The sequence below is a fragment of the Rhamphochromis longiceps genome, linkage group LG12 (genome assembly GCF_057381845.1).
Source record: "Rhamphochromis longiceps isolate RC_006_pf linkage group LG12, R_longiceps_female_GT1.1, whole genome shotgun sequence".
NCBI classification, from domain to species: domain Eukaryota; kingdom Metazoa; phylum Chordata; class Actinopteri; order Cichliformes; family Cichlidae; genus Rhamphochromis; species Rhamphochromis longiceps.
This window is the reverse complement of record NC_140568.1, coordinates 13,235,700-13,374,824: the sequence shown is the minus strand read 5'-3', so window position 1 is coordinate 13,374,824 and position 139,125 is coordinate 13,235,700. Positions and strand designations below refer to the sequence as shown.

Below are 139,125 nucleotides of genomic sequence, written 5' to 3'. Positions count from 1 at the left end.
GCTGTAAAAATTATTTTTTCAGTGTTACTTCACCAGGATAAAAGAAATCCACTTTTTCTTGTAGGTACTTCATCCAAACGTGCATCATCATCCACTTCCAAGGAGCCAAGTTCATTACGAGACCGCCTTCGGTCATCCACTGCTAAAAAGCAACTTGCATCAGGGACTGTAGCTGGGGATGTGGCCTCAGGAAAGCGCTCTCGCCGCCAGATCCTGGCAGAGTCCGAGGGCCGTATGAGCAAGTCTAAGTCAGATGGCCAGATTAATGATAAAGTGGCTCTGGAAGCCAAAGTCAAAGACCTTCTTGGTTTGGCCAAGAGCAAAGACGTGGAAATCCTTCACCTTCGCAGCGAGCTGAGGGACATGAGGGCCCAACTTGGCCTTGGTGGGAAGGAGGTGCCACAGGAGGAAGAAGCTGGGGAGGAAGAGAAGCCCCAGGTTTCAGCCATCACGGCCGCTGATGTGGAGTCCACTCTGATTCTCTTACAAGAGCAGAATCAAGCCATCAGAGAGGAGCTCAACCTGCTGAAGAGCGAGAACCGCATGCTGAAAGATCGGCTGAATGCTCTGGGATTCTCCCTGGAGCAGAGGCTGGATGGCTCTGACAAGCTGTTCAACTACTCCTCCCTGAGTCCAGAACTGGCTGCAGGCAGTGGGCACAGCGATGGTGGTGGCACAGGTACTATGACCTCCTCAGTGGAAGGCTCTGCCCCTGGCTCATTGGAGGATCTTCTCACAGGACACCAGCATGGAGGCTCGGCAGACAACCTGGATAGTGAGTCAAGTGAGGTCTACCAAGCTGTCACCTCCAGTGACGATGCTCTGGACGCCCCATCTGGAGCTTCCTCGTCATCTGAGTCAGAGTGTGCACCTAGCAGGGAGCGTTCACGGAGGGGTAGCAGTGGCAATGCCAGTGAGGTGTCAGTAGCCTGTCTGACGGAGCGCATCCAACAGATGGAGGAGAATCAGCACAGCACAGCTGAGGAGCTTCAGGCGACACTGCAGGAACTGGCTGACCTGCAGCAGATCACACAGGAGCTGAATGGAGAGAACGAGCGGCTCGGAGAGGAGAAAGTCATCCTCATGGATTCCTTGTGCCAGCAGAGCGACAAGCTGGAGCTCTACGGCCGCCAGATTGAATACCTGCGCTCGCTCCTCGAAGAGCATCATATATCCTACGTGCTGGAGGAGGACATCAAGAGTGGGCGCTACATGGAGCTGGAGCAGCGTTACGCAGATCTGGCGGATAATGCCCGCTTTGAGAGAGAGCAGCTACTGGGGGTGCAACAGCACCTATCCAACACGTTAAAGATGGCTGAGCAGGACAATGCTGAAGCTCAGGAGATGATGGGAGTGCTGAAGGAGAGGAACCAACAGATGGAGCGCCTCCTGGATTCGGAGAGGCAGGATCGAGCTGCCATGGCGGCCACACTGGAAGAGTACAAAGCAGCCGTGAGCAATGACCAGGCGGAGCTGAGCCGCTGCCGAGCCCAGCTGGATCAAGAGAGGCAGAGAGTGGCCGAGTTGTACTCTCTGCACACTGCGGGGGACAAAAATGACATCTGTCAGCTGCTGGAAGGTGTTCGGCTGGGGAAAGAGGAGGCTGAGGCCAAAGCTGCAAAGATGCAGGAGGAGATGGAACAGGCCCACGGCGAACTCAGCCGGCTGCAGGAGACTTTCAGGAAGGTTAGTTCAAGGACAGTGAGTGGAACATGAGATCTTCACGCAAATAGAAGCTAAATTGAGGCGTTTGACCTAAATGTCTTTACTTTAATCTAGGGTGCAACAACTCTCAGTTTTTGGGTTATGAAAATTACAGCTTTATTACTGCCTGTCCATCAGTGTCTCAGATATCACAAATTTAATATCACCAGCTCTCCAGAGTCAGCCTTTAGCAAGGAATGGTACACATTCTCAAAGACTATACAGAGCTAACTGCACAGATGTGTAGTTATAATAGCAGGCAGGTTATTGTGAAGATTTATTGCAGTCAGTTTTTACCTAATGTCTTGTCTACTGTCTAATTAAATGAAGTATACTTTAATTGTTTGTGCGCAGCTGGACAGTGAATACAGAGACTTCCAGGAGCAGGCGCAGCAGCAAATGGCTGAGCAGGATCGTGCACTGGAGAAGCAGCGCATGGAGCTGCAGGAGAAGGACACAGAGATCGCTGACATGAAGGAAACCATCTTTGAACTGGAGGATGAGGTGGAGCAGCACCGAGCTCTGAAACTCCACGACAATCTCATTATCACAGATTTGGAAAGTAAGTGGGCTGCAGACACACTCTAACTCGAGTGGACGCTTGTGCTGAAGGCCAACTTTTATCAAGTAGTAGAACAATGTGAGCATGCTCATCAGCTTGCCTTAGAGATTCTGATATGAAAAGGACGTCTGCTTTTGAATCAGTGCGTTCTTTAATGATAGCATCACCAAACATTGCCTTCTGATTTCAGACTCTGTGAAGAAGCTGCAGGACCAGAAGCACGACATGGAGAGAGAGATTAAGATTCTTCACCGCAGGCTGAGAGTAAGTGGACATTCGTACTGAAAGGTGCTCATCTTTTAAAAACTGCTGACATCCAACAGCCTAAAAATCTTGATAGCCACGCAGCTCGGGTGCAAACAACACGAGGCACCCATGAAGTGACCTGGGGAGTCACACGTAGCGCTGGACCATTTTTTGCTGTATATCATTCCCTTCCCCTTTCCCATATTTTGTTCCTCTCTCTACTGACCATGTCAGATGAAGCCATAAAAATCCCCCAGTCTCATTGTCAGCCGGCCAAGATGATGAAATATGATCCAGGAAGCACAGCTGTAGCACCAGAACAATGAGTTTTGAAGTCTTATCAAATAAAAAGTATTGTCCAGCAGTCAGTGGTGCTTTCAGGAAGGACTTTTGCAACTCTGGAATGTAATCACAGCAGCCATAACTTTTATCTTCTGTCACAGGAGTTCTGGGATACAAAATCGAAACATGCTGTTGCAAAGTCAGCCACACAGAATGTGAACGTGCACACGTTTGTGAAAGAGTGTGGATTGAGGCTGTTTGATTATGAGCAAGTAAAGGTCAAATTATACTAGAAGGAACAAAAACTAGGTTTTAAGACAGTACTTTGTATAAAATCTGGATACTAAATAAATGCAGTATTATGACTTCTAGCTCCACAAACCAAAATTTTTCCATCACTGTGGAATTTTCAAAAGGTTTGCTGCAGAATCCCCTGATATTTTGACACAAAAAAGCAGATAGAAAACGTAACAACTAACTGGTAAACAAAGCGGGGCATTTTTAGAAGCGCAGATATTTCCTTTAGGAGCTGATGGAAACCTAAACGGAGCGCAAAGGGGAATTCATGAAGGCCTGATTTTAAATGAATGCTAATGTTTCTGTCATAAGGAAAGTCTGTCATTACAAATAGGAAAAACTGCCCTCTGGTGGCCAAAAGAATTTATCCATACTGCTAAATACAGTATTGATAAAATACTGCTGAGGGGTCTGCTGTTATGAGCATAAACAATGTTCAGCTGTTTGTATCATTACGTGTGTGTGTGTGTGTGTGTGTGTGTGTGTGTGTGTGTGTGTGTGTGTGTGTGTGTGTGTGTGTGTGCAGGAGGAGTCAATGGAGTGGCGTCAGTTCCAAGCTGATCTGCAGACCGCTGTCGTCATTGCTAATGACATCAAGTCGGAAGCACAGGAGGAGATTGGTGACCTGCGGCGCCGACTTCAGGAAGCACAGGAGAAGAACGAGAAGCTGAGCAAGGAGCTGGACGAAGTCAAGAGTCGCAAGTAAGACCCACAGAGAGACGCGTGGAAGAGCTGCAATAGTCAGCTCCTAATTTATTTATTTATTTATTTTTAGGAGAAAAAACTGGGATATTTCATATTTTCATTAAATTTGATACTAGATGCTCAGTAGCAGGGCTTGTGCTAAATCCAAAGTTGAATTAAAAACAAAAATAAGTTGTGAATTACACATTCTGTTTTCTATCTCGGTAAATTAGTGAGCAGAGGCATTTTTGCATTGATAATGTCAAAACTGACACCACAGGTGCTCTGAGTGCACATGCTCAGTGGAGTGCTTTGTGTTTTCCAGGCAGGATGAGGAGAGAGGCAGAGTGTATAACTACATGAATGCAGTGGAGAGGGACCTAGCTGCTCTCAGACAGGGGATGGGTCTCAGCAGGCGATCCTCCACCTCCTCGGAGCCCTCACCCACCGTCAAAACACTCATCAAGAGCTTCGATAGTGCCTCACAAGGTACAACACTGTCTTTGTTTTAGATTTTTAGACCTTCACTGCTGCTTTTGTTGTATTTTTTTTCCCAAATTCCCTCACCAAAGAGAGCCCATATTGTTAGTTAGTTTTTTGTCAAGAGTCACCAGTCTGACTAAGACAAGTGACATAAATTTAAGTCTTACCCCCCAACAATATATTCTCAATACATTTTCAGCATTTTTATTGATTTACTGCAGACAGGACTCCTGACATATCAGGCTTGTCTGCTTGCTGAAGAAGGTCCCAACTAAACTTTATATGACTGGATGTGAACCTTTGCTTCTTTATATCTCAGGTCCAACGTCAAATGGTGCCTCTGTGGCTCCAACACCTCCAACAGCTCCGGCTGCTCCGTTACCTCGAACCCCCCTCAGCCCCAGTCCCATGAAGACGCCCCCAGCAGCTGCTGTTTCACCCATGCAGGTACTGGAAAAGGTTTTTAATTAACATGTTAGCATTTTTGTCCCTTATTAGCTTACTGCTTTACATACTATTTCACACTAGTGCAAGGTCAAAAATTATATTCCTCATTGAGCACATGCTTATGCTTCTTCCAAGGTGCCATAATGAATCCTTTTAAAGTAGTCTTGAGCACCTTCAAAAATAATTTCTGAAGGTCTTTCAGAAGAACAGGCAGTCCTACAAAAAACATGTACATCAGGTGAACAGTATCTGAAACTCATGTCATTTAGAAATAGGAAAAGGTCCAGCAAAGACCTGACACAGGACCTGAGAGATCTGGCCCTGCAGCTGAAGCATCTACTGTTCACTGAAGCCTTGTCTGTCAAGAAGCTGTTCTTAATAAAGGAAATTTATAAGGAAAACCTGAGGACTGAAAATCAGTGGTAACAGGTCTCACGGATTCAAGTTTTAAATTTTTAGTTAAATTGTCAGTATGTAGAGCAGGTTCAGGAGACAACAGTGAGTGTCTACAGCCATTTGTAAAACACGGAAGAGGCTTTGAAATGAGTTGGAGCTGCATTTGAGCCAGTGATGATGTTGTGGATCTTACCAGCGTCCTGAAGAAGAAACTAACTATAAAAAAAAACTTTCAGTTTGGCCTGGACTGTGGACAGTCCAGGCTTGAATTATTAAGGTGGTCACACCAAAAAATTTAAAGAAATGAGGGATAGCTCAAGACTTTTGCACAACACTGTACATTTTAAGCATTGGGCTTCTAAAGGGTTTGAGTGGTGGGGATTTTTGGGTTCTTCTCCTTTTCACATAGTATTGCAGGCTCTTATACTTGATCATGTGACACTCTCCAATGATATCAGCGTGACTTTGTGTTGTGCTTTTAGCTCAGATAACATTACAGAAGTGAAGCTCCGCCTACTGTTTTACAAATCACTGCATTCAGATTTTTTTTTTTTTTTTTTTTAACTGTGCAATAAAAGGTGTTTTTCTGCTGTTTCAGAGACACTCCATAACTGGGTCAATGTCATCAGCCAAGCCGCTCTCCTCTTTGAGTGATAAGAGGCCCAGCTACACAGACATCTCCATGCCAGGTACATATTCTACATAAAAAAATAAATCTGTTTCTTTATGTAGGAACTGTTGCTTTTCATAGCTGCTGGGTGTACGCATATAAACATGCAGAATATTGTCCTGTTCATGAGGATTACCCATATAATATTTCAGTCCTTTGTCACAGTGATTAATAGGATTAATGGGCTGTCCCCTCTCTCAGGGTATATGGAGGGACTGTTTTTCTCAGAGGCCTGGACCTTAGCAGGTTTCCTGTATGTGTAGAGGATGATAAGCAGGAAATAATGAGTGCTTGGTTTGCTCGGTTCATTCTCAACACTAATGAGTTCAAGTGTTTCATGTGAACGTGCAGTCTTGGCCATAGCCTTCAGTCGTCCATTTATTCTTCACTGATTTATTGTTTTCTTGGTGAGTGTGTCGGCCTTGTGCGTCGGTATTCCCTGAACTCGGAGGGACTGGAATGTGGCTTTCTACTGACCTCTGCCCCCACCATGACATCTCATTTCAGAGGAAGTTGCTCATAGAGTAAATTGTTCTGTATGTGTTTACTGTGATGTTTACAGCCGAGCACCTTCTCAGGGGAACCTCAGCTAGCCGACCTCCATCTGCCCTCCAGAGGGTCTCCAACATTGACTCCTCCAAGGCGATCTCAGGTTAGAGATGCTGGCTATGTTTTATGAACTAATTATGAAGTAACTCGACCGTGGCTCAGGGGGTTGGGAATCGCATCTGTAACCGGAAGGTCGCCGGTTCGATCCCTGGGCTCTCTGTCCAGGTCGTTGTGTCCCTGGGCAAGACACTTTACCCTACTTGCCTACTGGTGTTGGCCAGAGGGGCCGATGGCGCGATATGGCAGCCTCGCTTCTGTCAGTCTGCCCCAGGTGTGGCTAAAACTGTAGCTTGCCTCCACCAGTGTGTGAATGTGAGAGTGAATGAATAGTGGCATTGTAAAGCGCTTTGGGTCCCTTGAAAAGCGCTATATAAATCCAATCCATTATTATTATTATTATTATTATTATTATTATTATTATTATTATTATTATTATTATTATTAACTCGGTCAGTAGTTCAGTACGAAAAGCTGAGTTTGATTTCCTCTCCCGTGACTTAAACAGTGACCCGCCGGAGCAGTGAGGAGATTAAGAGGGACATGTCAGCCTCGGAGGGGTCTTCGTCATCTTCCCTGATGGCGATGAGTGCTGCCTCCTCCCCACTCTCTCTGTCCTCCTCCTCCCCAACCGCCTCCATCACTCCCACAGCCCGCAGCCGCTTAAGGTACCACATGTTGATCCACTGATTCACCTCTGATGTGTTTCTAATGTGCTCACATTGGCACTTAAAAAAACATTGTCTGTTTCCATTCTTGTCAGTGATTTTAATCTCATGTTTCTTGATCCCTTTTTTGTGTTTATTTTATTTATTTTATTTTTTTATTTTTTTTCCATAGCCCAGCTCATGATGGCTTTTCTTTACTCATTAAGTAAATCAGATGAACTTGTAATCTGTTGCCTTTTTGGTATGGAAAATGTCTTAAAACTGATTGCTTGTGCTTTTCCTCTGTTTCTGTTACAGAGAGGAGAGAAAGGACCCGCTGTCAGCACTGGCCAGAGAGTACGGAGGCTCTAAGAGGAATGCTTTGCTGAAGTGGTGCCAGAAGAAGACTGAGGGCTATCAGGTAGCTCTCTTCTGTCAGTGTCCCCATGATAAAAAGCAACTGTACATGCTGACTGAGGTGTTTCAAAAGTTACAGGTAAAGTGCAGCTGTAGTCGTACACTATATGTGACAAAGAGTATATAAAGTGCTTCTGCATCTCTAGAGGGAGCTGCATACAATCTAAAGGCTGAGTTCAAGTTTGAAAATAGAACGTGGGGGTGTGGAGTTAGAAAGAAATGAGATCACCAGACCTCTGAAGCCCACTCCTCATCTCCGCTTGAGGCTTCTTGCACAACCATTCTGACATGTTGCCTTGTGGAAAATTACTGCCTTTGCAATTCTAATAGTTAAAGGTTTTAGCACTAAACTTTCTGTAGCAATGGCTCATATTGGCCCATGTTTAATGTAATGAGGTCAGCGTATGTACTGTTAATGATGTATGTGAGCCAAAAGCTTAGGTTTCAGATTACTCTGAGTACCTTTTATTTGTCAGGAGCTGTTAGTCAGATGGGAGTTAAAGTGGCTTTTTTCAATCAGATAGAGGATGAACTGAGGGGCTGCACACAGCCCAGTAGAAGCTAAATAAGGATTGTATTGAACTGTCAGTGATGGAAAGCTATTCTAGTTGAGTCCAAGAATAAAAAGATGAAGCTGGAATTTTGTGTGTTTGCGATCTTTGTGTTCCGATTCTGTGTATAAAGTTTCTTAGCATGATCAGGGGGTGGACGTGATCCTCCAAATGAGTGTTAAAAACAACCTACTCACACTGTGGAAACATGTTTGCAGATGCTAGTTGAATGCTTTTAATGAGAAGAATCAGCGGAGGGTGTGCATAAGCAGTAACATGATGCAGGTCTAATGTGGTGCTAAGATTGCACAGTAAACTGTTATCAGCGAGATAAAATGAAAAACATGAAGGCGGCATCATTTCCTCGTTCATAGGTAGATGCAGTGGTGCACTCTGCCACGGGCAGCGATACCTCATTGTAGAGAAAGGTAAATAATGTCACAACTTTAACTCCTGAGTTGGGATGAACTCTTTGTCTCCCTTTACACCCTTTAACTTTGCAGTACCCTTTACATGCTGCTGCAGACTGACTGCTCTGCGTAGGTCTCACTTGTTAATTTCACCGCAGGCTCTTTAAAGCTATGGTAAAAAAAAATAAAGATAAATCCAGTGACGACCTCAGAGTGATTTAAGCAGCAATAAACAGATGTGCCAAGAGTCCTCTGCCATCACCCCAACCCTTTTTATTTGATCTAAGGTATAGTTACCATGGCATCTTAGGTCTTCACCAGGAAGTGGGCAACATTTAGTATATCCTGTGATGTAGTTTTCTGATAAACACAGTGCTCTCTCTGCATCACTGCATATGGTGTAGATTATAGTTATGACATTAAAGATATTTGAGGATATAATTTAAGTGGTTGTTTGCAGGATGCTGTAAATCTTTTGATTTTAAAGGTCAGATGGCAGCTGATAGTGGAAAAGATGATAGATATGATATGATATGGATGAGTAGTGTTGACACTTCATATAAAATCCCAGGACCGTCATCAGATTGAGCAGATAAATCATTTTAAATGGTTCCGTGAAAGCAGAATTGATTATGAGCAATAGTGTTGTCTGAAACGATGTGGAGATCGGCCGTCTGGCGGTGACGTTCATGATGTAAAGGTCCAAAGGATGAAATGTTGTACAGTCATGTTTGACACCTTACCCAGAAAATAGCTTCCTATTGATTTGTGGTCTGGATTGTAAATGTTCTGTCGAGTATGATCAAAGTTTAAATGCATCACCTTTGTGTTGTGTTTTTTCTTTTTTTTCTTTTTTAAAGAACATTGATATTACCAACTTCAGCAGCAGCTGGAACGATGGCCTGGCCTTCTGCGCCGTGCTCCACACCTACCTGCCCGCACACATCCCGTACCAGGAGCTCACCAGCCAGGAGAAGGCAAGTGACGTTCGGAAGAAAAGCTCAAACTTCTTTTAATCATCAGGTTTCATTACATGTGACTTAAACTGTGGCTTCTTTTCATCAGAGGAGAAACTTCACCTTAGCTTTCCAGGCCGCAGAGAGCGTGGGCATCAAATGCACTTTGGTAAGCTTCATTAAAATAAAACCCCAGGAATGAAGATAAAATACAGCAAAAATCCTGACACAAATTTAGAACGGATGGCATAGAGAATATACTTTTCATTGCTTTTCAATACGGCAGCCAAGCTCGCACAGATTGCTTGTTGTGATCTCTGGCTGGAGTTAACCTGCAGTCTGCTTTCTAATTGTGATCCGTTTATAGTTCTGCTTTTAACCTCATAAACTTCACTCAGCTTCTTGTGCATCTATCATCACAGATCTGAGCTATACACTGACTTTTATTTCAAATTTGGACAGCGTCCTAAGTTAGTACAAGCGTACATGCGTTTAAACAATGTGCGGCTTTAGCCAACATGGATTTCTAACTGCTACACCATGTTGGCTCAATGAAAAGTCAACGTAAGGTAAGGTTACCTGAAAAGGAATGGTCTTAATATGAATCTACAAAGCCTTCCTTCTTCTTTTTTAGTGTATACTGGTTCTCTGTCAACCTCACTTCGTCTGTCACAGACTCTCTGATTCTTTTTACCAGTTAAGCAAAGACTGTATATATAAAAAAACAGACATAATAACCAAGACTTACTGCATTGCTATCTATTGCAGACTGGCAACCAATACCAGCTAGGTTGGTTATCAGTGATAATTTTGACAGAACATTCTGATTTAGTTCGTAATCTCTAAAATATAGAGTATAAAGTTTGTCCTGTTTTTAACAGGGAGAGTTGCTCACCTCGCTTCACTAAGCACCCATGACATCAAATTGCGAAATGTGTCCATATCTGCTCTTCTTTTCCTCCCAAGAACTGATATTTTGTCACAAAGATCAAATATGCGCTACTAAGCTTTACAGCACAAGGAGATTACTTCTGATTGGATTGATTCCAGACTCGTCCCGCCTTTGTATACAACTTAATAGGCTCTGATTGGATTTTTTTTTTCTTCTATTTTCATCTTGTCAGTACATTTCATCTTAGATATAGTCTTGTTCCACAAAAAAAGGTTGTTGACAAAAACTATTACAAAGGTTATTAAAGAATGAAATTATCACTGCTATCTATAGACTGCTACCAGCTTTTTAAATAGCGTGTTAAGGTGATCACCCTCGTGCTGTTTGTCAGATAGCTCCCCTGAAAATGCTGCAGAGGGGCTCGGGCATGATTAGGAGGTCCAGCAGTGACTTGAATGAGCTGAGGAGAAGCCTTGCAGAGAGCTGTGACAGCAGCCACCTGTTAGACCAGCTGTAATCATGCTTAACTTTACCCTTAATACAATTTTAAATGTCTGGGTTGTGTTTTAAATGTAGTGTTTGTAGTTATATTAGCTTTAGAGACAGCTTATCAGGAAGTTATGGTGCATGGCTTTTGACTTCGTTCTTCAGGGTGATGCTTGAGATTACACAAATGAGATGAAACGTGTTGGTCAGTGAGATCTGGAGGTGCTTACAGGTAGATTTTGTTACCATTCCACAGAGCCAGGTTAGCTGTTTTTCCTTTATGCTAACTGAAAGCATGCTGACCAGGTGCTAGCTGTAGACTCACATTGAACATGATTATGTTCAAGTCTAAGGAGTTTCCCAGAATGTCAAACTCATCTGGAAGTTTATTTGAATGGGTTGAAAATGTAAATATTATACAGGATCCTCTCCAATGCTATCCGGCCTTGTTCATCAGTAGGTACATATCATAAATCAAATGCTTCACTCAGGGTTTACTTACTGCTGTTACAGCTGGAGTTGGCAACTCTTATTATCAAGACGACTTGGTTGTGTTTAACCATAATCATTATTGATAAATTTTAAATAACGCCCTTTAATGAAGTGAAAAACATCATATAAAATATGTAGTGTCTAAAGTGTCTGTTTGTCTTTTCCAGGACATTAATGAGATGGTGCACACAGAGAGGCCAGACTGGCAAAGTGTCATGACTTACGTTACAGCCATCTACAAGTACTTTGAGACCTGACTTCACCGTCTCCCTCACCCTTCTCCTGCAGCACAATCAGAGCCACACTGACCGTCATGAGCTCTCAGCAACAATCCAACTGCACGGTCAACTCTTCCTTACTCCCTCCCCATGCATCACAGCAGCACTGTCATGCTGCAAGTGTGTCCACGCTATTTAACAACACTAACTGCAGACCAGGACTTTGCTGGACAAGTGCCACATCCTCACACTGCAGCTAAGGAGACCCTTGTGTGGAGTTGTAGTCCAGGGGCTTGCCTGTTTGTTTACCATTATACTAGAAAGCCATGAGAAGGACAGGATGTGAATACCTGTGGTTCATCTTTTCCTCCAATTCATGCCTGAAGTAGCAGCGTGAAAAAGAAGCCAAGTCTCAGTGCCTTCTATCTGGATTGGTCTTGCATACGTTTCTCCGCTCTGCACCCATTCTCCAGGTTGTAGTTTGTTCAAGGGGAATTCCATCAAATCTGACTTTAAACACTCTGCTTTGCAGCATAAGGTTTGTCATAGGCTTTTCTTCTTGATGGGGAATAATTACTGGATGTTTCCCCCCGTAAATGTTCAGTTTCTACATTATAAGAAACCAAAGGTTAGTCATGTTGGAATTTCCCCCTAAAACTTTGTAAATTCCCTTTGGTCAGACTTGAGACAGATGCAGGATTTTACTCCAAGTCTTCCAGATGTTGCAGTGCGATAACAGATGCCTCTCATACAACGGATAAAGTGCCTGTGTGAGTTTTGATGCAGGAGACCAGAAAACAAGCTCTTTTTTTCTTCTTCTCCAGTTTGTAAAGCTGAGGATTTGAGGAGTTGCCAAACTAGTTTCAGATTCATTCATTCATTGATGCTGATCACGACTGACTGCTTTCAAGGACAGGTGTGCACTTTGTTCTACAACTCTGCTGCACTTTTCTGTTGTTAAGCCGCACTAACACACTATGATAGGTTTTCTGTAATAGATCCAAGACTTTAGACTAATATTCATTTGAAGAACTATATAACGTGTTTGTATTTTATAGGCCTGGAGTTGCCGTCGTGCACTTCGTTCATTGGGCACATACAGCACACATTTCATCATAATCAAGCTATGAGTAACTAGAAAACTAGAACCTTAGATAATGGACTCAGCTGTAGATTTCATGCCAGGCTCTGGTTTTAGGAAGCAAGACTAGACACTTTCATGAGCTTTTTTAAAAATTTATTTTAGGCCAAAGCAGTGCTTCAGTTAAAGCAGCAGGTGGATGTTTTCAGTGATGCGTTTTGCTGCTTTCTTGCCAGTAACCAGACATGAAAACCTCAGTTTGGCTCTGATCTGTAAAGTGTGATCAAAAGTTCTGTGAACTGTCTGTGAAAAGCAAACGCCTTACCCTTCAAGGTCACCTCCTTCTGCACCTTTAGACTGCCTTCAGCTGCTATTTTTAGAGCTTTCCCTGGAAATTCTGTTCTGACTACTTGGATGTTTGTGTGTGCGATGCAAACAGGACCTCCTGTACTGTGTCAAATCAGTGACCCTTTAAGTTAAATTTCATCTTGTAGAAGAAAATGGTAGTGGTTAACACTTGCCTTCCTCGAGTCAAGAGTTCAAAATCAAGGTGCACAACTATGTGTCAAAAAAAGCAACAAGCACCCGCACCTCCCTTTATTGCTTTGTCCCCGAGTGTCCCAGATGTGAAAATCTGGATGTTTCGATGCAGATGTTTGCTTTCTGTGTACAATCGAGGTCTATGGTGAATTTATATATTTGCACCTGCAGGTGGCTAGAACTGGACTTCCAAAAGGTAATCAAATAAGCACATGAATGGTGCACAACGTGTGACCTTTAAGGGGGGAATCAGACATATTAAGATCAAACTCGTAGCAAGAAACCAAACGCATATGTTACACAAGATTTTAAACTCTTCCTTTAACGTCCAGAAATGTTGCAAGGCCGTTTATTTTAATATACACAAATTATTAGGTAATCCATTTTGCAATATGCAAAATGTTTTGGTGATTTTGTGCTTTTGCGGTGTAAATAAAGTTGACAATATGACCAAGCATTACTAAGGAAATACTGTGGAGCACGATGCCATGTAATAACTCTAACTTCAGTCTGCACCATTACTGTCACGCTGTCTGACTGCTGTGTGCCTCAACATACCAAGTTCACTCTATTTATTTGCGTAGTGCATTATAGTGAAGTCAGTGCTAACGTTGTCTTACATGTTTATCGATTTATAACACACACACTTTGAATAGCTGCACTGAGATAAGCTTTTTTTTTTTTAATGTATTCCACAATAATATCCTGCCTTAATAGTTCAGCAGATATTTCTCAGACTGAAAATGTGACATTTTTAAGCTGCAGCCGTATTTCCAGACCAGTTTCACAGTGCGGACGTGGTTTTGTGGAAAAACCCTCTCTTTCATGTTGGTGCCTCTCGAGAAACGCTGATCATGAGCGATGGCTGTGAATCTTTTTGTTTTTGAAGCTGATGTTGGACTTTCCTCTTCGTGTCTCCGGTTAAGGTGACTGTGGTGCGTAGAGCTGCCAGCTGGTATCAATAGCTGCATTAGAAACGACATTTTTCTGTGTTGATTTCGAAGCGAGCCGTTTGCCAAAAGCTCGTTGCTACTGTGTGTAAAACAGCGGTGGACATCCAGTGATCTGAAGTGAGCACACGAGCCCGTCACATCGACTGTTTGTGTACGAGATGGAGTGAGACTGAGTTATTTAATGACTTTTGAAGGCAGAGGCTCTTTGCTGATGGCGAGACGCTGAGGATTAGCAGCCTTTTGTTAGTTTTCTTTTAAAAAAACATTGTGCTCTGCCTGATTCCACCGCTGGCCCATGTGTTTTATTGCTCCCGACAGGAACGAGAGGCGCAAAGGAGATTCGAAGCCTCGCGATCCTGAAAGTGGAATGTGTTTTGATCACGCTTTAGTGATCTTGGGACCGTTTCTTTTTTACAACGTCCAGCGTGTGCTGACGTGTGGTGATTGATGACCGCCGAGCCCAGCCTGCTGAGGAGAGACCAGACGGCCAGCAAAAGCTAGGGCGCGCATTCCACCGCCACATGATGCAGCCGCGATGGACGACGTTGTTTGGTCCTTTAGAAAAAGGCCCTTAAAGAGGATGTGAAGAGAGCTTTATGTCTTTAGTGGGTCCACTACATCATGCTACTTGTATTTTTCTTTGTTTACTTGAAAATGCTCTGAGAATTTCACTGAACATGCTTTAATTTGTCTTTTTGTTTCCATGTTGCCTTTTTTCGTATTGTTTTAATAATAATACCACATTTTACAGTCTGATGCAGATTGTCGTTGAAGTGGATTTACTTTCCTGATCACACTACATGCAGTGCTGAAACAGTCCCTCAGCTAAGTGAAAGCTGATTGAATAAATGTGTGTATGTATGCGTGTGTGTATAAAGGGACTAAGCTACAGTATTAAGTGCACACTATGATGATAATCAGTTGTAAGAAATAAAAAAGCGTTCTGGTTTTGCTTTGTTTTTTCTCTCGTAGTTATAAAGGACCATTTGAACAGCCATGTTTGTTGTCCTTTTTCAGCCGTGGGCTGGGCTTGGGGAGGTGGGGGTGGTGGAGAAGATGTTCCTTCCCCAGGAAATGATGAGCATCAGAAACCTTATTTCCTGCATTCTGCTTCTCTTGCACCAGTTTATACGTTTGCTGCATCGTTCTGTGGTGCAAATGTCTTTAGTTAAAGGACAAAAATCAGGTACCACATAACAAACATAAAGTAGGACATAATCCAGTGTGGCTTTCAGATCGTCTCATTCATTATAGTTCACCACACACACACGGATATGAACTACTTGTTTGTCCTTCTGTTGCGCTGGCTTCTTTTCAGATCAAATGATCAAAACAGTGCAGGATGGTGGCATGGTGGTTAGCTCTGTTGCCTCACAGCCAGAAGGTCCTGAGTTTGACTCCAACAACTGGCGCAGGCCTTTCTGTGTGTAGTTGGCATGTTCTCCCATGTTTGCATGGGTTCTCTGTGGGTGCTATGGCTTCTCCCACAGACCAAAGACATGCATTTAGTGGGGTTAGGTTAATTGGCCATAGGAGTGAGTGCAAGTGACTGCTGCGATATGCTCCAGGTGCCCCATCGCCCCCACTCCCGACCTTGTTAAGGATAAAAGGCTGGATGACAGTAAAACACTTATCCAGTTATCCGTTTTGTATTAGACTGATTTATGTGTTTCATTGTGTAACCCGCTGGATGTTTAGTTAATTGCTCATGTATAAAACCTCCCAACATTCCAGTTATCTTATCACATACCTTTGATGGTCTTAGGAAGTCAAGTACATCTCATCTATTACCAAGTAGCCTGAAAACAAGAAGCAGGCTACATTACCTCAGAAGTACTGGATAAACAGCACTTCTATATTGGAAAACAAATTACTACTAAACCTTAGCTCCCATTTTCTTCCATGGTCATCGACGTGCTTACACATGGTACCAGCTGACTGATCACAACACTATAGTACTGTGAAAAAGTCTCAAATCAAACAATTTTTTTTTAGATTTTGCAAGGAAAATGGAAAATGGGTGCAAAAATGTATTGAATCATGTACAAACATGCTCGAAAATACAGTATGGAAAACAGATTTTGCAAAACTTCAAGTTTCAATATTTGGTACAAGCCTGGAAAATCTTAGGCAGCTTTCTTGTCATTCCTGTAAGAAGTGTTCAGGAACAATTCTTCAGGCTTCTTCAAGGACATTCAATTCAGCTTTGTTTTTAAAGTGCCAAATGACAAAGACAGTCGCCTTAAGGCCATTTATACTGTCAGGTAAAGACCCTACAATAATAAAAAAGACTGAGAGATTCAGAACTCTTCTGCCTTTTGTTCCATTCTCTGTCAGGATGATCCCACACTGCTTCAGTAATGTCTATCCAGGTGTGCTTTTATTGCTTTGGCAGTGATCATATTCACGCTCAAGAATGGTGTTGTTGGCAATCAGATGGTTTCCAGATGTTACATGGTGGTTCAAAATCTGACCCAGTACTTTTCTGTCTTCATAATTCCATCAATTTTGGAAAGATCGCCAACACCACTGAGCCTCTACTGTTTTTACAGATGGCTGTAGACACTCCCTGTCCCTCTCACTCAACCTCTCTGTACATACTGATGACAAACCAAGAACTTCAGAATTGGATTCATCACTCATAAGACCCCTTACTGACTTACTGACTTTTGTTCTTGTGTAACTTCCTCGTCCTTTCCTCTCTGTTTCCCTTCATTAAGAATGGCTTCCTAACAGCTAACCTTTATTGACACCATTTCTGATGACACTTCTGTCTCATCAAGATATGCCAAGTTTTTAGCAAACATCTTTTTGAGAATCTTGCTGTACAAACACTATTTTATGCCTGTCAGACTGTCTTTGGTGTTCAGATGAAGAAATTGGAGCGAATGCTGTGCTTTTGTAACAAGATGGTAACACAATACAGAAAGACATTTTAAAATTGATTCTTTGCCAAGTTGTCTGTTATGTGTAGATAAAGCTTATTGTTGTGTCTACACACACAACACTCCATCAGTTGAGTTAGGTGCCTTTTCTTTCTTTTCCTTTGTATTTTTAATTGAATGATTCACAGGTCAGTGTGAAGGGGCATAATACGCACACAGACACAAAATGTCTCTAATAAAATGTCAGGTACAACGACTAGACTGAAAGTTGGTGAAAAATCAGCAAATATCCCAAAGAAACCCTTTGGGAGACTTTCGGGAAGCCTGAAGAACTGTTGGACAAGACTACTTTTAAAAGAATGACTTTTAAAGAAAAGGCGAGAAAGCGAGACGGAGTTGAGTCAGGGGTGGTGACGGTTCATACCGGACGACGGGATTTAAAAAGAGCGCACATCCCCCTGAAATCTGCACCTTTGTTTATGTCACGCAGGGTTTGAACCTCGCCCGGGGCTAGAACATTACATTTCCACTAAACATACATTATCCAGGTAATAAAACGCGACAGAGCTCTGGTACCGAGCACTAACCGGATAATTGTCCCTCTGTGTTAGAAAGATAACCGGCTTAACTGATTCAGAGCATCTCAAGTTGCACAGCAGACACACCGTGTTTAACGCGTGACATCATCACCATCATCGCGTATACACAGCATGCTTTTAGCTGTCTGACCCCGAAGAGGAAACTGAGGTACAGCCAGCCTGTTTTATGGAGGGTGTGTGTGTGTGAGAGAGAGAGCGAGAGACACTCACTTGACCGGAGCAGAGCGAGAGTAAAGAGCAGATCTCATCTTTGTGAAGTGACAAAAGCAGGAGTCTTCTTTCTTTCAGTGGAGACACGTCGATCAGAGCTCGATGGTGTGTTTTTATTATTGAGCTGCGCTTTAAAGTCAACTTTACAAAAAGAAGAAAAAAAAGTGAAGTGCAGCTGGACGGAAAATTTAAGGCGTGAATTGAAGAAGTTGGTCGCTCAGTGGGAAGTGAAAACCGTCATTTGCGTAATATTTTTAAGTCGACTTTTTCTGTCGCCTCGTTTCATCAAGTGCCTTTGGATATCAAAATTTTGCCATTTGTAGGAAAGGAAGCCTGCGGAGAGAAAGGTAAGCCGTGCGCGCCGACTGACTGCATCTTGCGCAAAAATGAATTAAACGCAGACTTCACTTTCACTGGCAGTGCTTTCAGTTTTCACACTATGAACACGTGAATGAACATTTTCATGTAACAGTCGTATTTTTGCTTTAGTGCCCACGGCAAGATGAGAAACAGGTGAGGTTTCTGTGGAAACTGATGTCTAGTGCGTATTTGCATACTGTGGGTTTTCTCAGAGGCTTGCAGAAAAAAAGTCTGCTGATAGTGATTCCACAAAATCCCCGGTGAGCTTATTATAACACGGCCTGTTGAACACTTAACCTAATAAATGAAATACTTCATCTCTTAAACCTGTATTGCGACCTGGGCTTCCTCTGCAACCGGAAGACTCGAGATTCAGTAATAAAACAGCTGTAGTGCCGTAATTAGTTTATGTTGCACAGAAATAATGCAGCTTTGCTTGTCCTCACAATCAATTACATCATGTTCAAGTGCAAAAGAAGAAGAAGAAAAGACATAAAAAGCAAAAACAAACGAGCAAAACATTACCATCACAGTATCAGGTACCCCTGTTGTCCTGCAATCATTGTTTTTATGACACATAATCTGAATAATTCTTCTAAAATGCAACATATGAAATGATAACAGCACTGCTGGCGCTGTGGTCCCTCTATTAAAGTGTCAAATGTTACATATGCTTAAATTAATTTGTTTTTAACAAGTCTCCTCCCTAAGGTGTAGTAGCATGTACATGTTAGAGTGGAGGATGTTGATTCATAAACTATGTTACATAAACTGGTGACAGTGGTCACAGAACAGTGTGACATCATCTGTGAAGTCAAAGATGTTACCTAGCAACTAGAGACCTTGTGAAATGGGAACACCACTCATTCAAAGTACCCCGACCGGACAGTGCACTTGGTCAGGGCCTGAGCTGCACAGCCACCAGGTCTGAGGCAGAAAGAATAAACGTTTGTCTCCATGTGAAGAACACACATACAGAGATTCCTTGATTTATTAGCGAGATTGCCACAACAGGTGGGGGGTCACTGTGCACAGCTGCTTTCTGCCCCTGGTGTCTTCATGTGAGTAACTGTGGCCATGAGTCAAGTGCAGACACAAAGACAGAGTCAAGTGGACTGTGTCACACAGCAGTGACCACTCTACTCGTCTTTTGTGATTTGTTACAGGCTGTTACTTGATGTAGGACACATATTCAGTGTGTGTTTAGTTTCATCATAAACTGGGTGTTGTTTAATAAGACTGGTTTTATAAGTAGACATCAGTTAACTGTCACTGTTTAGACCAGTAGGCCTGTTTTCAACACTTACCACAAAATATCCATAACTTTTTTCTAACCATTCATCTAGAAATGTTTCCATTTTTTTCAGCAGTTGCGTATCCATAATAATTTTGAACCATTAGTTTTTATCTTTAGCTTTCATTTATCCAGTTCTATGCTACACGACTCTAAGCTACACATTTAAGTATTTATCTACTATGTATATAACTATAAGATAACCTAATAAAGGTTATCTTATCTTATCTTATCTTATGTCTAATTTAACAACTATGACCTGCTTCAACCACTACCTACTCTTGTCGTTAGCTTTAGCAATTTCACCTGTAATATCCAAATATTTAGTTACTACTTTTATCCAATACCATTATCCAGTTTACAGCTACCTGCTAATTCCAGCTAACAGGTATTTATTCATAATTGCAATGCCCTATTTTCACTCATTTATCCATCTGTTTTAGGCTACTTTAAATCCCTGTTATCCAGTAGCTTACTCTTCGCTATCAGTATATTTTTAACTATATCTAGAGCCTAAGCTAATGGTTTAAGCTAACACTCGTTTTGTTTGAAGGGTGTCTCTCCCTTTGTGTCTTTACTTTTTACATTTTGAGCTCTAAGTCATTACAAATTGTGAAGCCAAAAATTGGCATATAGCTAACAATGACATTGCCTTCATAATAAATCGGTCAGACTTGAAAATCCATTTTTTTTGGCTAATTGTTTTAGCCCAGTTGTTAATTTCTTGACACACTCTCACCATAAAATCTACTGTTTAAGCCCAGATTTCATTATATTATTTAATCAGACTGTAATTTTGATCACTGTTACCTGCTTCTCAATATGCTACGATGCTTTAGTGCAAAAGAGTCAACACAGATGCTCAGAGATAGTGAGGCGACTCACTGTGCTTGCAGCAGTATTGGCACTTTGTATGGACAGCATAGCGAGAGCCTGCGGTGACAGGAAGCTCAAGTTTTAATTTTCTCTTGTGCAGTGGTAAAGGGTGGTGATGTGCTGTGGTTTATTGTTGGTGTGCTGCATTGGCTGACTTCTTCTTTATCTTTCTCAGTACAAAGATACTAATAAATATCAATATTTGTACAGATTTCATCCCTCAAAGTGGCTGCTGTGAACCAAAGCTTGCACCCTAACCCTGTCTCACTATTACTCCCTGGAGCTTCTCTGATGTGTCTCATAATTTTATTTTAGGACAGCTTCTTACTGTGTGGCTAGCATGGGAGAATCACTGGTGCAGTTTTAAGAAATTCATGATTTCCTTTCTTGTCCTTTGGGATTATTACTGTGAAGTACTGATACATAAAAAACACTGGAATTCTAGTCGCACACCAACATCTCTTAAAACAGCAACAGTTAAAACTTTATTTATAAGCCCTTTGGAATTAAAAGGATATCTCCTGATGACACGCAAACGTGGAATAGCAGTATTTTAGTATTAATGGCTCATCTAACCCTGAGGGAAAAGCATGACTGGGAGAGCAAAGACCTTTGTGTTCCATCACAGCTGGTATCTTTGAAAACTCAGTCTAACCTTCACAAACATCCCCTCAGAGGGAATTCAGCAGCACAAAAACAGCTTCTATTTGTAAGCTCAGTGAGCTGCGTGCTGACGGCTCAAAGCTATCAAGGCATCTAAACTATAGTGTGACTGAGAATAGACCACAAGCCATATCAAACTTCCAAGAATTGTGCTACAATTCTTTTTTTCCCTCTCGCCACGATATTTCACCCAAAAATGTTTACAAAGGTGTTTGCTCTTATCTGCTTTTGTACTGCAGAGTTGTAATACTGCTCGTATGAAGCGTACTTCTTTTTTGACAGCTTCCTTATCCTGTTGACAGCAAAACTTAACTCTATCCAAAACTGCAAGTCACGGAAAAGAGAAAAACATGCTCTAAACTCATGTTTAAATGCATTAAATGCAACACTTTACCAACACGCTTGCAGACACAGTTCCATACTAATGTGTTTCCACCCATTTAAACTTATAGAAAAGAAGATTTTAAATATGAATTTACCATTTTCCATCATCACGCTTATTCTCTTTTGGATCATTTTGTCTGTTTCTTGTAAAAGGTTTAATTTTCTTTGATTGGAGTTCGGTTTTATCCACCTTTTTGTTATTTGTTTAAGTCTTTTTTCTCAAAATTCAGATCATATCATTCCCACCTCAGATGAGGTCAATGAGAGATTTTGTGAGTATAAAATATTTTACCTTTAAAAACAGAGCTTTTGAAAATAAATTCCTTTATGGCACAAAAAGCCCTTTGATTCACTGTATTGCATCATTTAATGTGACTTGAACCAAAAAAGCCATCTGCTATCTACAAATACATTGTACTCAGCATTAAGACTTTAGTCCTATTTGATCATTAGAAGTCATTTCTGGGGTCAAAAACGATATTTGTTTTTCAAAGAAATTTCCAAATTCCAAAATAAGGAATTGGTAGTTTCAAGATCAGATTACATTACATGTGTTCCTTTCCTTTGTTGGTTATTTCTGTTCCCTGTTCATCTTCCCGTTTTATCATTATTTTACCTTTTGTTGCATCCTAATGATATTTTGCAAAATAGGGAAATCTTTTCAAGTACGAAGCTTAACTTTTTCTTCTTCTTTTCTTCTGTTTTTTTCCCTCTTTTGTTTGTGTGTGTGTGTGTGTGTGTGTATTCCTGTCTAGCTATCCTTGTGAGGACCAAAATCTGCATTCTACTATACTTGTGAGAACCAACAGTCACTTGTGAGAACACACATACCGGTCCTCACAAGTTTGAAGGCCTTTTTGAGGCTCAAAATGTGGCTTTAGGGTCAGGGTTACAATTAGGTTCTGGTTAGGTTTAGGGTAAGGGGCTAGGGAAACCATTATGTCAATGAAGATAGCTGCCTGGGTTGGTAAAAACAAACCTAATATTGAAATATTACTTTTTAATCATATTTGGAAAAATTGCTAACAAAGAATTGATCATTTATACACATATAGTCATATAATCACGTATAATATTAATAATAATAATAATAATGGATTGCATTTATATAGAGCTTTTCGAGAACCTCAAAGCGCTGTACAATTCCACTATTCATTCACTCTCACATTCACACACTTGTGCTTTTCAATAAAAGCACAAGTAATACATTTATTTACTTATCTTTGGTCTTATCTGTTTTGAATTGCCTGAAAGACAGCAGCTACAAAACCCACTACGATACTCTGAGTGTGACTCATCTCTCAACGCGCACTTCCTGTGGTCACAATGTTTCGTTTTAGTTTTAGCGCTCACAGAACTGAGAGAATCGCATTTTAGCCGTCGTATAATACTGTACAGCATGCATTATAAAACTGGACACACAGGACTTTCACTGTAGCAGAACCTTTTGTCCTGAACCTGCTGTAACAAATAATAACAGTAAATATCTAACAGCTACATTTACCAGCATGTAGCATTTACACTGTGTACAGCGCAGCTTCTGGAATCAACACTAACATGTTCACATACTTTGTAGAATTGAGGCTTTGCAGTTTAGTACAGCCAGCCTTTTAGTTGACCATCTACAGTTATGTTAAGGTCATAGTTAACTGTTATAACTGTGAAAGGTGATTTTTACTGTAATATTAATGTACATTTTCAAAATAAGCTGCTGCATGGACGTGCCTCAGACGATAGCAGGCTTAAGGCCAATGCAGCGTCACACCTCTGAACTTTCTATTGTATGTGATCACAACTGTTGCAGAAGTAATCCATAAAACAGGTTCACGTTGAGTTCAGTGCCCATTTCTCTTGAATTATCACAAGATAAGATCGCATTTCTTATTTTTCCCTGTTTTTTTTACTAGTTGAAAATCTTTATCTACCACAGGAGTCAAGGTCTGCTGTTCTTGGCTACACAAATGCTGGAAATCACATCGCAAATCCACGACAATCAAAGTCTAAACAAAACATAATGGATATAAACTTCTAAATTGAGTGTCTGAACTTAAACATCAGAAACTGTCACAAGTCTGTGCTTGTCAGAGCAAATCTGAATTATGTTGCAGTATTGTAGTATAACATCGGATTTTAGCACAGTATAAATGATTCAAACTGCATTTTGACAGCAGTTTGCTACAACGTGGAGCCGTGCATGCTCGTGCTGATGGAGGCTACACAAGTTGCTCTCCCACTGCCCTTTTGCAGGGTCAGAAAGACTGTTTATAGGAGGCATCAGCAACTAAAAGTCTCACACAACCGAACAGTGACATTGCTTCTTTTTTTTTGCAGTGTAATGTGGCTTTATGAAAGGTGTCTGTGGTTTTATTAAAGCTGCTGATGCTTCTGGAAATATTGTGACTATATATAAGTGTACCCTATAACGCCCATATAAGTGTACTTCATAACTGATAAGAAGGAACCTGTATTGTGTTTGTAGATCTTTCAAATGCAAACAGGGTGCCTCACTTTATACCTAATACAAAGTCCCATATTCACTTCCTCTACTGTAGGAGCATTTCTTCTTTTTCACTTTTGCACCTTTTTTTTTAAATTTCCAACAGAGCGATGTCACTGTGATGTCTGTTGCTGGCATCATCTCAGCCTTTCAAGGAGCTCGTGGGAAAAGGACGCCGAGGGGAAGGAGCTGAGGGGAGAGGACAGCAGAAGAGCTTTTTTATGAGGACAGGATGGAGGTGACTGCACCCTGCATGCGGAGTGATGATAGCTCCATGTGATTCATTTTTCTTTTTCAGTATTTTAAGCTGAGCAGGTGTGAAGGAGTCACTGTTTTGTGGAATCTAGTGGCTGTTTCTCTGGAGGTGACAAGGCTGAGTTCAGCAGCTGCTAGGCTGCAGCTATGGACGTTGAGGTGAGATTTCCTCCCCCCGCATTAGTGACCTCTTCGCTGTTTGCCTCATCATGCGGGACAAATTTTTCTACATCACCCTGGAGCTGCTGATTGCCATCTTCTCAGTGCTGGGAAATGTGTTGGTCTGCTGGGCCGTGGCCCTCAACAGTAACCTCCAGAGCATCACCAACTTCTTCGTGGTGTCGCTGGCTGTGGCCGACATCGCCGTGGGCGTCCTGGCCATTCCCTTTGCCATTGTCATCAGCATCGGGTTCTGCTCCAACTTCTATGGCTGCCTGTTTATTGCGTGCTTTGTGCTGGTTCTCACACAGAGCTCCATCTTTAGTCTGCTGGCCATCGCTATAGATCGCTACATTGCAATCAAGATACCACTCAGGTCAGTAACCATGAGGAAAAGTGGATCATTTATCATTTATTGGTGCAAAATTAATGAGTTAATAGAATAAGTGAAATCCTTTATAACTGCATTATTACGTGTGTTAATAAGGCACCAATAAACAGTTGATTAGCATTAGTAAAACAGCTGATTACTACTTAAAAACCATTTTTTCAACATGTCCAAGCACAGAAAGAAACGAAGATCAGATTTGGAAAACAAAATAGGAACGTTTTAACTCTTAATTAATTCTTACTTTAGTCCAATGTGTGTTTTTAATCAGAAGCAGTAGAATTCTCACGATGACGCCCAACGTTTCATTTCATTTCTGTCGGTTAAAACATTTGACATTTGAACCAGATATTCCATGGCTGAATAAGACTGTTCAGAAACAGCGTCTCCCACAGGGCAAATTCCCCCCGGAGCAATCAAACAAATATCGCTCTAATTGCTTACACAGACTGTGTAAGCCTGTTTTGTAAACTTACTTTTATTATTGTAATGTAAAAATAACAACAAAAAAGCTCCAAACCCAGTGAGATGTTGATTTAACATGCAAATTTGCCAACGACGGTGCATCTGCAGACCTGACAGGCTAAACCAGTGACAGTGATGCTGTGACCTCATCGTTACCGCACTGCTGCGCCGGTCAGACGTCTCGCCCTTTAGGGCTCGAACACATTCCTCCTGCTGAACATACGTATGTGAGGGCTCTTCTGCGTTGTGTTTGTACATCCCTAAAGAGGGGGGGGGGTTTGCAGTATTAACCTTTGCACTTTAACATCTGAAGAATGTGATAGAAACAAGCCAAATGTCTCAGCTGCTCTCCCACACTGTGCTACAGGCGAACCAAAAATAGGCTCCTTCCTTTGAGGAGTCCTGAGTCCTGAAAGACTCAGTTTGTTTATTCTTGTCTCTTGTAGTTCCGGTATGAGAGTTGCTTCCACGGAACGATCGCATAAGCAAATGATAAATCAGCGGGGTACTTTCGTATACAGTAATAATTAATTCAAACAAGGGACGGAAGCTTTCTTATGAGGTTTATAGAGGTCATTGTGGCAGAGGGAAACAAACCTTTATCTCTGAGTTCTCAGGAGCTGAAAGACAATTGAAGCTTGACACGTGTATTGTCTCCCTGTCCAGGTACAACAGCTTGGTGACAGGACAGCGGGCTCGAGGCATCATTGCCATATGCTGGATTTTATCCATCATCATCGGTTTGACCCCCATGATGGGCTGGCATGGGGGGGAGTCAAGAAACGGCACCAACGAAACCAAAAGCAGCCCCTGCCAGCCGGGCATGATGAAGTGCCTGTTTGAGGATGTTGTCGACATGGAGTACATGGTCTACTTCAACTTTTTTGCTTGTGTGCTGATCCCCTTGCTGCTAATGTTGGCCATCTACCTGTGTATCTTCATGGCAGCTCGCCACCAGCTCATGCTGATTGAAGTAAAAGCGTCTCATGGGGAAAAGTCCCGCTCCGTCCTGCAGAAAGAGGTCCAGGCTGCCAAGTCTCTGGCCATCATTGTGGGCCTGTTTGCGGTCTGCTGGCTTCCTTTACATATCATTAACTGCTTCACCCTCTTCTGTCCTCAGTGTGATCGTCCTCCTGATTTGGTTATGTATGTGGCCATTATCCTATCCCATGCCAACTCTGTGGTCAACCCCTTCATCTACGCCTACCGCATCCGAGAGTTCCGGCACACCTTCCGTAGGATTATTAGGCGGCACATCCTGGGGAAGCGGGAGGTGTTTGAGAGCAGCGGGAGTAAGCGGAACTCTACTCACAACAGCATCACGGACTCCATCAGGCTCAAAGCAAATGGCCTCAGCTTTGACCTTTTCACAGAGCACAGCAGCAGTACCTGTGAGAACTCCTGCCGATGTCCTGCTCACATCTCCCCTTTAGAGGGTGGTCTGGCAACAGTGTCTCACCCGCCTCTGTCAGTTGTTATCGCCCACTGCCCCAAAGTGGGGACGTGTCCACTTCAAGCCCTCAGGCAGACTCAGCTCCCGGCGGGGAACGACTGCTCTGAACCAGAGATCCTGGAGGAAAACTGCAGACAGAACCTCGCCCCAGCACAGGTTGCACTGCTGTTCAACACCCAGGACAGGAAGAGCTGCTGTAGCGAGCTAGATAAAGTGCACTGATCTATGCGCCGCAGGGATCATTTGCTAATTCCTCGCAGTTAGTTGTGAATGTCTGCTCAGGATCACCATGAATCTCTAATTTCCAATGGGAGTACTGTAAACAGCTGACAGACAATGAATGTCACTCACTGAGATAAACGAAACAGGACTGAAAACTGTCTCTACTATTTAAATACAGTGACATGTCAATTTAACTCAGAATAAGTCTAAAAGGCACCGCTATTGTTACCGGAAGGCTACGTCTTATCAACCCACATGACCGGGGGTGGTTTGTAATGTGCAGCCACTTCACAAGTTGTTCTGTGGAAATTTCAACACCATCCATGAATGTATGCTTATTTAAGTCAAATTCAGATGATACAATTGACACAGTTTGATGAAAAATGGGAAATTATCTGCAGATGTCCATTACTGCTCTCTATGTTCTCACAAGTAGACTGGCACCAAGTGCTGTCTTTAAATAAATCCTTTCACACTTTTAATGTGTGCTTGCTGTGTATACATTTTTGCAATGGCTGCAATATCCCTGTCTTTATTCAGGAGCTGCAGGAACACCTCCAGACATCCCACTGGCTTTTCAGCAGACAGGCTCGTGATCTGGTCATTCGGAGAAATGGTGGATTAAATTGTCATCATTTTTGGCGTTTCTTTATTTTTGCAGTTTTTATCAGAACAGCTCTTGAGGCCTATTCCTTGTTAAAGATTTCACAGCCAAAAAAGATGTCCTGTGTCCTCCTGTGGGGCAAAGGACACAGGAGATCTTTTGAGCTGTAAATCTTATCTCCTCAGCTGGATCACCTCATCTCAAATAAGAAAACTTTTTTTTTTTTTTTGCATTATGGCCGTGAAACTTTATCTTCATACAATAAATACTTTTCTGGATGTGGTTCTTTTGAATGATGGTCCACAGACGCACTTTCAAGACATTGTTTTGCACTGAACTATGAGGCAATGATTGAATGTCAATGTCTCAAAACAATGAGATAAAAGCCAAAAAAATTTTATTTGTCGTTCTTACCATCAAATTGAATCAAGTTCTATAATTTTTAAAAGATACATCATAAAAGGTTACAACAATGATTGTTAAATTGTGTAAAAAAAAAAAGCCCAGTATTAATAAAAAAAAAAAAAAGTGACAATGCAAAAGACAACTAGTGACAATTTTTGAATGCAATACAGTTGAATTTCACAACACTGCAAAATAAAGTCAGTAGAATACTTCTTAACATTAAATATCACTAAATAACTCATATGGCGAGCTCAGCTAACATTGGATGAAAAAACAATGAAAAAAAAAAAAAACAAAAACAAAAAACATATATATATATATATATATATATCTCGGGTCCTCTACCAGAGGCCTGGGAGCTTGAGGGTCCTGCGCAGTATCTTAGCTGTTCCCAGGACTGCGCTCTTCTGGACAGAGATCTCCGATGTTGTTCCCGGGATCTGCTGGAGCCACTGGCCTAGCTTGGGAGTCACCGCACCTAGCCGCACCTAGTGCTCCGATTACCACGGGGACCACTGTCACCTTCACCCTCCACATCTTCTCGAGCTCTTCTCTGAGCCCTTGGTATTTCTCCAGCTTCTCGTGTTCCTTCTTCCTGATGTTGCTGTCATTCGGAACCGCTACATCGATCACTACGGCCGTCTTCTTCTGTTTGTCTACCACCACTATGTCCGGTTGGTTAGCCACCACCATTTTGTCCGTCTGTATCTGGAAGTCCCACAGGATCTTAGCTCGGTCATTCTCCACCACCCTTGGGGGCATCTCCCATTTTGACCCCGGACGTCCAGGTTATACTCGGCACAGATGTTCCTGTACACCAGCGGTCCCCAACCTTTTTTGCGCCATGGACCGGTTTATGCCCGACAATATTTTCACGGATCGGCCTTTAAGGTGTCGCGGATAAATACAACAAAATGAAACTAGTACCGGTACCGAAAAAAGAAGATTTATTCATAACACACGTGAAAAGACCCAGGAAAACCGAGTTAACGATAAAAACGATAACAAAATAATGCTGAAAACCGATAAAAACCCTGAAAACCATACATTTCACACCTGAGCCTCAACTCTTGCGGCCCGGTACCAAACGACTCACAGACCGGTACTGGTCCGAGGCCCGGGGGTTGGGGACCGCTGCGGTACACTATGCCGGCCACTTGGTTATGGCGTTCCATGTATGCCTTGCCTGCTAGCATCTTGCACCCTGCTGTTATGTGCTGGATTGTCTCTGGAGCATCTTTACACAGCCTGCACCTGGGGTCTTGCCTGGTGTGATAGACCCCAGCCTCAATGGATCTTGTGCTCAGAGCTTGTTCTTGTGCTGCCATGATTAGTGCCTCTGTGCTGTCTTTCAGTCCAGCTTTGTCCAGCCACTGGTAGGATTTCTGGTTATCAGCCACCTCCTCTATCTGCCGGTGGTACATACCGTGCAGGGGCCTGTCCTTCCATGATGGTTCCTCGCCTTCCTCCACTTTCTTGGGTTTCTGCTGCCCGAGGTGTTCACTGAGCACTCGGTCAGTTGGGGCCATCTTTGTGATGTATTCGTGGATGTTCCTTGTCTCATCCTGGACTGTGGTGCTGACACTCACCAGTCCCCGGCCCCCTTCCTTCCGCTTAGCGTACAGCCTCAGGGTGCTGGACTTGGGGTGAAACCCTCCATGCATGGTAAGGAGCTTTCTTTTCTTGATGTCAGTGGCTTCTATCTCCTCCTTTGGCCAGCCTATTACCCCAGCAGGGGTAGCCCAGATCTTGTTCTTACCATTCAGCTGACTCCTCAGGACTTGCCTGACCCTCTGCAGGTACTTGGTGGTTGCAGCTTTCCTAGCGGCCTCTTCATGGTTCCCATTCGCCTGCGGGATCCCCAGGTACTTGTAACTGTCCTCTATGTCTGCAATGTTGCCTTCTGGTAGCTCGATCCCCTCAGTTCTGACTACCTTCCCTCTCTTTGTTACCATCCGACTACACTTCTCCAGCCCGAATGACATCCCGATGTCATTGCTGTATAGCCTGGTAGTGTGGATCAATGAATCGATGTCTCATTCACTCTTGGCATACAGCTTGATGTCATCCATGTACAGGAGGTGGCTGACAACTGCTCCATTCCGTAGTCGGTATCCGTAGCCAGTCTTGTTAACGATCTCACCGAGGGGGTTCAGGCCTATGCAGAACAGCAGTGGGGACAGAGCATCTCCTTGGTAGATCCCGCACTTGATGGTGACTTGTGCTATGGGCTTGAGTTTGGCCTCCAGTGTTGTCCGCCACATCCCCATTGAGTTCCTGATGAAGGCTCTCATGGTCCTGTTGATCTTATATAGTTCTAGGCATTCCAGGATCCAGGTGTGGAGCATTGAGTCATAGGCCTTCTTGTAATCAATCCAGGTGAGTCTGGTTCTGCAGTCTCTTATACTACAGCCTAGTAATGGGGAAATGGAAATGACTTTTGCTTCTGGGCAAATCTAAGTTATTTTTGGACAGGTATTGAACAGGTATCATTGTTGTGTGTTCTGGTATTCATTAGCAAATGAATGAACTCAAACCTAAAGCTGAGGTATGACAAGTAGCAGCTGAAAGTAGCCAGTAGGAAAAGATCTTTTATAAAATACTAATTACAGAGGCTTTAAGGAATCAGTCATTCATGTGGCAGATTGAGCTACAGAGACTCCACATTGCTTTTGATTGAGTGTAGTAGTGTCTGTAATGTAACTATACACCAAAAATGAACAGATGATAGAACTTATCTTTTATTGATGTTGGCTGTTTATTTGAATTTTGTTATTTTAAACTTCTATCCTTCCTCTGTGGTACCAAAATGAAATCTCGGTGTATCTGTCTTTATAAGTCAGTTACTGTAAGTGCAAATGGTGTTGGGTTCCAGTCTGTGGCGGGAAACAATAAAGCCAGCTTTTTTTTTTTCAATACTGACATCTCCGCCCATGCAGCTGTTAAGCCCAGAGTGCTGGTCTCACTGTGTGTAGAGACTCCATGGATACAAGCAGAAATAGTCCCCTGTTCATCCTTTTAAAAGACTCAAGCTTTGTGAGCGAGGAGAGGTGGATGCAAATGAGGGAACATGCGTGTGTGTGTGTGTTTAACTCTCTGAGGGCGGTGGATGTGTGAAAAAGTGCAGACCACAACACTAAAGTGCTTTTATTGTTCCACTTTGTGCCCAGTCCAGTCTTCTTCTACCTCTAGTATCACTGGAGCTTAACTGCTGTCAGGAGTCTGGACCTAAAAATGTTTGTGAATGTCTTGTTTGGAGGTTAGTAAAGTTTCTGGGCATGTTAATACTGTACATGCAGGCTTAAAGGTTTGCAGGCATGCAGGTTTTTTGGGGTTTTTTTGCACCTTACAGCATTTGTTCCAAATTTTTTGTGAATGCATGTGCATGACTTCTTGGCAGAGGGCAGGATGGAAATGTTCAATCTCAACTGTAAGCTGATAAACTTCCTCAATCATTTGAAAGAGAGGGCTGGTGTGGACTCCAAAGGTACTGGACTGAAATGCTGGATCATTTTCAATTGTTCTTATACAAATTCTAAAAGCAACAAAATTCTTCCTGCAGATTGTGTGGACCTGATGGACAGCAGTGGTAAAGTGATGAACCTGGCAGCCAAGCAGCACAATTTGGCTCTGGCCAGCAGTGTGCTGGTAGCCAGACACTACTACGTCCTCCTGCGAGTCTGCCGTGAGTCCGTCTGGTCCATCCATCAGCAGGACTTCAGAGGAACAAACACCCAGATTATAAAAGCATTTTCAAAACCTAATTATGTTATCAGTGTCTGGTCTAAATAATTAGATTCCAAATATATTGATGTAATGATGATAAGTGGCAGGACAAACTAATTCTGGTGCTTTCAGGGGTATCGTGAATGAAATGCATGTTGCCATCCTAATTTTTTGAAAGCTGAATGTAAAGTATGATTTTACCTATGCTTGAAAGCATGCCCGTGACTTCTTGTGCTTCCTCAGGAGACCATGAGGCTGGAGGTCAGAAATATGTCTCCCTTCAGAACAACAACAGTCAAAGTCATCCTGAATTAACAGGTAACAATAAAATAATATTAATGATAAGAATAACATCGGGGCTGTGGAAGTGGCTCTCTGAGGCCTCCTGCTGGACAAACCCATTCCTGCCATTGTGAAAATGCTACAAAACAAACATAAAGTTACCTCATGTGGTTTGTCATTGCTTCTGTTGTAGAACTGCTGAAGAGGCTGACTGACAAAGAGCCAGACAGAAAGACTAGAAAGAGACGGATGCCTCAGACCAAAAACATTCCTGCAAACAGCAAGAGCCACTAAATTTAACACTGTCAATTTATATGTATAAATCTGAATACTTTGCTATATTTCTATTTTAACTGAGCTAAAGTGGATGATTTCTTTTTAGTTAATAATAGTCAATATTGAAGAAGTTCAATAGAATAAGTTACATTTTGAGATTTTATATTTCTGCATTAAATTGTTACTGTAACCAGAATGTCACAGAGAGGTAAATTAGAAGTATGAGCTGCTGTGTATCTTCCTAGTTTCTTGTGTTTCTAAGCATTTTCCTTTTCCTCATGTCTTTTGTGGCTTCCTGCCTGTCTGTGTGAGTTCCTTTTTGTCCATCTTTCAGTGACTTTCTGATATATTTTGAGAGCTGTTTCCTTGCTATTTTCTTGACTTCCTGCCTTTGTTCTCTTCCCGCCCTGCTTATTGTCAGATTTCGTTCACCTGCACCTTATATTCTCCATATTGTGTATTTAGTCTGAATCCTTTCCCACAGTTTTCCCTCCCTCTTTTCCTGCATTTTGCCTTTTGGATTTTTTGAAATTTGAACCACTTGGATTAAACTTTCGCTACTTTCTGCAAGTTGGCGTTAAACTTTTCTTTGCGCTAAATAAAAAAAAAAAAGCTAATATAAAAATAAAAATGAAATCAAACAGAATAAGTGCGCTTAATGAATTACTGATGGAAAAATTGTCTCAGGTTTTTCTTTACCAGAAATCTAACTGCGGTGTATTACAGTCTGCGCGCTCCCTGCTAATACTGCACTGCCAAAGAATTAATGATGATGTGATTGGATTTGCCTGCATTGAGGACTTGCTTGCTGTGTTCATTAGGAAAACTCAAGGGAACGAAAGAAATTGAACTAAACTGATTTTCAGTCATGCACACAGCTGCGGGAACGTGTTAGATGGTGGGGTTACTTCCACAGGATGTGGAAGGTGCGCTCTCAACATAAATATAAAAAAGATTTACATAAACATTTAAGTGTAAATCTACAATGCATGTTTTCATCTGTGATTATGGTCCTTAAAATAAGTATAGAACAATCTAATTAAAAACACAATGTTTGTCCATGAAAGGATGTCTTGCTAATTAAAAAAAACGTTGTACCCCGTTTTCCTGCTGTGCGTTCCCAGATAGCAAGGAAACATTGAAACAATATTGAGTCAATATCAGGCGATGTCATTGAATCAACGTTGAGGTGTGACGTTGACCTAACGTCATTCTTGCACCCTTTTTTAATGTTGAAATGTCAGGTTTTGATGTTGAATCAATGTTGAAACCTGACATTGATTCGACGTTATATTTTCTAATACTGTTGACAATGAAACAATGTCAGATTCTGATATTGAAACACTGTTGAGCTATGGTGTTGATTTTCCACCTCTTTCGCACAGTTGCTTTTTATTAAAACAACAATTAAATCATGAGTGGAAATCTAGATTTCTTTATAGGTATTTTAACCAATACTAAAGTACTGCATGTTTCCATCAATACTTAAACCACCTAAACACATAATTGTACTTGTTTTTGTACTGTACTTATTTCTCAAATTGGACACCTCATATATATATATATATATATATATATATATATATATATATATATATATATATATATATATATATATATATATATATATATATATATATATATATATATATATATATATATATATATATATATATATATATATATATATATATATGAAAATGTCTCACAATGTATCATGTCAATATTAATATCCTAAAATAACAAAGCATTGCATGTGATGTAACACAGAAAAAAAAACTAAACAAAAAAAAAGGTCAATAGTTTTGTTTGCTAAATACTTTATTAAAAGACAGTTTCCTATTTACATTTATATGTTTCACAGAAGTTTGTAATTTTTTACTCTGGGATGGGGATGCATGATGTGTGTCCTGCACCACCCAAACGATCTGGGGCGTATCGGAGCCATTTCTGCACTGCTTGTGCAAAGACAAACTCGGACATAGAGTTTGCCCCTAACTGCTGCGTCAGGCCATCTAGGACAAAAATACACACACACGCACAAAAGTGAATTAGAGCACATGAATAAGCTCTTGTTAACTGTCTTCAGCGGGGAGAAAGTATGTAAACTCCTAGGCTGATAAACCTGAAAGTCACCAGGCGTAAATCTGCCACATTTGATTCCCAAAGAGCTATGAGCGGAAAAAGTGATAAGTCTTAGCATGGTGTGCCGTGTATCCTTTAAAACAAAATAAACATTGGGTCCTCGGGCTGTAAAAACTACAACCCGAGGACTAAACAAGCCAAAGACCAAAGACTCCATCTCCAGATTAACCGGACATGAAAGTCTTGTTATTAAGAAAGACAAAGTAATATAGCAAAAACCGGACATAGGAAATGTGAAACACACCCAGCAGATCAATTGATCCCTTTATTGTTCACTTTAGGCTCATAAAACTACAATAAACAGTAAAACTTACCAAATATGCATCTGCACAGCGCTGTATCTTTAAATGCCCTTTTTTGCTTTGTGTGGTCCTTGGTTTTTTTCCCTGCCCAGTTTAGTACCGAGGCCAGCTCGTTTGTAATGGCATAAGCCATTACATGGCGGACTCGCACCTCCAGTGTGGTCCCTCCAATCAAGGCAAAGCGTCTCACCTATAGACACATTTTAAGAGATGGAATTAGCGTGTCTCATGTCCTAAATGTGCATGCAAGTGCTTGTGTGTATAATCAATATTTAAATCACATCTGACAGCTATTACACTTTATAGTTACAAAGTGTACATAACCTTTATATACTTACCATTGCCTTATTTGCTTCTTGTGATTGAAGAGCTGCCTCTGCATTGTTTAGCTCCTCAATGTTGTGCAAGGGCAAATCCAGAGGCAGTACCCCAGCATCTACCGATTCATTGCAGCAGGGATGGCGGATGGCTCTGACCTCCTCACGGAGTTCGTTAACTGCTCTGGTCAGGTCTGACAGCATCGTTAACATCTTTTGTGAGGTCGCATCTGTTTCAAAGAACAATTCTAGAAAGATTAATGGCTTAAGCAGTGAGAGGGGAAAAACTAATAGATCCATAAGTGATGGTGTAACATTCTGCATTCAAGTATAAGTTGTTCTAACTGCTAAAAGTGTTTGCTAGTTTTTGCATGTCACATATATTTGATATTTCTATATGTAGCTGCCATCACCAGTGTGTGAATTGTGTGTGAATGGGTGGATGACTGAATGTGTAAAGCGCTTTGGGGTACTTAGGGACTAGTTAAAGCGCTGTACAAATATAGGCCATTTACAATTTATACCATGTAAAATGTGAAATTCCAAGATTTTCGAACTTGCCTTGTAATAGTGGCCTCACAAAAAAAAAAAAAAAAAAAAATCACAACAAGATGACATTCAGGAGTATAAACTGGTGTTTTGAAGATAAGAGCACAGTGACATTGTGATTCAGCTTTAAAAGCATACCATCTATAAAGAAGTCCTCGACATCTGACTCTGCATGCTGGGGAGATCGCAAAGCTGTGTCGTTTTGTGTGTTTTGCCGGAGTGGCGAAAGGTGCCGGAAGCTGGGCGGGGCATTATGATGCCTGCTGTCAGTGGGCTGGGGGGGAAAACTGCGGTCACAGTCATTATCCTTGTCGGGTGATACATAGGTCTCACATACTTCTGAAATCTGCTCATAGCGACTGGTAAATACTTGACTGTCTATACCTGGGTGACAACAGTGGGACACACCAGACTCTTCCGCAACCTGCGGTCGCTTAACTTTAACTTGTGCATTGCCGTTTTGGTTATGTTTTTCAGCAACCATCTCTTTAAAGTGCCTGAGTATATCTGACTCTGCTGCCTCAACCATTTTCCGTAATTTGCGCCTCCTTGACCAGCGTGATGTCATTGTCAGTGTATATCAGATTAAACAAATAGTGCTATATTTGGAAATAGCCAAATAAGCAAATTGTTTAACACTAGGAATTTATTTAAGGACGTGAGTTTCTTACTTATTGATGGAAGTTACCAAATCAGATCTGAAAAAAAGAGGAAAAATAGGGCACAATGTCAATAAAGAGGGAAAACTAGATACAAAGACGGCTTATAGAAGCTGAACAGAGTCCTGTATGTGAAGGGACAGTAACTGCGTGTGTATATGTAAGCATTTAAACACTGAAAATAATAAAATTAACAGTATTTTGTCTAAGTTTGCCATTGTAGGAATTCATGGCACCGAGACAAAAACGTGGCGTACAGTGTGACATCAAACTAGGCGCACACCTTTGCTGCGTTTTCTCCGTTTTCCTCGTCCACACGTAAATGCTGAAACGGAGTTTTCGAAAAATATCCACCCCAGCAGGCGTCTTTAAAAATCTCAGTTTTCAGTTAACGAAAACGCAGTTTACGTGTGGACAAAAGGTGCAAACGCAAGTTAGGTGAGCGTGCAACTAAAGTTTGAATTGAGTGCGAATTGAAGCGGGTGCTCTCCAATCATTAAAAGTAACAAAGTCATTGAACACATTTATACAGTTACCTTTACGTTTATCAATCATATATCACAGATTTACAATTTTTTGTAGTAGTATGCTAAAAAGCAACTACAGAGCGAAAGTCGGTCAAGCGCCGAGGCGATGGCAAGAACAAAGGAACCCTCGAAGCGTTAAAGCTAGCTTTGTAAGGGAATATCACGGAAAAGTATGAAACGAAATGTTTTCTTTGTTGATAGACTTTGTTCGCAGTGCACTTTATTTGTTGCCGGATTGTAAGATGAAAGTAGACACAATTTCGGGCTCAAACATTTTGTCCGAAACTTTACATTAACGAGTTTTTTACTGTTATTCAAATGCAACCGTCAAAATAACGAATAGAAAAAAATTCATTCATTCTTACCTTATACTAATCGTGGTGCAGGCCAGTGCAGTGCATGAACTGATGCCCCTTCTCCGGTCAATTCCGCTGAAAGTAAATCTAATGTCCCGCTCTACTGTACAAGACAATGGTTACCTGGAGGGATGTACCACTGAGAGGGGTGCTGCGGAATAGTCCAAGTGATCGCTGCTCCCGGTCAACTATACATAAATTGCACGTCGACACGATTTTTTAAAGCTGGTGAACTAGACCAAAGTCATTGATAACAAAAGAACAAAATTTTTTTACTTTCTCCGGTACTTTATACCCGCTCAGTTGCAATGCAATTTAACGCTCAACTACAAATCGATGGCTTTTTGATGGTGACCGGCGCCGAATGATGGTAAACTATAAATAGACGTTTTCTCGATGTTGTTGTTGTCACCTGGTCGACTACAAAAAGATCAAATATCAATGACAAAAAAACAAAGGTAAATCAACATCATTACAACGTCCCTATAGTAAGACCGTCGGTTTACCACGGTATTTCAATGTTGTTACAACATTGGCATTTCAACCATAACGACGGATCGGATGAAAAATCAACATCAATTCAATGTCGTCTTGCTATCTGGGTTGCCTTTACCATCCACCAGGGGGTGCTGTAGTTCTCTCAGCAACCCTACTTCCCAAAGCCTTGCCCACATTACAACATGACTCTGATAAACCAGAAACATGTATTCTTTCTTTGTTTTTAAATTTTTGCTACATTTAAAACAACTCATTCAATTTCAGTTTCCTTGAAATATGTTGGCTATTGAGAACAAATGAACTAATGACAGCTATTACAATTTTTCTGAATTGCTAAAACACTAGACTCCATTCTCTAAAACAAATTCTTAGTGGCCAAAACCTATTTTTCGTATCAAACACTTTTGGCCAAATCTTAAACACTGATTTCTTTCTTTATCATAGAAGCTTTTTCTTTATCATGTAGAAAAACCGTTAACTATGTAACTTCTTTACACTGACAGCAAGGGGAGTTTCACTGGTCTGGCTCCACTTAAAGTCAAAGTGAACCGCAATGTTAAATGACTTTGACACCCCTGGATTAGCACATGGATAGGACCAGTAGGAATGTAACTGAGTACCTTTAGCAGTTTACTTAAGTACGGGTTTAATATACTTGCACTTTAAGTATTTCAGTGTAATGATACTTTTATAAATTTGGAGGTAAATATTTGTTCTTTAAGCTGCATGTCCAAAGACATGCAGCTTGTGGGGATAGGTTAATTGATTAATCCAAATTGTCACTAGGTGTGAATGTGCAAGTGAATGTGAGTGTGAATGGTTGTCTGTCCCTATGTGTTAGCCCTGCGACAGACTGGCGACCTGTCCAGGGTGTACCCCGCCTTTCGCCCTATGACAGCTGGGATAGGCTCCAGCGCCCCCCGCGACCCTGAAAAGGATAAGCGGAAGCGAATGGATGGATGGATGGATATTTGTTCTTTAATATTCCAGTCCATTTATTTCGAATCTTTATTTACTTATTATTTTCCAGATGATCTACATTAAAATCAGCAGACGCTGCAACATTAAAGAAACATATATATGTCAAAAGATCATTAGTCGCAATCTAAAATATATAATGTATATGATCCTGAAAAAAGCCATTTTACGATCAATATAATCTCTAGATATAATTTAGGTTCTTTGAATGTATTTTTTGATTATACAGATTGTGGACTGTTGAGCTATTTGGATGGGATTTTAACTTTTACTCACTGATTTATTTAAACTCTTGTGCAGCATCAGCATCCAATAGAACACAGAGATGCACATGACAATCACGCCCAGTGTTTTAAAGCCATTTTCTACACCGATTTTTTTTTGTGAGTAATTATTTTGATTTGCTGTGCTGCAAGGAGAAAAATGAAAAAACTGATATTAAATATCAATCAGCAAACTTAAATTTGTTCTCATTTTGCTGTTACAGAAGGATGTGGAAATATTGAAGAGTATAGCTACTGCTCAGCCTGCTCCTAGGTTTGGTAACACATTTATTATTCAAGCAAACTCTTCGGTTAATCTGCAGCTCAACACAAATGCCACAGCCAGCAGTGCCGTGTCTCAGGTCAATGACCGGCTTCCACAAACCACAGCTGGGGGCTCCTCTACTCTTTCGAAATCACTAAGGATTATATAACGAGAGTATCCCATTAAATACTGCTGCTTCTGCTGTTGAGCTGCAAAACCAACAGAAACCTGCAGAGATGTCCGCATGTGAGTTTGAATCTCTGGAGAAATCTCTGGAGTCCCATCTGCCAGAGGCCGAGTTGGTGGAGGTGAAACGCATCTTATTTGGGAAGGAGACAAAGTGAGTTGTTGTACTTATACTGCATTTCTTTTAAATTTACTAAAGGAAGTATTGGGCTTTCCCGTTTCTCTTTATGTTTCCTTCTTTGTTGTTCTGGTTCCTGGTAAATTATTATTCTGCTCAGTGGACTTTGATCAAGCTGAAGGATAACTTACAGCCAGCACAGAGACAGGTTTGATAAATGTATAGACTAAAAAACCCTACATACAGTTAGGTCCATAAATATTTGGACAGAGACAACTTTTTTCTAATTTTGGTTCGGTAAATTACCCACAATGAATTTTAAATGAAACAACTCGGACTTTCAGCTTTAATTCACTGGGTTGAATAAAACAATTGCATAAAAATGTGAGGAAGTAAAGCATTTTTTAACACAAGCCCTTCATTTCAGGGGCTCAAAAGTAACTGGACAAATTCAATAACTGAAAATAAAATGCTCATTTCTAATACTTGGTTGAAAACCTCTTGATGGCAATGATGGCCTTAATTTACGCTTTTTTTAGTACACTTTAGATCAGGGGTGTCCAACTCCAATCCTCGAGAGCTACTGTCCTGCAGCTTTTAGACGCATCCTTGTTCTGACACATCTGAATCAAACGAATGACTTGTTATCAGGCCTTTCCCAAACTTGATGGCATGCTGAAGAGTAATCCAACCATTTGATTCAGCTGTGTTGGAGTAGGGATGCATCTAAAAGCTGCAGGACAGCAGTGTTGTTCACTTGGTTGGCTGTTGTGAAGGGGTTTCTCATCACCATGAAAATGAATCTGCGATCATCCACCGCTGTTGTCTTCCATGGGTGTGCGGTGTTTTTGCATTGATGAGTTTAATGGTGCTTTCTTTCTTTCTCAGGATGGACCAAACTGTAGATTCTGCCTCTCCTAATACTGTAGCAATTTCTTGGATGTTTTCTTTTCCTGTTTTCACAGCTTAAGGTTGGCTTGTTTCATTTGCATGGAGAGCTACTTTGTCCACGTTGTCTGTTCACAGCAAAATCTTCCAAATGCAAGCACCACACCTCAAATCAACTCCTGGCCTTTTATCTGCTTTATTGATAATGATGTAGCCTTTGAGTCAAAAAAGGGTGGCACATGTTAAGGAGCTGAAACTCCTAAACCCTTCATTCAATTTATATCTGGCTACCCTAAAAATGAAAGCAGCGAGTCTACACATTATGCCCATGTCCATTATATAACTATAAAAGTAAGATTTTTCAGTAAAAGGTTAAAAAACAAAACTTGTGTCACTGTCCAAATATATATGGACTTAACTATATGTGCAGTTTCTGTGTCCAAGCAGGCCATGCAACTCTACAGTGTAAGTATGCTTATCTCTTCATCTTCTCCGCATTTGAAGACTTTATTGTTCATTTACAACATTAAATACTAAAAAACTAAACATGCGCATCAATAACTCCGAGTCTTCTTTTTCAGATCATCAAAAAAGTATCATGTCATTTACATAAAAAGTACCTGATTTTTACTAGTCTCCCTGTCACTGCCACTGAGAAAAACCTAAAATGAGTCCAGACAGTTCAGTTTGTGATCTTGTCAGGCCAGACAAGTACTCCCACTTGCTCTCAGTCCTCTCAAGCCTCTATACCATGAATGCCTACTTGCTCAAGTGCCTGAAAAGATGGTTGCCCACATCTCTGCAGGGGACTTCAGGAGCTCTGTCATTGTGATCAAGGAGTTCTTGAAAAGCTGCCGCCAGCTAACGTACCCTTTCTTTCTCTGATAATAATGTATTTATTCATTTATTTTGTTTCAAAGATTTATTTAATTTCTTTCTCAAAGCAAAGACCTGAAACACAAAAAGAACAATGCTTTATTTTCTGAACACTGTCTTACAGGAAGCTGGACCTCTCAGCCTGTGCTGTGGAAGCTGCTTCTGAGCGAGACTTTGAGCTTAAAGGATATAAGTTTGATGCGGCACAGGAACAACTCAGGCCACCCAGAAACATCCGAGTGGGACTCATTCAGCACCACATTGTTCTGCCCACTGATGCCCCCGTCCTGGATCAGGTTACTAGTTACACACTACAGTACTAACCAGAAGACCACATGTACCAAACCTGTTGAGGTACATTAGCAGAGAGATACAGACAGGAAGCTGTAAGGTGACTGAATGACTTTCTGTAAAACTCTTCATGTACATTGTTCAAGAGAAGTATTCAACATGTATCTGCTTAAATAATTTACCTGACGAAAAGCATCAATACCATGAATAATATTGCTCCATTTCATTGGTAGAAGTGACTGGTGTTAATATTTTATCACTGCTCTCCCTTCACAGATCAGTGCCATGCACAGCCGAATTGGTGAAATGGTTGAGGTAGCAGCCATGTGTGGTGTAAACATTGTCTGCTTTCAGGAGACCTGGAGTGAGTGTCCATGTGCAAGAATTCTAAACCTATCCAACAAACATACAGAATAGGTACCAACAGAGACTGGGGTTTTTGTTTCTTTCGTTATCAGCCATGCCCTTTGCGTTCTGCACCCGTGAGAAAGAACCATGGACAGAGTTCGCAGAGTCTGCTGAAGAAGGAAACACCACACGCTTCTGCCAAGAGGTGAGATTGTAGAGCTTTGCTGCAGCGTGGTTAATACGTTGGGGACTGCAAACCTAACAGTTCTGCAATTCTACAATTAGCTGGCCAAAAAGTACAACATGGTCATAGTTTCACCGATTCTGGAGAGAGAGGAGTTACACGGCACCCTGTGGAACACGGCGGTGGTCATCTCCAACTCTGGAAACGTGCTGGGAAAGAGCAGGAAGAACCACATTCCCAGGATCGGGGACTTTAATGAGGTGAGTGATCTAAACGATCCACTGTGGCTGTGCAGGAACTGAAAAACTGCTGTTGTCATTGTCTCGTGTTTTCTACTCAGTCTACATATTACATGGAGGGCAACACTGGCCACACAGTGTTCCAGACACAGTTTGGGAAGATTGCTGTGAATATTTGCTACGGCCGTCATCATCCACTCAATTGGTTCATGTACAGCATGAATGGAGCTGAGATCATCTTCAACCCCTCGGCTACAGTTGGAGCTCTGAGGTAAGGGAGCCCCCCCCTCCCCATGTCCATGGTGTCCAGTATTGTTTTGCTGGCACATGGTACCAGTGGTAAGCTAAGAAAATGCAAAAATAATAGTGGAACAGTAAGCTTTCTATGGTGCAGACAGCCCTTGTGATCCAGGTATTGTGGTAACTGATAATGTGCTTTAGTCATCCATATTCCTACGTTCAGAAAAAGGTTAGATTAAATACTCAGATTGCCATACCTAGACCCTGAATTCAGGTTGAAGCAATGTTATCATTGACATGCCGCTACCATTATTACATAGTATATCTAAATAATGCGATGATAATATTGTTTCTTCTCTGCAGTGAACCCATGTGGTCTATAGAGGCCAGAAATGCAGCAATCGCTAACCACTGTTTTACGTGTGCCATTAACCGTGTTGGGACAGTAAGTTTGCAGGAATCATTCCAACATATTTGTGATGAATGACAAAATATGAAATCATGCCAAAAATAATCTTTTCTACAGGAACATTTCAAAAGTGAATTCACGTCTGGTGATGGGAAAAAAGGTAAAGGTTTTATTTTCTTAAGTCCCAGGATGTATGCACGTATCTCTTCATATGGTGTTATCAAAAAATGACTGTATGGTGAAGCGGATGAAGCTAATTCTGCCTGAGGGAGTTATTTAAGGTGTCCTTAATGAACAGAAGAGAAAATGATTTGGTGTTCTTGCATGGAGCTAAATCAGGGTCAAAAATGTGTTTTTTTTTTTGTGTGCAGTTTTTGGACTTGAATAAAAATAATTTTTTATGAAGAAAAAAATCATGTTTTAATTTTTTAAATATCAAAACTTCAAATCACTTTTTCAAATAACTACATTTTGACTCTGATTTAGCTCAATTTTCTTGGCTTTTTCAGCTCACCACGACTTTGGACATTTTTATGGGTCCAGTTACGTGGCAGCTCCCGACGGCAGTCGCACGCCAGGCCTCTCTAGGACCCGAGATGGGCTGCTCGTGGTAGAAATGGATCTCAACCTGAATAGACAAATAAGTGACAAGTGGAGTTTCAAGGTAAATTTAACAAATTGTAACCTTTTAAAATGTTAGAAATTTTGATTAGAAATAAAGTTTCATTTAAAATCTCTGATCGTATTATTCCAAAAACAAAGATGAGACGAACAATATTTCCCTCAGAAATCCTTGAATGTAATGAATGAGTGGCACAAAAAGATTATATGTATGCAGAATTCAAACATGTCTGTATGTCCGCTGCTACCACACGTATATGTGCATCCTCCAATTCTCCAGGTAAATTATGCACAATGACTGGATGGTTGTATAGTCACTTCAGCTATTTTTTGCAACCTTGACTGACTTCTTCAGTGTCTTTTTCTTTGCAGATGACTGGACGGTATGCTGAGTACGCAGAACAACTTGCCAAAGCTGTTCAGCATGACTTCAAACCCAAAATAGTAAAAGAGTAGAACATATTCTACAAATAGTGCACATTTATTATAGCCTATTGCAGCAGGAAACATGCTTAGTTCAGATTTAATTTGACACAAAGATCACGTCTGTCAGACTGACTGATTTCTATCATTTAATGTGATAAAAAACATTCAAGTCAAACCTTTGTCCTGTTCTCATTTGAACTGTTAAACTGAAACATTGCTGAATTAAAGATCACCTATGAACCTGGTGTTTCAAATCACCTTTTAAATCATTGGCTGTAACAGACATTTTCCTACAGGTGACACTGGCTTTTGAATTGGCGTTGTAGCCCGCAGCTCTCCTGTGGCAGACAGCTAACAAGGGGAAAAGCACCAGCAGGGTTGAAATGCAGCGGTACTAGAAGTATTAGAAGTACTTTTTAATGGTTTAGAAAAAGTGGTTCCCTGTTTCAAACAACTGATTCTTATCATTTCATTCAGAATGAACACATAAATCTTCTTAAGGAAGTTATCTGGGTGAGAAGTAGGCCTGAGATGGAAAATCACAGTAGACATAATTTATGGGGTTTATGGGTTGTGCACATTTTCACTTCCATATTTTTGCCATTGTACTCTACTGGAACCACCAGTAGTATTTAATGGCTTAAAACAATACTTTTTTTTTTTTATCTAATACTGGGTCTCAATTCAATTCGTCCTCTGAAAGAAATTGTTTGTTTCAATCCTCCTACTGACATCATACAAAGCAAAAGAGAAGTGACTGGAAATGGAGTGTTTAGACCAGTCTAGTTCAACTAGACATGCTAACATCCTTATTTGAATACAATAAACATTCCTTTGAGATTTTGGTTCACATCGATTCAGTAGCCTCAGTTGTTGTGAATCTCCAGTTCCACCACATCAAACAGGTGCTGTACTAGATTTAGGTCTGGTGATTGTGGAAATGATCGGAATAAAGCAAACTGATGCTCAAGAAACCTGCTTGAGATGATCTGAGCTTTGTGAGCTGGCGTGTTATCTTGTTGGAAGCAGCTATCTGAAGATGGGTACACTGTGGTCACAGATGCCTGACCGTACTCATTTTTCTGTTTAGGTGCGGAGACGACGCTGGAGTGCAGGCAACAGCAAATCTTTTTAATTCCCTTTTAAACAGTGTCCCAACTACACAGCACTTGATGTTGTTTATATAAGATTTGACCTATAACATGAGGTTTAAGGTATGAGTTCACTATTAAACCTATATAAAGCAGACGAAAACAACAAGGCTGTTCAAATGTTTTAATCACAACATATAATAAAAGCGCTATCTATACTGAATAAAAAAATAAAACTTGTGGTTTTCACCCAGAAGCACAACCAGACAGGACCCACTTTTCCTTGATTCGGAAAAGCAATATAATTTAAATAACATAATCGTGTCTGGTATGAAAGTGTAGTGCAAAAACATGTAAGTTAAAAATAAAACTCCGTGACAATGAGGAAATGACCTCGTCTTCATTTACAAACCAAAATGACTTATCCTAGTCCTAACGCATCCATGTATCCAGCACATTCCCCAAAGGCACAGGACACATGCGGAGCTGCTTTTCCAGTGAAGCAATTGAATCCGGTGAAGTCACGTTTCATCACGTCCGAGCTGAGTGTCCATGAGTTCCATACATCTATGGAGTAGTGCATTGAACTTGCTTCATCATTTGAGTCACAATTTAGAGCATTAATTACCTGATACTCTCGTGACTTGCTTCCTGTATTTCCCTGTTTACAGAATCGTCTGATTAAAATGCGGTGAGTCGGGAGGATTTTTAAAAGGCAGGTAGAGGCGAGGCTGGAGGGGGGGCGGATGAGCAGCTTCACATTAACACTGAGCAGAACAAAGAAATGAACACTCCAAGTATTATCAACATCGGCCCTGAATTATGTGCACACAATTTCCTGGTAAATTCTACTCTTGCTCATGTTTCCCGCAGTTCTGCCACAGTTGTGCAAGTCTGTACACTCAGTGTGAGATTCCAGTACAACTGCAGTCATTAAAAACGTCCACATTGACAATAAGATGAATCTGAAATATCTGTTCATCACAAAAACAGAAATAAAAGGATCCATCCTGGATTCCTAATTCTTCCCAGGGTGAATCATTCAAAGGTTAAGTAGTGTTGGCATATACAGTACATGTATATATGTGAGCAGGCTTTTTGGCACCGGAGGAAAAAAGCCTGCAAAAGGGGGATCTGTGACAGCAGACAGGAGGAGGTGTCATTAGACTGGGGATCTGCAGCATTTTGATATTCCTATAATGACAAAAATCCAAATCCATCAACTCTCTTTAAACACGAACAGGATATCCTCGTCTGTCCCATAGCTGCGTCGAGCTTCCTCAAAGTTATTGACGCTGGTGCAGCACACCCCTAAAAATACACACACACAGATCTGTCAGCTCCAAGTTAAATAAATAAAAACACATTTATAAATAAGCTGCTCAAAAAGTGCACTCTGGGTCTGCCTCCCACTGTTAGCTCTATAGATGGCAATGTTCATGGACTGCTATAAAACTCGCTGGTGCCCATACAGTAAATACCACCAGCCATGGTGTTTATACATAATGTCTCAACACCTGCTGGATTACCATGAAATTTGATCCACACCCTCGTGGCTCCCTCTGGATTCATTAGAATTACTTCGGATTAGTGCTGGGTCTGAATATATTATGTTGTCGATGCTGAAGCAATACGAGAGTGGACCTTAAGTAAGTGTTCACCTTTCTCATGCACGACTCCATTCATATGAAACAACAAATAAGCCTCTGATCAACAGAGGCTTGCTTATGGAAAAAAACAATGACTTGTGAAACATGAACCATTTCTAACTCCAGAAACTGCACAAATGCACCACTGAACATCAAGCCAGGCAGCATAAACTTGTGCTACCAGCTTGAATTGACTCTGTCACTACTAAGGAGGAGAAAGAAAAGAGAGCACAGCTGCCCCGCAAATAAAGTCCGCCGTTTAGAGGTTTATCTGTTTTAAACATAGCTTTTTTTCTGCATTTCTGTCATTCACAATGTGAGGGGTTCAGCTCATGCGGTGACATGGAACCAAGCAAGGTTTGTTAATGTTAATGGAAACATTGACGTTCACGAATCACACGATGACTGAAAACAGCTGCAACAAAAAGTGGCATTACACCACACCCGAAAGCAGAGCAGCTGCTGTTTAAGGGTCGACTCTATCGCTGTGTGCCAAAATTTAAGCTTTCTTAGTCTAAGCCTAACAGTAGGTTTTATTTAAATTGTATCATATATATTTTATTTCTGAGGATTCCTTAAAAAGAACAGCTCACAGAACTCAAATTAAGAGAATTTTGCTTTAGTGCTATTCATCCATCCATCTATTTTCTTCTGCTTTCAAATTGGTCTCTTGACCATCTGCAACAGGGCAAAGTATACAGTAAACAGGTGGGGACCTTCTTGCTGTGAGGCAACAGCAGGATGATGGCCATCCTGATAATTCCAGTGTGACATGAAGACTTTTGGAGATACCGGCCTTTGAGATTTTTTTCTTTTTAAGTGAATGGAATCAGGCAGCAGTTACTTGTGGTGCTCAAAACACCAGTGAGCACATTTTGTGCACCCAGTATGGATTTGTGTGGAATATTAAACTCTAGTTCAATCTAGCAGATCACCTGCAAACCTTGAGCCATCCACTTCTCTGGCAGCTTTTCTACAATAACTTCCACACAACGAGCAGTGTCATGACAGGTAAGGCTAAGAAGGAGGATTCACATTTACTAAGATGGTCTCTTACATACCACAGATTAATTTTACTTACAGTTATGGTAGAAGTAGAAATACAAGTATACTCACGGTCAGAATACGCTGGGTTATTGTAGAAGATGGAGCCAGTGGTTCTGTTGAAGCCACACACAACCACAAAGTGACCCTGATAGTCCGGCTTCCTGCAGAAACACTTCTGACCCACGGGCATGAAGCAGCAGTATTTGACAGGCTGGGAGCACAGTTCACATGTCAACACCACAGCATTGACCAGCACTATGGCAACGTGGCCCTGCTCCAGATGAGACTGGATTTCCTGAACTGACACAGAACTGTGAGAAGGCACACACAACTGAGGTCATATATTTATTTTAAGGTACTGAAAAAAGTAGGCGGGTAAATTAACATCAACAGGAAGCTCACCATTTCTTCACCACCACACCTTTGCTCTCCGCTTTAAGGAAGAGCTCATTCACTCTGTTTTCTTCAGTATCAAAATGCTTCTTGTAAAAGGACTGTAAACAACAACAAAACATCATCAAGACACAATCATAGGTAACTATCAAAATGTTCAAAACTGGTTAGAATTACACTGTTAGTTTGGACTACGTACCTGGTTTTTAAAGCCCTTATCTACACCCAGAGTCTGTGTACAAAAGCAGTGTTTGATTCCTAGATGGCACATGAGGTAGGCCAGGTCGATAGTCCACACACTTTCTGTCAGCTTCAGATCCCAGCACGCCCTCTGAAACTCATCATCGCTGACAGGGTGGAGGTACCTACACATTCAGACAACCAGAGTGTGAATCCCTCACACAATGCCAAGGCACCTTTGATTTGCAATTCAGAAAAGAGCCTGCTGACAGGCAGTACAGTAAGCACTGCAGTCTGTATGGCAGCTACAGTACATAGTGTAACAAAAACATGACTTCTGAAGGTAAAAACCTTGATGTGCTCTTACTTGAGGACCATCCTGGAGCAGGCTAAGCCACAGTCCCAGTGGTACAGCTGCCGGATAACAGGAACATCCAACAGGACATCATCTGAGTAAACCGAGGAGTTACTTTCACATTTCAACAAAACAAATACTAGCGCTGTCACAAGACTGCTTCACTGTTTCACTCACCTGTCATTCTGCTGGTTTCTTTCTCCCACAGACCGCCCGGTAACTAACTCAGTACCAGCTGGTCAGTCTTGTTTGCAGCACTGAGGGCGAGGCTGGGTGCCCTCATCGATGCTAACTAGTTAAAAAAAACTAGCTCCCCGACTACAAGCGTCCAGGCTAGCACTATTTATCGCTCTGTTGCTGATAAAACGCGAACAGCTCTGTGACTCACGCCGCTGCGAGGCGCACACACATAGCTAACAAGAAAAACAGTAACAAAAACTCATTTTCAGGACGGTTTTTCGTGCCGATGCCTCGAAACGAGACGCTCCTCTGCTCTATTCCGTGTTTACTCGCGTACTGAGACGCTTCTTGTGTTTGCTTGCGTTATGCTGCCACCATGTGGTGTGGAGGAGACTTTAACGCTTCTTATGAGAACTGTATCCACGCGCTTTTACTACTACATATTTGAACCATAGATTTGAACTATTAGTAGGCAAACTTTACTAAAGTATTTCAGGACTAATCCTACTATTCACTAACATTTTAAACGGACGATGTTTTTTTTTATGTATACTACTCACTATAAGTCATGTGACTAGAAGAATAGGGGGACAGGAAATTCAAGTGTTTGTCTGTTGTGTCTTCAAGTGTTAAAAAATGTATTAGTGGCAAAAGGAAAAAACAATTGGCTCATAAAATACACCATGCTCCGCAATCATTATTGCACATATGAATGATGATGATTCCAGGTCCTAATACATTATACAAATAATCTGTAACGATACTTCCATTTATTTTCACATAACTACATGTTTTTGACTCAATTGAATACTCAAATACAATTACCTGGTAACTGATAATACATTATTTTAGGTGAAACTACTCAAAAGTGCAAATAATAAGCTGCACTAATAATAAAACAAGCTGTAAAAGAACATATTAATGATCAGTAATTAGTAGCCCAGAACTGTATTTTATTCTGAAACCTTTCATTCTCCATCTTTGCTGCTGGTATTATAATTATATTTTGAAGATTACACATTTATACTTTTACTAGTGAGTGTTTTGTAGATGCTACTTAAATAAAAGCCAGAGTTCTTCCTCCATCATTGTTTATCCTCCTCCTTTCTATTATCACATTTTAATGGTTTTAGTGAAATATTCAAATGATGTTTTAACGTCTCGTTTCATGAGGGTTCCAATTTCTCTGTAGAAAAATGTTGTTCCTGCTACTGGGTTCCATAGGTGGTCCCCATTGACACCTGTGTTACAAAAAAAACACAAACAAACAGACCAACATTTAAGATCTTAGTCAGTACTAAAGATCATCAGTGAAAGTGAAGGAGAAAAGTCAGTTACCGATGCACTGTCTGCATCTTCAGTGAGATGTGTTGTTTTGTGTCTGCTGTAAAGATCTCGTTTCCTTGAGCAAGTCACCAAAAACCAGTCAGCAACCACGGGCACCTGAACGAAAATAGTCAAAACATTTAAAATTTGGTGTTTCATCACTTATACGGATGCTAGTCTGAACATTTCTCTTCTCACCAAACTGAGGAATGACAAGGCTGCACCCAAGTTCACTATGGTTGGAACGATGGAAAATCTTCCTGCCTGTAAGAACCCCAAACTACCATAAGACTAAAGTAAAAACACGGACCGTTCTTGATAAAATCATTGCTGTTTCAAGATTAGTCAGGCCTCACAGTTCCAAACACAATGACGTCGAAGCGGATCCCGTAAGCTTTGATTAACGTTCTGGTTTCCTCTCCATCTGCTGCCTTGTAGTATTTAGCAAATCTAAAAGACAGAAGTTTTAGCAGTTCTTTATTCAGCCTTATACATTCATCAGTACCCGTCTGTTTAAAAAAAAAAAAAAAAAAGTTTTTCACCTAAAGTTGTAACCAGGGGCCACATTGTTGACAGGATGTTTGTTGTCCAGCCTCCGGAAGCTGTATTTAGGTAAACACTCCCCTGCCCACCAGTCCAAATCACAGCTCCAGTCAATAAGAATACCAAGGACACCCCCCTGTAAAACAAATCACTCAGTTCAGGATTATTCAGTTAGCACCTTTAAATTTAGGTTAGATCTGTACTGATGTAATTAAACACAACAATTAAAATATAATAGTCACTACAAAAAGTAGTGTTTGGACAAAAAACAATAACAAAGAATGGTATAAAACTAGTACACGCCTATGCCACAGTATTTTAATGACTGCTTGTGCTTTTGGCCATGAAACTGAAATAGTAAAATGTGTTTTATTGTAGGAGCATAAATGCAAAAAAAAAAAAAAAGCTTCAATGGCCATTGCTAGGCAACCATGATCATAATATATATAGATAAGAACCTGTAAGGACCTAAAATTTGGTTGAAAACACCAACTACAATTGAAAACAGAGTAAGACAATAATTATTAAGTTCAAATATGGCAATACTGAATGAAATGTTAACTTATACCCGCTTTTCAGAGTTTAAAGAGACAACCATGTAAAACAATGTATCCTACAATGAAGGTGAAACAGCTACATAGTGCTCAACCACACTTAATGGAAAGCCAAAAAATGGCTTTAAGAGTTCAGCATTTCCAGCTGTTCTCAGCTCCCATGGTAGACTTTAATCGCAGCACAGAGCAGAGAAGCCAGAAAGGTTTTTGCCTTGTGATATGGAGCGACCACAGAGAACATAAAAATGCATACATTACACTAACTGTGGGAGTGACTATCAGATGGGAGCCAGGGAACCTGAGGGCTGTACTGGCTCACATCCTGCTTATGAGACATATATACTGGAGGAAGACCATACAGGAACTTGAACAATGAATTCCAGTACAGAAAGACAACGATCATTCGATTCACCTTCACAGCCATGTCTTGAAAATCCTCCCCAGCCTCTGAGACAATATGCTTGAGTCTGAATATGGGACAGTGTGGGTCTGTGAGACGGCTGAATTCACACCTCTTCAGGTATGAGGAGTTCACATGAGGCAGTATGTTTCTTCTGGAGGAAGGAGGACAAGGCTCCGGTTTAATGGGGAAAACTGTGACTCTGTATGTTTGCTTAAGCATCTACAGATCTCCCTCTTACATTCAAATGCAGTTCACCGACCTGTGAAAGTTGAACTTTGGGTACGTGATGCTGTTTTTGATCAACACGGTGAAGTTTTCTGCTGCAACCAGCAGCGCATGCCTGCAGGACATGAAACAACACATCAAGCCTCCACAGTCCTGGAACTAGTAACAAATATTCTAACATGGTAAATATATTCTTACTCAGGCAGCTTAGTGTCTATTTCAAGTGGGCACCATGAGAGCACTTCACAGGTCCGTGCAGTGGTGGAGTAGTTCTCACACAGTCCCGTCTGTATACCTGGGTGGAAAATAAATTTCACGCTGAGTTTTTGCTGCGTGAGGCCACAAATATTAAAGGGGCTGTATCATCAGGGAGGAAGGCCTACCGTTGCCCCGGGGATCACTGCGTCCCTCGACACAGTTGCAGTCATCCACACAAGTAGTTGATGGGCTTGGAAGCTGCAGGAAAAATCTCCAGTGTTAATGTGTATATTTGAAGGTGAAGTTAAAAATCCTAAATAAATTTCACAAACATTTTTAAGCAATAATATGCAAAACAATTAAATAAATAAATACATTTTTAAATGCTGGATGTAGAAAATATGACACAAACAGATTAATTACATTTTTAAATTAATTAAAAATCTTTGTCAGAAGCTCCCAATTTTAAAAAATTATCTAGGCTTTAAAGGGTTAATGCAAACATTAAAAAGTATTTAATACTTAACCCTTTAAAGCCTGAAGTTTCTTGAGTCTTCTAACAATTTTTAATTAGATAAGTATCCATTTGGCTATATGAGTTATGATTTGTGCCATATTTCCTGCATCAGGTATTTTTGTGCAATTTACTTGCCGTGGGGGAAAAACTCACAGAAAATATGATACACTTGACTTTAAAAGGGTTTATAATCATATTTATGATTTCCCCCAACTGAAAAACAATAGCCACAGAGAAATGTAGTAATAGAAAAAAATAAGCTGTTAATACAGGACAATCACCATGTACTTGGCACTCTAATGGTCTTCATCAATGGTTGTGCAAGTTTGGCAAGACATGGCCGACCCTTGGCTCTGGTTATCTGTTTTGTAACAGCAGTGACTCACCTCGGGACAATGTGACTGCACTTGTTTTGGGGTCACAACCATATTCGTCAGCACAAAGAATGAATGATCACTCTGTCAGAAAGTAGAGCAGGGAAAAAGTTTCCAGGGAATGAAAAAAGCCAAAACCTGTTATGCTGTTCTCCCCCCTCACATATAAAATGACAGAAATCCTAAAATGCACGTTTCAGTACCTGAGGAGGGATAATGTAATCAGCCACATCCCAAAAACGAGGCTCCGTGTCAGATGTGTTGGTGAAAGCGAAACCTTTCACTTTCGTGGTGACGGTGCTGATGACAGTATCTGTATCCTGGTAGGCCTTCTGCACCACACACACATACCTACAGCAGGTTTGCAGAAATGTCTGAGTTTAACTGTGCAAGCAAAAACATCATTTCATAATCCACATATTACCACATCCCCAACCAATCAATCCCCTCCTCTGATTTTATTGGGTACTTACCCAACCACATACATCACCACCAAGAATTGGGTGAACCTGAACACAAATCCTACACCTAAGCTGGGAATAACCAGCGTTTTTGGTGTTTCGTAGTCAAAAGCATAGTGCAGGAATCTCTTGCAGCAGCCTGCTGACTTGCTCATGGCTACACCACGAACCAATGAAGATATGTGAAACAATGACGACTCGACAAAGCCGTCCTTATTCAAATTCATTATATTCAAATCACATTTACTGCTTGGCAAATACAATTTTAAGCATAGTGTTTTTACACTAATTCCAGTTTAGACAATTTACATACTGTCATGGTAAACTTATTTTATGCTGACATTAGACTGTTGGACATGTTTAAGTACATTGCTGTAAATACGATTATTTAACTACTTGTATTGGGTTATTTGATGTAGAAAGCCAAAACAAATATTGGGTCAAAACACAACGCTCCAGCATAGGGCTGCCTCGAGTGCAATAACAGCCAGCCTTGGCTCAAGAAAACAGAAGGATTTATTCCTGCCACCTTTCTACTTCTGAAGAATAAATGTTGGGCCAACATCTAAGTAATATAAATACACATATACAAAGGCAGTAACTATAAGTAACTACACTGGAGAAAATATCAGTCCTGCTAAAGGTTTGCAAGCCTACCTAGTCTTGGGTACAGTAGGCCTATTCATTTTAACTGTATATTATTTTATTCTTTCAAAGGTAATGCTATCCACCCATCCATTCTCTTCCACTTATCCTTGTCAGGGTCACGGTGGGTGGGGATGGGGTTTGGGGGGGGGGGGTGGAGCCTATCCCAGCTGTCTTAATGAGAGAAGCAGGGTGAACCCCTGACAGGTCGCCAGTGGTTAATTTAACACATTTTCATAAATGTCACTCGTAACTGTATAAACACATCTCCCTTTTCTCACCCTCAACAGGTTGTGGAGAATGGCTGCCCATCCACGAGCCTGGTTCTGTCAGGAGAAGAAGTTTTCCTTCCCACTGTTGCCAATTGCTTGCTTATAAAGGGTCAGCTTATGATTGGGGACTTCTCTCAGATGTTGTGGGGTCTTTCACCTTACCGTGCACCTTCACCTTTATGACGAATCATGTGGACCCATCTGTTAAATAAACCAGTTCCAAAGTGAGCAAGACGTGGCTGCAAACGAGGTCTAACAGGTTCTTACTGTCATCTCTGCTGTTCAACATCGGATACACACTGAAAGCATAGAATTAGACATAATATTTGATTTCATTTTGTGAAGCGGTGCGAAACCTCTCTTTAAAAGAGTACAGCATCTTCTTTCAAAATGTGGAAATACTGAAAGTGCAGGAAACACAGAACCCTTTGTTGAAACAACTCACCAGAAATTTCCATGCCACTTTCAGATACTGCCAACTCGATCTGATTAAAAATTGTAAAAACAAGCACACACTGAGAACGGCATTGGAGCATTACTACAGACTGGACACTAACATGGGAATTTTCTGTTGTGTGTGAACGATGAAGCAATGAGTAACGGTAAGAAAACAAAAGCAACAGTTAAGAATATTTCTTTATTCGTAACTCACATTGACTTCCATGAACACAGGACAGATACAATGTCACTTTGGTCCAATAGTACCTCAGATATAAATTCTATTAAAAAAAGAAGACCCCTTAGGCTAACAGACACTTTGGCCACCAAGACAAAATGACATAGCTTGCCTTATGTAAAATAATGTTGCATCTCCACTCTTTCAAGTTTCTCCTAAGTCCACGTTGCCATAGTCATACAGTTTAAAAAGTAATCATACAGCAGATTGTGTACATAAACAACATAAAAATGGATACTGTTCATTGTGCAGTTCTTTAAAGGACAGGGTAGACACAAAGACATGGCAATGCATTAATAAAACTAATGATGTTCAAACATTATGATGCGTTTCAGTGTTTTTCAATTTTCAAGTATGAGATGAAGGCATCTACACTGTATTGTACAAAAGAAAGACAAATAGTCCACAGTAATGAAGCTACAGTGATGTGCCGATCAGAAAAACTTTGTTCATGTTTGTATCCTTTAGGTAACCCATCATCCATGTCAGTGAACGTCTCACTCACGTGGCCGCCTTTGTTACTGTGTTCTCAAACAGCACAGCCAGTAAGTCCAAAGTGATCTCATATTCGTCCGAATTCAAAGTCCACCCCGCCGTCGTGCAGGCTGCCTTCATTTGCATTATCGAAGCTGTTCTTCCCGTGGATTTGTTTGAGGTGCTTGCGGAGAACTGGCTTGTGAGCAAACACCATGTCACAGTAGTTACAGCGATGTGGCTTATCTCCGCTGTGCAGATTTAGATGATCCAACAACGAGCACTTCTGGGTGAAAGTCTTACCGCAGATCTTACACTGGAAGGGTTTGATGCCGGCGTGAACGCGCATGTGCCGGTGCAGGTTGCCCTTTTGCGTGAAGGTCTTGCCGCACAGCAGGCACATGAAGAGCTTGTGCATCTTGAGGTGGTTGGCGTAGTTCTCGAGTTGGCGGAAGACTCGGGCGCACTTGGGGCACTGGTGGTACCACTGGAGAGGCTTGTCGTAGTTCCTCTGGTGTCCGATGTGTTTCTCTGCAGGTGGAGATGAAGGAGGAGGGCTAAGTGGGTATCCCGTCACGCCAGGCGGAACCGCCATCTCACTGCTGCGGCTGTCAACGGTGGAATTAATGAGCGAGTGCTGGGGCTCAGGGGAGTGGAGCTCTGCAGGAGGGTTGGTGGAGAAGTGACCGGTGATGGAGTTCTCTGCAACATCAGACACAGACTCCACCTTTACTATAGTGATGTCACTCTCCACTATGCCTTGCCTTGGACGCCTGGTCAAGATCTGGACAGGGCTTTTGGGCTGTATAATCACATCATCATCTTCGCTTTCATCATCGTTATTATCCTGCTCCACCTGCTCCACTACCTCTTCCTCCTCCTCCTCCTCTTCCTCCTCCTCCTCCTGATGGACAGTCTGCACCTGAGAGCGCTCTTGTTCTATCTTTGCCTGGGAGGATAAACTCTCCTCCCTCTTCTCCCTCCGCATTTTTACATCCACTTCCAGCTGGCGTGAAGCCTGTGGTTTGATGAACTTGCTGAGGGCCTGAGTGCACTGCTCTACAATGTGGCCCATCTGGAGGAAGCTGGCCACTGTCAGGTAATGCACCAGCTCCAGCTCAGGAAACTCCAGCTGGCCAGTGTAGCAGGACAGCAGCAGCTGTCGGCCAACTTCTGCCTCCTGGATCATAGAGATCTGGACCTCCCTGGAGTCCTGCTGAAGGATGAACTGGTCCCTTAAGAAAGAGGAGCCAGCAGCAAACACCACTTTGTGACCAGGGACCTCCAGCTGGTTGATGCGAACAGTAACATCGCAGAAGCGCCTCTGGTGTCTCAGAAGGTTCATCTTCTGTAGCATGGAGTCTCCAAATGTGGCGAAGCGGAACTGCAGAATCACTTGGTTCTGGGCCATAGTGAACCAGGGGACCACAGCAGCTGTAGTAGACCAACATGAAAATACAAAGACTGAATATCTCTCCTAGGAATAGGCTACTATAAATTTTGCGAATCAAGTCTAGTTCTAAGGCAGGGGTGGGGGACTCCAAGCCTCAAGGGCCAGTGTCCTGCAGGTTTTAGATATCACCCTGGGTCAACACACCTGAATAAAATGATTAGTTCATTTCCAGGCCTCTGGAGAACTTCAAGACATGTTGAGGAGGTAATTCAGCCATTTAAATCAGCTGTGTTGGATGAAGGAAACATCTAAATCCTTCAGGACGCTGGCCCTTGAGGCCTGGAGTTCCCCCACCCTTGTTCTAAGGTCACGCACTATCTGGACACCGATTAAAATTTTTAACTTTAGGTGGCAGGTGGTTTTACCTGGATGTAAACATTTTAAAGATTTTGTTTAAAAAAAATTAAAAAATAAAATAAAATACACAGACACATGCATACACACATATATGTGTGTGTGTATGTACCCGCCCACTATATAATTTATATAGTTTATATAGTTAACGTCACCTGTGTCAATTACAGCCATACTAATTATAACCACAACAATCAACCTTGCGTGTGCTGCCTGGAGAGCGCGAGGCCAGACTCGATTCACAAACCGGTCAATTTAATAATTACAAGGCTATCGCTTTCAAAAGTTTCTTAGTTAGCGGTTATCTTTCAATGTCCTATTAAAAATGACTGTCCACGCTTTAATTCGGCGTTGACCAGTGTGACATAAGACAACAAAAAATGCTAATTTAAATCGGCTGCTACTATAACTGCTTTTCACGGCGGTAACATCATTGACGAGCAATATTTAAATTAAATATGAAAGTGTTGAATAGCCATTACAGCCTTACTCAGAAACGCATTAAAAGGAAATGTGGGTGTATTAATGATACAATATTGCCAGAATGTACCGATAAACAAGACAATATGAAATTATCGGTCTGTTTTAAGCGAACACTGCAACTTGACTATCGTTGTCTGAGTATATTAGCGTAGCGCCCAGCTAACGCAAGGTTAAAGTCTGGCCTTTATTTAGAGTAAACCTGAGTAAACCCCCCCCCAAAAATACATTAATCTGGTATAACACGTCCATGGCTAACGTTAGCTGTACTGTTGCTAAATGGCATCAATCACACAGCTCTATGTGTCCCCTCGGCCTACTCCTTACTGTTCAGCCAGCCGCCCAGGCTGTCCTATAACATGCTTCACTGTTGCTTTATAACGAGCTCTAAAACGGCACTTTCACTTTTTCCTCGCAGTACTGAGTGTTGCGTACCTGCTTAAGCCCTTGTAAACAAACTGGTTTGTGATGCTGTAGGTGAGACGTTGGCCTGTCTGGGGGATATGAGGGAGCTGCTCCGGATGCAAAACACCTTTAAAGGCCCAGTACACACATCTCTCGGCTTGTCTCTGGAAACGCGTTCCACATTCAAATATGCCCCATAATACTGTTTAGTGGTATTATTCCAGCCCCATCGTTAATACGCCATCTTTTTCTCCTTTCGAGATCATATAATTGGTGTGGACAGATTTTTTAGCTTCCAGGCTCCATCAGATCTGTCATCAGGTTCAGTCTCTGCTGAAGGTCCCAAGAGTAACCTTTGTAAAATAACGTAATATTTCAGTATTTCTTGTGGCAGCAGCATTTTTTTTTTTTAGGTCTCTGACAGATAATCGATTATTATCATAATTTAGTGGTTTGCAGGTGAATGATTTCAAGTGCTCACAGCCATAGAATAAGCTCAAGGTGGGAAGGTGATCTGAAAGGTTATACACTTCTTTTGCAAGTCTAGACTAAAGCGAGCTGGTAGTTGAATCTTGAATTGAAATCTATGGAAGAATTTTGACAGATTTGACTTGTGATCCTATACACACAAAGACCACTATGTCAAACCAGTGATTTATGGACCCCTGTCAAATGACTTGGGAAGCAATATGTGTCTATGACAGTTATAATTTATGATACGTCATAACTCTTTAGTGATCAATAATGACATGCACAAAAAAATATGGACTAGGATGATGAATAGGATTTTTGAGATAGAAATGGACTATGGGATCATTCATAATGGTGTAGTCCAAAAAGTAAACTTTTTAGACAAAAAGTTTCATAAATGGTAGTTTTGTTTTGGTTGATTTTTGATTGTATATGCCTTATATTCTAATATTTTTTATTTGTGATCCTCATATTTGACTGTCCTGCAGCAACATCTGGAAGAGCCCTCCTCTCCAAGTCTAACAGATACATTGTCTGTGTCAACCACCAGCATTCAGAGCAGTGACACAAGCGATGCTGGATGTCAAATGGTTCAGCCTCTATTGGACAGCATACATGCAAGAAATGTAGATACATACATATTGCACTTACACTTACTGCAATAGCTACACCCTTTTTGCACATGCTCTTTCTTATTCAGCTATTTATCAATAAGTAACTTATATGTATATATATATATATATATATGCATGTATATATTGTATGTATTGTGCTATTCCTTACTTTTTGTACTGTCTGTCTTTGTTACTGTTTGAACTGGAGCACTGTAACCAAAATAATTTCCCCTAGGGATCAATAAAGTATTCTGATTCTGATACATTACTTAATAGGCTCACACTTGGCTCTTTAGTGACCATTACTTGAAAAAGCTTAAACACGAAGATAAAACAGATTAGAGGAAAACAAATAGTTGTTTGGGTTAAAATTGTCTCCTTTTTTGGTCAGTTGTTTTGTGGTTTGTATCAAATTTATTTAGACAGTGGCGCAGATTCCAACTTCCAAACCAGCAGGGGTGACTGTCATCCATGAGTATGAATAAACTGGGAGTTTGAAAGATTCCACCAGGCGATTAATGGTGAAGATCATTGTAGCTCACATGCATGAAAAGGAAGGGTAAGAGGCATGATGTTTATTCCATTCATTTTTCAAACTGGTAAGAATCTCATCACAAACAACACTTCTGCTTTTGCAGGAGAACTCTAACTAAAGCGACAAAGGAGTTTCATGCACTTGGAATCGTGTCACTCTTCCCATCTTTGAAGGATCTTTACTCCAAAAAGGGATATGTGAGTTTGCACTGCAGCTGTAGTGTGAGATAAGACTTTCAAAGTGTGAGGGGTATATATATATTTATATACACTTTACATTGTCTGCACTTTCTTTCTTTCTCTACGAGCATTTCTATGACATTCAGAGCATTTCTTGAGTGGTGTGTCAAAACTGTGCAACGTTAATCCAAAACCACGACTGCATCACAAAACAGAGTAGAACTAAGAGGGCCCACATCACCAAGGATGTTTGGTTTCACTGATGACCAGCAAACAACAGGTCAACGTGTGGAAGCCAAGTCTCTTCTTCATCACACCATTGACCTGGACATAGTCTTCCAGAAGTTGAGAGACATTCTGCTCACACACTTTCTGTGTCCTGATGAGTGCTCTGACACATTTTAATGTGCTCTGCAGACAGGAAAGACTTGCTTCTTAAAGGACTTTAGTATCATAAACTGACCCTGAGATCCTGGAACAGAAGAGAGGACCTCTGCACACCCAATAATCACAATGTGAGTCTGTGTCAAAAAATGATTTTAATAAGTTTAATATGGTGATAATATTTAATATAAAATAATAACTATTTACAAAATGTACTGCTAGAAACTCAGGACAGTATTAGAGCACGTCAGCACTCAGGAGCATCATGTCTTCTTGAAACACCTGGAAACAAGGACAGAGGGACGTTACGCTATAACTATGACTATAGATCATTATACTAATATACTGATGGATCAGTGTGTCTACTTAGACATGAAATTATGTTAATAGTGTGAAAATGAAATGTAATGAAGTGTGTGCCATCTTCCATACCAGTGGATACTGTAGCCTCCCCAAATAACCACGGCAACCAGCCCTATGGTAGCTACAGCAGACAGCGATGAAACCCTCAGAGCGTACGATGTAGCTGGAATGAAGAAAGTCTCTGTGACTAAGTGACACTTTGGAAACTGGGGTAAATTGAGAGTGTCATAATGGTGGATAAAATGATCTTGCTGACTGCTTCACAGTGCATTACCTGTTACTTTAGCCCACAGGACACAGGAACTTTTTAAGGCCTAGGAGAGAAGACATGCAGCTAAAGTCCGTCGAACATATTCAGTCATTACTTTTTAACCATAGAATAGCTGCACTCACCGATTTCCACTGACTGACAGCCCGTAAAATGATATAATAGTTCTTGCCACTCTCCAGTGGTGCATTATAAAAGCCACCATAGAGCAGCCCATCTCCTATAGTAAGATTCATCTCTGTTCCAACACGATGGACTTCAAACTGAGCAGTGATGTACTCCGCTGGTGACTTAAGTGTGCTCAAAGGCGGCGCGATTGCAGGAGAGGAACAGTTAAACATCATAAACCCCTCTACAGGAAGCACAAACACTTGGTACAAACTGGGAGAAAAAAGACAAAAAAATTAACTCTAACATGCAACATTTCATGATTTTGTTTGGAAAGGATTCAGAGATATCAGATATCTTTCCCCTTGCCATGCTGATACCTTATTAAGTCCAGTGTGTTGGGTGATCTGCGCAGACTCAACGTTGGTAGAGGAGTGTCAAATTCCCTGTAGTAGACAACTGGTCCTGGAGGTACTATTGATTAAGATCATATTATAAAGTATTTTGCTTAGTATAAAGGGACCAAAGAGAATAAAATGCACAATACTTTTATTTATTTATGAAATATATTTGGTACATTGATTGGAAATAATTTTATCAGACTACAGCAGAGTTGAGGTTAAATTGCTACCTGGTAGACTGGTGTTTGTGGTGACAGAGGCTGTGAACTTGGCAGATGTTGCAGTGATGGTGATGCTATAGTTTGTGACTGGAAGCAAGCCAAGGCAGAGCTTCAGCTGGTCTGCTTTGGAGCTCAGAAATCTCTTCCTTTTGTCATAAAAGGATCTCTGGTAGTCCCTGGATCCAGTGTAAGTCACCTAGAAAGTTTAAACCAAATGTGTCATGGAGAAAAGTCCTGGTTGCTAAAGAAGGTAGGTGATGTTTTATCTGACCTTGTAAACCTCTGTGTCCTCCTCGTACTTTTCTGCTTTCCACTGCAGGCAGCTTTCATTAAAAATAAGCAGGTGATTGATAGGTGGTTTGATTTCTGTGGATGAAAAAAAAAGCATTTTGTGGGATATAATGAACATGTCAACCACAGTATTTACCCACTACAGGCTGGTCATGGACAGTCATGCAGTTGTTGTACTGTATTATTATTGTTATGGTCCTGGGTTTCAGAACCAGTGTTTAATTTGTGGATGTAATTCTTGTTTATTATTTAATGTTCCATTTGGTTCTTAGTTTGATTGTGGTTGATGATCACATTTCTTAGTATCCTGAGCCTCAATTATTTGTTTTGGTTAATGATTATTTCATTAATATTCTGCTTTAGGGTTATTTGGCACAGTCACTTATTTTCTTATTCTTTCTATTGTGTCGTATTATGTTAGTCTTTTGTCTCTGAGTAATTACTTCCTGTTTTATTTTACTTCCCTTTTCTCATCTTCCATCATTATTTTCAGCTGTGTTTCCTTTCCCCCACCAACTCTTGTATTTATTGTTTCAGCTTCTCCTTGTCCTTTGTCAAGTCATCCCTCTAACTGTGGATCATCTAGTGCTGAGTTTGCTTGTGTTTGGAATTCTTAGTATTTCCTGATCTATGGATTCCTAGTTTTCTGTAAACTGCTCTGTGGACTCTGAACTTTGTTTAACACCTGGGAAATCAAAATCAAAGCTTACACTGAGTTTTCTCTCTGCCTCCTGTCTTTGATTCTGTAAAAAGCAACAATCCACAAAGCGTATGACAATTATACTGCACTCTTCCATCAGTTCTGTCTTCAGTTAATAAAAACCATGCTCCATTGGACTGAGATCAGCTGATTTACTTGGCCACTGAAGAATATCCCATTTCTTTGCAACATAAAGCTACGCTTTAGATCATTATCCACATGTACTGTGAAGCACGATCCAGTCTGTTGTGCAGCATGTGGCTGAATCTGAGTAGAGAGTAGCGCCTTGTACACTTTAGAATTCATCCTGCTACTTTTATCAACAGTCATGTCATCAATCATACACTAAAGACCTGATTCCACTGGCAGCCATCCCATGCTAAAGCATTGGCTCTGTCGTGTTTAACAGATGGTGTGCTGTGCTTTGGAACATGAGCAGTTCCTTTCATTCTCTTCCCTTCTTTTCTCTTGCCATCATTATGGTACAATTTAATCTCTTTCTTGCATCAAAAGAATCTTTGCCAGAACCGATCAACCTCTAGTTTGTTTTTTCAGACAAGGACTAATCTGGCCTTCTTGTTCTTTTTTTTTTTTTTTTTCTAAATGACATCAGAAACAGCAGTATGCGACATTACGTGATGGCAGAGCTTCAGTTCATCCTTTGTCATTTTTTTTTTTTTTTTTTAATAAATAGGACAGGGGGAATGAATGAGAGAGAGAGGGGGAGAGAAAGAAAGAAAACCAAAGGGGAGAAGAGACGGTGAGAAGGGGGGGGAAGAGAGAGAAAAAAAAAAAAAAACTCCTGGGTCACCTGTATGGAGAAAAAAAACAAACAAACAAACAAACAAAAACAAACAGAGGAGACAGCAAACAACAAAGAGCAACATAATAATAGAGAAAACAAAGCACCATCACAATAAACTAGCTAGTCATAGATATCAATATTTACTAAATAATAAACGATATTGTGCAGCACGCAAGATAGACAGCGCACAGTGTGCTTTGAGGCAGCAGCCAAGAAAGCTTTAGTCCGCGTCTGTGAATACCCATGTGTGCATACCTGTGTGGATCAGCATGCTTGCATTCCAAAGGTTTCTCCATGTAATGATCTGCTAGGGAGTGTGGGGGGGCCACAGCCCCGTCCTCCAGGGTGTGAAGCGGGTATGGAGGAGATCAAAACTCCAGACATCCAGAGGCCCCCAGAACACAAGAGACCATGGAAGACCAACAGAGGGGCAGCCGCGCCACTGTCCCAGTAAGAGCTGAGGAGAGTCCCAGATGAGGGCTCGCCCAGCAGCCGCGGAGCAGAAGTCAGGGGGAGTTGCAGTGACGCGCCCGTGAGCTCCGCCGGCCCCCAGCTGCACCTGAGTGACCGAGCCCCAGGCCGAGAGGCCGGGGGCACCCCACCTCCAAAGGGGCCCGAGCGAGCCCCAGGCCCCAGGCCCCGACAAGCGGCCGCCAAGGAGTGAGCCGGTGTGCACCCGGACGCCCACCCCCAGACACAAAGAACCACCAACACACCGACACCTGAGGGAGTCCGCCACCGGCAGGGGAAGTGGTGGTGGGTGGAGATAGGCCTCCAAACCTTGGAGGGCCTGAGGTGTCCCCAGAGAGGTGGCGTCTGATACCCAACCTGACATATAGACACAGACATACAGGCACACACAGACACAAACATCCATTCCCACCCTCATGCTCTCATATGCACTCACTCCACACTCAACCAACGTGGAGACAGACATAAAGAGACGCTGTACACACAATCACACTCCCCAAGCGTACTCTACAAACCGGGTCTAGGTACCCTTGCCCCTGGAGGGGGGAATTGCACCCAGACCCAGGTGGTGTTACCCTTTTCCCTGCGGTGGGGAGAGGCAGACCACCCCGACTCCGCAGCAGCAGGGAGGCCCCACACCCCAGACCGCAGTCGGACGGCCAACTCCTCCTACTAGCCCTCCCGCTCCAGCAGGCCGCAGAGAATGGGGGTGGGAGAAGACTCCAAACCTCCCTCCACCCGCTCATTGTAGTGTTGATGCATATGTGTTCTAAGGTGCAATTAAAACCCAGGAGGGCATGGAGCTACCTGCCAAGGAGCAGCAGGTAAGCGCATAGTCCCTCCTGCTAACCCTCAATGACTAAGTGTATTTAAAATTGAGAGGTGGGCAACGACGTCAGGGGTGAGGTATACACCCTGATGGTGATTTGGACTCCGTGATTGTGCCCACCCCCAAGATCCTATATGTATGTGTAATGAGAGTGTGAATAATGTGAATGTCTAAGTTGTGGGATAAAATTGAGGCAGAGGCAGCCAGAAGGGGACAGGGGGGGGGGGGGTAGCCTCCTCTGCACCCTGGTGACATACCCCCACTCCAAGGCCCTACATGTGTGGGTGGTTGTGGAGGAGCGGGAAGATTGTACCATCATTATGGTACAATTTAATCTCTTTCTTGCATCAAAAGAATCTTTGCCAGAACCGATCAACCTCTAGTTTGTTTTTTCAGACAAGGACTAATCTGGCCTTCTTGTTCTTGAGTGTAACCAGTGGTTTGCACCTTGTTGTAAACACACTATATTTCCATCCATGAAAGAATTTCTTGGTTGCAGACTTTAACAATCATTCACCTACCTCATCAAGAATGTTCTTATGTTGGCTAGATGTAATGAAAATTATGCAGTCAGCCACTTTAGTTGTCTTCTGCAGTCTTTCAGGCCTTTTGGCCAGCACAGTCCTTTCTTTTAAGAATACTGAGTATTCTGAAGGCCAGTAATCTGTTTTACCAATACCGGTTGTTGATCTGGGTATTATGAAAGGTTTTCCTTTTTGGGGGCTTTTCAGCCTTGTTAACTTGCATCAGAATCTCTTTGGGCCATAATGAAAGATGCACTGAAAAGCTACTAAATACAAGTTAAACAATTGGAATCTCCTCCAGATGACTGTAATGAAACAATGAGAACTGTGGCTTTAACTGTATGCTGACACTTACCTATGCATCTCAGAGTAGCTTTCTGCCACTCCCCGGAGCTCCCGCACACAGAGACATTGCTTCCCCTCCAGCTGTGATATCCTGCCACGCAGCGGTGGATCACAACACTTCTATTATGCCACACGACCTCTGAGTTGGCAAGAAAAGGAGCTGGGCCACATTTAGCTGGAAAATAGCAAGAGTGAATTGTTTAATGACTCAGAAATAGTGCTATTCATTGTTTTTTCAGCATGCACCTAAAGGAAACCAAAATCCTAGAAATAAAGAAAAATATTAAGACCCACAGAGCATGCAGGGACAAACAAATTAATAAGCATGCAAACACATAAACAGCATGCTAATAATCAGAAATAATCATGCTCCCACTGCTGAACAGATACAGAGAGATCGTTACTCTACCTTTGCACTTTATAGATACTTCCCCCCACTCTCCTGATAGTGAACATGTTGACATATTATTCCCACTCTCCTGGTAAAATCCTTCCATACACTCATACAGCACAGTGCTGCCCGGTGTGCTGTTGTGGCCCCACAGGAGGTTAGCGTGGGGGAGGGCTACTGGGGGACCACAGCTTATTTCTGTCTGACACACAGACATGAATGAGCACAGACTGTGGGCTATAAAGAAATGCAACAAGACAGACACACTGTCCAATCCTCCATCAAACATGCCTTTTTTCCATAACAACGACAACAACAGCCCCTGAACATGCATTACGTAATAATCTGCACCTTCACACCACAGATCAATATCCTCCCATAGTCCGTTTTCTCCACATACTGAGTAGTTTCTCAGGCTCCTGGTGTAATATCCCTCTGCACACTGGTAATAAACCACACTACCAATGCGTGATGTGCCATCCCATAACATTTTAGCATTGGGTTTTAAAACAGGCTCCCAACAGTTGATTTCTACAACAAAAAGAAAGCTGGTCATTGTGGGTGATAATAGCTAGATGTATGTTGTCAGCAATGCTTCAATGAGTTTTGAATTGTGTATGGTTAAACTGCACAGGGGTTTAAAATGACTTTACAGTAATTAACACACAAGTTTATAGCTAAATGTCACCTTGACAAAGGATCGGTGCTCCATCCCATTTTCCACTGGCACTACAAACAGATACATTCCCTGTTCCAGCACTGAGATATCCAGGTTTACACTGATAAATAACCTTTGAGCCCACAGTGGAAATTTTATCCCAGTGCATGACTGAATTAGGGATGAGTGGGGGCTTGCCACAGTCAACTTCTACAGATGAAAAAAAATCTATCATTTAACAGAAGAAAATAAACAGTTATTTGTGTCTCGAGAGCGCCAGAAGAAAGATGTTACCTTTGCATGAGATATCTGGTTTTGTCCAGTAACCATTAATTGTGCACACTGAAACATTGTTTCCGTCACTGTGATAAAATTCTTTTTTACAGTAGTAAATTACAGTGCTTCCTGGGGTGGAGCTACCTTTCCACACTTGTCCAGTGTGAGGCAGATTTGGAGGATTCCCACATAATATCTCTATGACGGGAAATGATACACAAGGGGAGTTATGGAGGATTATAAAAACAACTGAAAGCACAAGACATTTTAATTTACTTCACAATAAGATATTGAACAATATAGTTTAGTTTGTCATAGCAAGAGAAACAGGTATAATCAAAGGGGACCGACCGGGTCTTAAAATCAAGTGACTTTTTAAAATTGACAATTTAGAATAGAATAGAATTCAACTTTATTGTCATTGCACATGCACAGGTACAGGGCAACGAAATGCAGTTACTGAGTGCCACCTTTAAAAAATCTCTTTAATCTTGAATTATCTCATTAAATCTCTACATTAAACCTTTATTTATTTATTTGTTTTTTTTCAAAAGTCCTTATGATGTTTTCCCGTCTTCCTCCTCTTAGCCTGGTTGAAAGAGGGTTTTTCTTTCCCACTGTCACCAAGTGGTTAATATAAAGTGCCTTGAGGTGACAGTTGTTTTTTCGGCGCTATATAAAATTGAATTGAATTTAATAATTTAATGCTGTTTTTTTTTTCATTAGAAAACAATCCATTGTTTGATTACCTTGGCATGACAAAGTTGGGGATGTCCACTGACCATTTTCCTGACAGGTGGATACATTATTTCCTCCTTTGTTATAAAAGCCGTCTTTACAGAAATAGAGCACAGTGCTGCCAGGGGTGGAGTTATAACTCCACACCTGCCCAGTGAATTCAATTACAGGAGGATTTCCACACAAGATCTCTACAAGGAACGACAATCACCACAACAACGTAACACAAAGGATTCAGATTAATTCGGTCAGTCAATCATTTTCGATTAGAAATAGTCCTCATCAGCATGAAAGTACAGTGACAGTACCTCGGCAGAGCACAGATGGACCCGCCCACTGTCCAGCTGCAGTGCAGATGGAGACATTTCCCTTTCCAACATTATGATATCCAGAGTTACACTGATAAACCACCTCAGTGCCCATCCTTGTGCTTTTATTCCACAGCAAGCGTGAGTGAGGGACGGCAGGTGGAGAACCACAGTCAACCTCTGGGAGCCAAAGTAGTGACATGCTGCGTGAAAATGTTTTCACCTGAAAATCTCCAACAACTCAAACTGATCCATTTCATAAACAATCCTGTCACTGGCTAAAACTCTCTGGATGTTGGAAAAAACATGCAAATATTATTATTATTATTATTAAGCAAGTTTTTACATTAGTAAAAATAATGCATTAATACTCTTAACAAGTATTAGAGTAACTTGTTTCAGCAAAAAAAACCTAAACTAAACATTTTTTAGGTTTATAAGCATATTAGGAAGAAAATCAGCATTAATACACTCTCCAATGTGACACATGACTTTAAGGTTTTAGTCATTTCTGTTTATGGAATTTAACAAAACTTTCAGCACCAGGGGGCAGCATTTCACCAGTGGATGTGTTCAGATATTTTCTGATATGTGCTGCTGTTTCTAATCTCTCGATTTCCTTATCAGGCTTTGCTTTTGTGTCCCTTGAATGACTAGCCTGGAAAATAAAGGTTACATTCAAATGTATCTTGTGGTACCAATTGGTATCACGTGCGGCTCTCATTCAGCTTCAGTTCATATCTCGCACATTTCATAGATGCTGTGGAAATAAAATTATTGCGCTTGTTTCTTCACATCTGTAAAAAGTCATTGTTAATTCTGAGAGGGTTAACATATTTTTAAACAGACAAATGTACAATAAGGACCTTTAATGATGTATTTTTAAATGGGTACCTCATCAAAAGTGACCCAAACAAAAGAGTAATGAGCTTAATGATCCTGAAATCCTCTGAATAAGTAAAAATTTGGCAGATAATCACCTTGAGATTCACAGTGTTGTCTCCAGTGTTAGCATGAAAATATCAGTGAATGCATTTTAAAACACATAATGTTAAGCAGAGCCGAACATCACAACAGCTACAAGCACCAAAGAGTTTCATTACCTTCACAGACCATGTCAGGTTTGCTCCACAGACCCTCAGCACCACACACAGAGCTGTTGTCTCCCCTCCTCCACACAAAGCCTTCATCGCAGATGAATGTGGCCACGCTGCTGTACGTAGTTCCTGTGACTGACACTAGCACCGTGTCCTCCAGTAGTGCAGGTGGGCCACAGTTAACAACTGAGCAGGACAGGATTATACACAACTTAGGTTTACATCCAGCTTTTCTTTACAGCAACTGGTTGCATGGATTTAATTCAAGCTTGACTGTCATTGTCTAAGGAGCTTGGTAAGAAAAGCGTCTGGACTTCTTTAAGTGTCCTGACGATGTTTCATCTCTCATCTGAGAGGCTTCTTCAGGCATCTTACCTCACAACACCTACAACATTTCCAAACACCTTGGGCCAGCAACTTCATAAACGCATGGCACAACATAGAGCAACCTCGACAGGTCAAGACTCAGCTGTACGTTTGCATCTAAAGGTCAGAGGTCACTCTTTCGAGGATGTCAGTGTTCACATTTTGGACAGAGAAGACAGATGGTTTGAAAGAGGAGTGAAAGAAGCCATCTATGTCCACTGTGAACAACCATCTTTGAACAGAGGGCGGGGCTTACAACACCAACTGTCTGCCATCTATAATCCAGTTGTGAGATCCCTTCTCAGACGACTTAACGCCCACTCACATCCTGGGTCATTTGTTCTCAATAAATCACATGACAGGGTGGGGTTAGGTTTCACAATGGGTTCACTGGAAACCTTGGCTGATTGTGACCCACACCCATTTTCACACCTTGGCTTGTGTGATTAGGGGCCCTGGGCCCTCTTTGGGACACTCCCAAAAGGGCTTAAAAATCTGGGAGTCTCCACCAATTGCTCTTAGAACTGAAGAAGCTTCTTGGATGAGATGAAATGTCTTCAAGAAACTTAAAGAAGTCCAGACACTTTTCTGTCCAAGCACCTTAGACTACCATGACCTGGATGACTGAGAACCTTCACATTGGCCTTCATTATAATAGTAACCAGATAGTAGTGTGGCAGAGCCAAACCGAGAGCCATATATTTTTGACATTACACCAGAACTCTAGATGAGTGACAAAATGTCCTATAAATACATATGAGCGCACCTTTGCAGGAAGCTTTGTCTCTCAGTGGGTTAAAGGGTTCTACTCCATTGTGGATTTTGTATCCAACCTGGCAGCTGCAGTCAAAGCTGCCCTCAAGATTCCTGCATTGAGCTCCCACTCCACACTGCCCTGTGATCCCGCACTCATCAATGTCTGCACAGCCAAAGAGAGATGATGAACATGTGGCTTAAAATTTGCTCATTTAATAATGTATTTCTAATATCATAGGTGTTGCTTAAAAAACCCTGGGTACAGCGCAAACTCACCCTGGCAGTGGGTGCCATCATTTGGGATGAAAACAGCCATGTTGTTAGAAGGGCTGTAGCCGGCCAGACAAGTACAGTAGTAGCTGCCAAAAGTGTTGTGACAAGTGGTGTGCTGGCCACAGATCTTACTGGATCCTATCTGACACTCATCTTTGTCTGGAGAAACAAAGAAAACGATCAATAAGAAATTTTTTTCTGCAAGTCAAAGGTGTGGAAAAGGTCCATGGGAATAATTACCATTAGAGTTTATAGACATTTTCATAAACCCAAATAATGTGAGATAAGTAACTGCATGATAGAATATTATGGTTAAAATATATACTTTTTAAAAGAATAAACTAAAAAAGAATTTTTTTTTAAGTATTTTAATAAATAAGTTGTTGTTTCAAATCTCCCTAATGAAATTAGCATTGACCCTCTACAAAATACAGTGGGGCAAAAAAGTATTTAGTCAGCCACCGATTGTGCAAGTTCCCCCACCTAAAATGATGACAGAGGTCAGTAATTTGCACCAGAGGTACACTTCAACTGTGAGAGACAGAATGTGAAAAAAAAATCCATGAATCCACATGGTAGGATTTGTAAAGAATTTATTCGTAAATCAGGGTGGAAAATAAGTATTTGGTCAATAACAAAAATACAACTCAATACTTTGTAACATAACCTTTGTTGGCAATAACAGAGGTCAAACGTTTACTATAGGTCTTTACCAGGTTTGCACACACACAGTAGCTGGTATTTTGGCCCATTCCTCCATGCAGATCTTCTCGAGAGCAGTGATGTTTTGGGGCTGTCGCCGAGCAACACGGACTTTCAACTCCCGCCACAGATTTTCTATGGGGTTGAGGTCTGGAGACTGGCTAGGCCACTCCAGGACTTTCAAATGCTTCTTACGGAGCCACTCCTTTGTTGCCCGGGCGGTGTGTTTTGGATCATTGTCATGTTAGAAGACCCAGCCTCATTTCATCTTCAAAGTTCTCACTGATGGAAGGAGGTTTTGGCTCAAAATCTCACGATACATGGCCCCATTCATTCTGTCCTTAACACGGATCAGTCGTCCTGTCCCCTTGGCAGAAAAACAGCCCCATAGCATGATGTTTCCACCCCCATGCTTCACAGTAGGTATGGTGTTCTTGGGATGCAACTCAGTATTCTTCTTCCTCCAAACATGACGAGTTGAGTTTATACCAAAAAGTTCTACTTTGGTTTCATCTGACCACATGACATTCTCCCAATACTCTGCTGTATCATCCATGTGCTCTCTGGCAAACTTCAGACGGGCCTGGACATGCACTGGCTTCAGCAGCGGAACACGTCTGGCACTGCGGGATTTGATTCCCTGCCGTTGTAGTGTGTTACTGATGGTGACCTTTGTTACTTTGGTCCCAGCTCTCTGCAGGTCATTCACCAGGTCCCCCCGTGTGGTTCTGGGATCTTTGCCCACCGTTCTCATGATCATTTTGACCCCACGGGATGAGATCTTGCGTGGAGCCCCAGATCGAGGGAGATTATCAGTGGTCTTGTATGTCTTCCATTTTCTGATGATTGCTCCCACAGTTGATTTTTTCACACCAAGCTTCTTGCCTATTGTAGATTCACTCTTCCCAGTCTGGTGCAGGTCTACAATACTTTTCCTGGTGTCCTTCGAAAGCTCTTTGGTCTTGGCCATGGCGGAGTTTGGAGTCTGACTGTTTGAGGCTGTGGACAGGTGTCTTTTATACAGATGATGAGTTCAAACAGGTGCCATTCATACAGGTAACGAGTGGGGGACAGAAAAGCTTCTTACAGAAGACGTTACAGGTCTGTGAGAGCCAGAGATTTTCCTTGTTTGAGGTGACCAAATACTTATTTTCCACCCTAATTTACGAATTAATTCTTTACAAATCCTACCATGTGAATTCATGGATTTTTTTTTCACATTCTGTCTCTCACAGTTGAAGTGTACCTCTGGTGCAAATTACTGACCTCTGTCATCATTTTAAGTGGGGGAACTTGCACAATCAGTGGCTGACTAAATACTTTTTTGCCCCACTGTACTTCTGGATTTTTAAGAGATGGTGCAGAAAACTACATCTGTTCAGAAGGAAAAACAATCTTGGAATCTTACTGCATCTGTGCAAAAGGAAATAGCTGCAATGGACAGATGTGAGGATATCAGTGGTTACACCTCTGTGGAGCAAAGAGGATGCAGGCTGTATCAGAAGATCAGGTTGTCTGATACAACATAAATCCTCTTTATTGCATGAGGGTGTAACCATCAGTTTCCTTGTATCTGTCCACTGCCAGCCAGTTTATTTTTTGTACAATATCCGGCCAACTCTTCCAAGTTCATATGACTCCACATTTCAACTTTTTTCTCAAAATAGTATTTGGACTTTAATCTATTTTTTAAAAAATTGGTTTTTTAATCTGGCCCGAATACTCATTCCTTTTAGTGGTATGTATTAATACAACTCTGTAATTATTATTTTTATACTTCTTACTTATTCACGCCTTTATTAAACTTGCTAAACCATTTCCATACCCCTCAGCATTAGTTGCATTTTGTGTTTTTGCTAATTATTAAATGTAATATGATGCTAACATGCTAAATTAACATCACTGCGAGTATTAGTCACTTCTAATTAGCATTTAGCTCAAATCACCTTAACCAAGAACAACCCATATAGGTACAACCTCATAGAGCTGTGAGTATGGATTTAGCTGTGTCTAGGTTTGGCCTCTTGGATAGTAACTAAACCATTTCCATACCCCTCAGCATTAGCAGCATTTTGTTTTTTTTGCTAATAATCAAATGTAATATGATGCTAACGTGCTAAATTAGGATCACTGCGAGTATTAGTCACTTCTAATTAGCATTTAGCTCAAATCACCTTTACCCAAGAACAACCCATATAGGTACAACCTCATAGAGCTGTGAGTATGGATTTAGCTGTGTCTAGGTTTGGCCTCTTGGATAGTAACTAAACCATTTCCATACCCCTCAGCATTAGCAGCATTTTGTGTTTTTTTTGCTAATAATCAAATGTAATATGATGCTAACGTGCTAAATTAGGATCACTGCGAGTATTAGCCAGTTCAGATTAGCATTTAGCTCAAATCACCATTACCCAAGAATAGTCCATACAGGTACAACCTCATAAAGCTGTGAGTATGGATTAGACTCTGTCTAGTTTTGGCCTCTTGGATAGAAACTATAATAAGATATACCTTCAAGTGTCAGGAAGCAAGGGGTTGTTAACATACTGAGCAAAGCAACATTTGGAGCTATATTTGTAGCTTGTGAGCTGCTAAATACTCCATCATGCTCACCAGCTTATTAACCTCGCCTGTGGCATAGCCAGCATAAAACATGGTTATAGCTTCAGGCTAGGAAAATAAAGCCAATGAAACTTTGCCTTAACTCATGTAACTTCCAGACCTATTGAAGTCTTTCTGATGTGACCTCTATAAACACGTTAAACTCTGTAAAAACTAGTTTGGGGTCATATGGAATAAAAATGGCATCTACTTTGTTAATTGTGGTCATACGCTGTTTTAAAATGATTGCCTGTGATATAAAACTTTGGCTAACACTTTGTCAATCAGACCGCCTCTTCTCCTCACATCCCTCATTTTGCTGCCAAGATGCTGACAGTGGAGATGTTCGTGTGAAAACTGTACAACAGGTAGATACGTGTAATGTTTTAGTCTGTGGGCTGTTTGGTTACATACTGTTTGATTGCTGTGCAGCAGCAGAGTGCTAACAGATCACTGCTGTTGCTAGAAATGATCCTGATGTTGGCGGTAAAAAACGATAAATTTGATGAAACCAAAATAGTTAGCATAAAGTCGTTAAAGAGCTGTTTGGAGTCTTGGAAAACTGTACAAGTGGATGCTGATTCGCTGTGGGTTTATCCCTATGAGCAGCCTCTTTTACATTACATAAAGTTACTTGATTAATTTTTAATATATTAACTGGAGCAGCAGTACAGATATTTATTTTTTTCCTACCTTGACAGAAGGTTCTTCCATTTCCAACAAAGCCGTACTTGCAGTTACAAACTTTGCCCGAGCCATCTGACTTGTCGTCACACGTGGCATTAGCATGGCAGGTTGAGCACACATCCAACAGACTCTGACCCTCTGCTGGCTTACCTGAGAGGATAGAGAGGACTCTTCTCCAATTATCATGTTGATACTTAAAGTTGTTCATTATGTCATATATATCATACGTTGTAATTATAAAATCAGAATTGTGGGGAGAAAAACGTCACCAGGATTCTCACCTGAAAAAACGAAGAGCAGAAAGAACACAATCATGCTTTTGGTTCCTTCATCCATCCTTCCAGTCTCCCCGTGGACTTCACCCGACACAAAACCTCTTCGTCCTCATCTTCGTTTTTTCTATTTTTTTATTTTTATTTATGTACTTCCTTCTTGTGCACCATTATTAAGCTGAGCGCATTTGATAACCAGAATTGTGAGTGGGTGAGCTGAGGTCACCCTGGGAAAGAAACTCCTTTCTCAATGGTCCTCTAGCAGTTTTGTGGTTTTAGCTGTCATCGTCTGGCATGTTCAGTTACTACTCGCATCTGCAGATGATACGTTCACTACTCACAGTGGACTGCCCACTCAGCTGTGGGAGCTGATAACAGCTATATTTGGCCCCATAAACCTGCTGAATTTCCTCTTAAAAAACATGGTGTCACTTTGTAACAGTTAGTTTTGTGCATATTAAACTCCTCATTACACCAGTTTGGTGTTAACCACTGACACAGCTCTTATGGATTCATGAAGGTTAAGTGCAGTTTACCCGATGCTAAGTGATGGCTCACTTAGATTAGACTCCATAAATATATAAGCGGTGTTTTAAGTTTTTGTATTTATGTTGAAACTAGGGGTCTGCAGTGGGTGATGTGGGAGGGGGAGATAAGTCTGATGAGCTCCTATCTCTCTGCCCAGCAGGGTCCTAACTGGGGTTTTCTGTCACTCAAATTAGTAAGCTAAACTCTTCATAGCTGTGGCTCTGTGTGTCTGTGTGTGTGTGTTTATATATTCACGGGCCAGTTTTAGACATTTTTGTCCAAACTAAAGATCAAAGTGAAAACTGTGTGTTTGTGTGAGCACACATCAGGTCTGGGTAATCACAAAACCATTAGTTTAGTCAAACATCAAGGAAGTGACCCCTTTGAACAAATGAGTAACATCACGTGGAAAAGAGAGAAAATAAAAAATAAATGAATAAAAAACTGAATAAACTTACAATCCAATAGTACATGATTGTTTAAATACACAGTTTATATAATTTTCTCCTCAAACATTTCACATTTTCCCCAAAAGGTTGATTCTGTTCATCTGGACGTAGAGTTTTCAGTGGGAGAAACGTTTCGTCACTCATCCAAGTGACTTCTTCAGTCTCAGCTGACTGCAGGTTTCCCCAAACTTATAAACAGTAGATTTCTACAGTGACTGAAACCAGCCCACTGAATGAACAATGGGCTGTGAGGTCAGTTCCTTGATCATTAATATGCAAATTCTCATGACGAATGATCAACAACCATTGATCAGTGGCCAGAAGTACCATTCACAGAGAGTTGGGGAATGGCTTTAATCACAGCATTGTAAGATGGTAAAAGATGTACCTTTAGGCCTCCTCCTCGATTCAGAGATGGTCTTTCCCTTTTCACGTAAATGGCCTCATGACTTCGTGCTCAAACCAGCTTTCCTCCCCATTCAGGATGTGTACATCCTCATCATTGAAAGAGTGTCCACTGGCTGGTAAGTGTCAATAGGAAACTTTTTGGAATTTGCTTACCTGGATGATTGAGCACGCATCAAGACATTTCACATTTTTACTACTCAAAACAATACTGAATTTATACTTCTTTACACTTGGTCCTTAGAATTATATTGCATGAAATAAATGCAAAATGTCCAACCGTTATGAATAAATAACAATTATATTTATGTAAGTCTATGGGACATACAATATATGTAAAACATGAACAAGTGTTTTTCCTTTCTTTTCCATAAGTTCCCTCAAGTCTGAGGGGAAAACAGTATTTAGCAAGGTTTCAAATGATGTAAACATCCAAATAGTTCCTTTTAAAACTGAGCTTCCTCAATAAAACATGCACAAACGAACAATAAACCATGTAAAGAAGCAGACTACAAGTTCAAGCTTGTCTCAGCCTCAAACTCATCATGTGACAAGCATGTGTTCGACCCCTGAACTGAAGACAGGCCTCTTACACATGAAAACGTGCATAAACATGCTAATTTATTCCTGATATTGGTAATTCCTTATCATCAGCAGATTAGACTTGAAACTCTCAAGTCTCCAGACAGCTGATAACAAACTGGCTAAACAACAACAGCTGGTTAAAAACTAACATTATAAGCTAACCAGCTAATGTTAGGGCAAGTGCCCTAAAAACACAGTTTTCCTCTGATAAACAGTTTGATTACATTCTCACATTGTATGAGAGAGCAGACCCTAACAGAGGCTCAAAGCACTACTTTCTGACAGAAAAGTTAAAGATATCCTCAAGAACTCACCTCAGAAATACTGCCATAGGACAGAATTTAGCATTGCTGTCTCGTCGACTCTTTTTGGACTCCTTTCACAAAGGTCTTCAGCCTCTTCCAAAGCAAATAGACATGGATACATATTGACAGCTGAAATAAACAGGGGATTGACAGCCTAGACTCACTACAGATAAACAGTGGCCAGAGCTGATTGTTCTACAGCAGCTACTGTAGCTAGGATTATGCACTTGAATTGAAAGGGTAACAAAATATAATCCAGTTGACTGCAATTTACTGACATCTAGTGGTGAGGTTTTACACACTGTACCTTTAAAATAATCCCAAAGGTGAACTCCAGACAGTCTCAAAGAATCAAGTCTGTCTGAATTTGTCCTTCTTTAGAGATCGTTTAAGTTTGTATCAGTCAGGCTCTCACTATAAATCACATCAAGAGCAGAAAATAACCACTCACTAGCTCCGTTCTGGTGTGAGAGTAGCACAACTGGACATCATGCATACCTTGTGCTTTCAGGTAGCTGCTGAATAAAAACAGCAGATCAGAATGCACTGGCTCCTGCATTATCACACACAAAAACGTAGTGTAATAGCCAGAGAAGTTCATGGACACAGCGCATGTAAGGAAAAAAGGGTTGTATCTTAAAGAAACACACAGTTTGTATCTTTGAGTTCTGACAAATGTGTTTCACATATTCCTTCCAAATAAAAATAACACTCAGGTGGCACTCAGTTATTTTTGCCTACGCCAGCTGTTGATGAGCACTGAACCATTGCGCCAACATATTTTATGGCGAGGGAACAATGCAGTTAAAAAGAGGATCTATTTGTAAAACAGGATCCAGGGCAACCTAAACCTAAGACTCTCTCTGCATGATCAGTCATTGTGATCTTTGTGCACTGCTGTTACAATTATTAAAGGTGGCGTTATCTCAAATGGACAAAATGAAACTGGGACATTAGTAATATAAGTAGGCGGGACATTTTAATACTGAAATTTCTTATATTTTTTGTTAGCACCTGATATTTCAAGAACCAGCCGTTTATTGCAGAAACATGCATGTATCAAATCATTCTTACTGTAACTTTTATCAAATGCACCATACTGTTTCCTACATTTCATATTTATAATGAAAAAGCAGTTTGACTGAAACACATTAGTGGTTGATGTTTGAACATGAACATGTTTTGCTGGTTGCTAAAAAAGCATGTCAGGAATGTAATCTTCTTCTGCTTCCCATACCACGAGTGACTGCTCAGGTTTCTATCACAGACAGTATCACGGTTCATATGATGGACACAAAGCTGTGAGATCCTGAAGGGTCATAAAAGTGTGCACAAACAGCAGCTTTTCTTTTCATGTGCAGCTTCAGGCTCCTCAGGAGGAGGCGCGTCAGGAGCAGATGTTTCCTTGTACTCTGACACTGAACCGCTGGAGGTGGACAAAAGCCTGCTGCACACCAGGTCTGCAGCTTTTCCATCCATCAAGGACACGTCTGTCACTGTTTTCTCTCTTAGCGACATATCCCCGTCTTCATCATCATCTATGAGCACAAACTCCTTGAGATAAACCATCCCCACTCCGTGGAGACTGCGGCTCTCTGCTGACTCCTCCGTACTGCGTCCATCCACAAAGGTCAGAGTTGAAGTCTCTGTCAGGGTCTCATGTGGGTCTGTTGAGTTGTCTTCTGGCCCCGAGTAGCCCTGGCTGCTTGACTCCATCGTCCTTATGAAGCTCCTGTGGCCAATCTCGTCTTTCATGCTGCGCTTTTCTTCGTGGCTGATGGAGTTGATGTCTGGAACGTTGGCACTAGCTCGGCTGGAGAGCTGGTCTCTCCTGGGATGAGAACTGTTTTCTGCAGCATGACCATTTCCAGAATGCATCTTGAAGGCCACCTTCTCATAGTCATGGTAGACCTGCACACTGCTGCTCCCTGTTGGGGAAGAAATGGGGATGCTGGCAGTGTTTCCTTTTCCTTGCTTCTTCATGTAAATCTGCCTTTCACACTGAGACCAAACAAAAAACTGGAGGTTAGCCTCTGACCTTAGAAACTGTAGTCTGTTCACTGAGGATGACTGCAAGACTCAGTTCAATATTATTTATGTAACACCAGCTCACAACAACAGACACCTGGGGCTGGTTTATTTTGTGAGCCCAAAACAATATAGAATAATCCAGTAAATAGGCCTTCCTTTTTTTTTTAACAATATGAGAATATTTAGCAAACAATAAATACTAATATAATCATTTTAAGATTACTACTACATAGTAAACAAAATGGTCTAAATGAATAAATTATGACATCCCTGCTTTTGGAGGGAAGCTTATTGATTTTATGAGTCTGCATTGTATGTAACGGGAAAATTGTTTTTGCTTTGCAGATTCTAGAAAAAGCAATACAGTTCAGTTTAGGAGGCCACATACCTTTGACCCAGAAAACTGGGGTTTGTGCCCTGAATTGTATCATTATTTTATGTATATTGTGTTCATTCTTTTTTAGTTTTTTAAGACTTATGAAATCTGTAAAAAAAAACAAAAAATCTTTGTTCACCTGGACGGGTATTTTATCTTTTAGCTGTAATACAACTGTATGAATCTGATGAATTTCCACCAAAGAAATTAATTGATGCCAATGTCAAGAAAGTGTCAAAAACATGGCACTACAAAATTACTGGCCCTCTGACGTCTGAGGGTCTGTGAAGATCCATCACAGGAAACAGTGATGTGCAGAGCATCACCTGACTTGAACTGCTTCCCACAGAAATGCTCCAAACTCCTCAAACAAACAAACTGGCATCATGACCAACATGGACACTGATGGTGCAAAATAAGCATATGTTTGCATCATGTATATTAAAATGCTTGATAGTATAATTAAACCCTTTGACAGGAAACAGTTGTTTTCTCTTGAAGGGAAGGAGTATGTAATCGTTTCCATTTGTTTGTCTGTCTGTCTGTCCGTTATCGGTCCAGTGACCACAGTTTTAAAGATATCATTTTTAATGTTGTCTATCTAGACTGGCTAAATATTTGACCTTGACCTTCACTGTTAGTGCCCACAATCAAAGTTGACCTTGAAAGAAATAGTCAAGAAACCATGGCTGGTGTCACATATCTAGTTATTACTAAGGTCTGAATAAAGGTGCTGCTACATGATTTGAGGTCAACAAAATTTACCCCTACTTTATTTATTTAATTTTTGAATTATTAATGCACAATTACAAACTGACTACATCATGCAGTTACATTATAGTACAGTGTTTCGCTAACAGTGTAACTGGGGCAACAAATAGTGGACTTGTTTTATGCGCTGGCCTCTCTGAATAAATAAAAGAAGCCGTTACTTTTAAAGGAAGCAAAAATAACCTGAATTCCCGAAGGACCGGCTCTGTGAAGGTGGAGACAGATGAAGGCCTCAAAAGTGCTTTAACAAACCAAGGAAAGTGAGTGTTTGATCTCTTTTAAACACACCTTCCTCCTCCCCTGCTGCCACACAGAAACATTTCAGATGAAGTGATAAAGGCACTGCTCATCAGAGCATCCTGGAAATCTGCCATCCTACTTATGGGTGTGGAATGCTGACAGATTCGTGTCAGTGGGCAAATCTTCAAGCTTTAGTCCCGTTTTAAAGAAAGGACAAGCGCAAACAAATGCAAATGGGAATATGCAATAAATATGCACACTGGAAACTGTATTGAAATACTTTTCTAGAGGATTTATAGCTCTGTGTGCTAAATGCACTGCACTCTGCACAGGAGCTTTACAAACTGACCCTCTTACACTTGACTGACTCCTGCAAGACAGAATTGGGACTCTATAAATGAATAATATCTGCAGTGTACATGTTGGAGTGGGAATGCTCCAGTTTGTAGAGGTGACTGAGCAAGAACAAGAACAGATGAAAAATAGATAATGTTTTAAACACGTTCATTGGTTTATGGCTTTAGCTTCACATGGCTGGCGACTCCTTTTGTCTCAGCAGTGAGTACGAGCAGCCTGGGAGAAGCGTTATCTCTGGGAGGAGGAACTATGTGGCACAGCCAGGAGAAAATGGACAATAATTTAATATCACAGAGTTGACTTTTTAAAAATGTTGGGCAGTATAGAGTACACTTAATGTATGATGATGGCTATCTGAACGCTAACATTACTTAAAACTGTCCTTTACACATCAAACACACAATTGATGCAACAATGAACATCCACATTTCTGTAAAAATACACATCAATTTAATAAAAACATGCCTTTACCTTAAGCTTTTTAAGCCTGAACTCTTCCCCGGGTCGATGTAAGGAAAATCACATGGCATAGATGGGATGATCAAGCAGGCTTCCTCCTGCTCTGCTGTGCCGCTGGCAAAACTGATGTCTCCTGCTTGCAGAGTATTCCTTGTGGTCTACAAACAAGAAATCCTTCACACACGCCCTCCCCTCATCGTATCCACTACAACTGCTCACAGCTGTAGCTGCACAGAGGCAGACTCGACGCACTCACACCAGAACCTGTGTGTGCGTCTCTTATTTTAAACTTTGTGATTTTCTAATGGATTGACCTTTATATTGATTCTGCTTCACATGTTAACCATCCAGAGAGAATATGCTAACGTGCTTATGCGCAGACAGTTAATAATAACAATATTAAAATAGACACCGCTTACAGTGAATACAGGCTCTTTTCAGCTAGTTTTTAATTAAAATCAAAATGTCAATCTAAAGTTGGCGCTAACTTTTACTGGACCTGGCAGTGAAGTCAGATTATACCTGCAGTCCCTTCCTGAATTCTTGTTTACACAGAACTACAACAGACACTTGTCCTGATTTTGTCCTTTTAAAACGCCACTTTTTTCAATCCCATGCACTGAACGTTTTCTAATATATAATACAGGCTCTAAGTCTCCGTGTTAAATATTGTGACAAATCCTTGAATTTAAAAATTTCAGCTATTCAACAAATATTGTGAAGTAAAACAAACAAACAAACAAACAAACAAACAAACAAACAAACCCCTTTCAAAAAATTCTTTAAAATTAAGACTGTGACCTTACAATAATGACTAAATTGGGGATTACTTTATTTTTTTCAGCGAAAGAGAAGGCTCAAAGGAGATGCCACCTGTCAGAAAATGTATTTCTTATGTTGAAGGAAAAACAGTCTTTAAGATTATGTTTGACAACAATTTGGTGTAAACTAAATAAAGCTCAAACAAGGAATGCAAGAATATTTACAGCAAACCCTGAGGAATGCACCAGAGTCATGTGTTAAAGCACCAGGTGCACTGATGCAGAGGACACTCAATGTTGAAACTGCGTCTGATCTTTCACAAGTGATTTCTTATTTTCCAGCAGGTTTTTAGGTCAGAGGCGGTTGTGCACGGGAACTGTGCACCGCACCTCTAAATTAGAAAACCAGTGCTTTCTACTCTCTGTTCTTACTCTTATTGTCTGAGAGAGCAGCTGCTCTTTAGCTTTTTGAGACATTTTGACTTGTCACAAAGGGAAAAGCACATAAATAAATCAAACGATGCCTGAATACCATTTAGCTGCTTTAGCCTCAGGGTCCTGACATTGTGCATGCTGCCATGGTTTAATGGGACACTTTAACTCAGTGGTTCCCAAAAGTTTTTTGCTAGCCCCCCTTTGTTTTACAAGAAAAATGTGCGCGCGCGCACACGCACGCACAAACACATCCTCCAACCACACACACCCATATTTTGCTCCATTGCGGTTTATTTCACACCTCAAACATTTAGTAAACAATTAAGCAAATACAAGTAATCTGCAATAAATTACAGGTAGTAAGGAAATAATCTAACTCTTTAACGCTACGTCCACACCTGCGCGGGTATTTTTGAAAACGCAGCTGTTTCGTCCACACATAAAACGGAGATTTTTTAAAACTCCTTTTTTGCGTTTACGTGTGGACGAGGAATAGAGTTCCTCATGCAACGTCAAAGGTATGTGCCTTTATTCACGTCACGCTGTGCGCCACGTTATTGTTTACATGAGATGAATTGCAGAATAGCAGATAGTCAGATTAACAATATTTTGTCTCTATCTTCAGGTTTTACACGCTTACACACACGCAGTTACTGTCCCTCTATTTAGAAAGGCAGAGGCGTCACGGTGTAATTATTTTACATGTAGTTGTTTTTTTTCCTGTGTAATAATATTCAACATTGTTATCAATACATTTTTCAAAAATGCCTCTCTGTGCAAAATGGGTTTAAAAACATAAACAACTGTGGATACTGTTTGTCCGTGATTTGAAGAGCCCAGCGCTGCTCCCGATGAAGGGAAAACTAATTCTGCAGGGGAGACCTACCTCGGCATTTGTGCAGGTGAAACCAAAGGGCAGATATGCTTCACCATATTTTCTAGTCTTTGGCTTAGAATGAAGTTGGTTTGGAAACATATTCAGTGATGCTTCATCTCCTGCTTTGCGTTTGTGTGGGCGCCCCGTGCTAGCAGTGTCCAAGCATCCCCCCCCCCCCATGCAATGACTCTGCGCCCCCCCTAGGGCGCGGGCCCCACACTTTGGGAAGGTCTGCTTTAACTGATCGGAGATACAATTAATGATATTATTACTCACAAGGAAATACCTGGAAACACCTTATCTGCTTACTGGTAAGCACTGAATGGTAATATAGTATATAAGTAATATTTAGTCAGAACAGAATGAAAACATCCACAAGCGTGCTCATTTATTCCTCATTTATTAGACACACAACTCTCCTCTGAACAGCCGACAATGAGCCGACAATGAGCCGACTAAACGAAAACAGCTGGTTATGAGCTAACTCAATACCAGCTAACGATAGGATCAAGTATCCTTGAAACCAGCATTCCCTCTGATAAACAGCTTGATTATATTCTCACATCATATGAGAGTTAATTCGCCAAGTGTCTGAATCTACTTCAAAGCAGCAAACAAGAGCAGCTGGCAGACTAACAGCAGCAAAAAACAGCAGCGCTTATGACAGAAAAGTTCAGAAAAGTTTGACATTATTCAACATATTCAAAAATACTGTGTAGAAAAACATATTTGTTTTACACAAACAGTAGTAGAAATACGCCAGCCAGCAGCAGCTGGCTAAATGTAATGGTTTTGATCTCTCTTAGGTGACTAAAACTTTTTGTTCTATAACAGCCACCGTAGCTGAGATTATGCACTTGAATTGGGAGGTGTAAGAAAACAGAATTCAGTTGACTGTAACCTGCCAATCTACTGACAGTCAAACTGTTAACAGTGAAAATCTGAACAACAAATAACAACATTCTTTGTTAATCATCAACACCTAGAAATCAGTCCCACCAGGTGAGCTTTGCCCCCTCTGTGTTGCTGCATCTGAAAGTAGAGGCTTTGGGACTGATGCTTATTTTCGGGTGCTTCCCAAAAACTGACCGTCACCTTTCCTGGAACCAGCAGAGGCTCCTTAAACTGGGCAGTGACGGTAATGGGAGCGGTGATCACTTTAACCCCTGTTGGCAAAACAGAGCAGCTAGCTGACACCCTAGAACAGGACAGAGCCATCCTTCATAGAGATAATTAATACTGTTATCGTCTGATAAATCGCATTACCTTTGTGCTTTTCAATTTCAGCCAAGCAGACAGAGAACATCCAGAGACTCGGTACTCTGTGAGGAGTGAATCTAAAGAGCCTGGCCGGCAGAGAGAGGAGCTTACATGGAAAACTCCATGTACACTTCAGGTCAGGAGTCCAGGGAACTTTGAGCTCCACCTGCTTCAGAGTGTCCGGTGCTGGCTCATCTTTCTCACCTGCCAGAACAAAGATCAAAGTCATGGTGATCAGGTGAGTTAAAGCCCCAAGTGTGCCGTCGCTTTAAAAACACAAATATTCTGAAGGGGAACCACCGTGACACTACTCACTCTCATTTTCATTCTTAGGTGAACATCTGATGGCTTTGTGAAGCTTGTTTTCGGAAAGCAGTGTCAGGATGCTCTCCCACACTACGCATCTGGAGCGGGAAGTAGCAGACAGACAGATGTCCACCTCCACCCCTAGATCAGTCGGCTGGTACCCCAGGACTTGCACCCGCAGGGTGAATGGACCCTTCTTCAGCTCATCGATTGGCTGAAAGGTTTTTAAACTCTGACGCACATGGACAAGACCTAAAAAAAACATTTAAAACACTCAAAGTTGGATAATTTTCTTTTAAAACCTGCAGTACACATAAAATGATGAAGATTGAAATCACTTAAAAAAGTAAATACTGTACATAATTTCAAATGATGGACTAAAAACATTTAAATATTAAAGTTTTTTTTTTTACTGGGAAAAACACCTTTTTTGGTAAACAATGTAGTCGGTGCACTAAGTCAAGCTTTTTAAAAAATGGTTAGTTTTCATTCCTGTCCTTGTGTTTTCCAGTAAATTTGAATTTTCTTTTAGTTGTGACTGACTGCTTTTGTGAGCAAAGTGAAATAAATGGATAAATAGATACTTTTTGTGGTTTTCCAAGGTGAGTATGTCTTCAGCAAATTAAAATGGCACTTGTGGGGTTCTTGCATTAGCTGGTTTGTCTTCTAGTGAAACTCATTTGAGCCTGCAATACTGGTGCCTTCGCTATTTGTTTGAAATCCATCTGTCCATACATTTTCTACCACCTGAAGAAAGAGCCAACTCTTCACGGGACAAAAGACCAGGAAGGCACCAAGTCCAGATCGTGTGCCACCTTCTGCACTGATCACCTGGCCCCATCTTGACACTGATCTTCAGCAGATCCCTGGAGCAATTCATCACTGTAGGGACACTCTCCAGCACCCCAAGAAGGCTGGGTACTCTGACCTGTAGTTCAACTGGGTAGTGAATCGGGGTTGAATACCCACCTCTGCCTGCTGCCTCTCAACGAGGGCAACTCCGGATTGGTACAAACTCCAGCCCCTGTCCAGCAGACTGCGGTGAGGTGAGACTGACTATATCTAGGAAAGATCTCCCAACCTCTCACCTAAGCTCAGCATCCTTCCCCACCAGAGAGGTGATGTTATATGCCCCAATAGCCAGCCTCAGCAACCAGGGATTAGACATCGCACACGACCATTACAACTTCTCTTGTGGGTGATGACCCCACAGTATGGCCCACTTGGGATCACTACTTTTAAATGTAGCCACAGAGTTTTGATGTAGTATTTTGTACAACAATCAAATATTGAAATCAAAGCAATTTTGGCAATAAAATGTACCCATCAAGTTTCCACTGAGTTGAGATATCAGCAAAAGAATCAGTCTGGTTAAAGACGCCGTGTCATAGAATCATAATACTTTATCATTCCCTGAAAAAGCTCTATAAATGTGTGTCTTGTGTTATCTATGTCTTACCTGCTGGGCTGAGCCTGAAGTTTTCATGAGTTAACAACATAAGGAGAGGTCTGCCGCAGAGAAACTCCGGGAAGCACAGCGGGATGTCTCTGTATTCACTGTCTGGATAATCCCAACCATAACCTGCAGCACTGCAGAACCTCCGCAACAGAGCATCCTCCACCCTTAGAGACACATACACAAACTCAAGAGGACCTGCTCCCAGCTATTTTACAGTTCAAATGCATGCGTAAAACGTTAGGCCGCACTCACCTGCAGCTGACCACTGTATAACCAGCTTCTTGTTTCTCTGTACCGTATAAGCAGCCTGCTCTCCGGGTCACTCTTCTGCTCAGGTATTTCATGTAAACATACGCATCACTCGGAAGTTTGTCGCTATGCAGTTCGGTTGTTTTCAGCAGCTTGTGAGCGCAGTAAACGTGAACGTAAACCAAATACACGGAACATACAGACAGTGAGCCCACAATGTAACTCTGCGCATTCCCCATTATCGATTATAATATCCATGTAGGCTCACAGATACCGCTTAGCAAGGTGAGCTCCAAGTGCATGCAACAGTACGGCAAGCGCCCTGGGACAAACAGTGCGCTTTCGGCTCATCAGCAATGAAACTCGCACTCGGTGACGTTTTTAAAAAAATCTTTACTGTCGATGCACAATCACTTATTCCACAATTATTTTACATATTTTTCAGAGTATAAATTACAGCTGTTTCATAGTCGGCTCCTCTCACCAATTTACTAGTACAGTGTAAAAATATTTATTTTTGCTTACTGTCTGAAAAGTTCAAACTATTCAGCAATTCGCTATTTATTTATTTATTTTTCCAAAACGAAAGGGAGATGTCACTCTTATTGGCTGCAAAGAGAGCTTAACAAAAAAACAAAACAAAACCATCCAACAACTCATGTATAGAAATATACAAAGAGAACATTCATATCCAGGCTGAAGGGGACATTGTGTCTTCTTCAGTGGTTCCTGAGGTGACGGAGATGTCCTGACTCATCTGTCCCGTCCCCGCTTTTAAACTTCTTCACCCAAATAGAAGCAGCAGTACAATGCAGACTGAATTCACTGCGATCAGCGGCACTGCAGGGGAAAATAAAACATGACATGGTCTGAGCCAAGAGAAGTTAAAATGATCCAAGTCACTCTGTCTGAAGAATACTGAGTGTGTGATAAAGTGGAAACCCACCTCTCATGACTGTCCTGACGGAGCGGATAAGATTCATTAGCTGGACTTTGATGCCTGGTTCATCACCAAATCCCCCGACACTTTGATCCACTCCCCAGCCAACTGAAGATGGTTAAAACGAACGGATTTGTATTAAGTAGAGTGGGAATTAAAAGTACAAAATGTAAACATAGACGAACAACATAAAGTCTTCCTGTCAAATGGATAGAAGGTGGTGTAGCAACTTTAAACAAAGCGAAATCACAAACTTTTGCCATTTAAATTGTTCTATTTGACTAGCCTTTTAGCATTAGCCAGCTTAAATGCTGGGCCAATTCTATACATGACCTCTTGAGAGCCTAATATCTGAATTACAGACACTTACTTTTACTTAGAAATCTTTCTTCGTGTAGTACAGCGACAGCATTGATGCACAGAATAGCTGCTTGTATAAGAGAGTATAAGGTAAATGCCATCTTGTCTCGACAAGTAGCTAGCTAGCTATATGTTAGCTGTAGCTGGCACTATTTACATCCGGAGGCCGCTCTGCTTTGATTGGTCGTCGGGCTTAGGGAGTGGGCGGGGCGCGTCCAATCCAGAACCCTCCCGTAAGAACTGCTACGGAAGGACTCCATCTGTCTTCAAGCAACAACTTCTGACGTGCCCCACAACTACTGGTAGATATTTGCCTCTTGGGCATTTGTGAGAAATTTTTCTTTTATATTTTTGTAGCGTTTACTCACAGTTTGGTTAGGGTCAGGAGAAGACTATTTCTGTTAAATGTATTTTTAGAAGCTTGTCTGACATAACGCCATAAAGCCAAACTCCCTCAATATACAGGCAGCTGAGAACAAGGCCCCTTTCAGAAATCTGGCTTTTCAAGTACAAAAAGTGAATTGCAGTTAGCTTTTCACAATCTGCCCCTCACTCATATAAAACTTGACCAAAACAAGATGCAAATGTATAACCAAGAGCTAAACGTTTAATAATTGTTGTTTGACAGAGCCTTGGGAAATGTCTTGATATTGAGGATGCCATAGTGCCACCACCCCTGAAAAGCAAACAAAAAACCGTGGCAGTTGGCAGGTAAGGGCTGCTGCAGTATCCCTACTTCCCACAGCCTTGTTTGACGAGCATTATGTGTAACATAGCCTCAAAACACCACTTTATGCAGGATGTTTCCTCCTGTAATATCTCATAATGTTATTATGATGTCATTATTGATGGTCATGCCACGGCTGGCATGGTGGATAACTTCGTAAGGCATGTAATGTGTTTTAAAAAAAATACATATTTAATGGTGGAATTTATTTTTCCCCCCATGTATAACCTGAACATACAAACTTAGCTCTATATGCTGCACAGCTCCAATTTGTATTTGAGTGTTACTTACGGAAATGTACCACTTTCCACAAGCTGCCTTTGATGAAAATGTCATCAGCTGCCTTTAGTGATCTCTACTTGAATTTGACGATTCAAATAGCAGGACCTTGGAAATCAGTGTTGTACAAATTCTCTCAACTCCTTGATTTAAGAAACACAAGAGGCTGAATCATGAGAATAAAAATCTTTATTAGTGTTTTATGAAGTCTGCATAATATGCGCACGCCTGAGAAGCTTATGGTCAGAGAAAAAAAAAGGAAAAAAAAAAAAGAGAAAAAGAACTGCTCTATCAATACCGCCCTCTACTGGTAAAACAACTGCCACATCTACTGTACTGACTGCTTTGCAAAAAGATTACTGTTAAATACACACATACTGTACTACTGTTATGTATATATGTATATGCATGTCTGGTCCACATCAGTTTTTGTAATGCAAATTTTTTTTTCCACATTCATATGTTGTAGGCCAAAGTCAAAACAATGTAACACCGGACCCTAACACTTGGTTCAGTTCCCCAAATCCAAACTTCACTAGGTGCACTTAAAGTACAATCACTACTGCCATATGGTAAACATATTTTGGGGGCGGGAACATGTTAAACTCGCAACAGCCACAAAATGAGTTGAAGCCATAAAGTCTTGTTGTACATACTGTATTTTATAGACAGAACAAGTACGATACAAACACTAACACAGAATGTCCCAGTGTGCAGGCACATTCGCTCCTCTCACAGGAGAAAATAAACACTCTCCTTCCGACGTTCCTGTAACATTTTGAAAGCCAATTATATCTGGTTCATCTTAACCTGCCTGCCGTAAGCACCAGAAGGCTACAAGAGGTCATGTGTGTTTTTTCCAAAAATGAAAGGGGGTGGGAAAAAAATAAAATAAAATTGAATGAACTGAATGGCCGAGCTGAATGAACAAATGGCCATTACAAAGTTTTACATGCCACTGGAATCATTCAAACCATTACAGAAAAGTTGATTTCAGGCAAATCTGTTGCTGTTTTAGTGTACTTTAAATGCACCAGATTTTTTCAGAAGAGAAAAAAGGGTAGATACAGGCTGCACATGTGTGGCAGTGATGTTTTTTTTCCTTAAACCAAGACAAAGAGCTGCTTAGAAAGTTTTGAGGGAGAGAAAAAAAAAATATAAGGAATGATCCATGCCCTCCATGTCACTTTGGAAACAACTGTGGTCTTTATAATATTATTTTAATAAAAAGTGGACGACAGAAATTGTAAGTATATTTATATATAAAAATACATGAGAATACAAAAGTAGCAAAACAATGGGGATATAGGCTAAAAACAGAATGAATTCATTCATTGAAACCTTCAAATTCTCCCAGTGAACCGCTCTCTACTTCACCTTGGAGAGTCCCAGGACTCCCAGTGTCTGTCAAAAAAACAAGAAGCTTTTTGATTAACAGCTGATATTCTCTGGTCCCTGCCCAGTGCACCCTGCAAAGCCTGGCCCACCACCTCTTCAGCTTCCATACCAGGCTGTTCAAGTGGGGGATGTAACTAGACTAAGCCAAGGACACATAAGAGTGCCATATAATGACAAAAATCATAAACTCTTGTCAGACTGAGTTAGCACTTCGTTTTTGAAATATTTATTCAACCAACACTCTTTTCTCCATTACGAGGAATGTCTTATAACGACACCCATCAAGACTTAAAATAAAACTAAAATAAAATTAAAAAAAAAAACAAAAAACTGAGGTGTATGTGTGTGCGTGTGTGTGTGAGGAAGGGGTGTTCTGGCAAAGACAATCAAATCACTTTTTAACAAAAACAAAACAAAAACACCGTGGCGTTTCCTTGAGGGGAACGGCCACCAAGGCCATCATTTCTTCACTAAGTCACCTCCCCCTGGCAAGAGACGGGGCAGAGTTTCCCAGAGAAAAGTAAACTTATGTTAACAATGTTTGGGGTAGGCTTTAAAAAAAAAAAAAATCATGTTACTTATACAAGCAATCTTCAAATACTGAGAAACTATTCACAGATATTTTTGGTATCTCCTCTACCTCCCAGACTAAAAACCAATATACATTTTATTTGTACCACAAATAGATCTAATATTAAGGTTTTGGGAAAACAGTTTTAACAAGGTGCATGACATAGAGGGGTAACAAAGTGCCAATTTTTGTTGTTGTTGTTTTACTCAAAAGTCTGTATCTGTGTGTGTATGTGAAGTTAAAAGAGGGATGTGGAACTGGGCCACAAATACTATGAAGTATGTCACAGAAAAATCAATCTGTGGGATTTCCTTTTTTTAAATGAAAGGACTCACATGTTTAGAATTTAACGAGCTTTATAATGGGCTTTTTTGAGGGGGAGGGGCTATTTTAGGACATACTGGAGCAGCGTGCGGATGGGGAACCCATCTGGGTCAGAACTTTGTCCAGCCACTGCAAGGGCCCGTTCAAATGCAGCTCGATCCAGCAAGGAGTGCTTGTGACAGTCTGCCGCCTGGAAAATAAAGATGATTTCATGAGCTGACGTAGCCTTTTCATGTTTCACGACATGTGACTTATGATGCTTTATGATGAGCTTTGTTAAGTGAAGCACCCATTTCTACAACTTCTTCTACAGGAAGAGGATGTTGCGGTTTGCAGCTCTCTACTTGAAATTCTTAAAAACTACTTGAAAATCTGATCACACATCCCTGGAATAACCTGAACCATTTGCATCCCATGTGATGGAAATAGTTCAGGTCATTATTAGCTGATGTCACTAATAATGGCTCAAACTGTATGCATCAAAACAAAACAAAAAACCCCCAAAAAAAACATTTGCCACTAGGGCTGTGCGATATCACCAAAATCTCATATCCCAATATAAGACATCTATCGTCCCGATAACGATATAAATCACAAAATTTTAACATTTTCTGTAAATTCTTGCGTGACGTGTTTCCAGCTGCGCGTCATGTACCTGGAGTCGAGTGTTTTAACCGATGCATTTTTAAACATAAGTTGTAACGGCCGCCGTTTTCTTTGTGAGTATTTATTACATGGCGTGCTGCGGGGAAAAGCCTGTTCTAACGTTTGAATCTAAGGTTTATTTTTTAGCACCTGAAGGCTCTTTTTTGCTTTTCATCCGTAAATAATCTGCTCTTTCACGTGATTCAGTTTATTTTGAAAAGTCTCAACAGGATCTTGAGCTTTATTGTGAAAGGTTTATGTAGAAAATAAACAAGCGGACACGCGATGGTTTTACCGTTGCTAATGACAACGCATAAAAACAGGCGCTTGTCCGTCCGTAGTGTGGTTATATTAAATATAAGAGAAAGAGAACTTTAATAAATTAATATAGCCACTACAGTGACCATCAAAACGATGAATTAGAAAGCACTTTGGGCAACTATGCTGTTTTCTAAAGTGCTCTGTGAATAAACTCAGATTGGACTCTTTAACTTGGGCTCATTGTCGGCTGTTCTATGAACGCTCTGTTTGGTCTTTGTTATTTGTCCCCTCAAGCTTGACTAATAAATTAATCAATTAGTCAAGTCATTAAGTTCACTAGGAACAAAACTGATAGCGAGGAAGAAAAACTTTACTTTTACTCCATGACTCTGCAGTAATAAGGCCCACAAAGGACCATAGGGTGCAACTAAAGTTCGGCGTACAAGGCTCCACTAAGATTAACTGTTAACGTTTCAAATCAAATTTCCACATATTAAGTATGACTACATCCCATGATTTCCACAGTTTCTGGACCAGTGTTCACCTGTACTCAGCTCCCCAGCCTTTGACAAAGCTCATGCGGATAGTGCACATCCTGGTGAGTTGGTAGACGGCCTCAAAGCCCTGGTTGACTGACTGAGCCAGCAGAGCTGCAAATTCCTGGTTGTTAAAGATTTTTAGGTTACAACCTGAAAGGACAAAGAGAAAAAACAGGGCCGTCGGTTTTTGCTGGTGGTAAAAGATGAATCACAATGAGACTTTGGTTGGAAGTGGTCTGTTATTGTTTTTGCTGTGGATAATTATTAATTACACAGACCTTTTGTGATGATTCTGCTGGCCTTCACCAGTTAGTGATTTGATTAATTTAGCAAGTTTTTAAATTCCTCTTTTCCCACAGAACTCCTTTAAAAACTTTTTATTCTGATATACTGTGAATTAGCATTCTGAGTGCATTGCAGAGAAGTGGACTTTCAGAGGTGATATGAAAGGTTGCTATGGAAGCGGAGACACTGGGAGTGTAATTTCCATTTTCACCTTAAAGCAGGATGCTACACAATTTTAAGAGAGAGAGAGAGAAACTTTTATCATCGTATTTTTTCTTAAACATCTCACCTGGAGGAATTTTACACACTGTTGCTGGATGCCAACCATACCGCTGGTTGCAGTTTGGACTCTGGACAAAGATGGCGCTATCACTCAGGCACTCAGCAAATACTTCCCCCCCAATATAGTAGAGTCGAACTCCTCTTCCTGTAAACACAGATAGAACCCAGTTATTCAGACATACTGAATCGTGTGAATGTAAAGAAAGTAATTTTGAAGGCTTAAAGTGCAACAGGTTTCCTACACACAGTTATACACTCCTAACACATACTGAGCTGTGCCATACCTATGTGCCTTCGGGTCATCTCTACAGTGGCATTCCTGTTAACATTAGACAGCAGGCCGAGGCAGAAGCGTTCAGAGTTTGATGGATCTGTGAATCCATCCACTGTCAGTGAGGGCTGAGAGGCGTGAAACGTCTCCCCGACGCGCTGGTTCAGCTCATAGTATGCTATAGAGCACCAGAAGGCCGGCTCCGAGTAAGTCACTGGTTGCAGGTCTGCAGGAGAGGCAAAACTACACATCAGTTACGAAAGACCAGCACTGAAAAGTTTTCTCTGTGTATGCACAGATGTGTCTGCTTTCCTACTGACAGGCAACCACAAGACCCATCCAAAACCACCACCTCACTAATTTATTACCATTATTGTGATTACCAGCAAAATCCCCGCCCTATGTGTAGGTTTTGCCAAGTCTGCGGCACTTGTTCGCTTCACTCATGTATGCAAACACAGACTTGTTAATTCATCATGCTGGTTTTTTTTTTAATCTTCATTATCAGTTGTACATAGAGCGATGCCAAAAAACACCAAATAACTGAATAAAAATGTATCCTGTTCTTTATAAGCTAAACACTTGTTTTTGTGTTTTTTTAAAATAACAAATTTAATTTAATTTTTTTCACATGGTTCCCTTCCATTCTGTCAGATTTAACATATTCAGTTACACAATTTGTTTGAGTTAAAAACAACACTTACCCATGCTGTGATTGACAGGAGACAGAGTGCTGGGGGAGAGCTCTGCTGGAGAACCTAACCAGAAAACAAGAAGTCATGGGTGTGGATGCATTAAAATGCAAAAAGGTGGATTATATCTTATAATGAACCTGGTGCCTGTCTTGCAAAGAAAAGCCAAAAGGATACCATAAAACGCATCTGCTTGCTTTACAGTGAACAGAAGAGATGCTGTCTACTGTTGCCATAACACTCGATCTGTACATCTTCTAGATGAGAAGATAAAGTTTGAGCTACAGCTTCTTTCACTGCACTAAGGGTGAAATGGATTAGTTATAAAACAGTAAGTAGCTCGCTGCTGCAGTTGAGGTTATCATTAACAGCACACCAAGCTACTTTATTCTTACATCCATTTCCAGAACAAGACACCGAGCGCTGCTATAGAATCTTACAAAATAAAACATTTAACTTCTGTGACTTTAAACTTTAAATGCTTTTCTCATGTTTGCTCATGCTTCTGTGGAAAAAAAAAAAAAATCTAAAAAGATTCAATCTGGATTTTGTCCCTGCCACCCTCTTTAAGAAATTGAAGGATACGACACATTTAACCCTCCGAGGTAAAACAGAGGGGGAAGCACAAGAGTTAGAATCAAGGTGGAGGACTGAATCAAGACGCTTTCAATAAAGAACAAGCACTGACAGATTGATGCAAGGTGCTACAGTGTGTCTGACAATAACAGCAGCTTTAAAACTGTTCTTATTCATGCCTTCCTGTGTTGTATATACATACCCATGTCTGAATGACACCAAGCTCTCACTTTAGTGGCCTGATAAGGCCAGCGCGTGGTACAGTCAAAAACTCACCTTTGAACCAGTAAGTGAATAAGACTGTAATCTCTTGACGCAACAATCTAAAACTATGTGTTACTATGAGCATACTTGATCTAGGATGAGCTTTGATGGACAGATTTCATTGGTACTAATCCATGATGACAAATAATCACCAGGTAGATCAGGTGACTACGTGACACATGGAAGTGCAGCAGCACAGGTAGAGTCTGACCTATCGCCCTTTACTGCATGTCTTCTTCTTCTCTCGCTCTCCCTACTTTCTTGTCCATCTTCACTGCTCTACCATCCAATAGAGGCAAAAATGCCCAAAAATGATCTTAAGAAAATATTATAATCATCAATCAAAACTCAGTACCTTCAGTTATCAACTTAAATCACTCAAACAAGTTATATATGGTAACTGAACTGGTGACTGGTCCTTATATAGAACCTTTCCACTCTACCTGAACATTCAAAGCACACTATACAACGTGCCTCATTCATTTACCCATACATAGAAGCAAGCTTTTTCAATCTAACATTCACACTCCAATGAACGCATCGGAGTTCAGTATCTTATCCAAGGATACTCTGACATGCAAACTGGAGCAGGCGGGGATCGAAGCACCAACCTTCCAACCTGCATTCAGGTATAACCTGCAGCTATTGCGACTCATCTGACTAGTGATGTGAGACAGACAGGAAAAGAAGGAGGACCACTAGTCTAGGGTACCTGTGTCCATACTTTGATTCATCTGCTGATCACTGGCCTCCCCATCCTCACTGATGTAGCCTGGTGGAGGTGTTTCTGTTGAAACACACACAAAAAAAGTGATCTTGAACAAAACTTGAAAGCATGTCTTCTCTCAAATCACATTTTCTTTCCCGACATGATGTAAATACAAGAAGCAAACTCACCTGGTATATAGTTGTTTGGAGGTTCGATTCCTGTTGGAAAATTTGTGTTCTCAGGTATGGAATGAGTGTAGTCATCTAGAGGTGGCAGCTCTGGCAGGATTTCTGAGTGTCTTGGCACGAGAACAGGAGGCAGCACTGAAGTGTTGGGGAAAAGTTACCAGAAGAGATTTACATATTTAGAAAAATGGCTTTAAAATGTTGCCGCTCACCATTCATTACAACTTCTCACATTCAAACGGCATGATTTGGCTCACCTGGGGTCTCCACCCTCTGGTAGTGGTAAGGGTTGATGCAGACTTCGTCCTTCTTGAGGTGAAAGGCATACTCACAGGCCTCAATGGCACGCAGCTCGTGGTGGCTGTGAAGGTCTGGCCATCGCCACAAACGGCAGTAGATAACATGGGGAAGGCCCTTCCTGTGGGAGACCTGGAGACGGCCGTCCAAGGATCTGATTGAACAGCAAACAGGAGATGGTGGTGAGAGGGGCAGAACACAGGGGAGGTAGAGGGGGAGGAGTGATACATAATATGGCCAGGTAGGAGAGGTAATGGAGATGGATTGACGAGAAACAAGGATGTTCTCAGCAACCGTCACCTCCAACACTATGATGACAACTCTCCCACATCAAAGTTGTATACACAATAGTTGAGATAGTCACCTGGTTTGGTCAGGGTAGTTGTAAAGGCCTGATGTATCCCACTGTTCTATCGTATTTGGTGTACTCAGTCCCCATATTTCAGAGCAATTGCTGCACACAGAGAAAACAACAAAAACAAAAAACAAATGATAAACATGGGACATGACTCATTCAGAAATATCAGTATGGGTATGTAAACACTAAAAGGCCTCTTTTATTGGAGTCTCATGGCAAAAGAAAGACATCAAATTTCAGCTCTGAAAATGAAAGATGGGAACTTCAAATAAGAGAAGCCTTTTTCAACCGAATCAAGGGAGAGAGAAAAAAAGCAAAACCCAAACATGGAATTTGCTAGCACGCACAATGAGTGAGACAAAGGGCATTCTTCACATTGTGGCATTGTATCAAACACTGAAAATAACTCTTTCACTATGATTGTTTATGTCAGAACTTATCTGGAGACATTCAAACAAACACTGAAGGAACACAGTGGCACAAGAGAAGGGGTGGCAACCTTGGCAAAAAAGAAAAAGAAGAAAAAACCTTTCCATTCTCAAAACACTGACAAGAAAATGGGCAGAGAAATGTGAAATTAAGACAAATGGAGAGTAGTTGCTTCTGAATAACAGGACAATAACAGATGCTACGCATTATAAGCTAAAAATACACAACAACATGCATTAGACTTCGTGATTGCAGTGGGATCTCTAAACTGACATTTAAAGTTGGAGTCGTCTGGCTCAAGACAAAGCTGGAAATCCATTTTAGTCCACTTACCCCAGAAACTTTTAGCTCATAATATCAAGTTGTGTTATTAGCAATTTCTACTGCAGGAAACTGCATGATTGCAACCTAATGTCAACGTGACACCTATCAAAGTCACTAAACGCTATAAAACAAACCAGTATAAGTACAGCTGCTTGAATGACATTACTTTTAGCTGACGTAGATACCATTTCATTCACACTGAGCCAGTCACTCTATCACTAAAACCTAAATGTCCTAGAACAACTCTCAGGAGATAAAAAAAAAACAGTTATCTATAGACATCCAAACATTTGATGTGGTACTTGGTGGAACATCATTGAAAGATGTCTGTTAACACGGTGTTCCCACTGAATGCAAGTCTGGGTCATGAAGGCTGGCTGACAAAGATCCACATCAATTGAGCTTTCAGAGTTTCTCTCCCATGGGACTAATGCAAACTGTCTAACAGCAAATATAATAAAAGCTTTTAGTCACAGAAACATGAAAAAGCAGAATCACCAACAATCAGCAGTATTATTGTACCTGGGGATGGTAACACACTTTGTGTTACAGTTCTGTGTGGTGATGGCCTTCTCGAGCTCATCTAGCTGACCCGTCTTCTTAAGCTTCTTCACTAAGCTCTTCACGGCCTTCTCGCACCATTTCTCCTCTTGTCCGTTCTGCTCTGCGCCGCCCGCTCCTCCCGGGCTGCTAGTTGATTTCTTCCAGCCCAAAAGCCTCTTCACCACAGGAGGGGTGAATGGCAATATGGAGGACATCTTAAGCTGGACAAGCCAGGAGTCTCCACAGGACTTAATACAAGTTTTCTCTCACACACAGACAAGAGGGGACTGGGAGCTACAGTTTCGGGTCCTTGCTCTCAGGAGCCCCTCTACTGACCACTGAGTCACAGGATGAACTCCACCGCTAGCAGTGTAAACTCAGAAGAGACGGACACCTTGGGAGACAGGCATACACAAAGTACATCATTACAAAAAAAACTACAGAAAAACAACAGCATTTAAGCTTATAAAAATAACAGGCAGGCATATACAGTGAAACGCTAAAGTCTTGAGATACCCTTCATGTCTTTATACTTTTTCTAGGAAACTGGGAAATAAGTGTAGCAATTAACTAAAATGTGTGCAAACATAAACAGAAATGAAATACAGTTTATAAGGCAAAAACCTTTAGGGTCTTTAAGTATTTTTCGGGAATAATTCTCTAGGATTCCCGAAGGACATTTGATGGTATTCTTTGGATTTTGTCTGCCTTTTGTTCTGTTCTCTCTCAAGATGATCCTATGCTTGTTCAATAATGCTGAAGTCAAGGATCTGTGGAAGCCAGTCCATGACTGACTTTGCTCCAGTGTGTGTTTTTATAACCAGAAATGGTTTTACTGCACTGGCAGTGTGTTTGGGATCACTGTCATGTTGTAAAATTAAGCAGCAACCAGTCAGATTTGCTCTTGATGGTACTTTTTAATGCCTGTCATTTCACCGGTTTTGACAAGATACCAAACACTGCTAGTGGAAATGTAGCCCCAAGCCATGACAGAGCCTCCACCATGTTTTACAAATTGCTGTAGGTGCTCACCAATATGCCATATCTGTATTTATTGATATAAACAAAAAGAAATTCGAATTTGAATTCACCACTCCATAAAACCTGTTGCCACTGATTTCCAGTCCAGTTCTTGTGTAATGTGGCACACCAAAGCTATTTCTACTTAATACTAGTTTATGCTGGCAAGTCATCTTTTGCATTTCTCAAATATTTAACTAAAGGAATGGGAACAAGTTGTGTTATGAGGCTGCCTAAAGATACACTTTAGGCATCACTTAAGATACAAATATGTATGAATGAGTCATAGGTCAGTGAGAATGGTTTAACAAACAACGGGACAGGGTCTAGGCTAAAAATGAGTAAAAAGGGAGCCAATATCCAAAGAAAACCTTTGAAACACCCTCAGAAAGCTCGGAGAACTACTGTTCAAAACCACTTAAAAAACAAAAGAAAAATGTTAAGAAATGAGGGCGGGCTTAAGCCTTTTGCACACTATTGTACTAGACACCGTTACTTCAAAAAGAAATAAGCAGGACCGTTTTGTCAGCAGCACTGACTCTTGTGTGAAGTAAAGAAATGCCCACCTGATGTTAGCTAGTCAAACACTGCCTGGCACCTCAACTATTTAGCTTGCAAAACAATGAAGTTAGCAGACCGGGTGTGTCTCTTCCGTGCCCAGAAACTAGCACGACAAACTGTTAAAGGGCGCTGTGAATCATATCAAATCAATGTGAGAGCATTTTGTGACAGCCAGTTAGTGCTAACACTGACTGGCTTTGGAAGGCCGGCTGCTAGCTGCCTGATAGGGGCCCTGCCTGGATCAAGTCACCACCAAATCAGTTTATCAGAGCTAGCTTGTGAATTTCTGTAATAAATCAAGCAAAGAGCGAAATGCAAATAAAAGCCACAGATAATGAAATTCAATAAACGATAGGTAGTTTACGGAGAATTCATAATCTAGCTAAGGCAGCTAACGTTAGCTTAAGCAAGCTAGCTGCCAGCTTGTTACCAAAAATCCTTTTGTTGTGATCCACGAAACAGCCTCCTATGCGCAACAGTCAAGTCGCGCTACTTTTCTACCTACCATCAGGCAGTCAAATACAGATAAGACACAATTTATCCAATCTCACAAAATGTCACCATAAGGGTATACACAATGTAGTCCATCAGTTGAATAAAGCTACCCGTTCTCTGTGTCTTTTACTCAAACATAGTAAAATGAGCTAGCATCTTGGACGAACTCTTCCAAACTGACCCCGTCTCCCGCTGGCTACCGGAGCTACATCTCCCACACAAAACAACACGCTTCAAAGTCAAGAAAGCCGCTCTAAACGTTCCAATAATTACCCCAGTCTGAAAATTCCAGCTTCCAGTTTCCGAGGAAGAGATGTGCGCCTCTCTAAACGCCTTGGTGACATAAAAATACATGAACGCTGCTGTACTGCAGCTAATTTTGACAAGGCTCTTCTCAACTTGCCACCAATGCTACACAAGCTAGTTAGCTATGTTAGCTAGACCGGAACAACACAACAAACCTGTTGGCTACGGGCAAGCGATTAGGCCCACCTATCAAAAACGTGATTGGAGGATCGGACGAAGACGTAACTGAATACTGGCTCTTGTCCTTGACAATCTTCTTTGTTTATTTGACAGCATGTGTTTATATCTGTCATCGTTTACGGAGGATTGAAAGCAAAACCGGTTCATAGCAGCATTTTTTTTATTACTTGGGTTATCATTATTTACATTTTCCCAACAAAATTAAATAGTAAATTGAAAAATAGGATAAGTTTTATTTTTCACTCCGGCTTATTTATGAAAATGTATCTTTAGAGCTATCAGGTTTGCTGAAAATTTAGTCAGAACCAATAGCTCCTCCCCTCAGGCAGGTGTTCAATTAGGTTATATTGGCTTCAGCTGGTGTCATTATAAAACGCTACATCTATCCACCTCTTTTGGCCTGTGTTTGTTTTTTGTGGCAATGGGTGGATGTTTGTTTCTCTGTCTGGTGTTATTATCAGACTCCTTACAGGGTGAGTGTGGGGCTACCAAAACTGCTTTTCTAGACCTTCTAATTTTGCAGTGACTACATTTTTTTTTTTTTGTCCTTTTTCTCTCAACTTAATTCATGTAGTTCTTTCTGCTGGAAGTGGTCTCAGAAGTTGCACCCGGGACTCTAAACTGTGCAGATATGGTTCAGAGTGTGTGCTCTACAGGTATCTGTGTGATGGAGAGCGGGACTGTATGGATGGTTCAGATGAAGAGGATTGTGAAACATCATGCAGCAAAGGTATGAGACAGTGTGTATGTTAGATTAGACAAATTGAGTAGCAGAAGTAGTTGAAGATCACAACGGCAGTCACATGAAAGCACAAATAAAGACCATACAATAATTGAGGGGAAGCCAGATTACCCCCTAGAAGTAACCACCTGGTGACAGCTGGAAGGAAAAACTCCTATTTGACAGGAAGAAACCACTGGCAGAACCAGGCTCAGGGACAGCCATCTGCCACAAACAGTTCAGGGTGAGGGGATGTAGAGCCAGAGATAATAACTAATGATTAAATGCATGGTGAGTGAAGTAGAAACACTCAATGAAGCCTAGACCTAGTGCAGCATAACTAAGGGAGGATTCAGGGTCACTTGATCCAGCCTTAACTTTAAGCTTAATCAAAAAGGAAACTTTTAAGCCTAATCTTAAAAGTAGAAAGGGTGTCTATCTCCTGAATTCAAGCTGGGAGCTGGTTCCACAGATAAGGGACCTAAAGGCTGAAGGCTTTGCCTCCTATTGTACTTTTAAATACCACAAGTAAACCAGAATTCTGGAGACAAGGTGCTCTATTGGGGTTATTATGGTACTATGTTTTATGAAGAACTACGATTGTGCATGTGACTGTAACACCTGTAATGCCTGCACACAAGCAGATAAGTTCCAGTGTGCCCATGGGAAGATGTGCATCGAGAAGAGCCAGGTGTGTGACGGTGTACCTCAGTGTCAGGACCGCTCTGATGAGCTTCAGTGCGTGACGCTAATGATGGGCTGTGTTCATCACTGTGACAACAAGACCCGCTGCCTGCCTGCAAACTTCCTGTGTGACGGCGAGGAGGACTGTACAGATGGCACAGATGAAGCCACTTGTGGTACCTTCTGATGTATTTATAGTACTGAATTGACACTCGTTTTTATGTTGGACTTGTGCATTTGTTTATTTTTTTGGTTTTGAATTATAATGCTTTCCCTGCTGTATTTTATTTTTATTATGTATCCAGGAGAAGACAAAAAGGAAGAAGAGACCATTACAACCTCTGTGCCTACAGTCTTGGTTGGCCCTTCTAAACAGTCCACCTCTTCTCACCCCATTAAGTGTTCTTTCGGCTTCATACCATGCAGTGACAACTCGGAGTGTATCCAGAACCACTATTTCTGTGATGGTGAAGCAGACTGCAGAGATGGTTCAGATGAGGCAAAATGCTCATCGTCTTGTGAAAAGGGTAACCTGTTTGTCATCTGCTTGTTATTAATATGGCTTTACTGCCATCTAGTGAGCAACGCTAGTTTCACATCAGTATTGGTGCATGGCCAGTTGACACTTTGGCTTTTTACTATCAGAGCACCCCTAAAAATTACTATAGCGATAGTATTTTCTTAAGTTATATTTTTCTAACTTTTCTATAGATGACAGGATGGAATGAAAACAGGCTAGATATCCAGTGTTGATGATGTCATGATGTTACAGTGTACTCACACAGAGCCAGGTTTGTCATTAACAGTCTAATAACTCTTGTTCCTGCGGCAGAAAGACGATGCTGAGGTAATTTCATGACACAGATAATTACAAGGCACTGCATATATGACATTATGATTGGGAGCTGAGCCCCCCAGCATTGCCACTGCAAACTCTGACATTACATGGAGCCAGGGCACTATATGCAGATCAATAAATGTAGACCTAACTGTGGAATTTAGGATTAAAATCTCTTATTGTAACTGAAGCTCAAACTGCCAGATGATATTTGTATCAGCAGATAAGCTGGACAGTTACAAACAATCTAATGTGTATGCAGTAGGATGGTCTATGTGTTTGTAGATTTACAGATGTATGCACTACAAGCCTGAGCCCAAGTGAGAGATTAATGTGAACATAATAAAAAAATCATTATACAATCTGTCCTTTGTAGACCAGTTCCAGTGTGCCCATGGAAGGATGTGCATTGAGAAGAGCCAGGTGTGTGATGGTGTGCCTCACTGTCAGGACCGCTCGGATGAAGCAGAATGCACAAAGTACATGGAGGGCTGTTCTCATCAATGCGACAACAAAAGCCGCTGCATTCCCAGTAGCTTCCTTTGTGATGGGGAAAGTGACTGCTCTGATGGCAGTGATGAGGCAAAGTGTGGTATGTGGGCATACTAATGTCCTACCTGGTTTCAGCTTTGCTTGCATATGAGTAATCTTTAATGCTTTGTTTGCCTCCCTCTTGTCAATATAGAAAAGGAGGACTGCAGTGACACACAGTTCAAGTGTACCAGCGGCCAGTGTGTGTTGGCCGCAATGCGTTGCGACGGTCACCCAGACTGCCGGGACCGTTCGGATGAGGAAGACTGCACCAAAGTGCCAGCCTGCAAGACCAAACTTCGCTGTCCCCAGAGCAAGGAGTGTCTAGTGCAGGAGTGGATCTGTGATGGAGACCAGGACTGCAGAGATGGCACTGATGAGAAGGTGGATGCTAAAAAGCAGCTTCATGCATGCTAAACTTTGAGGAACAACCATAAAAAATCTTTTAAAAATGATTTGGGGAGTGGTGTTTTTGTTTTTTTGTAAGGAGCTAGTGATTTAGTTCAGGTCCTGTTTGTGGATAAATGAAGGGGAAATCATTGTAAATAAAACCAGACATTAGATGTTAGCTGCAGTGTACATCGATGTTGGTGTATTACTGTCATGCCCCTCTTCCTCTGACAGTTTAGATGTCAGGTTCAGAAGACATGAAGCAGGGTTTCTGCATGTTGTTGAATAGTACTTTACTCTCCTTTAAAACTGCTGCATGTCCTCTGATGGGCTAAATGTTCAGCTGGCCTCCTGCAGTTTTTTTTTTTTTTTTTTTTTTTTTTTTTTCTCTCTCCCTCCATGATCAGGAGTGAAGTGGTAAAGTGCATGTTTAGATGATTAAAATTTAATTGGACTTTCAGGATTGTCCTGTGGCTCCAGTGAACTGTGGAGAGTTCCAGTGGTTGTGCAAATCCAAGACCAAGTGCATCCCTAAAGCCTGGCTGTGCGATGGCATGAAGGACTGCAATGATGGCAGTGACGAGACTGAATGTGAGTAAATTTAGAATTATTCACAGAATTAAACATCAATGTGAAAACTTGTAGCAGTAAGGGTCTTTATCTTATTCCAGTTTTACCACCTGCTATATCTGTTTAGCACATAGTATAAAAGAGGACATAAAATATGTCGATGTTTGTCTGAGAATATTCTATTTGCAAAATGAGACTGTCCCAATTCTTTAATTCAAATTGGGATGTTTAGTTATATGAGCTGTAAAATGCCTGTAATGTGTAAATTCTAGCTGAAGAGTAGTAAATGGATAGTCATGTAATTTAAACTGCTGCTTAAACTTGTGTACATGAATGCTGTTCATGTTTACAGGTCCGGCTGTAACATGTGCCCCTCACCAGTTCCAGTGTGGCAGTCAGGAGTGTCTGGATCCAAACCTGGTGTGCAACGGCATGACAAACTGTGCAGATGGCTCAGATGAGGGAGGAAGCTGCCATACAGACTGTGCAGAGGAAAATATCATCCACTGCTCCCAGGGCTGCTACAACACACCTCAGGGACCGGTGAGAAGTCTGTCTTTAAAATTCTGTGTGCTCGATCAAATTTACCCAGCAGAGACGGTGCCTGAAAATGGATTGAAGGGTGTATGTAGCAATATTGCCATGTAAAGTCTGATTGTTCTGGATAAACGATCCCTTTTGTTGATCCAGTAAAGATGTATATGAAGGCTATGAGCCTGCAGTGACTCAAAGTGAGTAATCTAAATGTTAGATTTGCATTTGGTGTTTCTAGCGCTGTCGCTGTGCAGCAGGTTTCAGGCTCATGGAGGATGGGCTGGCCTGTGCTGATGTTGATGAGTGTGAAGTTCAGACTCCAGGTGTGTGCAGTCAGCTATGCATCAACGCTCCAGGCTCGTACAGATGTGACTGTCAGCCGGGCTTTATAATGGAAGCAGATGGACACCACTGCAAAATCACTGGTAAAGCTCCCTTTAATAAACAGCATGGCGTTGTCACTCTTGAAGTGGAACTGGACAAAGTTGAAAATGTCAGCACGCTGCAGCCACACCAAAAGCAAATGGGTTTGACTTTTGCCCATGCCCCATTTCAAGATTAATAACATTCTTGCTACATTCTGTTAAATATGACAAAAGCAGATTTATATGTAAAGTTTGTATCTGTCTTGTGTGAAACTTGTATGAAAAGCACACGAGTGAAAACAGATAAGAGCCCTTGAAAGATTATATAAATGAAACTTGTATGTTTTGGATACTTACTAAAACAACATGAAAGTAATGAGAAAGTGGCCACTTTCATGAGTAAATCATATAAGCCTTATATGATTCACTATATGAAGTAGGCCACGTCTTATGCAAGTCTTTTATACGTTTTTTTTTTTTTTTTCTTTTTCTATTTCTTTTCCATATGGGTAGCGGGACATTTTGGGAATTGCACCCATTTTATTTATTTTCATTTTTAACGAGTACGCATGCATGTCTGTTGAAACACTAAGCCACATGCAGGAGACCACAAACTGGAAGCGGGGGTAAATACAGGGTGAGGAACACTCATTTTTCTGGTGTGTGACACATTTTCACTTCATTCTCACGCTCACAAGCTGCCCAAAGAAATCTCGTGCCAAATAAGGGCAAGGATCAGAGGGAGGAGAAGCAGTGGGCTCACAGTTGGTGAAATATTTTTATTTTTGTAATGTCCTTATACAAAAGCTTCTTTCAGCTGCTTCCTTAGTCAGAAGAGGTGACAACAGCAGATGGATCTGCATATTTGATTTTTATCTGGAGGACTTTCCTGATACAACCCTCTGAGGGACTCACTTCCTGCTCTCCTCAAACTGGCATCTTTTGTGTGTCAGGCAAATATGTAAACCACAAAATCATGTGTTTAATAGCATTACAAAAATCTAGCCATTCTGCTGAAAGACTCTCCCCTGCCTTTTCACAAGATTTTGCTCACATTTATTGAGTCTTATATTTTTTTAAAATCAACATTAAAAAGGTGAAATGGAGCAGAAAAACCTCAGTGTCGAATAACTTATGCATTATGATCATTTTCTTATCCCTCAGGTGAGCCCCTGCTGTTGTCCTCAATCCAAACGGATATCTACTTGTATGGCTTGCGTAGTCACAGCTTGGTTACATTGCCCTCTTCTGCAAAGAAGGCAGTCTTGTCTCTAGACTATGACTGGAAAGGTCAGAAGGTCTTCTGGGTCAGTCTGGAGATGGCTGCTATAATGTGGTCCTCTCTAGATCAGAAGATGACAGGAAGTCTGATTAAAGGTTCGTACAACTCGAATGTGGCTGGAGCATTCAGAGGAATGTCAGTTTACTCATGTCTGAAAGTTGTATCACGGAACACCTGTGGAAACAAGATGCCACTTGTTTCCACAGGTGTTCAGGCTGATTCTATAGCTGTGGACTGGGTCGGGAGGAATCTGTACTGGATCAATGGGGTGAAGAGTTATATTGCTGCCATCAGATTGGCAGCAGCCTCTGCAAGCTCACTGTACCAAAGCATCATCTTGGATGAAGACTTGGATCAGCCCCGCTCTCTTGCCCTGCTACCACAAAAAGGGTTGATATGAATTTTAAAAAAAAAAGAAAAAAAAAAAGACAGAACTGTTTCAGTTTTTGCAGTAAGCGGCATTCGTGGTCTCTTATTTCATCAGGCTGATGTTCTGGACAGAGATTGGTAATGTAGTGAAGATTGAGCGTGCTGGGATGGATGGGTCAGAGAGGAGGGCACTGGTGAACTCGAGTTTGGGCTGGCCGGGTGGTGTGGCTGTAGATGCAGTCTCTGAGAGGGTCTACTGGACAGATGAAAGACTGAAGGCGATTGGATCTGCAACTCTGGATGGCGACGACATTAGGGTAAAATGTATCTATTTAACCTATCCCAAATCTGCTGTTCTAGCGTAAAGGTTATCAAGCTCTGTCTGTGAAGGCTCTCAGTCATCGTAGTCTAAGGAGCTTGAAGAGAAAAGCCTCTGCAGAAGCTTCTTGAGAGGCAGAAGCTTCTTGAGAGGCAGAAGCTTCTTGAGAGGCAGAAGCTTCTTGAGAGGCAGAAGCTTCTTGAGAGGCAGAAGCTTCTTGAGAGGCAGAAGCTTCTTGAGAGGCAGAAGCTTCTTGAGAGGCAGAAGCTTCTTGAGAGGCAGAAGCTTCTTGAGAGGCAGAAGCTTCTTGAGAGGCAGAAGCTTCTTGAGAGGCAGAAGCTTCTTGAGAGGCAGAAGCTTCTTGAGAGGCAGAAGCTTCTTGAGAGGCAGAAGCTTCTTGAGAGGCAGAAGCTTCTTGAGAGGCAGAAGCTTCTTGAGAGGCAGAAGCTTCTTGAGAGGCAGAAGCTTCTTGAGAGGCAGAAGCTTCTTGAGAGGCAGAAGCTTCTTGAGAGGCAGAAGCTTCTTGAGAGGCAGAAGCTTCTTGAGAGGCAGAAGCTTCTTGAGAGGCAGAAGCTTCTTGAGAGGCAGAAGCTTCTTGAGAGGCAGAAGCTTCTTGAGAGGCAGAAGCTTCTTCAGAGGCAGAAGCTTCTTCAATCGACTTAAAGAAGTCCAGATGCTTTTCTTTCCAAACCTCTTAGTTATCACGCTCTCCTTCCATAACTAAAAATATCACTTTAGATAAGATACCTCTTTATTGTCATTGTGCAGTCATACATTGTTCAATGAAATTGGAAAACTGTCTCATGTCAGCACTACATACGGAAGTCTTTTCCCTAAATGACTCAAGAATATAGAGATGATGATTTTTGTGTAGCAATGAAAAATGTCTAACCTAACTGGTGACTAATACCCTTTTGTGTGTGTGTGTGTGTGTGTGTGTATGTAAAATAATATAAATGCCGTTTTCAGATTCTACAGATAAAGGAGACCACAAACCCCTTTTCTGTGGCAGTGTTCAATGACATGCTCTACTGGTCTGATGCCAAGAAACGAGTGGTGCAGGCTGCTCATAAAATCTCTGGTAAAAACCATCAAATTGTGCTGAAAAGGCCCAGACAGCCTTTTGCTGTGAAGGTAAGGAGTGATGTTGAATTAAAACATGTTAGGAAATGGGGTGGCATAATGTACAATTTTTGGATCCTTTCATGTGTTAAGTGCTCATACAAAGCTATTCCATTATGTTTGAAGATTTTTATTTTATTTATTTTTTTTTGTGTTGGAAGCAATTAAGAAGTTTTTGGGCACACCCTAATGGTTAGTCCTGGAAAGCTTGCTGAAGAGTTTTTAATTTAAAATGTTACAAACAGGCTTAGAAGTTTTTTTTTCTTCTTTTAGATCATCCACCCAATGCTCCAGATGGGCACTGTGAACCCCTGCAAGAAGATGGGTTGTTCCCACATGTGTGTGCTTGCTCCTGGGCCCAGGGCTGTGTGCAAGTGTCCCCCTGGTCTCTTGCTGGCAGAGGATGACCTCAACTGCTCCAACCTGGTCAATTCGGCATTTCTGCTGTTGCTGTCTCTGTCCAGTGTCACTCAGGTTTTGCTAAACGCCTTAATTTTACTCAGTGTAACCTGCATTGGCAGAATATGCTGTATATGGATATGCAACTCAAATGTCTGATAAATTGGAACAATCTGCTCTGGGTAGAAACTTTCAAGGTGGGAATTGGGTTCTGAAAGAGGACAAAATCAAACTGATCTCTCACACACACACACACACACACACACACACACACACACACGTATAAAATGCATCCTTTTTTTTTTTTTTTTTTTGCTTTAGAAATGGTGTATAAATAACTGATGCAGCTTTCCTTTATGTGTATCCTTGGTTTTGGGCTCTTGAGCATTCTGTTTTGCATCTGCACACCACCACAGTAAAATTAGAATTTTGACTTTGAAGACTTCTTGAATCACAGCTGAAAGTATGCACTTCATTCACATCTTCTTTGTTTGATTCTAAAGTCAACTGTGGTGATGAACAGAAGCAAACATTAGATTGTCATTGGACAAATACTAACTGGATTTAGATGCATTTATTAGGAAATGCTATTAAGGTTACTTGGCAAATTGCTCTGCTCTAAACTAATTGTTAAAACAGAACTTCACTCAAAAGTGAAGCAAACTCCACCCCTGCCCTTCTGGACAGGCTGTATCACACAGCAAGCTACATCACTAATCGAGTAATGCCATTAAAAATGGAAAGACTTTTATATAAATGCTTAATTATTATATAAAGACTCTAATCCCAGCAATCTCTGTAGATCTACTTGCAGTCCCAACACACCACAGCCGAGCTGAAGGGCTGGCCCGAGCATCTGGCCCTGCAGATACCGAGCGTGAACAAAGCCAATCTCATGGACTACATCCTCAAGGAACGCACTCTATTTGTGACAGATGATGCCACTTCTTCACTCAGCTCTTTCAGGCTGAAGGACTCACTCCTGACGTCTCAGGGCCAGCTTCTTGAGCTGCTGGATGACGCCGTCACTGCCATGGCAGTCGACTGGATAACACTCAACATTTATTGGAGCAGTTACAAACAGCCCCACCTGCAGGTCACTGCTGTCACAGGCACATACACAGCCATTCTCATAAAGGAGGGGATCAACAGAGTGGGTTCGATTGCTCTTCATCCACCCAGTGGAAGAGTTTGTTTCACGAATATGGATCTGGAGGCTACGGGCAGCACGGCTACAATAGTGTGCGCCAGCATGGATGGTGGTGAGCAAAGAGTGGTGTGGAAGGATGCTGTCCAACCAACATCTTTGGTCTTCTCTAATAATGGGGATAACATTTTCTGGGCTGACACGAGTAAGCTGACACTAGTTTACTTTAGTTTTGTTGTTCCAATAGGTTGTTCTCTTAATGACTTGAGTCAAATGTTCTCAGGTTTGGGGACCATTGGCTCTGTCCTGACTGATGGATCTGGATATACAGAGCTGAAGGTTGATGACGGCCTGGCTGCTGTGGCTGTAAGTGACAACATCCTCCTCTGGATTACAGTCACTGGTAAGAGTCCAAGCATGTACTGTAATAACTGACTATAATTCCTAAAATTCAAATGACATCTTGGCCCGAGCAGCTTTGGTAAATGACTACTTCATAACATGGATAATGGCTCCACAGGAATCAACATCTTTGAGTATAATTTAGTGGTACAACTGACCTTTTTGTTCCTTCAGACAAGACCCAACTCTGGTACAAAGACGCTCAGCAGGATAAGAAATTATGGTTTGAGGTTGGCACACAAGTGGTCGGCTTAAAGGCATTCAGCAAACGGAGTCAGATGGGTATGTAAGAACCACAAACGGAACACCTGGAAAGGCTAACCTGCCCTTTTTAAAGATGTTTCTACATGTCATGTACAAAAAAACCAAACTACCTCATACCTAATTATCTGCTTGATTTCATCAGGCTCTAACCCATGCACAGAAAACAATGGGAACTGTGAGCACTTGTGCCTCGCCACCCCAACAAGTCGCACATGCAAGTGCTCTTATGACCACATCCTTCTGAATGCCACTCAGTGCAGCCCAGAGCAACACTGCCCAGCTGGCAGCAGGCCCTGCCTCGATCACCTCTCATGCCTGCCTGTGGAGAAGTTTTGCGATGGACATGCAGACTGCACGGACCACTCCGATGAGAACTGTGGGACACAAAATTAAAGACTAAAACTGCTCCTGTAGATTGCACCATGGCTAAAACTTTATTTTATTTTTTTCCCCCTTTCATAAAGGTGTTGGCACCCAGCAGTGCCCAGGAGCTGAGGTCTTGGCTCCCACTCAACCTCACAGTTCTCCTCCTCCTCCTTCCAGTGTCTCTCCTGTCTCACAAGTCACAGGTCTGAACACAACACTGAATGTCAGCATTCAACATGTGAACCTGGATGCCCAGCAGTGCAGCCAGAGGCGCTGCAGTGGTAACGGACACTGTGTAGAGACGAAGGGAGTTACTACATGTGTGTGTTCACTGGGCTACAGCGGTGATTCCTGTGAAAACCGGCTCGTGAAAACCATGCAGGGTCCCATTGTCTACGCTGCCGTGGGTCTCTGTGCAGCAGTTGTGATCATTGTTGTAATAGTGCTGGTGAAGAGGAAGAAGAGTGCCAACTTAAGGTTTTTTGTTTTTTTTCTTTATTTAAATCTCAAATTTAACTTTCTCCTTGCTCTCTCTCTCTCCGTGGGTTTTGGTGTGGGTGGGCTACAAGACTTGGCAACATTTGTCCCTTTGCAATAGATGGTGTCCTTGGGTTGCAGCAATGTTTAGTTTTGTACACCTTACTGGGAAGCATTTGCACACATTAACCTACTGGTGGTTTGATGTGATAATTATTTTACAGCTCTTCTAATAGCAGCTCTAAGACTTGGGCACAGTGGCTATATGGTGTGAAATGCTAGCAACAGAATGCTAACGCTCAGGATGGCATTTATATCAACGTTATTAGATGTGGGTTAAAATATTATTACTATATTGATTTTATAACTTGAAATCTGTTTAATTGGAGGTTAGTTCTATTGGCTCTCAATTAAGCATATACAGCAAACAAGGATAGTGGTGATCTGCAAGAACGGATGTCCATTTGTGAAAAATCTGTTTGGATTTGGAATAATCTCAAGCGTGTGGGTTTTAAAATGCCATATCAATCCCTTAGTCGGCACATCTGGTTTCAAAATGGAATAGAATAAGCCTTTATTTTCATTGTACAGTGGTCCCTCATTTATCGCGGGAGTTGAGTTCTAAAAATAGCCCGCGATAGGTGAAATCCGTGAAGTAGCCAACTTTATTTTTATTTGTTTTAAGGTCATAAAACCCCCTCACTACACACTTTATACACTTTTCTCAGACAGGCATGAACATTTTCACACTTTGAGAGTATTTAAACAAGAGAGAAAAGTTCATACATTCGTAGAACAATAAGTCCAGTATTATAGAATGAAACCAAAGGCACCCACGGTTGCCTTTGACGCTGCAAAACGTTTTGTCAGAAAACTTGCAAACATACAGTACAGCACTTCCAAGATTTATGAGAATTTGACAAGCTGAACGCATTCTGAACTGTGCAGGAGACATGGCACGGAGGAGATTGAGAATGGCCTACAGCCGATCAGGACATCGCACTGTAAAAATAAAATAAAAAATAAAAAACATGCAAAATTGCAAAAAAATCACTGAAGCTGGGAAAGGTGGACCACTGTACAATGAAAATGCCAAGATGGTCAAAACAAAAAATGCACATCTTAGGTTTCATATGAGACTTCATAAACCAAGTGGTGATTTCATGATAGCAGGTTCCATTTCTTATATGGTCTGCCCACCTTCCATATACAGTATCTTTGCATTAGGATATTTTCCTGTGACTACAAAGCTAAAACTGGGCGTAACCACTTGGAATGATGTCAACGGGAGTAAAAATGTTTGTCCTGTCCATTTGTCTGCTACTGAACCAATGCAATGTAGTGTTGCTACCATAATATTTGAGAGAAAAAAATCCAACATGGTTTATAAGAAAAGTGAGCAGGCTTCAGTCTCTGGGCCATGAATCTCAGCACAATTTGCATAGTAATTCACTGATTCAATTATCCAGTCTAGACTATGCTGTTACGTTTGGATAATCTAATTTTTGCCAAGTTAGTGTGGTTATGGATGGTGCATCATTTTCATTTAAAAACAAAGTCAGGAACTTGATTCTTATTCAGACTTTTAGCGAAAATAACTTGGTGTCTCTACAGTTTGAGAACAGAGCTTTTCTGCATCACAGAATTAAACATGTTCTTGCTGCAGGGGAACTGGACCATCAGCAGGCAAGGAGATGAGCATGACTGACCTGGAGAGCAAAGCGGAGACCATTCCCACATCCCATACTGCCTCAGCAGAAAAGCCAGAGGTGGACCTCCCTTAAACCAGCAGCTTCCCGTTTTGTTGCTTTGTTGGAAGCCGTATCCTCTGTGGAATCGAGCTGATTTATGAACAAGTGATGTTTTAAATAAACAGTCTGCATTTTCCACAGTTTCCTGTCATGTTATTTCAGGTTGTTTACTGTTAGACCATCATTGTGAAGTTTGACATGAATAAGCATGAACACTTGGATTATAATAGATGGTAAAATGTGAGTGCAAGTCTGACTTTAATGCCTTGTTTTGACTAAAAGACCTTTACAGTTGTGTAAAGGGGGGGGACTATTACTTAAACTGAAATAACTACGGTGCAAAAGTCTTGACCCAGCCCTAATTTCACAAGATTTTCCTAGGAACATAGGAAATGGGTGCTGTGACATAATGAAACTTGTGAATGCACAGGAAAAATGATACGAGGCAAAGACATTGTTTGTAGAATTCTAGCAAACTTAAACGTCAGTATTTGGTGTGACACATGATCATTGTCAAAATCTGACTGTACTTTCCTCATAATTCTGTGGGTTTTTTTTTTTTTTTTTTTTTGGACAAGCTCTCAAACACTGGCTGAAATGTAGCACGAAACCATGACAGAGCCTCTGTTTTACAAACACTGTTGTACTCTTCTCCTTACTACCAGCATACACATTGACAGCAGTTTGATTTGTCACTCATTGATGAATATTGTCAGATTTTCCCTGTCCACTTGTATAATTTGGCATACCTCAGACTTCTTTAAAGATTGGCTTCTTTGGTCTTTCACTTTTTTCTCCTCCAGTTCCTTCCATTTTTCATTGTCACACACCATGTTGATTTATGTCCAGTTTCTGGCTAGCAGCTTTTTGTTGCAAAACTACAATGTACGCCTCTCAAACTTTTGTCCTTAGCATTTTATTTTTGTAGATTCAACTAAAGAAATTACTTTTTTTGGGGGGGGGGGGCAACAAGCTGTTAGTAACAATGTGCCTTACAATACAACAAAACTGGTATTTTGCTACATTTTCTGTTGTGTAGGTGTTTTCAACTCTTGAATGGCTCGTAGCTAAGGAAACAAAAAATCTTCTAAAAATGGACAGATACTGAACTAAAATTGAGTGGGGAAAAGCAGCAAATGGAACTCCTTCAGAAAACCTCGAACTTTTGCTAGAGATCACATTTTAAAAATTACTAGTCTGGCTCACTGTATGCAAAACAAAGAAATGAGTGGTGGCTTAAGACTACAGAGGACTGTAAATGATCAGAAATGTCACTTTTAAGTGTCATGGCACACAGTTGAAGCTATTATTGTTATCATGATTAATGTTTTATTTAGGTATTTAGGAGACATATGGTTTGTAACACTTGTGGACAGACACTCTGCAAGGCTTTGTAGTCTTCGTGGTGATGTCACAATCAGCTAGGAAACAATGAATTGCAGTGATCCTTACTCACCTGAATTGTCTTATTTGACTGTTCTGTAAAACACAGGGAGACAAAACGGTGTCCATATAGAATATGTTGTTTCAGTGTCTGCGGAGACACTGGATATTTAATTAATACTATGGAACATCAAAACAATCCAAATCACGTTAGTACTTTTGCACTCAGTGCAAACACTATGCATGAAACTTTGTCTAAAATTCCTTAGGTATTTTACATCTATTTAAATTCTAAACCATTGTTTAAACCAATACCACAAAACACATGTTTACTGTGCTTATGAATAGGCACTTCTGGTGGACTTATTCTTCTACAACCATTGTCCTAGAATTTTTAGCGATCTGTCATTTCAGTTTAGCTGGGGGTGTTTGGTGATTTAGCTTTCATGGTTTTAGGAATCAGCACTACAGTGCATAATATATTGCCAGGAACAGGAACCCAATGATGGCCCGGTACCCACACATTTCCACGGCTATATAAAAAGAAGGCCAACCCAGATGTTCTATTGTTTGCTGAGGACTGAGCAGAAGTGAGAATTTACTGTAATCAGTCTGGAGCGTTTCTATGGTGAGGACACTCGACCATTAAGGTAGGTTCTCAATCATAACTTAGCATTTCACTTTACTGAACTTGTTGTAGTTCAAGATGTTGAACAACTTTACTAACATTCAATAATGCATTTAAATTGAATTCTAAAATGTTTACTTGTGTTACTCTTTAATTCCTTCAAATAGTAATAGATTAGTGGATGCAGCAATACCCTCATTTAAAACTTAATGAATTTTATGCTTGAGACAGTTAAAGGCAATGTTAGCAAAGGGTTGACAAATTTAAATGTAAATCAACCCCTCCCCCCAAAAAAGAAAAAAGATCTGTGCCACTACAAACATGATTCCAGAAATGTCTTTTTTAACAATATTTGAGGTGGAAATCATTTTTAACTGAACCAAGAAGAAGGTACTCTGTTTGTCTCTCGATGTACACACTACCAGTTTACCAATATGGTTCTTTTAGTTTGTTTCAGCAAATACAGGAAGGACAGCAATGGCAGTCCTGAGGGCCACCCTTTGCGCTGTCCTCATGGTGACTCTAGTGACAGCTAAACCAGTGAGTAGCTATACTACTTTACTGCTACATTTTCCCACTGTATAGCAAAGATTGGTGGATTTGTGACAGTTTCATTATAAAACAGGTCCATCTGAAAGAAAGTGAGGATTCACCCAAGTCATCAGAGTCCAGTGAATCCAGTTCATCAGAAGAGACCACCACTAATGATAGGTCTTCGCAGGAAACCCTGCAGTCAAATACGCCGGATGCTACAGAGAACCCCCTGGATGCAGCACCGCTTCCCTCTGCAGATGCAGGACCTTCTCTGGCCACTTCTCCTGAAGACCCACAAACCTCTGCTGACCCAGATGCTTTACAACTTGTGCCAGATCCGTCTCATACTGCGATGAGCGTTGATGTTTCTTTAGATGTGCCCAATTCTGGTCCCACAAAGGACTCTGTTAACGCTGTTAACCCTACCCACATTCTACCAAACACGCATCCTTCAGGGCTTTCAGAGACTGGTGTAGTCATAGGTACAATTCAACCACAAGTCATTACCACATACCAAGGATCCACCCAGGGTGTCACTCCACCCTTTCCTACATGTGTCATCCAACCAACACCTACAGCCCCACCACTGATACTCCCTATTGGAACAACACTAGATGGTGGTCCTGTCTGTTTCACTTTCCAGGTCACAACTGCTGAGCCAGATCCACCTAGAGGAGACAGCATTTGATCCCCAACAGAACACAGAAATTGTTGTTCATTTAAGTTTGAGTTCAGCCTAGGTGACCAGGACAGACCACACTATGGCTGTACATATACACAACCTTGACTTGATACTTATATAGATGTCCTAACTACACATGGCTTTTACTTTGCCCTCAACCTTGGCAAATAGGGGGGGAAAAATGGTGCTAATGTATATGCTGTATATATACAATAAACACATCTAAAGCTGTTGCAATAACAAAAGTACAGTCACAATAAATAAATTAATAAACAGCTGAAAATTAAACTGATTAAATGTTTGTCTCAAATCCGGTGAACTGTTTAGTAAAATGAGTGTGTTTTTTTTTAAATTTTTTTTTATTTTTATTTTTTTTATTTGGTCGATCTTTGTTTTTATTATTTATTATATTTTATTTTCAGATGTTACAGACGGGACAGACATGAGTGAAATAATAACTGTAAAATAATATTCATTTCTTCGGTAAGAAGTGTGTGTTTCTAAAAAAAGCTAAAAAATTCTCAGTTATCGACTGGGAATGAAGAGATTATAAATATATTCGAGAATGCATATAGAGATGGACCCTATCAAAAAATCATTTACAAATTATATTGTTCACTGATCAATCTACGGGGTCATGATACAAGATATGTTAAAGGAAGATGGGAAACAGAGAGCAATCTATTCTTAACAGGAGAGGAATGGGACGGGATTTGTAGGCAGCAGTGGTCAGTAACAAGCTCCCCCTCGTGGAGGGAATTCAGCTGGAAGAATGTATTTCGTTATTTTATTACCCCAGCCCAAAAATCTATTGGCATTGTGGACATGCAACAGCAAATCATTTTCACATTTTTTGGGAAGGTCCCCGTGTGGTTCCATTTTGGAAGGAAATACATAAGGTCATGGAAACAATCTTCCAAAAGAAAATACAATTTCATTTTGCATTATTGTACCTAGGCAACCTAGAGAGTCTTAATCTATGCAAACCGGATAAGTATTTGTTCAGTGTGCTGTCGGTAGCTTGCAAAAAGGCCATAACTCGCCTTTGGATTAAAGAGGATATTCCTACCATAGATGAATGGATTAATGTGATATATAATATTTTTGTTATGGAAAGAATAACTTTTAGGCTAAAGTGCCAGGCGGACGGGCATACTTCTTAGTGAGTTCGTGGAGGGGTTTGGCTATAGAGATTGACAGACCACGTGACTTTCGCGCATTGCATGCCGGTAACTCGTGGCAAAACAATCCAAGTACTGCATCAAATGCAAGCATTTGCAGCACCGCAAAACGTTCATTCTTCGGTTCCAATAAATTCTTGCTTTTTCTTTGCCCCCCAAAAAGGTATGTACAAAACGAAGGAGAACAATGCTGGTCCGTACAAAGACAGACTTAATGAAAAGTCAAAGAAAAGATACGAGGAAAAAAATCAAACCAGTGAAAGTGTCAGACCCTTATGAGCACACAGAGGGACAAAATACGTTAGCGTGCTGCCCAACTTTCACCACGCTCAGATTTATAATTATACGGTTCTTGGAGTGAGTGCATACACTCCTGAAGTTTAGTAACTTCAGGTCACTGCAACAAGCCCAGGTACAGTTTACCGACGGATGGGTACAGGACCTTGAAATGCACCGTGTAGAACGAAAGACAATCGTACGTATCATAAGTTTACCAGTCTCACAAATCGTCGTCATAAATACACATTCGTTAACCGTTTATTAATAGGACCTTTGAGCTCAACGGTAATTAATTAGTAGTGGAAATAATTTCTGGTAGCATCACAGAAATGTAGCACTGACAATAATATTGTATGCTGTAATCGTACTGGGCAATTAGTGATACAAAACAACTGTTTTATCCTGTGAATAAAAGTATATGTTTTTGTCAATATACCATGGTAATAACAGAAGCGAAACGCAATATTGTGTCAGGACAATTCACTATTTATGCACAATAAATAAAGGAGCATTTGCTGTTGCATGTCCACAATGCCAATGGATTTTTGGGCTGGGGTAATAAAATAACGAGATACATTCTTCCAGCTGAATTCCCTCCACGAGGGGGAGCTTGTTACTGATCACTGCTGCCTACAAATCCCATCCCATTCCTCTCCTGTTAAGAATAGATTGCTCTCTGTTTCCCATCTTCCTTTAACATATCTTGTATCATGACCCCGTAGATTGATCAGTGAACAATATAATTTGTAAATGACTTTTTGATAGGGTCCATCTCTATATGCATTCTCGAATATATTTATAATCTCTTCATTCCCAGTCGATAACTGAGAATTTTTTAGCTTCTTTTAGAAGCACACACTTCTTACCGAAGAAATGAATATTATTTTACAGTGTTGCTGAATCACATACCACCATGCCAATCAGATTACTTATTCCATGTGAGGGTGAGGAGGTGACCCTCCTGGATAAGATGGTGAAGGTTTGCTGCGTTTTGGTGAACAGTGTGATAAAAAAAAAACTGATGTGATGTTCTATAAGGTGGTTTTAATAAAAAAAGAGGCAAAAATTAGTTCGTTTCTTTATTCAACTTTTGAACAGTGGTGCTAACCCTAACCCTACTAACCCTAGCTGAACATAAATGAGAGCACAGTATAGTTATTATGTCAAGATAAGCCAATCAAGGTGGACAGGTAAGCTGCACCGAGGATGGTGCCCGTTATGGCAAGACCTATGCCTACAACTAGACGTAGGTTGCCAAGGGCACTCTGTGGTGCTTTCTCACGCCTCCTTTCAGTCGCATTCTCTTCAATTAGTGCACTGAACTCTCTTTCAAGGTTGTCTATCCTAGCATTAATCCTTCTATTTTGCTCTATGAGGAGCTCTAGGCGCTGAGCTATTCTCTCCATTGGATCACTTTGGGGCTGCTGCAGGGACAAGGTCCAAAACGGCGGTACCTGCTCCACGTCACGGGTTCTATTTATGGACTCACCTGGCAACTTTAGTGATGTCACTGCTGATGTTGTCACTGTTGGTGTGACCTCATGACTCATTCATGCTATCTGAACTGTGGTGTAATTATGAGGTCACAGGGGGATGTGACACAACAGAGAGATGAATCTGGCATTGATATTTGACATCACAACAGAGAGATGAATCTGGCATTGATATTTGACATCACAACAGAGAGATGAATCTGGCAGTGATATATAATGCCATATATCAAATGATCACTATGGCATTACTGAGAGTTGAAAAACTGTCTAAAGTCTTTCATCTTTAATAAAATGATCAGCGTTCTGCTCTACCAGGTGTAACAATTGAGTTTAACATCCAGGCATCCATGAAAACGGAATTTATGACATTTAACGGAGTTAGAAGTTAGCAGGGAGTTAGCTCGCTAGCTTCTATCTGAATACAATATAGCATGTCCTGACTGCAGGGTTTTGGAAACAAATTAAAACGTACAACTCTGCTATCACTTCCAGCATAAATGAAGACAGAAAACTAAACAGCAGTGACGTTTGTGGGGTTACTGAAGTTTGGCTAGCTGGTATATAATTATGTGCTACGTGACCGCTAGCGACACAGCTACGACACAGCTAGGTCCACCCTACCAGTAGGGTTGCCAACCGTCCCTTAAAATACGGAATCGTCCCGTATTTAGAAACAAAAGTACACGTCCCGTATTGAGCTAATAAGGGACGCACTTTGTCCCGTAATACAGTGAGAATCAAAAGTAGTCTATAAATGTTTATGGAATTAACGCTTTGTTTGAAAACATAATTCCCAGCCCCTCTCCTGCTTTGTGACCAATGAGCTGACAGCACACTTATGACAATTCGAGTATGACAATTCAGATTACCGCTCATCTCATTGGTCGAGGAAAGGTCGCTTACGGAGAAAATACCGGAAGACAACAGATGACCACAACAAGAAGCATGGCCAACAGGGAAACAAACGCCGTCACTGTGGTGCAAGTCTCGGACGACAGTACACCTAAAGCTGGGCAGACACTGTGCGATTTTTTCAGTCGCGTTATTCAGCTCCTGCTCAAACTGCAGGATTGACTCGCAGGGGTTAGAAGTTGGTAGGTCACGATGCAGGTCTCACACTCCGCCCGATGCTCTGATGGGACCTGAGTGCTCACACTGTGCGTCCATAAAATTAAGGTTATAACAGAAAATCTGTCGCTCGCTCTCTCTGTCTCTCACTCACAGACACACCACCACCATCAACTTTGCTAAATTGCTAATGAAAAACATGATCAGGCAGCTGTGATTTAGCAGCGATGTAGATCCAACTATTTTCACGGTTGTTGTGGTCGTGATAATTTTGTGAGGCCACATCGAAAAGGCTCGGATGAGCTTTTCAAAGTTCTACAAGTTGTGCCTCCATCGCTTGTGTCCAGATCACACGCTGCACAGCCGTGCTGCGCCGTCTTTTTCACGGCGTTTACGTGTTTGCACGCGAGCAGTGTGAGCGGCTCACGAGCGATTGATGATCGGGAGCTGGTCGTGAGGTGTTAATCACTTCTCGTTACCCCACGTATACTACACGACGCACGATGAAGGCCAAAATCGGTCCGATCACTCAAAAATCGGCTCAAAATGGGCCTAAAACCGCACAGTGTGAGCCCAGCGTTAGAGCAGCAATGTTTGTTCCCCTCAGAGAAAGGGAAGAATGGGAAAAGGAAAACACCTGGCTGGAAAAAGTTAATATGGGCATGTGCAGTGAATATCAGCGCTATGTGGCCAGAAGTGTGATAATATAATTTATTTTGTGTAATAAACGACTGCAAGGATAGATGATTACAACAAATAGATGACTAATACATAAAAGTAATACATAGATGAATAATGATGATGAGTTAAGATGCGTAATCATGGGAACAAGCGGGTTTTCAAACGGGAGCAGCTGATTAGCATTAGAAAAGCTGAAATAATACCTCAGCTGAAGCCAATTGTACTAAATGCACTAAATGTGCACTGTTACAAGAATATTTTTCTTTCTATTGTTTTCTATTATTTTAAGTTAAGCAGGACAGAGTTCTTTTAAAGAAAGATTTACTTATATTCTCAAAAGTTAAGCATGACAGGCTTCTGTTTAAGAAAGAGACCTGTTTTATGTGTTAATGTTGTCATTTTGAGCTAAAAATAAATGGCTAAATGATCATTTGTTTCACATGTGTTCATATCACAAAGAATACACATCTACTTAAATCAAATTCAAGTCAAAGGGTTAAAAAAAATAATTTCACACACAAAAAAAGAGCTAGAAAATTCACCACACTGGGAAGGGTGAAGACAACTGGGTCGCCCGGCCCTGGCCACGAGGTGTCCCTTATTTATTTTTCAGGGAGTTGGCAACCCTATCCACACTGGAGAGAGACCGTTCAGCTGTGACTTGTGTGGAAAGTCTTTTTCCTTGAAGGGTTACCTAAAAACACACCAACTCATCCACAGTGGAGTTAAACTAAACTATTTGCTAGTTTAGTTTAGTTTTTATTATTTGATATTTTGAATCACAGCAGAGAGACGAATCTGGCATTGATATTTGACATCACAGCAGAGAGACTGGTTGTGATGTCAGAAAGATGACTGATGTCAGAACCCTCTAAATGTTGTAATTTACAGATGGTAAATGGCCTGTAGTTGTATAGCGCTTTACTAGTCCCTAAGGACCCCAAAGCACCTTACATATCCAGTCATCCACCCATTCACACACCGGTGACGGCAAGCTACATTGTAGCCACAGCCACCCTGGGGCGCCCTGACAGAGATATTTAATTCCAAATTATTTGACTGCATCATTGCGTCTTTGAGTTATGACCCAAACTCTCTATCAACTTTGTGAATAAATTCACGTCCCCCTGTGACCTCATAATTACACCACAGTTCAGATAGCATGAATGAGTCATGAGGTCACACCAACAGTGACAACATCAGCAGTGACATCACTAAAGTTGCCAGGTGAGTCCATAAATAGAACCCGTGACGTGGAGCAGGTACCGCCGTTTTGGACCTTGTCCCTGCAGCAGCCCCAAAGTGAGCCAATGGAGAGAATAGCTCAGCGCCTAGAGCTCCTCATAGAGCAAAATAGAAGGATTAATGCTAGGATGGAGAAACTTGAATGGGAGTTGAGTGCACTAATTGAAGAGAATGCGACTGAAAGGAGGCGTGAGAAAGCACCACAGAGTGCCCTTGACAACCTACGTCTAGGTGTAGGCATAGGTCTTGCCATAACGGGCACCATCCTCGGTGCAGCTTACCTGTCCACCTTGATTGGCTTATCTTGACATAATAACTATACTGTGCTCTATTAGATTATTCTGTTATTATATGTTACCTTATATATGTAATCAAAGTAGTTGAATTAGAATACTGCTGTAGATCACATTATACCCTTTAATATAGAGTGTGTGAGCTGTATGTAGTTTAGTTCTCATTATACTTTTGAGTTAACAGAACATATTCACATATTAGTTCATTAGATAAATGTGCATCACTCTGTATCCTTGATCTGCTGGGAATGTGTTACACTGTTTTCTTGACATGCTTAAGTGTTGAATCATGAAGAGAAGGTTGTAAGCAGGAGACTCTGTGTCTAAAGACAGGGGAGATAGATAGACCACATTCCACACCCCCACCTTACAGAAAGCAGAGAAACAACTGCCGAGGTCATAACTTAGGCGCTGTAACAGAGAAAAAATGTGATGTTTTGGCTTTTACGACTAGCTGGGGGCCACTAGAGACTATAAAAAGCTGAGCAACCCGTCACCATTTTGAGACATGTGCCTGACCCTCTGGTAGCATCTCTCCCGTCCGGACGTTGTAATGCTCTTATTGTTGAATTGTATGGAAATAAATGATTGTTGATTGAGCATTTATACACCGAGTATTGTCCTTCCTTCAGCCCAAAGATTCAAAGAATTGGGAGATTTCAACAACTTGGTGCCGTGTGACCCGGATCTTTGGTGTGCTGAGGAGGTGCAGATTTGACCTTTGGTGAGATCGTGAGGCGAGGTGAACAGAGGACCGGTCCAAAAATAAAAAGGTAAGCACAGCCTGTTGTATTATAAATACCAAATGTGCATATTGGGCTTTCCAAATTAATCTGTTCGCTGAGTCACATGTATTTTCACAGTAAATTTGTCGGTGTCTGGTTTTTGGCGCAAGATACTAACAACATAAGTTGAGGCTGAATTCCAGTGTGTTAAATAAACTGCTTCTACCGAGATACTAATAACATACTACGTTGGACTAGTTGCAGCCACTTTACCTTCCACATTTAATTTTGTCTAATACTGGCTTCTGTAGCAATAATACATTAGAATTTATTCTGAAGACGCGGCCATTAGTCCAGTACATTGAAGTCGAGGTTTGAAGTTTGTTTATGGTGTCAGTGACGTCCTGGCTTTTGCCGGCTATGAAATAGAAGTTGATTTAAGGAAAAGCAGATGCTGGCTTCACGGTGCAGTTGAACGCTGGCAACGCGAGAGCGAAACACGTCCGTAGGTTTGGTTTATGATACGGCGTGTTCCGGTGGTGCGGCCGTGAAGTGCAGTAGTGGTTGGTGCTAGTTTTAGTACATTTGATAGAGGTTTTGACGGTGGTTTGTGGCGTCAGTCGAGTATAAAGGGCTGCGGTCATAATACAAAGTAAAAATTTAGTACATAGCAACACCTGGTTTATGATGTCAGGTATAACTTCGGGGATGCAAGCATCACTTTTATGATGCGACTTTGCCCCGTGGTGGCGGTCATAAGCGCAGAGAAAGGGGTATTTTGGTCTATGGTGCAGTGTGCTTTAAGAAGATCTAATAGTTGAGCTCAGAGGTTTCTGTGTAAAATTCCCGCTGAGGAAAAGTGTTGTGGGTGAGTGTGAAAGCGCGCTCTGGGTGAGAGAGTGTGTGTGAAGCTGCGAGGCGCGCTCTGGGTGCTGTCTTGTGGGTAAAGCGCGCACTGAGTGAGAGTGTGAGTGAGGCGCGCTCTGAGTGTGTTTTTTGTGTGGAGTGTGAAGCGTGAACACAGTGACAGTGACGGTTGATGTGTTTGATTAGGAGGACATTAGAGCAAATACACATTTTAGGATCAAAGGTTGATGCCTAGTGTACCTGTGGAACATTTGCCTATGGAGTAGCGACCCTCCTGTCCGTGGACGCGTGGGCAGGACCGGCGTCGTCCGGGTGCTGAGGTGGTGACTTGGGGAGGTGAGGGCCCCCGCATAGCCACGGAAATAACACTGGAACGGCCGTGTAATCACGGGTTCACATTTATTTCCGGACTAGAACAAGACACATTTTGCGAACAAACGTTGAGTCTAGATTAGTAAAGAAATATAAAAAGGTTGAATTCCTCGTTTCAGTGGTTGAAATTGTTGTGTGCCTGTCCCCTGACGAGTGTGAAATTAAAATAAAGAGGGAATTTGGAGCCACATAGAGATAGACGGGCATAATTGGGTGTATTACTCTGTGGTGTAATAAAAATAAAAAGGAGAGATAGTAAGAGGTGTGCAGTGGAGAATTATGGAGGAGTAGAGAGAGGAATGTGTTGGGAGACTGGCGTACAGTTTACGCTGTCAAGGTAGGCGGGTTGCCTGCTTATCGGTTTAAAAGTGATGAAAATGAAATTAAAATAAATCTCTTAGTGTGTTAATACAGGAAGCTGCGGACCTGGACCAACTGCCCCCACAAGCACAGCGGCCGAAGCAAAATTATAGGTAATGGGAACCACACCCAGCACGAATCAGCAGCTGTGAAAAAGACAGCAGCGAGGAGAGAATTAGAGGAGAAATTAAGAGAAGTTTTAACACATAAAATTGGGGCCAACGGACTTGTGGAGGTTGGGAAGGCGTCCGGAGCATCACAACAAAAAGGTGAAACAAAAACACACACAAGCAGAGAAATCTGAGAGAAAGGCTCCTTTTAAGGTAACGCCTAGTTTGAGAAAAGATAAAATTAACCTGCTTTTATACAAATGCACATACACGCAATGAAGAAACAGCTTACACTCATGAACACGTGAAGATTTTCCAGCAAGGTTAAAGAAAAATTAACATACTTAAATGATGAAGTCTATACATTACTGACAAAGAAACCCTCTGGGTTGCAGGACAACAATTTAACTAAAAAAAAAAAAAAAAGGAACACTGGTCTAACCAACCAGGCAAGACACAACAAATTTAGTGGTTAAAAGATTCAAATTGTGACATGTTTTCTGTTGATTGATTAATAAAAGTGATTACTGAATGAAAGAAAGTTCCTTTTTGGGCTTTTAAACATGATCTTAAGAATTTTAACATGTACCGGTGTTGTCCTGTCAACTTGGTGGGTTAGGAGTTGATTATATCGGGAGACAAAAAACAAAAAAAGGGGGAGAGAAGGCTGACACAGGGCCTGGCCCCATTGTCTCCCCTCTGAATAACACAGCCAACACAACAACATTTTCCTGTTCGTTTGTTTTTGTTTTTTGTTTTTTGTTTGTTTTTGTTTTGTTTTGTTTTTGTTTTTTTCTATACATATTTAATTACAGGCTGCTTTGCCGGCCCTGAAAGCCGAGGCTGACTGGACTCCTGCTCTCCCCCATACGTGACACTGACCAAATGCTGCAACAGCTGGACCCACAACAACGACCTGAGAATGTCAACAGACCTGCAGGAATGTGATCTCATGCAGCCGAGACGGAGAGCACTAAACCTAAGGCCCGTTTCACTACACGGGGGAAAAATTCCCAGACTGCGTCAGCTGACAGAGCTGTGACGAGACGCCCGCCAAGCCCGAATGAAAAGTAAGGCCGAGCGAAAGAATGCTGACCTTGATAACTTTGCATTCACACTGTGCAGGACAGTGATGGACCAACACGGATGATCGGGTGGCGAAAAAGGGCGTGACCGAGACAGGAGGAGTAACTGAGGTCAGAAGGCACCTCAGAATGGACAAAAACACAGAAGAAGATGCAGGTTTCACCTGCGGTGAACATCGACCCTGGAGAAAGGACTGCCCCAATTGGGGTCAGAACCAGGACGGACTGAATTTTGAGCAGCAGCAGCAGCAATGGTCGCAAACAAACTGAAAAGGAGGGGGGGCAGGACCCCAGGGCATGCTTCAGGCCGTGGTTTACCCAGAACACCAGAACAGGAAAGTGATGAACACACACACACACACACACACACACACACACACACACACACACACACACACACACACACACACACAGATTCAGAATGAAGTGAAATACACACATGAACACGTGCACTCGTTGAGTGAGTGAGAAATGACACACACACACACACACACACACACACACACACGGGAATGTTGATTCACTGAGAAGTGATGCACACACATACACATGCACACGCTTGTGCAATGAAGAGTGATCCACACGCACACACACATACACGCTGATGCAATGAAGAATGCTTTGCTTATGCTGATATGCAAAATGCTGCACACAAACATCCCAATGCATAATTTTTATGAGGAGCCATTGATTACTTAGAATGTGTTATATGTCACCCAGAGGGCATTTATGTAGATTTTAGGAATAAGGTCTAAAAAAGTTTGGTTATGAAAACAATGTCTGTGCGTGATGTCTGTTTATGGCTCAAGGCCTTGACTGAATTCTTTGCTGTGCTTCACACAGCCCTGATGAGGAACAGTGGCACAGAGTGAAAATGATGAATTAATAGTGTAAGTTTTAGGTCGGAGTACGGCATTTTCTGTGATTGAGTTTTAATTCAAGGAGGAACAAAAGGTGTTACGGCACCTGAGGTTCTCATTCCCACACAATATTGTCCCGGCAGGAAGCAAAATGTTCCTGTGAATTTCTGGTTGATTGTTTGGTTTTGTTTAGCGCTAGCTTGATTTTATCAGTGAGCAGTCAATCCGGCCCAAAAAACAACAAGGAATTGTTTTCCTTTAAAATGATGACGTCATCTTGCTTTTGATGGAGGCTTGAATAGGTTGCGCGGGAGACTCCATTATCAGCAACATCTGGTATGAATGTGTATGGAGGTATGCATGCGAATGGACTGTGATGGACTGACGACTAAAAGTTTTGACTGACTTGATACTGAGACAATGACTGCACCCACTTTAGGATTAGTAAATGCCAATAAACAATTCATAAACAATTCACCCAGCCGACAAGAGAAGGGTGGATGCTTCGCTTTGTTTTGTTTTTTCAGGAGCAGGAGGATAAGAGAGACTGGAGGAGGAGACTCTAGCTTCACATAAGTATGAACTGCAGACTTAACACTGTGGTTGCTGATTTTGAGTTACTGATGTTTGCATCAAGAAAACTGTGCTATATTAACTGTGTTTTGATTAAGGTATCATGTTATATTATTGGGAATGCCAAATGCTACAGTGGAGAAGACTTTTGATACCACTCATGACTGGAATATGTTACTATTAACCACAGCAGGCCACTGTAAAAAGTCAATTAAATTTTATAGAGGAAAATCGCCAAAATTGAACAATACCTATGAATGACTGGCCACATTCAGAATAGAGATATGCAATAATAAACATTGGTCCACATGATTTAGGTTCTCACTTGAAATAGTAAGTTATTAAATGTAGAATATAATCGACAGGGACATTTGATAGGATGTGGTACTGCAAAAGAACAAGAGCAAAGTAAATAAAGAAAATATTGTGTTTAGTTTGGATAAATTCAAATTAAAATGTACCATTACACTCAGAGGATCAATATGGAATAAAACATATGCAAAATTTGTAGGAAGTACATGACTGATAACTGTTCTGTCCTGAGCGTTTGTTTCTAGAGCACCCACTTGACCACACCAACAGTTTCTCGCCACCGAGGAGGGGTACTTGCAAAAAGAATAAAATAAAAATCTGAGTTTAACAAAACATTTTAAATGTAAATATCAAGATTACCTTTCTTTTTCCATGAAATGTGCTTGTGGGCACGCCAGCCATTTTGAAAAGGTGGGCAAAACAATTGGCAAGGCCACACCCCCACACATGTGATATAATTTTAAAGGTACTGTTGCCCTCTCTAAGAAACATCAGGACTTAGAGGAGTGGCAAGTAGAGTATGCGAGCTACAAGCAAAAACTAAAATGTGTACTACAGTGTGCAAAAATGAAATACTGGGTCATCAGGGGGTCATGAGGGACATTTATAAAACTAAAAGTCCCACTAACCTTAAAGTGCACTTGAAAAGCCCACACAAGAAGGTTAACCTAGCTTACCTAGAAGACCTCATCAGGGGGAGCACACTCCCCCTCCTTGAAGAGCTCACCCACTCAACCCGCATCCCCAGAAAACAGCTAACCCCAGATAAGGCAGCGTGATGTATCCCGAGACAACAGGACTGGGACATCTAAATAAAGGTGTGAAACAATCGCCTTCAAAAGATTATCAATTCACTTGAACCAAAATTAGGACCACACGGTGCGGCAAGAGTTAATAGTTATTAGTCTCAACACCCAAGGATAACCAGAAGAGCATGACTGATATGATGGAACTGGGATTTTGTTACACTTAATTTTTGCAAAACACAAACAAAACTAAATTGAAACTAAGGATTTTCAGAAAATAAAAACTAAACTAAACTAGCAAACAATTGGTAAAAAACTGATTAAAACTGATGAAAATTGCAAAACTATTACAACCCTGGTCCAGACTAAGATGGTGTTGGACATCTTCAGGGCAGAAAAGGGTTGGTGTGACCAAGGTGTGGTTTGGCTTGTTGTATGTACATTTCAAAATGTTACAGCTCTGGATGGACCAGTTACCAGGGCATGGAAGGATGACAGACTTTATTACATGAGGAGAAGGGACATTTTCGGGATCGAAGATCCTCAGGGATGACAAGGCTGGAGCAACGGTACTCAAGAGAAGAATTTCTGATACTTTCTGAGATATGATGTCACCAACCTTCTCTTTTAATTGTCTAGCTCCAATGAATTGACACATGGGAGTGTGTCAAAAAGGGGGAGTTGAGTTTGAACATCAAACAATGGTGATATGAAAATTTCTATGAGTTTATTTTTGTGTTTAATAAATTAGCTATGGTAAAACTTAAGCTTATAATGTGTTAGACTTAGAAAGGGTTCACTAATTTTTGATTTCTTTTACACACACATAGATTATGATTAGAATAAGTCCTGAACATAATATTTTAAACCAAATTTGAATCATTAGAAGAACAATGGATAACAATATTAGATTATCAAGGCTAGGGAGAGAGGTGTTTTGGTTTTCTGTCTCTTGCAGAGAAAGGAACAGACACCAGACGGGGACCCGGAGATGTGAGGACCCTTCACAGCAGGGACAGATGTAGGGACTGCCGAGACAGCAACTGGGGTCAAGTGTCATGACGTTTGGGCTCCTGGAGAAGATGGATCCCACAAACACAGCAATAACCATGAAGGGGTTGGCGAAAACCAGGAACACCAGACCAACGAGGTTCGAGAGGCTCTTGGCAAAAAGGGGGACACGCCGGTGAACCCAAAACACACAGATCCTTGTTTGAAATCGGGGCAGAATAATCCCCAGAACTGTGCAATGACTAAAGGGTGGTCTAACCCCGGAGGTCGAAGAAAGAAGCTGAGAATCACCCAAACTGGAAGACACTGGTAGCTGCAGCAATAAAAATAAAGGTTAAAAGCTCCTTAGACAGAGGTTCTAGTCTAAGTACATTTGAAAGGTATAAGGGGGCATTAAAATGGGAGTGGAAAACTGGAGCACCAAAATAAAGCTGTGGGAGAACTGGGGAGTGATGGGAGAGTCATCTGTAACTGCTGTTATGGTTGTAAATCTAACTTTGCTTGCATCTGAACTGCGTGAACACAGAGGTCATCCCACATATGGTCCACCCGTTAAAGGGGGACAGAGGGCCTCAGGATCAAGAAAACTTGGACCTTGCGACCCTGGAGTGCATGTTGTAAGTGATCTCTTTCAGAGATCAAAAGGGGGAATTATTAGATTATTCTGTTATTATATGTTACCTTATATATGTAATCAAAGTAGTTGAATTAGAATACTGCTGTAGATCACATTATACCCTTTAATATAGAGTGTGTGAGCTGTATGTAGTTTAGTTCTCATTATACTTTTGAGTTAACAGAACATATTCACATATTAGTTCATTAGATAAATGTGCATCACTCTGTATCCTTGATCTGCTGGGAATGTGTTACACTGTTTTCTTGACATGCTTAAGTGTTGAATCATGAAGAGAAGGTTGTAAGCAGGAGACTCTGTGTCTAAAGACAGGGGAGATAGATAGACCACATTCCACACCCCCACCTTACAGAAAGCAGAGAAACAACTGCCGAGGTCATAACTTAGGCGCTGTAACAGAGAAAAAATGTGATGTTTTGGCTTTTACGACTAGCTGGGGGCCACTAGAGACTATAAAAAGCTGAGCAACCCGTCACCATTTTGAGACATGTGCCTGACCCTCTGGTAGCATCTCTCCCGTCCGGACGTTGTAATGCTCTTATTGTTGAATTGTATGGAAATAAATGATTGTTGATTGAGCATTTATACACCGAGTATTGTCCTTCCTTCAGCCCAAAGATTCAAAGAATTGGGAGATTTCAACAGCTCTCATTTATGTTCAGCTTTATTTTGCCCTCACCTCCCAACCAGCCATGACAGAAGACTGCCCCACACTGAGCCTGGTTCTGTCACAGGTTTCTTCCTGTTAAAAGGGAGTTTTTCCTGTCCACCGTTGCTCATAGGGAATCACTTGATTGTTGGGGTTGTTAGGTGGGTTGTTTTTTTATTTGTAATTTTCTAATTAAAATAAAGAAAAATTATATTTAAAAATATATATTAATTGCTCTGTGTGTTTACTTCAATGAAGACGTGTATTGACATGAACAAAGTGCAGTATTCCAAGATGGCATCAGAGTTTTAACACCTTTTATACTCATATTTTTATAATTATGTTAAGTTTAAAAGCTCAAAGATAATGACATAGATGCATCTGTTTCTGTTATTATCACAAGACCAAATTGGTCGCACTCTAGGGCCCTGAACAATTAGTTAATATTGTTCATGAGACTAAAGTCAGTGTAAATATATGTGGCCAATATTCTAGTTATTATATTAATCATTATAAGTTATTACAGCAGTGAGTTTGAACTCTCAAATCAAATCACTTATTGTCACATCACATGTGCAGGTACACTGGTACAGCACATGTGAGTGACAATAAGTGATTTGATTTGAGAGTTCAAACTCATCACAGGTACACATGTGATGTGTACCTGCACATCACATGTGCAGGTACACTGGTACAGCACATGTGAGTGAAATCAACCCGTTCTCACTCCCGACGCGCAAAATAATGACGACAGAAACACACACTTCTTTTTTTTTTTTTTTTAGTTTATGTTTTATTAGTTTTCTTATTTATACGACATATACAACAAATTCAATTTAATCACCGTGAGGGGGAAAGCAAAACCAAACCGAACAACAACAGAAGAGACAAACGGACCAAAACAAGACCAAACAAAACACAAGAATAAACAAACCAAGAAATACAATGACATTATACAAAATCGGGCCTCCCATTTTGTACATATTTCAACCATTTCAACCAATATTCTTCAAAAGAGTCCGCCTGGCACTTTAGCCTAAAAGTTATTCTTTCCATAACAAAAATATTATATATCACATCAATCCATTCATCTATGGTAGGAATATCCTCTTTAATCCAAAGGCGAGTTATGGCCTTTTTGCAAGCTACCGACAGCACACTGAACAAATACTTATCCGGTTTGCATAGATTAAGACTCTCTAGGTTGCCTAGGTACAATAATGCAAAATGAAATTGTATTTTCTTTTGGAAGATTGTTTCCATGACCTTATGTATTTCCTTCCAAAATGGAACCACACGGGGACCTTCCCAAAAAATGTGAAAATGATTTGCTGTTGCATGTCCACAATGCCAATGGATTTTTGGGCTGGGGTAATAAAATAACGAAATACATTCTTCCAGCTGAATTCCCTCCACGAGGGGGAGCTTGTTACTGATCACTGCTGCCTACAAATCCCATCCCATTCCTCTCCTGTTAAGAATAGATTGCTCTCTGTTTCCCATCTTCCTTTAACATATCTTGTATCATGACCCCGTAGATTGATCAGTGAACAATATAATTTGTAAATGACTTTTTGATAGGGTCCATCTCTATATGCATTCTCGAATATATTTATAATCTCTTCATTCCCAGTCGATAACTGAGAATTTTTTATCTTCTTTTAGAAGCACACACTTCTTACCAAAGAAATGAATATTATTTTACAGTGTTGCTGAATCACATACCACCATGCCAATCAGATTACTTATTCCATGTGAGGGTGAGGAGGTGACCCTCCTGGATAAGATGGTGAAGGTTTGCTGCGTTTTGGTGAACAGTGTGATAAAAAAAACTGATGTGATGTTCTATAAGGTGGTTTTAATAAAAAAAGAGGCAAAAGAGGAAAAAATTAGTTCGTTTGTTTATTAAACTTTTGAACAGTGGTGCTAACCCTAACCCTAACTTTTGAACAGTGGTGCTAACCCTAACCCTACTAACCCTAGCCCTAGCCCCCTAGCCCCTTACCATAGCAGGTAAACGGCACCGAGGATGGTGGCCGTTATGGGAAGACTTTGACCTAGACTTAGACCTAGACCTACACCTAGAACTAGACCTACGTTCCTTGTTAGGTTGGTAATGTCACTCATTGCTTTCTCACACCTTACACGCCTCTGTTCCTTCCTGAACTCTCTTTCAAGGTTGTCTATCCTATCATTAATCACTGTACTTTCCTCTATGAGGAGCTCTAGGCGCTGAGCTATTCTCTCCATTGGATCACTTTGGGGCTGCTGCAGGGACAAGGTCCAAAACGGCGGTACCTGCTCCACATCACGGGTTCTATTTATGGACTCACCTGGCAACTTTAGTGATGTCACTGCTGATGTTGTCACTGTTGGTGTGACCTCATGACTCATTCATGCTATCTGAACTGTGGTGTAATTATGAGGTCACAGGGGGATGTGACACAACAGAGAGATGAATCTGGCATTGATATTTGACATCACACCAGAGAGATGAATCTGGCATTGATATTTGACATCACAACAGAGAGATGAATCTGGCAGTGATATATAATGCCATATATCAAATGATCACTATGGCATTACTGAGAGTTGAAAAACTGTCTAAAGTCTTTCATCTTTAATAAAATGATCAGCGTTCTGCTCTACCAGGTGTAACAATTGAGTTTAACATCCAGGCATCCATGAAAACAGAATTTATAACATTTAACGGAGTTAGAAGTTAGCAGGGAGTTAGCTCGCTAGCTTCTATCTGAATACAATATAGCATGTCCTGACTGCAGGGTTTTGGAAACAAATTAAAACGTACAACTCTGCTATCACTTCCAGCATAAATGAAGACAGAAAACTAAACAGCTGTTGTAATTTACAGATGGTAAATGGCCTGTAGTTGTATAGCGCTTTACTAGTCCCTAAGGACCCCAAAGCACCTTACATATCCAGTCATCCACCCATTCACACACCGGTGACGGCAAGCTACATTGTAGCCACAGCCACCCTGGGGCGCCCTGACAGAGATATTTAATTCCAAATGATTTGACTGCATCATTTGAGTTATGACCCAAACTCTCTATCAACTTTGTAAATAAATTCACGTCCCCCTGTGACCTCATAATTACACCACAGTTCAGATAGCATGAATGAGTCATGAGGTCACACCAACAGTGACAACATCAGCAGTGACATCACTAAAGTTGCCAGGTGAGTCCATAAATAGAGCCCGTGACGTGGAGCAGGTACCGCCGTTTTGGACCTTGTCCCTGCAGCAGCCCCAAAGTGAGCCAATGGAGAGAATAGCTCAGCGCCTAGAGCTCCTCATAGAGCAAAATAGAAGGATTAATGCTAGGATGGAGAAACTTGAATGGGAGTTGAGTGCACTAATTGAAGAGAATGCGACTGAAAGGAGGCGTGAGAAAGCACCACAGAGTGCCCTTGGCAACCTACGTCTAGGTGTAGGCATAGGTCTTGCCATAACGGGCACCATCCTCGGTGCAGCTTACCTGTCCACCTTGATTGGCTTATCTTGACATAATAACTATACTGTGCTCTATTAGATTATTCTGTTATTATATGTTACCTTATATATGTAATCAAAGTAGTTGAATTAGAATACTGCTGTAGATCACATTATACCCTTTAATATAGAGTGTGTGAGCTGTATGTAGTTTAGTTCTCATTATACTTTTGAGTTAACAGAACATATTCACATATTAGTTCATTAGATAAATGTGCATCACTCTGTATCCTTGATCTGCTGGGAATGTGTTACACTGTTTTCTTGACATGCTTAAGTGTTGAATCATGAAGAGAAGGTTGTAAGCAGGAGACTCTGTGTCTAAAGACAGGGGAGATAGATAGACCACATTCCACACCCCCACCTTACAGAAAGCAGAGAAACAACTGCCGAGGTCATAACTTAGGCGCTGTAACAGAGAAAAAATGTGATGTTTTGGCTTTTACGACTAGCTGGGGGCCACTAGAGACTATAAAAAGCTGAGCAACCCGTCACCATTTTGAGACATGTGCCTGACCCTCTGGTAGCATCTCTCCCGTCCGGACGTTGTAATGCTCTTATTGTTGAATTGTATGGAAATAAATGATTGTTGATTGAGCATTTATACACCGAGTATTGTCCTTCCTTCAGCCCAAAGATTCAAAGAATTGGGAGATTTCAACAGCTCTCATTTATGTTCAGCTTTATTTTGCCCTCACCTCCCAACCAGCCATGACAGAAGACTGCCCCACACTGAGCCTGGTTCTGTCACAGGTTTCCTCCTGTTAAAAGGGAGTTTTTCCTGTCCACCGTTGCTCATAGGGAATCACTTGATTGTTGGGGTTGTTAGGTGGGTTGTTTTTTTATTTGTAATTTGCTAATTAAAATAAAGAAAAATTATATTTAAAAATATATATTAATTGCTCTGTGTGTTTACTTCAATGAAGACGTGTATTGACATGAACAAAGTGCAGTATTCCAAGATGGCATCAGAGTTTTAACACCTTTTATACTCATATTTTTATAATTATGTTAAGTTTAAAAGCTCAAAGATAATGACATAGATGCATCTGTTTCTGTTATTATCACAAGACCAAATTGGTCGCACTCTAGGGCCCTGAACAATTAGTTAATATTGTTCATGAGACTAAAGTCAGTGTAAATATATGTGGCCAATATTCTAGTTATTATATTAATCATTATAAGTTATTACAGCAGTGAGTTTGAACTCTCAAATCAAATCACTTATTGTCACATCACATGTGCAGGTACACTGGTACAGCACATGTGAGTGAAATCAACCCGTTCTCACTCCCGACGCGCAAAATAATGACGACAGAAACACACACTTCTTTTTTTTTTTTTTTTAGTTTATGTTTTATTAGTTTTCTTATTTATACGACATATACAACAAATTCAATTTAATCACCGTGAGGGGGAAAGCAAAACCAAACCGAACAACAACAGAAGAGACAAACGGACCAAAACAAGACCAAACAAAACACAAGAATAAACAAACCAAGAAATACAATGACATTATACAAAATCGGGCCTCCCATTTTGTACATATTTCAACCATTTCAACCAATATTCTTCAAAAGAGTCCGCCTGGCACTTTAGCCTAAAAGTTATTCTTTCCATAACAAAGATATTATATATCACATCAATCCATTCATCTATGGTAGGAATATCCTCTTTAATCCAAAGGCGAGTTATGGCCTTTTTGCAAGCTGCCGACAGCACACTGAACAAATACTTATCCGGTTTGCATAGATTAAGACTCTCTAGGTTGCCTAGGTACAATAATGCAAAATGAAATTGTATTTTCTTTTGGAAGATTGTTTCCATGACCTTATGTATTTCCTTCCAAAATGGAACCACACGGGGACCTTCCCAAAAAATGTGAAAATGATTTGCTGTTGCATGTCCACAATGCCAATGGATTTTTGGGCTGGGGTAATAAAATAACGAAATACATTCTTCCAGCTGAATTCCCTCCACGAGGGGGAGCTTGTTACTGATCACTGCTGCCTACAAATCCCATCCCATTCCTCTCCTGTTAAGAATAGATTGCTCTCTGTTTCCCATCTTCCTTTAACATATCTTGTATCATGACCCCGTAGATTGATCAGTGAACAATATAATTTGTAAATGACTTTTTGATAGGGTCCATCTCTATATGCATTCTCGAATATATTTATAATCTCTTCATTCCCAGTCGATAACTGAGAATTTTTTAGCTTCTTTTAGAAGCACACACTTCTTACTGAAGAAATGAATATTATTTTACAGTGTTGCTGAATCACATACCACCATGCCAATCAGATTACTTATTCCATGTGAGGGTGAGGAGGTGACCCTCCTGGATAAGATGGTGAAGGTTTGCTGCGTTTTGGTGAACAGTGTGATAAAAAAAAAAACTGATGTGATGTTCTATAAGGTGGTTTTAATAAAAAAAGAGGCAAAAATTAGTTCGTTTCTTTATTCAACTTTTGAACAGTGGTGCTAACCCTAACCCTACTAACCCTAGCTGAACATAAATGAGAGCACAGTATAGTTATTATGTCAAGATAAGCCAATCAAGGTGGACAGGTAAGCTGCACCGAGGATGGTGCCCGTTATGGCAAGACCTATGCCTACAACTAGACGTAGGTTGCCAAGGGCACTCTGTGGTGCTTTCTCACGCCTCCTTTCAGTCGCATTCTCTTCAATTAGTGCACTCAACTCTCTTTCAAGGTTGTCTATCCTAGCATTAATCCTTCTATTTTGCTCTATGAGGAGCTCTAGGCGCTGAGCTATTCTCTCCATTGGATCACTTTGGGGCTGCTGCAGGGACAAGGTCCAAAACGGCGGTACCTGCTCCACGTCATGGGTTCTATTTATGGACTCACCTGGCAACTTTAGTGATGTCACTGCCGATGTTGTCACTGTTGGTGTGACCTCATGACTCATTCATGCTATCTGAACTGTGGTGTAATTATGAGGTCACAGGGGGATGTGACACAACAGAGAGATGAATCTGGCATTGATATTTGACATCACAACAGAGAGATGAATCTGGCATTGATATTTGACATCACACCAGAGAGATGAATCTGGCATTGATATTTGACATCACAACAGAGAGATGAATCTGGCAGTGATATATAATGCCATATATCAAATGATCACTATGGCATTACTGAGAGTTGAAAAACTGTCTAAAGTCTTTCATCTTTAATAAAATGATCAGCGTTCTGCTCTACCAGGTGTAACAATTGAGTTTAACATCCAGGCATCCATGAAAACGGAATTTATAACATTTAACGGAGTTAGAAGTTAGCAGGGAGTTAGCTCGCTAGCTTCTATCTGAATACAATATAGCATGTCCTGACTGCAGGGTTTTGGAAACAAATTAAAACGTACAACTCTGCTATCACTTCCAGCATAAATGAAGACAGAAAACTAAACAGCTGTTGTAATTTACAGATGGTAAATGGCCTGTAGTTGTATAGCGCTTTACTAGTCCCTAAGGACCCCAAAGCACCTTACATATCCAGTCATCCACCCATTCACACACCGGTGACGGCAAGCTACATTGTAGCCACAGCCACCCTGGGGCGCCCTGACAGAGATATTTAATTCCAAATGATTTGACTGCATCATTTGAGTTATGACCCAAACTCTCTATCAACTTTGTGAATAAATTCACGTCCCCCTGTGACCTCATAATTACACCACAGTTCAGATAGCATGAATGAGTCATGAGGTCACACCAACAGTGACAACATCAGCAGTGACATCACTAAAGTTGCCAGGTGAGTCCATAAATAGAACCCGTGACGTGGAGCAGGTACCGCCATTTTGGACCTTGTCCCTGCAGCAGCCCCAAAGTGAGCCAATGGAGAGAATAGCTCAGCGCCTAGAGCTCCTCATAGAGCAAAATAGAAGGATTAATGCTAGGATGGAGAAACTTGAATGGGAGTTGAGTGCACTAATTGAAGAGAATGCGACTGAAAGGAGGCGTGAGAAAGCACCACAGAGTGCCCTTGGCAACCTACGTCTAGGTGTAGGCATAGGTCTTGCCATAACGGGCACCATCCTCGGTGCAGCTTACCTGTCCACCTTGATTGGCTTATCTTGACATAATAACTATACTGTGCTCTCATTTATGTTCAGCTTTATTTTGCCCTCACCTCCCAACCAGCCATGACAGAAGACTGCCCCACACTGAGCCTGGTTCTGTCACAGGTTTCTTCCTGTTAAAAGGGAGTTTTTCCTGTCCACCGTTGCTCATAGGGAATCACTTGATTGTTGGGGTTGTTAGGTGGGTTGTTTTTTTATTTGTAATTTTCTAATTAAAATAAAGAAAAATTATATTTAAAAATATATATTAATTGCTCTGTGTGTTTACTTCAATGAAGACGTGTATTGACATGAACAAAGTGCAGTATTCCAAGATGGCATCAGAGTTTTAACACCTTTTATACTCATATTTTTATAATTATGTTAAGTTTAAAAGCTCAAAGATAATGACATAGATGCATCTGTTTCTGTTATTATCACAAGACCAAATTGGTCGCACTCTAGGGCCCTGAACAATTAGTTAATATTGTTCATGAGACTAAAGTCAGTGTAAATATATGTGGCCAATATTCTAGTTATTATATTAATCATTATAAGTTATTACAGCAGTGAGTTTGAACTCTCAAATCAAATCACTTATTGTCACATCACATGTGCAGGTACACTGGTACAGCACATGTGAGTGACAATAAGTGATTTGATTTGAGAGTTCAAACTCATCACAGGTACACATGTGATGTGTACCTGCACATCACATGTGCAGGTACACTGGTACAGCACATGTGAGTGAAATCAACCCGTTCTCACTCCCGACGCGCAAAATAATGACGACAGAAACACACACTTTTTTTTTTTTAGTTTATGTTTTATTAGTTTTCTTATTTATACGACATATACAACAAATTCAATTTAATCACCGTGAGGGGGAAAGCAAAACCAAACCGAACAACAACAGAAGAGACAAACGGACCAAAACAAGACCAAACAAAAC

General features: G+C 41.1%; 15 protein-coding genes and 1 long non-coding RNA gene across 25 annotated transcripts in view; 7 read left to right on the top strand and 9 right to left on the bottom strand.

Annotated features, from left to right (window-relative positions):
• specc1la (sperm antigen with calponin homology and coiled-coil domains 1-like a) overlaps positions 1-15,003 on the top strand; it is a 30,162-nt gene extending 15,159 nt beyond the window's left edge. Inside the window, exons 4-16 of one of the 2 annotated variants that reach the window (XM_085424831.1) lie at positions 65-1,686; positions 2,059-2,266; positions 2,457-2,530; positions 3,618-3,793; positions 4,101-4,264; positions 4,578-4,705; positions 5,700-5,790; positions 6,334-6,423; positions 6,886-7,045; positions 7,343-7,520; positions 9,263-9,379; positions 9,468-9,527; positions 11,396-15,003. In XM_085424831.1, the coding sequence (XP_085280957.1) occupies positions 65-1,686; positions 2,059-2,266; positions 2,457-2,530; positions 3,618-3,793; positions 4,101-4,264; positions 4,578-4,705; positions 5,700-5,790; positions 6,334-6,423; positions 6,886-7,045; positions 7,343-7,520; positions 9,263-9,379; positions 9,468-9,527; positions 11,396-11,485 (3,158 nt within the window). In that variant the 3' untranslated portion in view covers positions 11,486-15,003. The remainder of the gene's footprint in view (positions 1-64; positions 1,687-2,058; positions 2,267-2,456; positions 2,531-3,617; positions 3,794-4,100; positions 4,265-4,577; positions 4,706-5,699; positions 5,791-6,333; positions 6,424-6,885; positions 7,046-7,342; positions 7,521-9,262; positions 9,380-9,467; positions 9,528-11,395) is intronic. The other variant, XM_085424832.1, reaches the window with a different exon arrangement.
• Positions 15,004-17,728: 2,725 nt separating this feature from the next.
• On the top strand, positions 17,729-27,519 carry adora2aa (adenosine A2a receptor a). The gene is made up of 3 exons (XM_085424830.1): positions 17,729-18,061; positions 23,895-24,578; positions 25,722-27,519. Exons 2-3 carry the CDS (start codon positions 24,253-24,255, stop codon positions 26,728-26,730), a joined length of 1,335 nt encoding a protein of 444 aa, XP_085280956.1. The 5' UTR covers positions 17,729-18,061; positions 23,895-24,252; the 3' UTR covers positions 26,731-27,519.
• A 3,128-nt stretch (positions 27,520-30,647) lies between these two features.
• On the top strand, positions 30,648-32,527 carry c8h22orf15 (chromosome 8 C22orf15 homolog). 2 transcript variants are annotated; one of them, XM_085426899.1, is made up of 5 exons: positions 30,648-30,998; positions 31,140-31,226; positions 31,302-31,424; positions 31,709-31,783; positions 31,941-32,527. In XM_085426899.1, the coding sequence occupies exons 1-5, from the start codon at positions 30,974-30,976 to the stop codon at positions 32,039-32,041; spliced, it is 411 nt and encodes a 136-aa protein (XP_085283025.1). In that variant the 5' UTR covers positions 30,648-30,973; the 3' UTR covers positions 32,042-32,527. The 2 variants fall into 2 exon arrangements, with proteins under 2 accessions (XP_085283025.1, XP_085283024.1); XM_085426898.1 differs by having other exon boundaries at positions 31,140-31,424.
• Positions 32,528-33,823: 1,296 nt separating this feature from the next.
• On the bottom strand, positions 33,824-37,007 carry LOC146657024 (uncharacterized). The gene is made up of 5 exons (XM_085424828.1): positions 36,888-37,007; positions 35,475-36,034; positions 34,809-35,017; positions 34,483-34,660; positions 33,824-34,038 (listed from the first exon to the last, which is right to left on the bottom strand). The coding sequence occupies exons 2-5, from the start codon at positions 35,902-35,904 to the stop codon at positions 33,902-33,904; spliced, it is 954 nt and encodes a 317-aa protein (XP_085280954.1). The 5' UTR covers positions 35,905-36,034; positions 36,888-37,007; the 3' UTR covers positions 33,824-33,901.
• Positions 37,008-37,110: 103 nt separating this feature from the next.
• On the top strand, positions 37,111-44,837 carry upb1 (ureidopropionase, beta). Its single transcript, XM_085424822.1, has 11 exons — positions 37,111-37,248; positions 38,842-39,222; positions 41,075-41,246; positions 41,518-41,605; positions 41,700-41,794; positions 41,875-42,033; positions 42,114-42,283; positions 42,616-42,697; positions 42,779-42,821; positions 43,171-43,325; positions 43,655-44,837. Exons 2-11 carry the CDS (start codon positions 39,119-39,121, stop codon positions 43,736-43,738), a joined length of 1,152 nt encoding a protein of 383 aa, XP_085280948.1. The 5' UTR covers positions 37,111-37,248; positions 38,842-39,118; the 3' UTR covers positions 43,739-44,837.
• An 846-nt stretch (positions 44,838-45,683) lies between these two features.
• gucd1 (guanylyl cyclase domain containing 1) lies at positions 45,684-48,926 on the bottom strand. Its single transcript, XM_085424829.1, has 6 exons — positions 48,601-48,926; positions 48,436-48,517; positions 48,088-48,253; positions 47,898-47,989; positions 47,565-47,806; positions 45,684-46,110 (listed from the first exon to the last, which is right to left on the bottom strand). Exons 1-6 carry the CDS (start codon positions 48,605-48,607, stop codon positions 46,019-46,021), a joined length of 681 nt encoding a protein of 226 aa, XP_085280955.1. The 5' UTR covers positions 48,608-48,926; the 3' UTR covers positions 45,684-46,018.
• A 164-nt stretch (positions 48,927-49,090) lies between these two features.
• Positions 49,091-58,120, bottom strand: p2rx4b (purinergic receptor P2X, ligand-gated ion channel, 4b). Of its 4 annotated transcripts, none has more exons than XM_085424823.1 (14): positions 57,994-58,120; positions 54,567-54,606; positions 54,284-54,420; positions 52,947-53,094; positions 52,756-52,827; positions 52,038-52,110; positions 51,853-51,949; positions 51,689-51,769; positions 51,439-51,580; positions 50,472-50,608; positions 50,286-50,379; positions 50,128-50,193; positions 49,942-50,046; positions 49,091-49,844 (listed from the first exon to the last, which is right to left on the bottom strand). In XM_085424823.1, exons 3-14 carry the CDS (start codon positions 54,310-54,312, stop codon positions 49,812-49,814), a joined length of 1,077 nt encoding a protein of 358 aa, XP_085280949.1. In that variant the 5' UTR covers positions 54,313-54,420; positions 54,567-54,606; positions 57,994-58,120; the 3' UTR covers positions 49,091-49,811. The 4 variants fall into 4 exon arrangements, with proteins under 4 accessions (XP_085280949.1, XP_085280951.1, XP_085280952.1 ...); XM_085424825.1 differs by having other exon boundaries at positions 54,284-54,322; XM_085424826.1 differs by lacking the exon at positions 54,567-54,606 and having other exon boundaries at positions 54,284-54,322; positions 57,994-58,114.
• zbtb26 (zinc finger and BTB domain containing 26) lies at positions 54,745-58,129 on the bottom strand. 2 transcript variants are annotated; one of them, XM_085424820.1, is made up of 2 exons: positions 57,994-58,129; positions 54,745-56,705 (listed from the first exon to the last, which is right to left on the bottom strand). In XM_085424820.1, the coding sequence occupies exon 2, from the start codon at positions 56,680-56,682 to the stop codon at positions 55,360-55,362; it is 1,323 nt and encodes a 440-aa protein (XP_085280946.1). In that variant the 5' UTR covers positions 56,683-56,705; positions 57,994-58,129; the 3' UTR covers positions 54,745-55,359. The 2 variants fall into 2 exon arrangements, with proteins under 2 accessions (XP_085280946.1, XP_085280947.1); XM_085424821.1 differs by lacking the exon at positions 57,994-58,129 and adding an exon at positions 56,869-57,982.
• Positions 58,130-60,288: 2,159 nt separating this feature from the next.
• susd1 (sushi domain containing 1) lies at positions 60,289-77,211 on the bottom strand. Of its 3 annotated transcripts, none has more exons than XM_085424819.1 (19): positions 74,607-77,120; positions 74,332-74,475; positions 70,339-70,494; positions 70,073-70,225; positions 68,947-69,126; positions 67,844-68,023; positions 67,547-67,726; positions 66,816-66,995; positions 66,552-66,731; positions 66,264-66,394; positions 65,882-66,065; positions 65,483-65,647; positions 61,779-61,873; positions 61,517-61,703; positions 61,266-61,359; positions 60,903-61,158; positions 60,784-60,823; positions 60,579-60,672; positions 60,289-60,428 (listed from the first exon to the last, which is right to left on the bottom strand). In XM_085424819.1, the coding sequence occupies exons 1-19, from the start codon at positions 74,659-74,661 to the stop codon at positions 60,410-60,412; spliced, it is 2,673 nt and encodes an 890-aa protein (XP_085280945.1). In that variant the 5' UTR covers positions 74,662-77,120; the 3' UTR covers positions 60,289-60,409. The 3 variants fall into 3 exon arrangements, with proteins under 3 accessions (XP_085280945.1, XP_085280944.1, XP_085280943.1); XM_085424818.1 differs by having other exon boundaries at positions 65,882-66,061; positions 66,215-66,394; positions 74,607-77,114; XM_085424817.1 differs by having other exon boundaries at positions 65,882-66,394; positions 74,607-77,211.
• A 642-nt stretch (positions 77,212-77,853) lies between these two features.
• Positions 77,854-78,893, bottom strand: LOC146657018 (uncharacterized). Its single transcript, XM_085427009.1, has one exon. It carries the CDS (start codon positions 78,850-78,852, stop codon positions 78,187-78,189), a length of 666 nt encoding a protein of 221 aa, XP_085283135.1. The 5' UTR covers positions 78,853-78,893; the 3' UTR covers positions 77,854-78,186.
• Positions 78,894-83,418: 4,525 nt separating this feature from the next.
• Positions 83,419-86,770, bottom strand: LOC146657017 (uncharacterized). Its single transcript, XM_085426897.1, has 5 exons — positions 86,454-86,770; positions 86,202-86,365; positions 84,752-84,994; positions 84,443-84,640; positions 83,419-84,342 (listed from the first exon to the last, which is right to left on the bottom strand). The coding sequence occupies exons 1-5, from the start codon at positions 86,687-86,689 to the stop codon at positions 84,152-84,154; spliced, it is 1,032 nt and encodes a 343-aa protein (XP_085283023.1). The 5' UTR covers positions 86,690-86,770; the 3' UTR covers positions 83,419-84,151.
• A 238-nt stretch (positions 86,771-87,008) lies between these two features.
• On the bottom strand, positions 87,009-87,926 carry LOC146657016 (immediate early response 3-interacting protein 1-like). Its single transcript, XM_085424816.1, has 3 exons — positions 87,761-87,926; positions 87,397-87,498; positions 87,009-87,290 (listed from the first exon to the last, which is right to left on the bottom strand). Exons 1-3 carry the CDS (start codon positions 87,849-87,851, stop codon positions 87,235-87,237), a joined length of 249 nt encoding a protein of 82 aa, XP_085280942.1. The 5' UTR covers positions 87,852-87,926; the 3' UTR covers positions 87,009-87,234.
• A 1,976-nt stretch (positions 87,927-89,902) lies between these two features.
• On the bottom strand, positions 89,903-100,220 carry LOC146657015 (SMAD family member 2). 2 transcript variants are annotated; one of them, XM_085424813.1, is made up of 11 exons: positions 100,059-100,220; positions 97,689-98,103; positions 96,420-96,509; positions 96,016-96,209; positions 95,762-95,896; positions 95,577-95,651; positions 94,037-94,090; positions 93,346-93,558; positions 93,069-93,206; positions 92,500-92,644; positions 89,903-91,239 (listed from the first exon to the last, which is right to left on the bottom strand). In XM_085424813.1, exons 2-11 carry the CDS (start codon positions 97,922-97,924, stop codon positions 91,116-91,118), a joined length of 1,404 nt encoding a protein of 467 aa, XP_085280939.1. In that variant the 5' UTR covers positions 97,925-98,103; positions 100,059-100,220; the 3' UTR covers positions 89,903-91,115. The 2 variants fall into 2 exon arrangements, with proteins under 2 accessions (XP_085280939.1, XP_085280940.1); XM_085424814.1 differs by having other exon boundaries at positions 95,589-95,651.
• A 472-nt stretch (positions 100,221-100,692) lies between these two features.
• On the top strand, positions 100,693-112,849 carry lrp13a (low-density lipoprotein receptor related-protein 13 a). Its single transcript, XM_085426769.1, has 20 exons — positions 100,693-100,744; positions 100,846-101,001; positions 101,637-101,852; positions 101,982-102,203; positions 102,891-103,106; positions 103,200-103,429; positions 103,897-104,026; positions 104,358-104,548; positions 104,778-104,964; positions 106,069-106,281; positions 106,393-106,576; positions 106,671-106,872; positions 107,844-108,008; positions 108,270-108,470; positions 109,198-109,747; positions 109,826-109,945; positions 110,119-110,226; positions 110,351-110,584; positions 110,673-111,051; positions 112,718-112,849. The coding sequence occupies exons 1-20, from the start codon at positions 100,693-100,695 to the stop codon at positions 112,833-112,835; spliced, it is 4,074 nt and encodes a 1,357-aa protein (XP_085282895.1). The 3' UTR covers positions 112,836-112,849.
• Positions 112,850-115,290: 2,441 nt separating this feature from the next.
• Positions 115,291-116,189, top strand: LOC146657013 (uncharacterized). Its single transcript, XM_085424675.1, has 2 exons — positions 115,291-115,353; positions 115,439-116,189. The coding sequence occupies exons 1-2, from the start codon at positions 115,291-115,293 to the stop codon at positions 116,033-116,035; spliced, it is 660 nt and encodes a 219-aa protein (XP_085280801.1). The 3' UTR covers positions 116,036-116,189.
• Positions 116,190-121,196: 5,007 nt separating this feature from the next.
• LOC146657012 (uncharacterized) lies at positions 121,197-126,210 on the top strand. The gene is made up of 2 exons (XR_014914002.1): positions 121,197-123,042; positions 125,519-126,210. It is a non-coding gene; the product is annotated as an uncharacterized LOC146657012 (long non-coding RNA).
• The last annotated feature ends 12,915 nt before the right edge of the window (positions 126,211-139,125 follow it).

Coding starts and splice junctions, on each gene's coding strand:
- lrp13a (XM_085426769.1), top strand. CDS start 100,693: ATGGGTGGATGTTTGTTTCTCTGTCTGGTGTTATTATCAGACTCCTTA. Junction 101,853..101,981: donor CACAGATGAAGCCACTTGTG/GTACCTTCTGAT, acceptor TTATGTATCCAG/GAGAAGACAAAAAGGAAGAA. Junction 109,748..109,825: donor CATTTTCTGGGCTGACACGA/GTAAGCTGACAC, acceptor AAATGTTCTCAG/GTTTGGGGACCATTGGCTCT.
- LOC146657017 (XM_085426897.1), bottom strand. CDS start 86,689: ATGGGGAATGCGCAGAGTTACATTGTGGGCTCACTGTCTGTATGTTCC. Junction 84,995..86,201: donor CTTCAGGCTCAGCCCAGCAG/GTAAGACATAGA, acceptor TGTTTTTTTTAG/GTCTTGTCCATGTGCGTCAG. Junction 84,343..84,442: donor TGAAATTGAAAAGCACAAAG/GTAATGCGATTT, acceptor TTTTGCCAACAG/GGGTTAAAGTGATCACCGCT.
- gucd1 (XM_085424829.1), bottom strand. Junction 48,254..48,435: donor TGCTCCAGGATGGTCCTCAA/GTAAGAGCACAT, acceptor CTGAATGTGTAG/GTACCTCCACCCTGTCAGCG. Junction 46,111..47,564: donor TAACCCAGCGTATTCTGACC/GTGAGTATACTT, acceptor GTGTATTTTTAG/GGGTGTGCTGCACCAGCGTC.
- c8h22orf15 (XM_085426898.1), top strand. CDS start 30,974: ATGTTTGTGAATGTCTTGTTTGGAG. Junction 31,425..31,708: donor CGTCCTCCTGCGAGTCTGCC/GTGAGTCCGTCT, acceptor GTGCTTCCTCAG/GAGACCATGAGGCTGGAGGT. Junction 31,784..31,940: donor AAGTCATCCTGAATTAACAG/GTAACAATAAAA, acceptor CTTCTGTTGTAG/AACTGCTGAAGAGGCTGACT.
- adora2aa (XM_085424830.1), top strand. CDS start 24,253: ATGCGGGACAAATTTTTCTACATCACCCTGGAGCTGCTGATTGCCATC. Junction 24,579..25,721: donor GCAATCAAGATACCACTCAG/GTCAGTAACCAT, acceptor CTCCCTGTCCAG/GTACAACAGCTTGGTGACAG.
- LOC146657015 (XM_085424813.1), bottom strand. CDS start 97,924: ATGTCCTCCATATTGCCATTCACCCCTCCTGTGGTGAAGAGGCTTTTG. Junction 93,207..93,345: donor GATGACCCGAAGGCACATAG/GTATGGCACAGC, acceptor CTGTGTTTACAG/GAAGAGGAGTTCGACTCTAC. Junction 91,240..92,499: donor GGCTGGGGAGCTGAGTACAG/GTGAACACTGGT, acceptor TTTATTTTCCAG/GCGGCAGACTGTCACAAGCA.
- LOC146657013 (XM_085424675.1), top strand. CDS start 115,291: ATGGCAGTCCTGAGGGCCACCCTTTGCGCTGTCCTCATGGTGACTCTA. Junction 115,354..115,438: donor CTCTAGTGACAGCTAAACCA/GTGAGTAGCTAT, acceptor ATTATAAAACAG/GTCCATCTGAAAGAAAGTGA.
- susd1 (XM_085424817.1), bottom strand. CDS start 74,661: ATGGATGAAGGAACCAAAAGCATGATTGTGTTCTTTCTGCTCTTCGTT. Junction 67,727..67,843: donor TCCATCTGTGCTCTGCCGAG/GTACTGTCACTG, acceptor CGTTCCTTGTAG/AGATCTTGTGTGGAAATCCT. Junction 61,159..61,265: donor AACACACTGGACTTAATAAG/GTATCAGCATGG, acceptor TTTTTCTCCCAG/TTTGTACCAAGTGTTTGTGC.
- p2rx4b (XM_085424827.1), bottom strand. CDS start 53,431: ATGAATTTGAATAAGGACGGCTTTGTCGAGTCGTCATTGTTTCACATA. Junction 52,828..52,946: donor ATTACATTATCCCTCCTCAG/GTACTGAAACGT, acceptor ACTTTCTGACAG/AGTGATCATTCATTCTTTGT. Junction 52,111..52,755: donor TGCAGTCACATTGTCCCGAG/GTGAGTCACTGC, acceptor TTTTTCCTGCAG/CTTCCAAGCCCATCAACTAC.
- LOC146657016 (XM_085424816.1), bottom strand. CDS start 87,851: ATGGCATTTACCTTATACTCTCTTATACAAGCAGCTATTCTGTGCATC. Junction 87,499..87,760: donor AGAAAGATTTCTAAGTAAAA/GTAAGTGTCTGT, acceptor AACCATCTTCAG/TTGGCTGGGGAGTGGATCAA. Junction 87,291..87,396: donor CGTCAGGACAGTCATGAGAG/GTGGGTTTCCAC, acceptor TTTCCCCTGCAG/TGCCGCTGATCGCAGTGAAT.
- LOC146657024 (XM_085424828.1), bottom strand. CDS start 35,904: ATGACATCACGCTGGTCAAGGAGGCGCAAATTACGGAAAATGGTTGAG. Junction 35,018..35,474: donor CGAGGACTTCTTTATAGATG/GTATGCTTTTAA, acceptor TCTTTGAAACAG/ATGCGACCTCACAAAAGATG. Junction 34,661..34,808: donor AAGAAGCAAATAAGGCAATG/GTAAGTATATAA, acceptor ATGTGTCTATAG/GTGAGACGCTTTGCCTTGAT.
- upb1 (XM_085424822.1), top strand. CDS start 39,119: ATGTCCGCATGTGAGTTTGAATCTCTGGAGAAATCTCTGGAGTCCCAT. Junction 42,698..42,778: donor CCATTAACCGTGTTGGGACA/GTAAGTTTGCAG, acceptor TCTTTTCTACAG/GAACATTTCAAAAGTGAATT. Junction 43,326..43,654: donor GTGACAAGTGGAGTTTCAAG/GTAAATTTAACA, acceptor TTTTCTTTGCAG/ATGACTGGACGGTATGCTGA.
- LOC146657018 (XM_085427009.1), bottom strand. CDS start 78,852: ATGAAGAAGCAAGGAAAAGGAAACACTGCCAGCATCCCCATTTCTTCC.
- zbtb26 (XM_085424820.1), bottom strand. CDS start 56,682: ATGGCCCAGAACCAAGTGATTCTGCAGTTCCGCTTCGCCACATTTGGA.